The sequence below is a fragment of the Osmerus mordax genome, chromosome 24 (assembly GCF_038355195.1).
Source record: "Osmerus mordax isolate fOsmMor3 chromosome 24, fOsmMor3.pri, whole genome shotgun sequence".
In the NCBI taxonomy this organism is placed as follows: domain Eukaryota; kingdom Metazoa; phylum Chordata; class Actinopteri; order Osmeriformes; family Osmeridae; genus Osmerus; species Osmerus mordax.
Window position 1 is genome coordinate 10,599,442 of NC_090073.1, and position 113,803 is coordinate 10,713,244.

Below are 113,803 nucleotides of genomic sequence, written 5' to 3' on the forward strand. Positions count from 1 at the left end.
AAGATTGTAACTTGTTTGACTGCATGCTCTTATGGTTCTTCCCTTTGGCACTTATTTGGTTTTCCACAATGTATGCTTCATGTTTTGGCTGCTCGCAATGTTTGGGGCTATCTCGTTGTTATGATCAGTGACCTATGCTCTTTTGTAAAGCTCTCTCTTGGAAGTTGCTTTGGATAAAAGCGTCTGTTAAATGCATAAATGTAAAATGTAAATGTGAGATGGATCACGTGTTGTCAGGTTGCCCAGCCTTCTAACCCACCGAGGTTGCCATGGGTATAAAGATAGAGATTAGTTTTCACACCAGGGAACATCCTGTAGCTGTTAAAACCGAACCAAGGAGAATCTGCCAATCAGCTGTGAACTTCTTCAAGAGCTCAAGCAGAGAAGGGAAGTTAGAAGGTGTTCCAGTGTCTCTATAATCATGTTTATGGTCATCTTTAAACTGTACTGTAGCTCTGCTGAGTAAAGTAAGATGGTGTACTGGTGTCAAAACAGGTCTTAAGAAAGGGTGTCATGTTCACTTCCTAACAAAATTCTTGGTGCATCAGAAATGGTGCCTCTTGGAGGAAGGAGGTAACATAAATACTAGGAAGCAGGTCGCTGAATCAACTGTCCAGTTGTCCACCTCTCTCACCTACAGAATTTTACTGTTTAATTATGTACATCTTTTTGTCTATATGCAATCGTTTTAATAATCGAAAAAACGCTGGAGGGAATCCACTCAGAAAACACAGAATACAAAGCAAGTACCGTCAGCAGTGAAGCTGGAAAAAAAAGGCCAGATCAAGAAATAAATCTTGGTATTAATAAATATCATGATATTACTGTGTCCATGAGGGGACAAGAGGAGAGCCTTTCTCTCTCAAGTCCCTGATGAAAAGTTGGCACCCTTGATATAACCTGTGTAACTGTTATGTAACGTATATGCAGGTCAGCGTGGACAGGACACCCGATGCACCTCACTGCAGTCGTAGTCCTGTAACTGGAGATCTCATGACACAAACCCAGCAGTGATGGCGTGATGTGTGTGACTGTGCGCATGTGCGAGAGAGAGAGCGTGTGTGTGTTGGGACTTGGGAGTAGGGGAGCATGTGGTGTTGGTGGTTGAGGTGGGTTTTGGAGTTAAGCGTGTGCATTTAAATAGCCTATGTACACGTGAAAGTGTGAGGGATTATGTGCAGGATTATACATAAGAAACAAGAATGTGTGTGAGAGTATTTACATGAATATTTCAATACGTGGCAGGTGCTGGTATTTTCCAGGTCATATGTCATGAAATTGATTGAATTTCATGAAAGTGCATGTTGTAAGCTTTCAAATTACATACCATACTAAAAGTTTTAGAAAAAGGTTTTGAAAAGGTTTTTTGAAAAGAACGTTTTGAAAGGTTGAAAAAATATTAGCGAAAAAAAGGTTTGCATCATTGATGAGTACTTGATGAGGACTCTACTATACTCTACTATACTCTACTGTACTCTGTTGTATTCTGCTCTAGGTTTTTTGTTCTCTCTCCTCTCCTCCCCTCCTCCTCTCTCCTTCCTTTCACTTCACGGGTGGAAAAAATATTTTGAAAGGTTGAAACAATATTCAGTAAAATTGCTAAACTACTGAAAATGCCTTCCAGATATAGTGAAATGTTCTTCCACTCCATTCTGAAAGCTTCTTACTCATCCTTATGAGACTTGAGCGTTTCATATACATGTATTACTGTAGTGTGCGAATGTGAACATTTTAACTTAAGTACAAAAAAAATGAATATATTGTTTTATATATATATATTATTGTTATCATTTTATGGGGGGTTTACATTTACATGACAATTTTTTCCCGTCATGTAAATATCTTTATTTTGTTAATAGAAGAGGTGTTAATCTACTGTTTAGGTGATCACACCACTGTGCGTGTGTGTGCGTGTGTGTGTGTGTGTGTGTGTGTGTGTGTGGGCGTGTGTGTGTGCGTGTGTGCGTGTGTGTGCGTGTGTGTGCGTGTGTGTGTGTGTGTGTGCGTGTGTGTGTGGGCATGTGTGTGTGTGTTTTATCAGGGCCATGAGGGGGGGAGTGCAGACGGGAGCTGCCACTGCGTGTGTTATCACTCGTCCAGATGAGCGCACATGAACTGTGACAACCCTTATCGCTCAGGTCAGGAGATGTTCTGCAAACCAAACTTTTGTTGCAAGCACAAAGGTGCCAAACACACAAGCTAATACCACCCGGGTCAGATCTGCTGTCCACAGATCCAGTCTGCTGTTGCTGCCAGGCTGCATTGCTGGATTACGTGAGGACACTTACACAAGTATTCAGAGTGAGGTTAAAATGCTACTGTTCAGGGTCAGTCAGTTATCAGGAAGGGTGACATTTATACATTCCTACCACGTCACAACAGGCGTGCTGAACAAGTTCACCTACATCAAGTAATCCTCCAGATGGACGGGTTTGATGCTCAAGCAGGTTTGAAAGCTGAAACTCACCTTGGTTTTGCCCCTCCTGACCATATGTAGGAAGTCAGAAGAAGGTTCTAGCTTGTCTCTGAGAGGGTTGTGTAAACAGCTCAGACCTGGAGTTTACGTAGAGGCCCAGATATCCCCCTCACACACAGTCCACCCTTTTCTGCCGTGGTCCACAGGCCTCCAGGAATGAAGGATTCACAGACTCATGTAAACGTTTGAAATCTTTGTTATATTTGTTTTGTCATCTTCCATTTCTTGCATTGGGTGTGTGTATAGGCTGTGTGTGCATGAGGGAGCGAGAGAGAGAGAGAGAGAGAGAGAGAGAGAGAGAGAGAGAGAGAGAGAGAGAGAGAGAGAGTGAGGGAGTGAGGGTTGGAGGGAGTGAGGGAGTGAGGGAGGGAGGGAGGCAGGGAGGCAGGGAGGGAGGGAGGGAGGGAGGGAAAGACAGGACGAGAGTGTATTGTGTTGTTTCAGAGGTGAACACGCTGGGCTCTTTGTGAACTCAGGTGGTCCCCAGCTGTGCAGTGAATCCAGCTACCCAACCATCTCTCCTGCTACTCCTCATCTCAGCCAGCAGGGTTGTGGATGTGTGTGTGTGTGAGGATGTTTGTGTGTATGTCACGAGGAGTAAGAGGGAGCTAAGTGTCCATTTTGTTTGTGTTTATTCATGTCAACTCCATGGAATACCAAGTCCTCCATACCCTGTAAACAGCCCGTAACACCAAGGTCAAGCTGATTCTGATGTGTGCAAGCTGTGTCTTCCAAATGTCATTTCAAAGTTTCAAGACTCAGTATGGTAACTCTGTTATCCATTCTCCCAAAGATTTTGCATTTAAATGAGTTTCTCTAACATATAAATTAAATTACAGTAAAACAAGTTGGTAGTCAAATAAGTTAAATATACAAACATGAAAGAAGACAAGTTCAAATCTGGATGAGGCTGTAAAACACAAACTTGTTCCCAGTTTTTTCAAAGCAATCAAACTGGGTTTGCTACAAAGTCCCTTTTGTTTGGCCAATCATCACACATTCAATATGTCCAAAGGTCTGGGTGGAGGTCTGCAGGTCTGGGTCGAGGTCTGCAGATTAGGGTCGGCTGTATTGTTGCGGGGTCGTGGGGTGAGCATCTAACTGTCTGGGCTGCGAGGAGGATGAAAGCTCAGGCAAAACCGTTTTGTTCCACAGGAATTGCAACATCATCACTCCCAGCCTCCTTTCGCCTCCACTGTAGTGTCCATCCTTGCCCCTCCATATCCAAAGCCCTGGTTTTAGCTCAGTGGGCTAAAGCGGTGGTTCTCAGGACATCCCAGTTCAATTCCAAGTTGTTGCAACAGGATTTTCTGGGGGTTTAACGAGAATAGCAAGGGACTGGACAGTTTTTATGTGTCTGGTAGACTTCTAAATATGTGGAAATCTAAAAACTGTTTGGCAACCTGAGGGGTGATGTGATTAAGCCTGAAAGGGGGTGTAATCTCTCTGGTGTAGCACTACTGCCACCGGTGACAGGAGACACGTGTTTTCACAAAGGAAACACACCCACAACCCACAATGAATACAGACACAGCCAAAAGAATGTCAATGAACTCAAGTAGCCCTCTTCCAAGGTGAGGCCATGCCTCTCAGCCAATCAGAAAGCTCCTAGAATCAGGCATCACTCCCTGAGCCAATCAACCTTTTTGTGTCTCTTTCTCTCTCTCCCTCTCCCTCCCTCTCTCTCTCTCTCTCTCTCTCTCTCTCTTTCATTTTTCCCATCCATCTGATATCCAGTTTCATCCGAGGAACCCAAAGCCTGAGAGGCGGAAACTAAGCAGAGCATCTGTCAGTGTTCACAGGCTTTTGTCTGATGTAATTCATCAGAATTTCTTTGGCTTGAATGTGGTGGCATTGTTTCGTAAGTCACTCATTCATTCACTCAAACAACACATAACAGGATAGCCTAGTCACCCAAAAGCCTCTATTTCTACTTAAATTATGTTAGTTTGGTTGTAACTATTTGTGTGTTTTCTCTGAGAGGTGAGTTCAATCCGGGCTCATCGTCACAGTCTTAAGTAAGAGTTTGAGACAGGCATGTATGTATAAGCAGGTGTGTGTGTGTTCTCAGGCATGTATGTATAAGCAGGTGTGTGTGTGTCCAGGGTGTAATTTGGGAGGACACAACAAACGTTCCGTCATTTTCCCCCGGGGCGTTGCGTTACTGTGTCGTACTACTTTTAAAGACTCCTAAATCAACTGAAAATTCCAACAGTGCCATAACACAACCACGCTTCTTCCAAGTAACCCCCCCCCCCTCCCCTCCCACCTCCGAGTTCCTGTCATATCAGCTTTCAGGAAAATCCTTTGTTGTTGAAACGACACCACCTCTTGATGATCCCGTGTTTCCTTAACGTCTGTGTTGAAGGTGGCTGTTGGCTTCCGCACCTCTCCCAGTGGGCTTAACGGCATCTTCTGATGGTTCCCACGCCCCTGCCACGCCCCTGCTTGAATCACTCATGCCAGAACAGCAATTAAAAGCATGCTAAGGACCGGTGGAACTTGGTATGCGCTTGGTGCCTGAGATGAGACCTAATTGTTCTTCACCTGTGAAGAAGAAAGGAGGAGGAGGAGTCTGCTGATCACTGTTCTTGTTGGACCTGCTACCCATTAAGTCAAAGACTGCCGTTGCAGGCCTACACTTCGAGGAGGATAAGTAGGTCATATGCCAACAGCAACATAAAATATAATCACACCGAACTAGGGCACATCTTCAGTTTGAAGAAGTTGAAACATCAGAAAAATTCAATTCGAGAAAGGATTTGGAGTCTGTTTTCTGATTTGCCCCTCACTTCTCTTCAGAAACATGCTTCTAGAAATGTCATAGATGTCATAGAGATTACTATCATAGTCGTAATTAAGAGATTAACAGTAAATACCAAAACCAAATGCCACAACACCAAGTCATTTTGATTGAAAAGTTCTCTTTGAGGCATCTATTGAGAAGGGGGGTGGGAGGCGGGGCGGGGGGCTTGTTTGATCTATGTGGGTGATTTCCAAGAATTCACAGTCTACGTATCGTAAGAGTCATATAAATTCGAACATGTGACTTTCAAGAGCCAAACGAAGCGAGCATCATTGGACATGAAGTGGAGATAATCTGGACTGTGCCGCCCTGGGCTGCTCATGGAGCAGCAATCCTGTGGGTCTATGTAGGTCATGAAGATATGCTTACATAAGTGTGTCATAAGACACAGGACTCATTTTGACAGGTTTTTGGTCATCTTGATGGCTCCTGCATTCATCACATCAAGAAACCAGCGATGTTGTGGTGTGGTGAGATGTGTGGAGCTGTTCGGGAAAGCAGTGCCACTTCAAAGTACGGTTTGACTCGAAACTGTGAAATACAGATACCCTTCACTTCCTGAAAACTAGACACTACAAGAACAACACACTGGCACCAGCACATCTCAACACCACCAAACCCCAAACAGGTTGAACCCAACTCATAACAGGCCCCCTCACACACTGCCTGGTCTTGGCTCTGTGTTGAGGCTGGCTCTAAACACAACAGTTTTCCAAAGCAGTCCTGACCTGCTTTCTGCCAGACACAACTGGAAAAGTAATCTGATTTAAGCAGGTAGCGATGGAAATAATCCATATGAGTGGGGCCTTTTAATCCAACCCCTTGCTAAATAGGACCTACAAGGAGATTTTATAACGTGTGATAATTACATAAATCCTCCGCACACAGATTATACATTTTTTCTTCTTTTCAGCCAACAGAGAGTTTTTTCTTCACATTCCTCACGATTCTCCAGACCTTTCCCATGAGAAAGTCTGACACAGTCATGAACATAGAATGAGGAACCCATGGCCTGGGTCAACACGTGAAGCCCAGTAGTGTGAGGAGTTAATGGAAAGAGGATTTGAATGTGATATTGTTCGGTCCAACAGTGATTTCCTCTGTGGTGGCCGTATGGGAGAGCCTGATGGGGTGAGGGAAGTTGTGGAGGAGGGGCACTGGCTGGTCAGCCCTGGCTGGTCAGCCCTGGCTGGTCAGCCCTGGCTGGTCAGCCCTGGCTGGTCAGCCCTGGCTGGTCAGCCCTCATTGGTCAGCGTGTGACAGGAAGTAGTTTGTGTAATTAATCTGCATATGTGTTTAACAATGACTACAAATGAGTAAATGTAATGCCCATGGAGTGTTTCGTGCTTTACAGGACAGGATCATTTAGCTACTCCACTTCTCAAACCTCAAACCTGGAATAAAGTGTCAGAGAAAGTAATGAAAACGAAAGCCATGCTATGTACCTGATTCACAGAATGGACTTCTCTGTTTTTCTCTGTGTGGTGGTCGCTGGATGTAATAACTGTGAACACATGGGCCTATTACAATGTAATTACAATGTTATGATGTAATTACAATGTTATGATGTAATTACAATGTTACAGTGTAATTACAATGCTACGAGGTCAGGAGTCAGGTGGCTGAGCTGCTGAGCGGTTAGGGAATCAGGCTAGTAATCAGAAGGTTGCCGGTTCGATTCCCCGCCAGGCAATTGAGGTTGTGTCCTTGGGAAAGGCACTTCACCCTACTTGCCTCGGGGGAATGTCCCTGTACTTACTGTACGTCGCTCTGGATAAGAGCGTCTGCTAAATGGCTAAATGTAAATGTAAGGTAATTACAAACGGCATTGTTACAGTGTAATTAACGTATTACTACGTAATTACAATGTTACAGTGTAATTAGACTGTTATTACTCTGTGGGCCCCTGCTCACATCATTACGGTGTTTAATCCTCCTGATATTCCGTGATCGGAGGTTTCGGAGAGAGAACCTTCCTTCGGATGCCCCGCGACCCAGACAGGAGGAGACCAGACGCTCCACACTGATTGGGTCGAGGGGATGGCCAGCTCTTTGATGATTGGCTCACCCCTGTCTCAAGTTGTGCTTTCCATAAGGGGTATGGCGTGTATCGACCAAAACAACTGAGGGAAGGCGTGACAGGGGAACGTCGGGGTGAGGGAGGGAGTGGTCTGGGAGGGGAGGACATGAGGTCCAGACTGCACGCTGAGGGGAACAGGGACCAAGCCCACCCTCGCTGGCTCTGTTGAGATGAAGCAGCTTGTTATTCTATGAAAGTCATCTCCTCTATGTGTGATAATCCACTGTGATGTGCTGTTCACCTGCTGCACACTGTGAGCATGCACTGCCTGGAGTCTGCTCTTGTGAACACTTGGTGTGGCGTGATGGATGGACTGTGGGCAGAAAACCAGAAGTTCCTTTGTGGTACACTGCGCATATTGTACTTTCATAAATTACTGACAAACTGATGTATCAAAGTCCATGTCCACAAACTCTATCTAAAGCTGAGCACCTTCTGGAACAGTCCTGCTATCACAACATATCAAAATAAATATTGTCACGATAACCAAATAGCAAGACAAAGGGAAGGCTTAAGCAATATGTTACAAGCTGAAAAATGTCAAGCTATGATTGTTGGACTATCTCAGTTCATTAAGAACAATGGAACCCTTGTTCCATGTGGTATTTATGGGAAACAGCCCACCAGTGCGTCCACTGCAAGATGGCGCATTACAGAAACAGAAACCTCAGTTCTCCTCTCCATCCTCTGTGGGCAGAGCTCTTTTCACATCCTGCCGTTCGGAGAGAGAGCGAGAAGAGAGATGACATTTCTGATGAGCTCGTTGAATTCCTCCTTCCTCACGGCTCTTCCTCCTTCCTGACCTCGTAGAACGAGATCAGGGTTGTCAAGGTTACGTTGATTGATTGCAGCCCAGACTGTATAAGCTTCTTGGGGCTGTTTCAGACCACTTGCTTGAAACTGGAAACATAAATAAGCTTGGTCTTGGAAACTTTTGACAATCTGAAAACCACATTGTAACAGGCAGGCCTGCTACCTGATATTACATCACATTTAATGTTGCCTGGATCTTTGATTGTGCCCATTTACCCTCTGAATGGCATACGAACACAATACTTTCTTTTTTTTATGTGTAAAACCCTTTATCCTGTGTCCTCCCCATCACTGACATTGATTGAAGTGGACATACTAATAGTCACACTAATAAAAGGTCATGGTTTTCACCTGGAGTAACCTAGCCAGTTTGTCATGGAAAGAGTCGGTGTTTCTGGTAAACACTTTATATTATACACAATATCTCCAGACTTTTTATTGCAGGGATGTTCTTTGGTTTACAAGTGACACCTGGGGGTGAACTCACACTAGAGAAATTCAGTGTTTGGGAAGGAGAGCAAGTGAAACATGTTGAATCTCCCAAATAAGAGTTGCCGCCTGTATTTGTCCCTGCATGCTGCCATACTTTTGATGAACAACACTAGTTTGGTTTAGTTTACTTTGGACCACCTAGAAAATGTGCAGCAGATGGAACTGTAAGAGTAGTGTAGCAGTTGAACAAGAATGTTAAGGCACCTTCAAAGCACCTTCTTTCTGGGGGTAAAATAAAGACCTAAACACAGTCACAAGACCAGGATTACCCAGAAGGTGGATAGGGATTTTGTCTTGTGTAAGAACAGAACTAGAATAAGCCCCTTGAACACCATCCTCCTGGTGGTGCTCCCTCTGTAGTAAGTATGAAAACTCAGGTAACAGGTATAGGATTAACAGTTCAAAACAAGTCTCTGTAGCAGAACCATTACAAACAAGTTTATTTTATTCATTTTCCAAAGGTTATTTACATTATGTACACCACACACCCACAAATATAACACTGGGACATACAGTCATCAGCAATAACACTGTTAGCACATCACATCCCCAGTGAGAGCGAGTTCTGTGCGCACAGAACACAATCTCTTTCAGTAATAGTGTTTTCCAATCTCACACAGCTGAAAGGCACGTCTGTTAGGTACAAATATGCACAGACACACACACATATACCTCTCACACACACACACACACACACACACACACAGGAAACGCATCCAAACATGTTCTTCAGCAGTGGGTGTGCTTCAGATAGATAAATAAGCTTGGTCTTGCAGTGCTTTTCATTCATAAATAAAAAGTACACAGTAAATAATACAGTAAATAGACCGTTGGCTGGGCATGTGTACTGACAGTGTCACCCGCTAACTCTCTAGCCCTAGTCTAAACAAATCCACACTGAGGAGACGACCTGGGCATCCTCTTCCAGAACTCTTCCAGCCCTTCGACAGAAAGCCTGCATGCAGTCTTTACATATCTCACTGGACACAGCCCAGAGTCATATAGCCAGTGAAATCTTCTTGGTGCATTCTGAGTCAGAAGCGTTCACGACCCTCTCTTGGAGAGCTTCTCCCTCTCCTCTTCAAAGTGCTCAGGTGAACCGAAGCCATCGCTTCCCGTCTTGGGTCCCGTGGTTAGTTGCCCTTGTGAGTTCTTATGATAGCAGCCTGTCAAACAAACAGAGATACTTAGTCGAAACCTGCGCCTGGACACTGGAAAATGACACTTCATAAAATACTGAGACGACGTAAAACGAGTCATTTATTTTCTGCATTCCACCTGGACATGTAAGAGAGACGGTGGACGTTACCTCTTCCTGGGTTTGACCTCCCAGCCGTCACGACACTTCACGTAGGTAAGTCCCTCTCCCGGGGAGAGTTCTGTTCTGGATGGTTCTTGGGCACAGAAAGTAAACCTGCAAAGCGATCACGAAAAAAAACAATTACAGAACGTCCGTGTAAATTAACAATAAACACAAAAAAGGTCAGTAAGGGCTGCTGCAGACAATGATGAATGAATGAAATGGACCAATGAGATTCATTCTGCCCACATGGACAAGATAGCCGCCGTCTCACTCACTTCCTCTGCGTTTCTCCACACTTGACTCTGATCCTGCGCACCTCCAGGACAGGGTTGACGGGGTTACTGTTCCAGCTCCAGAAGCTCTTCTTCAGGCTCTTCAACATGGAGCTGAAGGACTCGCTGGCCCCTTCCCAGCTTAGACGGATCTTCAGCAGGTCTCCGATGTCCTCCTCGGTGAACACCAGGAAGGTGTTGGTCAGGTTCAGGCCCACCTTTTCAGGCCTGGCATCAGGAGGGAGATCGACAGGAAGTCAGGCAGGAAGTCAGGCAGGAAGTCAGGCAGGAAGTCAGGCAGTAAGTGTTTCCGCACAGGCGGGGAGGGGAGTGTGGCGAGGGCTGGTACTCACACATCTACTGAGAGGTTGTTGGTGTCATTGTGGGCACCGTACAGCTTGACGTGGAATGTGGGGTCTGCGTCTTCGCCCTTCCTGTTGAACACGTGCATCTTCATCTGGTAGTGGTAGCCTGGGGAGATAGGAGAGCTGTTAGCACTTCACCACAGGGCAGGGGTTATGCTTGCATTCACGCTAGTTTGGACTGCTGGCATGGAATAAATAACACGTCTCAGACGACACGCATCGACTGTAGATGGAGCTCCCATCTCAGCAGCCGTGTTTGTCAACAAGAGCAAAACGCTTCCTCGACACGCCGCACGGTCGCTAAAGCGGAGTTCTGGCGCTCACCTCCGAACGGCGTGACTGCGCGAGTCTTCAGGTACATCTTGCTGTTGCGTCTCTTGCGCATCTTCTTGGTGTTGTAGCCGATATTGTTGCAGCGGTTCTTGCGGCAGCTCAGACAGACACCCTTGTTGAAGCGCTCGGGGCCTGTGCACTGGTAGGCAAAGCTCATGTGCTCCTTGTTCATCAGGGAGTCCACAAACAGGTGGACAGCCCTCTCGTGTTCACACTTCATCACTTCCATGAAGTCTGGGGGAGGAACGCGTGAAGGATATATAAATACACAGTCTACTAGTTATCTGTACCATCGCTAACAATAACTTCCCTTGATTAGAAACGAAAGAAGGAAAAAAAAATTACCCCCTCAAACCTACATGCCACATTTCCAGATTTAGAGATCGAAATCTACCCAGTCTGCACGGTAAACAGGAAACGAGACAGGTGTGTAGGCACTTCCTGTGTGCGAGCACTTACTTCCTGCCACGCTGAGCACATCGCTGAGTCCGCAGCCCGGCTGCACGTCTCCTCCGTTGGGGTAAATGTCCACGTCCCCGATGGGCTGCTGGATGCCGATGCTGACCCCCAGGGCCTCCCGGGTGTAGGTGTGGAGGACATCCACAAAGTCAGCGTCTCCTGGGGACAGACGTCGGTGCTCGTCCACCCCCTCGAACATGGGTCCTGCCGGGTCCAGACCTGCAGCAGACACCGTGGTCTAATTAGCTGCTGCTAAGATCAACTGTATATGTGTACCTCTGTGTTCCTACATAGCTATGAGGTACGTGTACATACATACCAGGGGCGTAGGTTTGTTTTCAAATGTGGGTGAGAGCTTTTTTTTTTTAATAATGTATATATATATATATTCCTTACAAGTCAGAAAACACACACACACACCTGATGCGGCTGCGTAATATGATTTTGGTAATAAAAAAAGTGAGTGGGGAGGGGCCGATTGTACCCTTGTCAAAACGTTGCCTCTGATGCCTGCTGTATACATTCCTACATAACTAGGAGGTACTTGTAGCTTTGCCTTGGCGTATTAGTCTTGTCCTCCTACCTGTGATCCTGCCAACAGTCCCGTGTACGAATGTTCCAGCGTAGCCCGCAACATGAGCTCCTAGGCTGTAGCCAATCAGGTGCACGTCCTCCAGGGCAAGGCTCTGCTCATCCTATCAGAGAGCAGAACAACAAACACTAACATCAGCAGCCGCCACAACACAGCGTGCCCGCAGAGACACCACCAAGCATGGAAGTACCAAGTCACCTCTACCATCTGTCTCCATGCTCAGCTGCATCTTTTCTGACTTGTAAGGAACCAAGCCTCTGTCTACCCTGAACAAACAGTGATCCTGTCCTACCCTGAACAAGTAGTGATCCGAAAGACTTAACAGGAGAAAATCATCTTTTCACGCACCTGATCAAACTCTAAATCAATGTGATGTGGAGGTTCTACATTTGAAACCCCTGCCCTAGAAGTAGCTGTAGACAAGAGCATGAGCACTGCAGTATACAGTATGTCTGTATTTCCACTGGTCATAACGAAGGTGTTCATGGAAACCTCTTGGATCGCTGACCTTCTCATTGAAATGCCTGCCTCGTACACGTCACCCACGAGACGGCTCTGCTGTTTGCCAGCTGATCTAAAAGTAGCATGGAAAGTGTTCCTGAGCAGGGTTCAGAGAGCAGAGGAGGCATACCTGGAGCCAGTTGAGCATGGTGGCGATGCTGAGGCCCACACGGTGGGTGTGGTTCACAGCGTCCGGGTACAGCTGGTGAGCCAGGCTCAGCCAATCCACGATTACCACGTTCGCTTCACTCTCTCGCAGCATCACCGCGGAAACCAGCTTGTGCATCCAGCTCTCGAACATGCCACTCATCTATGACAGGGGAGGAGGGGGGGGCGGGTTAGGACCTGAACATGCTGCTAGTCACACCATCATCTGCTCTACACCACAGGCTGCCCCACCTCAGCTAGACTACAACCAGGGCTGGTGAACCTTGTGACCTCCCATGATCCCCCCCCCCCCATTCTGTGTGCAAGTGAGTGAGCAGAGCTAAATGTATGCATCTAGCTTAAAGGATTTGACTGCAAATCAAAAGGGTCACAGGTTAAAATCCCCTCCTACTGTAAGTCACTTTGGATAAAAGCCTCCGCAAAATGACAACGTTGTGGTTTACCGTCCAGCCGTGGATGATAAGGATGGTCTTGGCTGTGGCGTTGAAGCCACACTCCTGCAGACCCTCCGTGTTCCCGGGCTGCAAATGGCAGCCTTCATGCTCCAGGTCCAAACTCTTCCGCATGTTGTACTTGATCCGATCATGGAGAGCCTCGTCATCAATTAATACACCATCTCCCCCATCTAGGGACAACATTAGAGTAGTTGTGATCAGTTACAGAATACTTCTCAGACGTTGGTAAAATCTCCCTCATCCTTTCTTTTCTTTTAATTCCGACACGCGTCTTGCAATTATTTCATTCTTATAGCCTATTTTAAGTGGAATTTTAATTAGTTTCTTCATGACATGAGACCTTGCTCAGACTTGCCGGAATGTGGGAAAATATAAATATTTTGCTAAGCCAATGTAGCAGGGTCAATATTGATGTTAGATGAATGAATATCAGGTAGCCTAACATTGCGTAAAACACAACCATTGGCCCGCATCCAGATCTCGTCGATCTCAGCCGCGGCTCCTCGTTTTCTTTCCAGCTGTGGTTTTAAATACCCACACATTACAACAGACAATAGGTGTAGCCTAAATATGAATCACTGAAAAGTTACAAGCGTCCCTTAAAAATCGTATAATGGAAGAAATGTAAGTGAAAAGTACGCACTATTCCTGACTAACGGGCTTTAAAACAAGATAAGAATATTGGGGCAGAAAATATTAGCCTACATTTAATTGATGAATTGGATTATGTAAACGAAACGCCCATTTATGATAACTTGTGCAGCTAGATAGGTGATGTAAAACATGACAAAATTAATGATAAAAAAAGCTGTAGGCTATCTGAACCTGAAAGGCAGTATAGGGTTCAGTGACGTCTTAACCGGTTTTGGCTTCAACCTTCACCAAAGACACGTAGTATAACCTCTGTTTCAAAGTGAAGTCGTTCCCGCTTTTTACTCTTAAAATGTCACACTTGATTATGTTAACTCTCACCAACTTGTAGACTCACATTAAAAAATGAGAATAATTAGACAGAGCTGATAGATCAACCCTACAGCAAGCATGCAATGTGGGAACGGATTCTCCGGTTAACAGCAGAGATGGTGTAGAATTGCGTTACGTGGGTGTCCTTTTTATAGATACAAATGTTCATTTACATGGTTCTTTAAAAGTTAAATAGTCGTTGGTTAGAATTCTTCTTACCTTTCTCGACTGCGATCTCTTTTAGACTCGACGCAAAGACCCCGACTGCACAATGAAAGATCATCCACAATGAAAATGTAGTATTTTTCATTTCTCTCCCAAAACAATGTATAAACCCACTGTTTTGTATTGTAGCCTATGGGGAACTTTCACTGTTGAAATTGGGTGTTATACGCTTAGATCCTGTTTCAATGAGCAAAGCTTGAACTGGCGGTGTCTGTACTCTTGGAAGCTGTAGGATATCAAGGAAACGTTTGAGCTCGCATCAAGTGTCTTATTTGAGTTTTAAATAGTTTCCCCTATAGTCATCTGACATCGCCCGATCACTACCTGGCTTCTAATTGGTCAAGCCCCTATTTGTTTACGTTGAAGGCGTGGCAAAAAAGTTGAATGGGTTGTAGACTTCTCACGTTAAGCGTTTTAACCCATTCATAAGACCGTCGTTGACAAAACAATGCCGCACATGACGCTCGCCCCCTGTATGGCTTGGAACATGAAGAGGACACCGTTTCTGACGCCCCGAAGAAGTTGTTGCCATCACAGCCACATGCTATTGTATGTAAATCATTCAGAAGGGACCTGTTGTCCTTTCTTATTTTTAACCAGCACCTGACACGGCAGTAAAGGCGCACGACAACATAAAGGTTATGGACCCACTATTTCTAATGGCAGCAAATAGATTATGGGACATGGTCTTTTGAGATCCAGTGCATTCATTCATATAGGCAACTTGAAACAACCGCTCCGTGCTTTATGTCGGTGGGCTACATGTAATGAAATTCAGCTCATTACCATACGTGGGAAAGCCGCAACTCTGTGGAATGTTTAAAAAGCTAGTAGGGGGGGGGTTCCCTCTCACTGTCCTGTGGCTGGCCCTCTGCCAACCGCGGATTAGCTCGCGGATGGATTGTGGGGGGGAGAATAAACTCACGCGGGAAAGGTCTTGGCTGTACGGTAACGATTCTGTTTGTGTACATACATAAGCACGCACTAGTGTCACCGAGGAGAACTGAAGGTTGTAGGACTCCAAGAGTATCTGGTGAATTTTGACAGGACGGTCACATCTCACGTTTTACAGAGGCGTTTTATTACTACTTTAATATTTGTCGGAAGAGGTGTGCATTCTCACTGAAGTAGCTCCCATATTGCCTATAGTATAATGACGTCATTGTGAGAGCATGTCAACGATTTTTTTAGTCCCAAATGACCAGCTTGTAGGTTTCCACTGTACTGGAAAGAAGAAGGTCTTACGGTCCTCCAGACTTCACAAGTACTACATGGTTACTTTGGTCCACCGATCTGCTGCGTGCTCCACGACAGAAACGCGAGGTCAGCATTACGGTCAGCATTACACCTAAAGTAAGATTTTACCTTCAAGGACCATCAGCTGCAGGGGGTCAGCATCACTTTCATGTCTGCAATGGACAAAACCAGAGTTTGGTTATTCGCCTGTCACGGTCGGTAAATAACTTGGTAAATAACTCGGTAAATAGATCCTGGCTGCCAGAGCTGCATGCTTTGAGCCAACTTGTCCTGGTTTTTCCAAACAAGTTCCCTTTGGCATGGCAACAACATGCCGTTGTTGAATAGAGAAATAGCTCAGAGACCTCAATTAAGCAATTCAGCACACATCACTTATGGAGTAACTCACTCTCAGTAATAGGCTGAGTATGGTGGCCAGGATTCGTTTGAGGAGGCTAAATTCCTCTCCACCTGAACTTGGTTGCAGATTAATGTACAAATTGTCAGTGATAAAAAATGTGTGCAGACAAAAAGTTACCCCAAGACAAAGCCTTATAGGTTTAAATATCTAACTGATGTTTAGTTTGTATGGTTTGCTTATAAACACACGTAGCTACATGTTTTTGTCACCAAGGATCTCTACTGTTCTGGATTCAAAGCTGGACGCTGAACAGAGACGGCTCTCCTGGAGTCCCACGGGAGTCACTGCTGGGCCCCTCTGTCCCCCTACACTACATCACCCTCTGTCCCCCTACACTACATCACCCTCTGTCCCCCTACACTACATCACCCTCTGTCCCCCTACACTACATCACCCTCTGTCCCCCTACACTACATCACCCTCTGTCCCCCTACACTACATCACCCTCTGTCCCCCTACACTACATCACCCTCTGTCCCCCTACACCATGACACCCTCTGTCCCCCTACACTACATCACCCTCTGTCCCCGTACACCATGACACCCTCTGTCCCCCTACACTACATCACCCTCTGTCCCCGTACACCATGACACCCTCTGTCCCCCTACACTACATCACCCTCTGTCCCCGTACACCATGACACCCTCTGTCCCCCTACACTACATCACCCTCTGTCCCCCTACACTACATCACCCTCTGTCCCCCTACACTACATCACCCTCTGTCCCCCTACACTACATCACCCTCTGTCCCCGTACACCATGACACCCTCTGTCCCCCTACACTACATCACCCTCTGTCCCCCTACACTACATCACCCTCTGTCCCCCTACACTACATCACCCTCTGTCCCCTTACACTACATCACCCTCTGTCCCCCTACACTACATCACCCTCTGTCCCCCTACACTACATCACCCTCTGTCCCCCTACACTACATCACCCTCTGTCCCCCTACACTACATCACCCTCTGTCCCCCTACACTACATCACCCTCTGTCCCGCTACACCACGACACACTCAGCTTGGTTGTCAAGTCACACGGCTTCTTCGGTTATCAAGTCCCATGGCTTCTATTACCACAGCTACTCTGACAACAATCAGCTGTTTCTCTCCTACCTTCCACCCCCAGATTGGTGACAGAATGTTGGCATGTTGGCATCTCTCTGTCTCTCTCTCTGTCTCTGTCTGGCGGACATCTCTCCATGAACCTAAAGTTAAACCTCAACAAGACACGCCTGCTCTTTCTCCCTCCCCAGAATGAGAGCCCTACATCCTCCCTGACGTAGCATCCTGCCTGACGTAGCATCCTGCCTGACGTAGCATCCTCCCTTACGTAGCATCCTCCCTGACGTAGCATCCTGCCTGACGTAGCATCCTCCCTGACATAGCATCCTCCCTGACGTAGCATCCTGCCTGACGTAGCATCCTCCCTGACGTAGCATCCTGCCTGACGTAGCATCCTCCCTGACGTAGCATCCTGCCTGACGTAGCATCCTGCCTGACGTAGCATCCTCCCTTACGTAGCATCCTCCCTGACGTAGCATCCTCCCTGACGTAGCATCCTGCCTGACGTAGCATCCTGCCTGACGTAGCATCATGCCTGACGTAACATCCTCCCTTACGTAGCATCCTCCCTGACGTAGCATCCTCCCTTACGTAGCATCCTGCCTGACGTAGCATCCTGCCTGACGTAGCATCCTGCCTGACGTAGCATCCTCCCTGACGTAGCATCCTCCCTGACGTAGCATCCTCCCTGACGTAGCATCCTGCCTGACGTAGCATCCTCCCTTACGTAGCATCCTGCCTGACGTAGCATCCTGCCTGACGTAGCATCCTGCCTGACGTAGCATCCTGCCTGACGTAGCATCCTCCCTGACGTAGCAGCCTCCCGAACAGCGGGAGACCTAGGCTGGACTCCAGAAGCACTCTGAAAACTTTCCGCGGATCTGTCGATATATCTTGTACAAGCTGAGGAAGATCCTTCTGTTCCCTAGGCTGCGTTTCATCCAGCTGCTCGTCCAGGCCTCAGTCCCTCCTCTCCCAGGCTCACCAGCCGTCATCACACAGCTTCTGCTGCTCATGGTAGACAGCTCTCCCAGGCTCTCCCAGCCTGTCTCCTCCCTCCCCGTCTCCTCCCTCCCCTGCTGAGGCCTCTCCTCTGGCTGTCACTTGCTGCCAGTATCAGGTACCAAACCCTGACCTTTGCCTTCCCTCCAGGCTACTGGATGGCCCCTCCAGGACATCATTCTGTCCCACTCCTCGACTCGCCCACTTGGTTCTGTGACATAAGGACGTCTCCTTCTTCTTGCGTTCAGGATGAAGGATTCCCCCTCCTACAACCTGAGGTGCTTCTCCTTCCTGTCTCCCCAGTCCTGGACCCTCCTCCTCCCTCGGCCCTGCTCCTCTCAGTCCCTGCCGTCGGTCTGGCGGGGGCTACGGATGCCCCGTCCCCACACGTCCAGGGTGTTTGGTGCCCATGTAAGGACATCATATTCAGCACTTATCTTTATGTTACTTCTTGTAGTGTCTGCAAAATTGCCTTTCTTGTACTGTTGTATTAGAGATATGATCTTGCTGTTGGGCTGTGTCAGTGTAACAGATTGATCCTTGATTGTGTTCAGCCTCCGGTCTGCTCCTCTGTGTGACAGACCGTGTCTGGAGGAGGGAGCCCTCACTGAACTGCACCTCACAAGGTTTCTACCATTGTTCCTCACTGAGCATTTGACTGCAGATCAAGAGGTTGCAGGTTTGAATCATAACTGCATGTCACTGGAAAAATGTGCTTGCTAAAAGGTATACTTGAAATGCTTTGAGTTGTTCGAGTAACATAGTGTCTGGTTTTCCAGGTCAAAGCGGAGACATGGGTAAATTAGTATTGAGTAACACCATATTGAGTTTTTCCTTGTCTTCCTTGAGGGTTTAGGTTTGTTGAGGGGCAGTTCTATGGGCGTATGTGAAGCCCTCTGTGACATTGCTTGTAAAATGGGCTATACAAATAAATTTTGATTTGATTTTGATTTGTAATTAATTATCTTGCAGTGATTGCTTCCCATCAATTAAAGATGTAGAAGGACCGTAGAACATATTCTTTAAGTCACTCCTTGTCTTCTCAAGCCAAGATCAGATCTTGGCTTTGCTCTTTGGAGCCATTGACCTAATTGCCACAAAGAGCCAATCAAACTGTGATTCTGGAAGTTTCCATCAGGCTGTGGCGAATGGAAACAGGTTGACCAACTAATTTGACTGCCCGACTGCTGAGAAGCAGAGAGCCTCTACTCTTCATAGGACGAGTATATCAAGTGTCATGCTTGGAAGTGCATGTCACATATCATTTTCACTGCATGACAGTCACGTACTCAACTCAAACTTGATCCGATTCGACAAAAAATAGACACGGGCTCCCCTTGGCGGTGAAGCAGCGTCATCGCAGGGGCCAATGACAACAGGGGGCGGAGGAGGCGGTGTGCTCAACCGGATCCTTCATGAGGGAAGCGGCCAGGGACTGCCAGGCCCGGCTTCTCCTCTTCGGTGTTGTATATCAGCTAATTGCGTGGTTGAAGACAAGTAGCCCAAGTAGGGGGCTGTTTCAGTGTTCATAGGATGTCCCGTCATGAAGGTAAAGATGACCCATTAGCAATAGAATCGGTATGTAAGGCTGGCTTCCCTCGTCAGATTTGGTGGGGGTTTTGTAACTAGAAAACGACTAGCTACGTTAGCAGGCTAGCTAACGACGATTTGCTAGCCTGCTGCTAGTGATATGCATTTACATGGGTGCATGATGGCGGCAGACACTAATTGTACCCCGGTGTGTAGCCGGGTCTCTATATAGTGGGCTGACAACGCAATGGACGCGTGGCTTCTTCGGTGGTTCTCGTAGTGAATCTGAACAGACAATGTATTAGTTTGCTAGCCAGCTAGCTAGCTCTAACTAGACTAGCAAAATCAACATGTGAGGTATGTAGCTACTAGCTAGTTTGCTAGCTGACAGGTAGCTAGCTGAATGACTAGGCTATCATGTAGTGTCAGTCAGTGGATGAATGGGTGTATGATGTCTTGTGTTTTTTAGGCTGATCATTTATCCTGCCTGGTCACGGTATGTAGAGTTGGCTGGTCTGGTTGTTGATCCTGGTAAACTGGTGACTGTACCCCAGAGGCTAACGGTAGCCACTACTAGCGCACACACCCCAGTTAACCTTGCTACTGTGTAGGGTTGCTACGACCATGTAGCACCACCTAGCTAGTAGAGCAGCCATAGAAACTATAGTAAACTTCTGCTTGTGTTTGAATGCGTTGTCCTCAGTGTTTCGCACTAGCTAATATAGCTAGCCTAACACTAGATCTAATAACGAACTAGCTTGCTAGTTAGCTAGCTACAGTACTAGTAGTGTTGGCTATGGTGGTTGTAACCGTACTAATGTTAGCTAGCTATTGAAGCACTTAAAATAGTGTTTAGTGTGGTCAAGTTATTTCTGCACGGCCTACAGTTTAGAGTCTTGTGTTAAGTCTGTGTTCATTGAAACTATTAAAGGTAGCTTTTGACTTGCTATGAAACAATAGATTCATTTACAAGGTGTTCATAGAATTGACTGTGATGCGGCTATAAGTTAATACACCCATTGTATGGCGAAGGCCTCTTGAATAATGTAGCGCTAGCTCCAGCTGTAACAAGTTCCTAACTATACCAAGACAAGTGGTTTGTTGAGTTGAAGTAGGCCTATTGGTTCAATGGTTGAAGTGGTTGTAAACGAAACATTTCAGTTGTAAAGTGGATATGAATGAATCCCGGATGGTTTACGATCTGCCATGGTCAACTTCGCAACATGCAGGGTCTCCATATTACTAGCAGTGGATATTGGTGTCATCTATAGATGTGTCCTGATTTATAGATATGACAAGTGTGTGCAACATATACATGGACGATGTCTGTCCATCTAAACATAGCCACTGCTTTATATAGCATTATGGGTTGGTGAGTCTCTGTTGTAGTAAGGAGATTGAAAGTAAAAGCTTTTGTTTGGATAAATTACCAACTTTGTGATGTCACGGTCTGACTATTAATAGCCCCATTAAATATAGATGCTAGAGTTTCTGTATATTGCTCATCCTGTGAGATGTGAAACTGAAATGTGATATGGTTGTAGACGATGTCCATAGATGAGTGTAGCATTGAAGTATAGACACATTTGATATTTGTCATGTCACTCACTTTGCAGTGTGTAGGCTAACATATTGTTGTGATATTTCACATCACGCTCTCCAACAAACTTGACATTATTCTTAATTCTCTCTCTCGCTCTCTCCCTGTCACTCTTTCACTTCAAAACGTTGTAATAAAGCACCTTCCTCAGACCTAACAGCTTCTCTCTGTGTGTTCTCTGCAGGTGTAAGCTGCGACGCGTGTTTGAAAGGCAACTTCCGAGGGCGGAGATACAAGTGTTTAATCTGCTACGACTACGACCTGTGTGCGTCGTGTTACGAGGGCGGAGCCACCACCACCAGACACACCACAGAACACCCCATGCAGTGCATACTGACCAGGGTCGACTTCGGTAGGTCAGCCTGGCTCTGTGTAGCATCCGGAGCCTGTTTGAACATAGTCTGAGCTGTGACCAGCCAGGTAGATGAGCTGTGACCAGCCAGGTAGATGCAGCCTTACTAGCTCCAGTGTGTCATGTTCAGGTCACTCTTCTTTGTCTTGTTTTTTCTTTTTCTTTTTGTTGTCTTCATCCTCGTCTTTGAGACATGAGAAGATTCTGATGTGCCTCCCTCTATCCCCCCCCCCCCCCCTCCAGACCTGTACTATGGAGGGGAGGCCCTGTCTGTGGAGCAGCCCCAGGCCTACACCTGCCCGTACTGTGGCAGGATGGGCCACACAGAGAGCTCCCTGCAGGAGCACGTAGCAGGGGAGCATGCAGACACCTCGACCGAGGTGGTGAGTACAGCAGCACATCTCATACTGAACCCCAGAACAGCACACACCATCACATCTCATACTGAACCCCAGAACAGCACACACCATCACATCTCATACTGAACCCCAGAGCAGCACACACCATCACATCTCATACTGAACCCCAGAGCAGCACACACCATCACATCTCATACTGAACCCCAGAACAGCACACACCATCACATCTCATACTGAACCCCAGAGCAGCACACACCATCACATCTCATACTGAACCCCAGAGCAGCACACACCATCACATCTCATACTGAACCCCAGACACTCAGAAGAACTGCACAGCTGGAAGAGGAAGTATCAGGTCAGGTTACCCAGGGTGTTTCAGCTCCCTGTGCCCACCACCCTCACATACAGAACATAGCACGCACACTGGAATACACTTTGAAAGCTGTGTTCTGTATAAAATAAATCCACACTGGTTGTTAATGCCCCAGCCCAGAGTCAGTGTTGTGTAATGAAGTGTGCCTGGTTCTGTCTCCAGATATGCCCCATCTGTGCAGCGCTGCCTGGCGGAGACCCCAACCATGTGACAGACGACTTTGCTGCTCATCTCACACTGGAACACAGAGCTCCCAGAGACCTGATATCCTTTACCCTGCTGCCCCCCTGCTGCCCCCCTGCTGCCCCCCTGCTGCCCCCCTGCTGCCCCCCTGCTGCACCCCTGCTGCCCCCCTGCTGCCCCCCTGCTGCCCCCCTGCTGCCCCCCTGCAGGGCAGCAAGTGTGTTTAAAGGGACATTCCACCACAAACTCTACAAGCTGCTTTAATGTTTTGGGTGCATGAGGATTTCTCTATTTGTGGGAAGAAATGAGAGCGAGAGAGAACGAGTTGGTTGTATCTGATCTTAATCCTTGTTTTTTAAAAGGACTTGCATCACAAAGCAAGCTCGGCCTGTCAGATCATGTTCTTTATGCTTGTTTACAGTAAACACATGCAGGGCAGGAGAGACACAATAATGGATACAATACTAGTCTTGTGAATGAGATGTTCTTCAGAGAGGCAGGAGAGATATGGGTCATCCTGTGTGTGTGTTCTTTGACGGTCTTGCCCACGATGAGTCCAGCGGGGTGCGTCATGTGAGGAGGATGTTCCACCCTGGGAGGGGGCTGGGGGGGCAGCGGGCTCGTAGGTCCAACATGCACTTCACCAGCACCACCACCGGGGGGCTCTCCAACACCCAGAACTCCTCGCAGAGCTCCAACTACAACAGAGAGGCCATGGACCCCATAGCAGGTCAGAAACACTCTCACACTCCCATAGCAGGTCAGAAACACTCTCACACTCCCATAGCAGGTCAGAAACACTCTCACACTCCCATAGCAGGTCAGAAACACTCACACTCTCCCATAGCAGGTCAGAAACACTCAAACTCTCCCATAGCAGGTCAGAAACACTCTCACACTCCCATAGCAGGTCAGAAACACTCTCACACTCATAGCAGGTCAGAAACACTCTCACACTCCCATAGCAGGTCAGAAACACTCACACTCTCCCATAGCAGGTCAGAAACACTCAAACTCTCCCATAGCAGGTCAGAAACACTCTCACACTCATAGCAGGTCAGAAACACTCTCACACTCATAGCAGGTCAGAAACACTCACACTCTCCCATAGCAGGTCAGAAACACTCACACTCTCCCATAGCAGGTCAGAAACACTCACACTCATAGCAGGTCAGAAACACTCACACTCTCCCATAGCAGGTCAGAAACACTCTCCCATAGCAGGTCAGAAACACACACTCTCCTATAGTGGGTGACAAGGACCATTGCTCAGTGCAAGCTCTGTGCTGGTTGCCATGGCAGAATGCTTGAGATGTAACCAGGGTCCAGAGTTAGAACCCAGGGGTGCCTGTTGGTTGCCGTGGCGCCGTGTCTGGGCCCAGTTCCACAGGGCCTCGTTGTCATGGCTCAGGCATCCTTGTCTCTGACTGGCTGGTGCTGTGTAGAGGCAGGACTGCATAGAGATATGGGGAGGTAACCTGTCCCCCCCCTCCTCCTCCAGAGCTCCTGTCCCAGCTGTCGGGGGTGCGGCGCTCCGCGGGGGGCCAGGTGAGCTCGGGGCCGTCGGCCTCGCAGCTGCAGCAGCTCCAGATGCAGCTGCAGCTTGAGCGTCAGCAGGCCCAGGCTGCCCGGCAGCAGCTGGACACGGCCCGCGGAGCCCCCCGCAGCGCCCCTGCCCGCGCCGCCCTGGGCACCGCCAACAGCAACGCCAGCCCCAACCCCTGCCCCCCGCCCGGCCCCCACCCCGGCACGCACGAGCACAACACACACGCCGGGCACAACTTCCTCCTCAACAGGTGGGGGGCGGAAACGCACGCTTTACTCCTCTAGCAGAACATCACTTTCCTCCTCCTGTGTTCCAGCGGCAGGGTTGCTTACGTATTCAATAACGATGAAAGATTCTGATATTATTGTTATTATTATAATATGTCTTTGTTCAGACCTTGCATGTTCTAATTTCCTCTCTGACTCTCCTTCCATCTATCATTCACAATTCCACCTCCATCTATGAATTGTCTCTATCCATCCATGATTCTCCTCCCGCAGGCTGAGTGAGCCCAGGCTGTCGGAGGTGGACCTGCAGGAGTGTGAGTCTGGCTGGGCGGACCGCGGCCTGTTTGTGACAGAGCTGCTGCTGTCCACACTGCTGCTGGACCACAACGCCCCAGCAGCCCATCACCGCGCCGGCCCTCTTCGGGGCTTCGCCGACTTCGGGGCCATGGGCTGCCTGGATGTCATGACCCTGGAGGTGGCGCTGGAGAACCTCAACCTCAGAGAAGCAACGGCGAACGCCGTGAAGAAGCAGCCCCCCCCGCCGCCCCCACGCTGATGCCCCGCCCCAAACCCGCCACGGCGGCCAAATGCCAAGCGATGACACGTTTTGAAAACAAAGACTTCTCTGCTTCGGTTCTTTCCTTGTGTCCTATTTTGATGCCATTTCAGCCCTCCCTCGCCCCCCTCCCTATCGACACGTTGTGTACATTAAATACAGGAGTGAGAATCTGAAATCAAGAGAGCATGTGACAGACCACAGAGAACGAAAAAAAACTATATCTATATATATATATATCAGATGAATATCTATGAACACTGGTAATCAATTTCAAACATAACCCAATGTTTCCTTTAGCTGCCGGTGGGCAGCTTGTGGTTTAGCTGTCAGATAAACCTCCACACTAACACACTGAGGACTTACCAACAAACAAGATGCTGCTTGTGTTTATGGTTCTTCATGTTTAAAGTGCTTGTGTGTTTGACCATAACCTTTGGCATGAGCTCCTTCCCCTGTGCCCAGTGTGACTGCACCGTCACTGCAGACTGAAAGGGATTCTTCCAGAGGGGCACCTGCTAACATGGTTTTATTTTACGGCAAATGTCACAAAATTGTTTGATGATCCTGATACAGACTGCTAATACTGTTTTTTGTTTAAATTAAGCTCCGCCCCCATTCAGTCTGGTATCACTTATGATTGGCTCGTGTAACTCAGGTCCAGTTGAGCTGTGGGGGCTGTTTTGAGTTGCCTAGCAACTAGACACTACACACGCCTCGCACACAGATATGACAAGGCCAAGGGCAAAACATATGTCATAAATGGAGCAGTTGCATAACTGTCTGTTTTAGAACTGACATTGGAAAAGTGTTTTTGGATAACGTTCTGTTCTCTACCTTCCCTTGATTCCTTCAAGATGTTCCTCAGCATTTCTCTAATTCAGAGGTGTTGCATGTCAACGCGAGAGAATCACAAATGGTCAACCTCATTATTCATTTGGTCCACGTGAGAACACCTTGGTATTCCTCCACTGCTACCCGAAGAAATGCGATGAATGTTTTCTTGGTGTTTGGAAAGGCCATTCAACTTGGAGGACAATAAAATGATTTTGGATGGTAATGATCTAACCCAGTTCTGCTGTCTGGTTTGTGTGTTTGTGTTTGGAAACTACCATAATGGGCCAAGCTTGTGAAAAGAAAACCTTAAACACATGACGCCTGCATAGCGGGTGCCATGGTTACTCATGGGGTAACCATGACGCCTGCGTAGCGGGTGCCATGGTTACTCATGGGGTAACAGTGGGCCATGTAGGTTGAGGTCTTGGGTTCAAATCCTACTGGAGTCTATATGACTGTCCCCGTCTATCTTCACTGGGCTGTCCCAAGCAGAGATGGCAACATTACACACATCCTTCACTCAAGTAAAAGTACAGACACTCGTTACATGTTCTCATTACAACATAATAACCACATAATACTTACATCTCTGTCCCCAAGTAAAGCAGAATCATTTGCAACATTAAAGTGTATCTTTAAAAGAGCCCACTTAAATTGAACTTTACCATTAATAAATATAAAGCTAACTTTGGGGTGCCCCGCATTGGGCCTCAGCCTCCATGGTCCTCATTCATAGGGGGCTACTGGCCTCTCCTTTATTTAGTCTGTGCCAAGTATTTGTGGCACATGTTCTAGTGGCCAACATTCTCTCCTGTCTCCTGGGAGACACAAACTAAAACCTCCATTAGAAGTCGTGGATGTAGCCTTCAAAGGGCGTACTGTGAAATGGCCCTCTGTGGCCCTGTGTGGCTTCTGTGGCCCTCTGTGGCCTCTGCTAATGGACAAAGGTGAAGACCCCTCAGGGGTATGAAACCTCTGATGCCAAGTCTCAATTACATTCAAGTACAAGTCCAAGCCATCCTGTTTTATTTTTGGAAGGTTTGGCATTACTTTATCTTGAGAGCTATTAGATTAGCTAGTATATAGATTATATGGGCTAGTATTTAGATTTTGTACTGTTGAGTTTTTGAGTAAATGTGTAATCTGTAATTTGGTGGTCTTCAACCCTGGTCCTCAGTTATGAAGCGAAGGATCCAGTGATGGGCTCTGAGGACCAGGGTTGAAGACCACTGTTGGAAATAACACCAGATACATAATCACATTTATAAAGGCACTTTTCAATAACAAAGTAATACTTTGGTTAAAATAAATATTGTTGGAAACAAACATACCAGTCACACCAAACCTCCACAACAACAAAAAACACAACACATTATATTTGATATTCTTTGTAATTTTAATTCCCATAATTTAATTTGTTTTAATTGCTGACAATTTCTCACAAATGTTAATAAAAGCAACATTACAGTACGTTATATGCAAATCAGACAAGCTTAGTTAGATCTTATATGAGCCCAGGCTAGGTTTCCGAGGAACAGTTAAATAGCAAATAGTAAAAAGACACAGTAACACAGAAGAGGGCCAATCAGGATCACATCCTGTTACAGAGTGAGACATCCTGCTACAGAGTGAGACATCCTGTTACAGAGTGAGACATCCTGTTACAGAGTGAGACATCATGCTACAGAGTGAGACATCCTGTTACAGAGTGAGACATCCTGTTACAGAGTGAGACATCCTGTTACATAGTGAGACATCATGTTACAGAGTGAGACATCCTGCTACAGAGTGAGACATCCTGTTACAGAGTGAGACATCCTGCTACAGAGTGAGACATCCTGTTACAGAGTGAGACATCCTGCTACAGAGTGAGACAATACGGCATGCTGCTGACACGCCAGGAGAATATTATAAATGATGCTATTTCACTAGAAGTAAAAGTGCATCCTGGGGAAGGAGACACTAACAGCTTTTATTGCACATTCAGAGAAAAGAAAATGGCACATTCTGGTTCTGCAACGCAACTGAGAATGAGTGGATCGTCAGTGTTAGACAAGTAACTTCCTCATTGGCAACTACACCCCTCGATGATTTACAGACGGATGATTATTCATGTTGATTGGTCAAAATGATGTCCCTCTGCCTTGTGCGGCGCATCCCTTTCAACCTATCAGAACTGGAAAAGCGTGGGGATAGAAAGCATTTGGGTTTTGTTTCACATCCCAATCCAAGGGATTAAGGCTTTCCTCACACCAGAAGATATCAACCTCATCAAGCAGCCTTCTCCAGTAACTAGCCTTCCTCATAAACACAAGTCTTGAACCAACAAAACTCAAGACTTTCACCAAAGACCCTCCTCTAACATGTATACACTTCGTCGTGACTATAGTCTCGATAATCTAACAAGAGCCACATGATCTTACTTGCTCTCTACTGTCTTGAGGCAGGATAACACCAGAACCCTGCGGCCCCTCAGACAGTTTAAAGGGTTGGTGAGCCGAAGGCTAGTTTGGATCCAGACCACTCAGTCCTAGTTTCATGAAGTTGCTGGTCTCAGCCCTGTTCTTGGTGTTACTAATGGAAAACAGGCCCTTCAAGTTGCTGATCTCAGTGGCTGCTCTGATGCAACACAAATAAACAACATGGATGTCACACTTTCAACAAGCCACCCCCAGTCGGGCAGCGAATGAGAAATAAGGACAATTTTTCATAGGGAAACAAAATTACAAAGTGATTTTTATCTAAAATTCAAAAATAAACATGGTAGTTGGAAAGTCTGAACTGTTGCCCAACACCGCCGTCTCTGAGGCAGGACAGCCAGGTGACCCTCGGCAGAACCTCGTGTGTTGGAGAGCATGCTCACCTCCATGTAAAACACAAGTACTTCCTGGTTTTGTGATGACATAACCAGGATGATGTCATATGCCCCATATGGTCTCTCTGTGTTAGGCGCTCATGTTAAAAATCAGATATGGTAGAAAAATATATAGTCTTGATGAAATTTCTCTATTTATTTGCTTCACAATTGAATTGCACCCATACATGTAGTGTTAATGTGTGTATTAGCAGTGTAAAGTGACTCTGGGATCATGATTAGCACTATGATAAAACACACAAAGAAACATCATCACACTCTTTCTAGACACTTCTGGTATTATTTTTTTTCTTGCACTTGATAATTCACGGTTAATAGTTTTGTCTTTCATTGGCATCATTTGGCAAAAAATGTTTTAGTTACCCTACAACATGGTTACAATGTAAACACCACAGTACTTCTATATGGTTGTATCAGTCACACAGTAAACAACTTTATTGGCAAACGTCTTCTTTTAAGCATAGATTTGTTCATGAGAAGAAAAAAAAATGAACAAATTAAAAGAAAGATCAGCCACACCTTGCACTGGATTTGTTGAAAATTAAAAGCCATTTGTTTTTAATTTACAATTCAGATGACGTGGAAACGCTGGTGATCATCGATAGTAGGCCTATCCCTCTAATTAGCTAGTTTACCAAACAATAAAACCATAATCCCTGTGCTCTGATAAGAATACGTATAAGAACATCCTACTTGAGTGATGAGAAACTGCCAGGCCTGTGTCAGCCCGCCTGTGGGGGCTTCGTTAGAGGGGAGGTAACCAGGAACTGGGAGGTAACCAGGAACTGGGAGGTAACCAGGAACTGACGGTACGAGAGAGATTATCTGACCCACTGAATATTTTAGTGAGGGGTTCTCCGAAGAAGTTTAACATTAACTTGTGACATTGTCAGGGAGCCTCAATGTACTGCTGCTATCTGAAGACTTGAAATACCCTCCAGCCCTGTCACATGACTGGCTGGCTGGGTCGCCAGGTAACGGGTCGCCAGGTAACAGGGTCTCCAGGTAACGGATATGTATTTTTGTAAAGCCTGATAAAGGCCTTTTTGTGTTCCATCATTTTGGCTGCTACTGCACTTTGACCACAGACATCTGGCTTTTATTGGCATGTTGATATTAAGATTAGTTTCTTATTTTGGCATGGTTAGGTACCGCAACAAATCCACCAATTTTCAAATTGCGTAGAGCCATCCTGCATTCAGCCACAAACACAGATATTTCTAATATGCTGATAAAAAGGAGAATAATTTGGTTCTCAAGAGCAGTTTTGACTAATTCCTGTCAGCACAGTTGAGCTCAACTGATGTTTTCCTCAGTATACAGTTTGTGTCAAATTACTGAAACGTACTTGAAACATTAATATTTTCATTTGCATGTTTTAACATGATCAGATAAGGAGAAGAGAATATCACTTTTTGATGAGTTTTTGGTCCACTAGACTGAATAAACGTACATTTGGTTCTTTCTTAATTGAAGGTGAAATGAGAGACTGTTCGGCGTCTGTTTGGGTATCACTCGAGCTACGGCTGTCCAGGAGGACTAACGTGTCACATCCTGCTGTCAGGACGACTCCAACGTGTCACTTCCTGTTGAGGGCCCCCGTGACAAGTACGTATAAAAAAACAAAACACTAAAAAATGAAATGACCCAAAAGCAATGAGGATAGTATTTACAGTACACATTATAGTATATTTAAAATGATGAAATCCTCTTTAAAACTTTTCGGTGCAGACAGTTTGATATGTTATTTTAAATAAAAAAGGACAATTTGCTCTTTTCCGCATGCCTCTGAGGCTTAGCCAGGTCCCTGATGTCCGGGCAGGGCTGGCGAGCAGCTCGAAGGGAAGGGTCAGTTGACCACTTTAGTTTTTTCTTAAAGCAAGCTGCATCACATCAAATCACGGTCAAATAATACAATATTTACAATTTTCGGCATTAGGAACTATTTCACCGATTACACCACCACAGTTTATGCAATGACGGATTTACTGGTAGATTGGGTGGCATGTCGCATAATGTAGATTGATCTATTAATGTTTTTTACTGGACGTATTGCCATGTCTGCTGTTTTGGAGTTCAAGTTTTCTAATGAGGAAACAACTTTGTTTGTCCTCTCCATGCACCGTGGTAACTATCACAGAATGCCTCCTAGTGTTTGTATATACAGCAGTTTGATCATTACGATTGACGACGTCGGTTACACACAATATTTTTGCCAAAAAAATGAAGAAAACAAAACAAAAAAATAAATAATTGACGGATATGAAGTCAGATCTCTCTGGACTGTAACCCAGGCAGCATGTGATCCTTCCCTCCTCAGGTCAACCTCTCTCTCTCTCCTCACCCTCTCTCCTCCCTACTCTCCACCTTCCCTCCTCTGCTCCCCCCTGCCTGAGGCCCTCTCTCTCTCTCTCTCAGACGAAGGGCAAGATGCCGTACACGAACAGGGCCATGACGGCAGCGCTGAACAGGCCGGCCAGCGGCACGGTGACGAACCAGGCCAGGAAGATGTTCCTGAAGAGCCTCCAGTCCACCGCCCTCTGAGAGCGGATCCACCCCACGGCGACCACGGAGCCCACCTGGGGGGGGGGGGGGGGGGGGGGGGGGGGGGAGCAGAACACAAATCAACAGTAGCATGCAACAGCATTATCAGCTTAACAACGTGGTCCTCATATGCCCCAGGCTGCACTGGACTCTAGCCCAACAACAACATTAGCATCAGATCCCTCCTCAGACACAGGTCAGACCTGCTCTCCTCAGACACAGGTCAGACCTGCTCTCCTCAAACACTGTGTAACTGGAGGATCTGAGTCCTGTTGTCAGAGAGCTGTTGCTGGGCCAGAATCCAACAGCTGTATGAGCAGCTCTGTCTAGACCAGGGCTGGTGTGACCACAGCACTGAACACCTCAGTCACTAGTCAAGCTGACTGGAGCAGTTATGGTAATATCACTACAACATCATCAGGAGGAAGTCTGAAATATGCCGTTTTAATTTGTCATGGAAAGAATGTGTTTGAGCATCCACACAGTTCAGACTTCACAGACTCACCTTTGTAACACTGAACAGAAATAGATCTCCAATTCTGACACTAGTGTGTGTGTGTGTGATAACACGATAGTGAAAGGTCACATGACTGACACGTGCAATGATGCATAACAGCATGTTTTTGGCTTGTGTCAGCGTGTGTGAGAGAGTATGTAAGTGTGTGTGAGAGAGTGTGTGTGAGGGTTAAGTCAGCTCCTCCTCTACGGGTCAGTGTAACCTGAGCTCCAGTACCTGAGGAGCTGCATGGCTAATTCTGGACCTCTGGTTCAAGAGACCCAGAGACCCAGCGTGGTGATTGCTCTCTCAGTCAACACCAGCTCTGGCTGGGAGGACACTGGGGAGGAGCTTTTATTATACTTTTAGAAAACTGAAATCTACATAACATTTTAGAAATTTGTATACAACGTCCGCATCCTCAGGTATTGAAACATCTGTCCCCCCACATGTGAAAACAAACATTCTCTCCTGGAAGGAGAACTAATGGTTTGTTTCAATCCACTCTTATTTGCTTGTGCTTTCTACTGTGTTTCAGTGGGCGTATCAGAGGAATGTGGGCTGGTGGTTGAGGAATGCTGGAGGTCGCTGCACATGACCACTGTTCATCCCAGACAGCCGGGCTCCATTCAGCTCTCACACAGAACAAACACAACATCAAGAGCTCCTGAGGAGTCAGACATCGTCTGTTTTGACCTTTTTGTCTCACGGCGAGTTTTTGATTGACGTCAAGGATCAAACTGAATGGAATCCCGCTCTCTCACACAAACGACTTGAAAGAGGACGACCTTCATACTAAAGTAAATCTCAAATATACTCAACAACCCCATGGGCTATATCTGTAGTATAGATATAACATTTAAAAAATCTGTACTTTCACAGAGCTGTTTTAGTCATGACTGACTGAACACAACTATTTTCAGTCTGATTGTTTTTGGTAATATAGAAAATATGATTCTCTCGCTCCTCAGTGTGTATGTAGGTCAGCCTCTGACAAGTTCTCATTATTAAAAAGACAAGATCACATCTGGAAACATGTAATAAGTGTGAGCATGTGGTTATGAGGGTGTTAGATGAGATGGAATGAGAGGGATCAGGTCATTGGGGGAAGAAGTCACAGAGAAATGGTTTGCACGTTGATCTTAAGGAATTGAGCATCAAAAATTAAAATAAATTTCACTTCAGTTTTGGTACTTGTGCCTTTTCCTCCAGCTCAGATAGAGACCATTTGTCTCTCTATCACAGTAAATATATTTAATTACTTTCAGTTTAAAATATATCCTACAATGTATGGCTGGTAAAAAATGTTTTAAAGCCAAAGCAGAGCTCTACTAAGCTAGACACGTCCACGGGAGACTACATGAGTCAGTCGTGCTGTAGCTTGAGGTCAGCCATCGTCTCAACATAGCAGGTCTTTTATTCTAAATTAAACCACCTGTCGCCTGGCAACCACAGTCTCCTTAAATATGTGTTGGTTTTGTTAAACTGACACAACAAAGCTGGCCAATCGATAAGGATTTAAATTTTCCAGGGTTACTAATGTCTTGATCCACGACCCTGTCTCGTGTAAGTATAGACGGTCTAAATGTCTTTAGCATAGTTTCCATGTGCCTGCTGGCCTGTGTGGAGAGGCTGGGTGCTGCAGACTTCTATAATGACGTAATTCAGAAAGTATATCAAAACCACACATCTATTATGAATACATGCCTAAGAGAAAACTAATCTCAATTTAAAATAAACGAATAAATAAATAAAACGCAAAATAAAACGCCCCCGAGGAAAAGTGCACAAGAGGCTCAAAGCTGCAGCAGCAGGAGCTGTGCTGGTCTAGTCATGACTGATTGGAGCTAGGTGAAGCAGAGCAGAGCGGCTCGACAGCCTGGACCTCCACCCTCCAGTACCTTGCAGTGGGTGGAGCTGATGGGGATGCCTACATTAGAGGCAACAAGCACTGATAGAGCACTCATAACTTCAATGCAAAACCCACTGTGGAGACAGATGAGACAGGGGGGGGGGGAGAGAGGGGGGAGGGAGAGAGAGAGGGGGAGAAAAGCAGAAGAAATGGAGAAGGGGGGGAGGGGCACAAAAAAAAACAAAATAAACAGTAAGACAAAGGGAGAGGACATGGGAAGCCCGCATGCCAGGACATGCTGTGTGTGTGGGGGTGTCGTTGGTTCTCTCAGTCTGGACTCCTGTGTGTGTTGAGGGATGGAGAGGGGTGGGAGCCCACGGCCCAGCAGACACGTCTGGTCTGACACGTCTGGTCTGACATGTCTGGTCTGACGGGAGAGTCAGAGGCTCAGGACACATCGCTGATGTCATCGTGTGACGACTGCGGATGATTACATCCAACAGACACTTATATCCTGATGGATCACCAGAAGAATTCCAGTTAAACATCTTATATCTTCTATCAGCCCTGTGCTGGCACTAGCAGTCCCCCCCCTGCTCCCTAGGGGGCATTGTGAGCTCCCATCCCCCTTGAGACGCAGCGAGGCTGCGGGTCCAGAGCGAGGCCAGAGGGGTCGCCCCGGGCGTACCTTGCAGTGGGTGGTACTGACGGGAATTCCCACATTGGAAGCGAGTACCACAGTGAGAGCAGAGGCCAGCTCTATAGTGAACCCACTGCAGGAGGGGAAGAAAAACACTTCAACTTCACTTTATGTTACAACACTCACCGTCACACAGTGTGCCCGACACACACACCGTCACACAGTGTGCCCGACACACTCACCGTCACACAGTGTGCCCGACACACTCACCGTCACACAGTGTGCCCGACACACACACCGTCACACAATGTGCCCGACACACTCACCATCACAGTGTGCCCGACACACACACTCACCATCACAGTGTGCCCGACACACACACTCACCATCACAGTGTGCCCGACACACACACTCACCATCACAGTGTGCCCGACACACACATTCACCATCACAGTGTGCCCGACACACACACACTCACCATCACAGTGTGCCCGACACACACACTCACCATCACACAGTGTGCCCGACACACACACTCACCATCACAGTGTGCCCGACACACACACTCACCATCACAGTGTGCCCGACACACACACTCACCATCACAGTGTGCCCGACACACACACTTACCATCACACAGTGTGCCCGACACACACACACCGTCACAGTGTGCCCAACACACACACCATCACACAGTGTGCCTGACACACTCACCATCACACAGTGTGCCCGACAACACAGACGCTGTCCACACTCCCACACACACTTTCATCCCTCACACACACACACACACACACATCATAGACACACTCTCCCCCCCCCCCCCCCTTCACTGTTGATAGTTCTGTTTTGATTAGTTCTCATTAATTTCCTGCAATAAATTAAACATCTCTTGATCTGTTCAACTGAAAAGGAGGATATCCAAGCAGGAGAAGGATATGACTGAGTTTCACTGGTTCAACACACCCCTCACCTAACAGTAACCTACATGAACCCCCCTCACTGTGTTGAAGGAAGGGCACCTGTTTCACAGCATTCTGGATTTGTTGTCAATTACGATTAACAGCCTTTAGATTTTTTCGTTGTGGTGGGTTCACCTGACAGAACAGCCCTGTGGCACAGTGTCCCAGCAGCGTATTATCTCCCACACACTGACCAACCCTCTGGGCTTCTGCAAGGTTTTCCTGGACGTCATTAAGTTCTAAAGGGAGCAGCCTTGAGGCTTGGAGGGTTCAGCTGGTGACTCATAATGTGAGATGTGTCTTCACCACTCGCTGTGAGACAGTCCTACTACTTCCTGTCAATGAGGAGATTTTGATAGAAATCATGGGTTTTTGTGTGTACATTTACAAAGAGAAGATTATAACTAACAATTCTCCAAAACGATTGAATGATTCCGCTCTTGAGAAAGGTGGCACCACCGGCCCACAGACCAGCTGCAGCAGAGGAACAGCAACCACACAGAGCTGGCCTGGACCACCTGCCCCCTGAGTCTGCATGAGGACGTGGCTGTGGTGCTCACATGGCTAACAGTCTGTTGTGCTAACATGGCTAACTGTCTGTTGTGCTCACATGGCTAACTGTCTGTTGTGCTAACATGGCTAACAGTCTGTTGTGGTAACATGACTAACTGTCTGTTGTGCTAACATGGCTAACAGTCATGTCATACAGCTTCACACCATCTCATATCCAGCCTCTCTCTCTGAGAGCTGGAACTTGCTAGCGCCTGTAGCAGCAAACATGAAAGAGACAGAGACTGAGGATAAGAGGATAACCTCTTTCCTCAAGTCCCTTCCTCTCTATCCCCTAGCCTCCCCCTCACACACACACACACACACACTAGGAAACAGTAACTCACACACACACACACACACACACACTAGGAAACAGTACCTCACACACACACTAGGAAACAGTAACTCACACACACACACTAGGAAACAGTACCTCACACACACACACTAGGAAACAGTACCTCACACACTCCAGGAAACAAACCCTGGGTACCAGAATGATGGATTGAAACAGACAGCAGAAGAAGGGCTAGCTTTAGAACAAGGAACCAAAGCTAATGAGGAGAGGGGCTGAGAGAGAGACGGAAACTAGAAGACAAGGAGTAATGAGAGAATGAGAGGAGAGAGAGGGAGAGGAGAGAGGGAGGCTTGGTGTAAGCGTGAGAAAGAAACTTGGTTTTGAGAGAGAGAGAGAGAGAGAGAGGCTTGGTGTAAGCGTGAGAAAGAAACTTGGTTTTGAGAGAGAGAGAGAGAGAGAGAGAGAGAGAGAGAGAGAGAGCAGCAATAAGAGAGACATGAACTGGGAGAGAAGTAAGGAAAATCTAAAAGAGGGAGATGAGTTAAAAACAAACTAATAACCGAAAGGAAAAGAAGGGTCAGCTGAAAGGACCAGAGGGCTGAGAGGAACAGGACCGAAGGAGAGAGGTAGAGAAGGAAAGAGAGAGAGAAGGAGAAAATAAACAGAGAAGAAATGAGTGTGTGTGAAAACATTTCACACACAGAGTGAGGAGGGAAGTTAGACAGGGCCGGAGAGGACAAGGGGGAAGGAGGGTGAGACTGAACGAGGGAGGGGAAACAGACAGACAGACAGACAGACAGAGGAGAGAGAAAGGGTCTAGCTGGTGTCCAGTCATGCAGCCTGGTTCCTACTGAGAGACTTCCTTCTCTCCCTGCTTCACTTCCTGACGGTCTGCAGGGAGCCTGCCACCCTGCTCCCACCCTGCCTGACACAGGTTACACACACACACACACACACACACACACACACACACACGACACAAACAGTCTGCTTAGCAGTAAGGCAGATACACAGTTGGGCAGGCACACAATCTAGCACATACCCTCCCAGTACACACACCGACACACACACTCTCCCAGTACACACATGCTCCCAGTACACACACCAACACACACACTCTCCCAGTACACACACACACACACGCTCCAAGTACACCCCCCCCCCACACACAGCCTCCATCCCACTCCAGCTCCGTGCTGGTGGCGGGCTCACCTTGAGGGGGTGATGGGGGTGAGGTCCTTGCCCATGGTCTGGATGACGCGACGGCCCCACACCCAGAGCCCCGCACAGATCCCCACGCCTCCATAGAACAGCAGCCAGATGGGCGTGGCTGCGTCCTGCATCACGCCCCCCTGGTCGTAGATCATCCACAGCGCCACCAGGGGGCCGATGGCATTGCTGCAGGAGGGGAGGGAGTGGTGAGTCTCAACTCTAGGATGATTCACTAGACAAGAGCACGTAATAAATAATATTTATCTTGAGATACCGCAAAGACTACGGCTTGTGTGTTTTGGATTACCGCAAAGACTGCGGCCTGTTTTCACAAGTTTCTTTATTACTTTCATTATTGTTTTTATTGATTTTACGTAAAGCACCTTGAACTGCAATTCTTGTATGAAATGTGCTTTATAAGTGTTATAAGTGCTATAAGTCCTATATTATATTATATTTGTTACACTGCGCCTGGTAGATGAAATGCTACCATTCCTTGACTCTGACCACTGAAATACTGTTAGAACTATCCACTTCTGATCTTCCACCATTCTTTGCACTACATGCATGTGGCTTCATAACAGCCTGTGCTGGATGTAAACATGGGAGCGGCAGCGGGGAGCAGCACCTGACATCGTTTCCTCCGTGAGCGAAAGAGCCGAAGCAGGCTGTGAGGATCTGCAGGAAGTGGAAGAGGAGGAACACCTCGGCCTTATCCTTCTCCTCCTTCTCCTCCTCCACACACACGTCCAGTGCCCCCGGGGCCGCCCCCTCCTCGCACCCCTCCTCCCCGGCCAGCTTGACCTCCACGCCGCCCTCCTCCGCCTCGATCTCCGCCTCTGCCACCGCGTTGCAGTAGGATGAGTAGCTGTCGTAGCGCACGCGCTTCTTAGTGTATGACACGCTGCTGCCCCTCTCGCGCCCCCCCTCCCCCACCAGCTTCTCACTGTCCTCCCGCGCCTCCCGCGCCTCCCGGGACTCCGAGCGGACCAGCGGCTGCACCGGCATGCCGCAGATGGCGGCAGTGTAGCAGGTGTAGCTGTTGTTGCGGCGCAGGACGCGGTAGTTGTTGTCGGGGGCGGGGGTGGAGCGGTCGTCATCCAGGCGCCCCAGGTGGATCTTGTGCAGCAGGTCTTTGTAGAGGCCCGAGTCCTTGTGCACCGTGTGGTACACCTGGCCGTCGCTTCGCATGTGCCCGTCGAAGGTGAAGCTGCCGTTGGCGACCGGAGACTTCAGACAGCCGTTAGTCATGGAGTGGGTCCGACCTGGAGGATGAAATTAAAGTTAGAAAATCTGATATCAACTTTAGAGAGGCACAATTACATTGACATTTTCTCAAGAGCAGTTCCTGGGGGGGGGGGGGGCACACACACCTCCCCAGGGTTTCCTCCCATAGTTAGAGAAGTGTTTACAGGACGATGGTGGTCCTGTTTCCTACGTGGCCGTCCCCTTGCCCACCACCTCACGCTGTGTCAGCTCTCCTAGATAACTAGCTTCTGGCTCATGCACAGAGGCTGACACTGGAATTGCTGTTTAATCCTAACCCTGATAATTATACTGCATTTATACTGTGGCCAAGCTTACCTACCACACTAGATGGTACACTAGGGAGTCAGGTGGCTGAGCGGTAAGGGAATCGGGCGAGTAATCCAAAGGTTGCCAGTTTGATTCCCGGTCATGCCAACTGATGTTGTATCCTTGGGCAAGGCACTTCACCCTACTTGCCTCGGGGGAATGTCCCTGTACTTACTGTAAGTCGCTCTGGATAATACATTTACATTTAGCAGACGCTATTATCCAGAGCGACTTACAGTAAGTACAGGGACATTCCCCTCGAGGCAAGTAGAGTGAAGTGCCCAAGGACACAACGTCATTTGGCACGGCTGGGAATCAAACCAGCGACCTTCTGATTACTAGCCCGATTCTCTAACCGCTCAGCCACCTGACTCCCATGACAGTAACCCCAGCAGGGCTTCTCAGTAGAGACTCACCATAGAACCTTCCGTTGGGCAGGACGCTGGCTCCGTTAGCCTGGCTGCTCAGCTCCCCACTGGAGTCTGGGGAGGCCCGGCTGGTGAGGGGGACCACCGCCTCGTCGGGGCCCCCGGCCCCCGGAAGTTCCTTGAAGACCGGAGACTCCTCCTCCTCCTCTGGGATCTTGTCCAAGCTCTCGTCTGAGATCCTGGACAGGGCCTGCTCCTTCTTCAGACGGCCTGGGGGGAACGCTGCTGTTAGTAACAGAGGCACCTAACCCCAACCAGAAGCACCTAACCCCAACCAGAAGCACCTAACCCCAACCAGAAGCACCTAACCCCAACCAGAAGCACCTAACCCCAACCAGAAGCACCTAACCCCAACCAGAAGCACCTAACCCCAACCAGAACCAGTGTTGTTTGATCACCATTTCATTGTTCTTCTCTCATGGCACATGCTACCACAAACCGTATGGCAATTTTGTTTTACAAAAATAAATTAAATGGCAGTTGCAGAGAGCCGAGTTTTTATAAGTGGTAACCGAGCAACCACACAAAAACCAGATGTGTACCATGCCCACATCTTAGGCATGAACACAAGGTAGCACACTGATTTAATGCTTGTAGCACATCAGGATAATATTTTATACACTACAATTAAAAAGAGATGTCCACCAAAATCCACACCAAACCCCCAAACAGATGAACATTCTGCAGGGGGACGTCACGATTACTCTGACACACATCAAGTAGCCGGCAACACTAACTTGCTATCTTGCGTCTCATCCAGGGACAGACCAGGAACCAGACGACCGCGGCGCACACCAGCGCTCCCGCCAGAGTGATCAGGAAGATGGCCCAGATAGGTAGCATTTCCAAGCCCAGAACTGAAAACAAACACATCTTCACATGAATAATCATGTCACACTTGATGTCCATCCCAGCACAGGTTAAAAACGTTTTTACAAAAATACATATATATTTAATACAGTTTTGTGAAATGCGACATCTGTTATATTTTTTCATTTGAATAATTTAACAAACGTCAGACAAAAAATTCTCTCTCTCTTTCTCTGTCCTTATCTGTCCCTCTGTGGTTACCTGCAGGATGGATGATTGAAATAAACAACAACATCATGATCATCTTCTCCCTCTCTGTTACAAGGCGTGTGTGTGTGTGTGTGCGTGTGTGTGCGAGCTGCTTACGGGGCGCCCCGGTGTAGAGGATGGAGAAGGCGTTGATGCCGATGGTGGTGGCGTAGAAGAGTGGCAGTGCTCGCAGACCATTAGGGACCGGGTCCTCCTGAACACGCAAGCACATACCGTCACCCAACACGCCTCACACATACCGTCACCCCTCTCAACACGCCTCACACACACCCTCCTCCCCTCAACACGCCTCACACACACCCTCGTCCCCTCAACACGCCTCACACCAAACATGAGGACAGCTTCATGGCATGGATCACCAGATGCCGATGTGTGCATGTCTGACTGCTCTGTGTGCTTGTGAGTCGCCAGCATCACACTAGCGCGTGTGTGTGTGTGAGAGATCCCACCTTGCTGAGGATAAAGTGCCGGATGAGGAAGAACAGCAGGCCAGACATCAGGCCAGACAGCAGGGGGGAGATGAACCACGATGCAACTACAGGAGAGAGAGACAACCGTTCACCGACACACCTGAGAGAGACAGTACTGAGACACCAACACTGCAGAGGGGAGAGGCGCTATCCACACACACACACACACACACACACACACACAGAGTATAGTCTGTCTACATGCAGCCCGTACCAATTTTCACCAGCTGCATCCAGTGAACCCCCTTGGTGCCTATAGCCACCAAGGAGAAGCCAATGGTGGAGCCCACGATGCAGTGCGTTCCAGAGATGGGAAGCTTGAGGAACGAGGCGATAAGCTGCCATGCGGCCGAACCTGACGATGAGAACATGGGAAACTAAATCACTTTCTGGAGTTACTGGCAGGAAGCTCTCATCCCTCTCACGCTCGACACAGAGCAGAGGAGAGACACTCTCATCCCTCTCACGCTCGACACAGAGCAGAGCAGAGACAGAGGAGGAGTCCGCTGACAGGAAACAGGAGAGAAGCTGAAGACCAGAGTTCTGCTGCCCCTGGCTGGAATCACACATATTCAAACAACTAAAGGAAGTTATCGTTGTGCACATCTACCAGATTCATGTTTTATGAGTCCATCAAAGATAAAAACCTATAGAAATGGATGATGGTTCTACATCTTAAGGATGTCTCATTGCTACAAGAGAAAACGAAAGAATCACCAGTCTGAGGACCAAACTTAACCAGGCCAGGGATGACTCGGAAAACCCTCCTACAGGACAAACCAGTGGCAGCTGTGAGGAGCCTCCTCTAGCAGGGCCAGACAGAGCTGGAACTCACCCACCATGGCGCTGACCTCCCCGGCCATGAGCACAGGCACCGTCTCGTTGTACAGCTGGACGTCGATGATGCCCGTCCGGATGGTTTCGCCCACCTTGGCCCCCAGCAGCATGGAGCCCAGCGTCTCAAAGATGGAGGCCAGGACGCAGGCCTGGCGCAGGGTGACCACCCCCGAGCCCACCGCCGTCCCAAACGAGTTGGCCACGTCGTTGGCGCCCACAGAGAAGGCCAGGATGAAGGCGATGATGAAGCCCAGGATCACCATCCACAAGTACGGCTCCAGGTCCATCTTGGAGGTTTGGTTGATCGACAACTTCCAGAGAGAGGAGAAACCGGGGAGAAAACCGAACGGGGGGAAATTGAGGAGGAGCTTCCTGGTTGGGTGGCTCCCTGCTCTGCTGGTGTCCTCCGGGTGTTTAAGAGTTCAAGAGGAGAAGCAAAGTGCTAACTAAGCAGGAGGAGCTGAGCTTGAAGACAGGAGCCCAGGGGAGGGGGGCAGAGATGTCCTTCCATAACGCAGCACTGAGACGGTTCCTCCACACAGAAACTCTCACCTGCAAACAAACACAAACACAGTTTAATACAACATCCATGTCTGGCCCTTTGCTGCATGTCTTCCCCTCTCTCTCTCCCCCCTGCCTTTCCTGTCACACATCCCCTTAAAACTATCCAAGCATGAAAATGCCACCAAAAAGTATATCTATAAAAATACAAAAAAGAATTTCCATGCAGCTAAACACTAACACGTCCCATCACCATGGGACACCAGAGACGAGAGCAGAGACAAGCAGAGGACATGGGGGATGAATGACAGCGAGAGGAGGAAGGAGGGGAGGGAGGGAGGCTGGAGGTAAATGAGAGCTTGGGAGACAGGAGATGAAGGGAGCTGATGCGACAAATAAAGAAAACTTTTTTCAGGCTGAGGACAGCACAGTGTCTGCATCAGGCTGAGGACAGCAACTTCTGTCTGGGATTCAGTTCGGTTAGGCTTAAGCCGTGTGAGATGTGAGCATCACTAGCTAACGTCTTTGGTAGCATCTAAACATCAGACAAAGCCATGTTCTCAAACACTCTCTGGAATTCCAATAGTCTTATCCTATGGTTCAGACCCATGTTGTTGTTTTCACCTCGAATGAACTAGCTGCAGCTGAGATAAGCATAATTCTGAATGCCACCCTTAGCATTAGCACCCTTAGCATTAGCACCCTTAGCATTAGAACAAACATTTACCCTGTTGTACCACCACCTCCTCCAACCAGGTTGGATGTGTAAATCCTCCAGTCAAACCGCTTCCTCCTCCACTAGCTCCATGACTACAACGTCCAGAGCAGAAACAGGAAGTCCAACGTAACTCAAACCAGGGGGCTTTTCTCAGCTAACAAAAGCATGTTTATGGATTTCATTTAAGACTGCAGTGCTGTACGGATAACAGTATCAGCATGTTTACATAGCGCTTAGACCCAGAGAATCACAAGGGAAGTCAACAACTCCAGCTGATCTGGTGATGGTCAGCACAGGGAGGCGGGACCAGGAAGTGAGGTCATAAATGCCAAGGATGTCACATCCTATAATGTTCTGGAATATTTGTAACGGTCTAAAGCTTTTTGGTGGTTTGTCTGTGCTTCAGTTCCACATAGCTCAGTGTATGAAGCAGGAAGACTGTTCAGAGAGCTGTGTTTAGGAGGGACCGCTGAAAATCTGATCAACAAGGAAACAAAGGCAACCAAATCTGACACAAACTTTTTTTAACGACAGGGCTGGAAAGTTCCAGACCGCGCTGTTTACTCCAGTGGAGTCGGCCACAATAACAGGGTTTGGATGTGAACGTTGAAAACAGTGTGACACACAGCACACCAAGCATTTCTGCAGGGTTTTAAACCCAACCTCAAACATCTACAACCAAGAGATGCAAACCCAAACCACACCCCTCCCGCTCCCTTTACGAGGCACAAATATCAAAGTCAGTTTATAGAGATTAATGTTGCACATTTTTCAGAGCCCACTAAGCCTATTGTAGAAGGGGCATTAATGTAAACAGCTTGGAAGCCAGACTAAGACATTCTCCAGGCATTAACCTGTTGTGTACAACCCAGTCACATGGGCAAAGCTGTTTTACACATCAAACCGTGGTCCAAACTATGGTACAGATGTTTCTAGAAATACTGTAGGTCAGCCAATCCCGACCTTTTCCACTTTGCAGCCCACTTGCATAGCTCAAATATCTTTGCGGCCGCCCAACACATCTGTTCACTTAATTTGCGCTTATCACACGTTTAACAACACCGGGAGCCAAACACGACACATTTCTTTGAGCGATCAAAGAAGACAAAGTGTCCATCAGTGCCACAGTAAGCACACATAGTAAAGAGAGGTAACCGGCGTAACTACCTCAGCCAGGCCAGGTCTAGAACTTCCGGTGAAGTTAGAAACTTGACTTTTAATAACCTTTTTTTCATTGACCGATAAGAGGTCGCCCTGACAGAGATCTCTCCTGTTTCCAGATTTTTGTTAGAAACTGAGAAAGGCATGTTACATTACATTATCCATAGAGGACAAATATGACAGACCAATTATTTGTGCAAGTTAACATTAACGACTAGCAAGCAAGCTGACAGATAATTGAGTACATTATAATGTAGCTAAAACCTAACTAGCCTAGCTACTGCCCAAATCCTACATAGCTAGAGCTAGCCTAGCTAGCTACTTTTACTCTGAGTTAAATAAACCTTACCTTCGTTATTGTCGATGTAGCTCGATACCTACAATTTGAACTAATTTAGCTTGAAAGGCAGGAACATAGAATCCTTTGTACATCTTGATTGTCATTTTGGGAAGACAATCCAAACTCCTCCTGCAAAACTGCATTTGAAAACTAAAGTAACTGCTCGCTACCGGATGTTGTTGACATGGGTTTCGCAATATGCGGAAGTGATGCGTGCATAATGGATTAAAGTGGGTGTATAGAAGTTAAGGCGGATATGTCAGTTGGTCTTTCGTCAACCTGCCAAGCATAACTATTGGCGTTTCAGTCATGCTGAATTAGAGGCAAAATGTCATTTTAGAATTTGTAAGGATTTTAATAATTATTTACCAACAGTATATATATATAAATATTTAGATATATTATTTTTCATTGGTTTGGCAGCCCACCTGTATTACATCCACAGGTTAGGAGTCCCTGCTCTAGGTCTTCTGTGCTGAGGTGCTTTCCGAACACCATCATCCCCCAGCCAGGAGATTCCAGTGAAAAAGAACATGCAGCAAAGGGCCATGGCTGGATTTGAACCCAGGCCACGTTTAAACAGACTTATAAAAAGGAAAACTGTCGTTACGATAGATGCAGCAGTATTAAAGCCATTCACAATCCTCCAGTACCACACATTCACAACATACTGCAGGGAGACACCAGACACACGCAGGGCAGGAATGATGCTCCACACTGACCACAGCAGACAAGAGACACCTACAGCTCACACTGACCAACACAACACACCACACCACTTCCTGTGGATCCAGGCTGACCCAGCAGCATACTCTGACACACAGGAGAGAGAGAGATCCTGACATTCAATCAGCTACACCCACCTTCATCCCATGCATGCAGTGCCTACTCAAATAAGAGGAAGTGAAAGGCAGGAGGGAGGGAGAGAGAGAGAGAGAGGGAGGGAGAGAGAGACAAAGACAGAGAGAGATGGATACATAGACAGATGAAGAAAGAGAGATAAAGATGAACAGACAGATAAAGAGATGGAGAATCCGAAAAAGAGAGAGAGAGATAGAGAGAGCCGTCAGAATCCGCAGGTTGTATGGAGCAGGCAGGAGGCATCACCAGCAGCCACGTCTAGACAGATTCTTAAAGGACGACATCTGCATCCCAACCGCTCCCAACCTATCACAAGCCAGGGAGGGGGCGGGGACTCTCCTGACTGGCTGACGGCAGCCAGAGGACAGACGAGGGAGCCAATAGCACACAAAGACACGTGGTGGGAGGGGGGGTTGACAGAGAGGAGGGGGCGCGAGGGCTCACAGACAGGAAACGATGCGCAGTCAGACCAAGGGCATCTGAAACACAATACTGAATAAAGCTGCACTGCAATTCCTGGATGAGGACAGCAGTTCAGTAAGACAGATGGGATGAGAGAGGGAGATGGGATGAGAGAGGGAGATGGGATGAGAGAGGGAGAGGGGATGAGAGAGGGAGAGGGGATTCGAGAGGGAGATGGGATGAGAGAGAGATGGGATGAGAGAGAGAGATGGGATGAGAGAGGGGATGAGAGCGGGAGATGAGATGAGAGGGAGAGATGGGATGAGAGAGGGAGATGAGATGAGAGGGAGAGATGGGATGAGAGGGAGATGGGAGAGATGGGATGAGAGAGAGATGGGATGAGAGGGAGATGGGATGAGAAAGAGATGGGATGAGAAAGAGATGGGATGAGAGAGAGATGGGATGAAAGAGGGAGATGGGATGAGAGAGGGAGATGGATGAGAGGGAGATGGGATGAGAGAGGGAGATGGGATGAGAGAGATGGGATGAGAGAGCTGGGATGAGAGAGAGATGGGATGACAGAGGGAGATGGGATGACAGAGGGAGATGGGATGAGAGGGAGATGGGAGAGGGAAAAACAGTCCTAGAAGGGTCATGTCTCGAGGAAGTCTTTTCAGACCTGTCATTATTTTATTCAAGCATGTGATATTTTAATCACATGCACTCACTCAATCGCCAACCTTGACAACGTCACGATTCAGACACCTCTCTCTCTCCCTCTTTTTTTCTCTGTCTCTTTCTCTCTTTCTCTCTCTCTCTCTCTCTTTCTCTGTCTCTCTTTTTCTCTCTCTCTCTCTTTCTTTCTCTTTCTCTGTCTCTCTCTCTCTTTCTCTCTCTCTCTCTGGCACAATAGCTCCTTTCAGAGTGGAGCAGAACAGTCTTTTTCACAGAAAACCAGGAGACAGAGGCTCTTAACAACAGAAAGGATAAAAGCATGTCTGAGTAGATCTGACTGGACAGACTGAAACCAATCACTGTCTACGGTCAACAGGAGCAGGAAAACCTTTTGAGGTCACGACACAAACAGTAAAAACGCACTTGAGAATCTGGTTCTTCACGTTTGGTAAACTGCAGCAGGGTTTCTGAAGAGAGCAGGGAGAGTGGATCAGGCTTGGGGGTCTCTAATGCACGTCCCTCTCCCGTGCTGCAGGGAGGTGGAGGAGGGCTGGGCGGAAGGCTGGAGTGTGGGTGCATGTGATCAGGTTTCTGTGACGTTCTCTGTTCCGTGATGCTTTGTGATTCCAGACGACAGCTGATTGAGACCTTAGATACGGGCTGGTGAGCTGTGGATCAGCCAGGCTGCTCTAACACACCAGCCTGCTTCTCCACCACCACCTGACTAGCAGGAGTGTGAGGGAATCATCACAAAGCTTTACATCTTTATTCTTTTTAATGATATGCGCTTGTCACCGTGTGCCAAGCTGAGTGGAATTTAAATTCATTAAAACCGTCTCTCTCGAACACACACAACAAAAGCAGAGTCGTAACTACAACAAACATCCCCCCCCTCTGGCAGTGTTGAGGGAGTCCCATGTCTAAATGCTCCTCTTAAGGTCAACTCTCTCAAGTTTCAAGGCCTTGTGAGACTTGCTCCCCCACAAGTTGGTAGTGACTCACGTAACCTAAGACAGGTATTGAGTACAGCATTTTCAGTAAAGTGATCCAATTTATAGCATTCATGAGTAACAACAAATAATATACTGGTGCAGATCAATGGCCATACGGCCAATGCAGATTTTTCCACTGGGTTCAAATCCGGCCTGGGCCATTTGCTGCATGTCTCCCTCCCTCCCTTTCTCTCTATCTCTCTCTCTCTCTCTATCTCTCTGCCTTTCCTGTCACACTTCACTTGAAACCACTTGAAGTCACTTGAAAGCATGAAAAATGCCCCCAAAAAGATATCTTTAAAACAGTGAAACGTCCTCAGTCTCTGCCGACCACAGCGAGCCCCTTCCTGGTCATGCTTCTCCTTCCACCATCGTCCAGGACCAGCCAATCATCTCTCAGATGCTCAGCTGAAACCCAACTCAGGGCTGGACGATGCCACCTCAACAACACCGCTCAAAATAACCTGCCACAAGAAAAGAGAACATTCCTCACCTCCGAGAACGGACCTTAAAAAGAGAGCCAAATTCACTGACCCATCCGGTTGGACCTTCTTGGGAGTGTGTGTGTGTGAGGGGACAGCCCCCATCAGTGATAACTACCCTCAGATCAGCAGGAAACATTGCAGACAAGTGAAGTCAACAAACACACAAGTGTCACGTTCTGCTCCCGGGGCGCGGGGCTGAAGCTCCCGCCTCCGACCCCACGCTCCGTCCTCTTACCCTCCTAGCCTCCTCTCTGCCCTCCTAGCCTCCTCTCCTAGCCTCCTCTCCTAGCCTCCTCTCCTCCTCTCACTACTGCTGCCCTCTCACAAGCACAGCTTGAGTGTCAATGCAAAATGTCTCCATTTCATGTTTTTGAATATAAACATTTGTGGATAAAGCTAAGAGGTCTGAATGCAGTCTGTACATTCCAACAGTATAGGCTGCAAACTAAGCGCTTCATGTTTCATTGTGATGACTGTCGATGGAAAAAGTATGAAGGGAAAACCATGTGTCAGCCAAACAGTGTTGTGTGTTTGTAACATGCCTGTCTGAATGTACTTATGTCAATTCAATGTTGATTTGTGAGTGAGTGTTTGTATTTGTATGAGGGTGTGTGTGTGTGTGTGTGTGTGTGTGTGTGTGTGTGTGTGCACCCGGGCTACCCTAAGCCGGATCCTACAGATCCAAATCCTGGCTTTCAGCACATGACCCGTGTAACAGCATTAGTAGCTGCAACCCAGCACATGCAGGCAGCGCAGGGAGACCTGCCGCCCGGAGGCTCTCCTGGTCAGGAGGCCCGCGCCCACGTCTCTCCTGGTCAGGAGGCCCGCGCCCACGTCTCTCCTGGTCAGGAGGCCCGCGCCCACGTCTCTCCTGGTCAGGAGGCCCACGCCTCTCCTGGTCAGGAGGCCCACGCCTCTCCTGGTCAGGAGGCCCACGCCTCTCCTGGTCAGGAGGCCCACGTCTCTCCTGGTCAGGAGGCCCGCGCCCACGTCTCTCCTGGTCAGGAGGCCCACGTCTCTCCTGGTCAGGAGGCCCACGTCTCTCCTGGTCAGGAGGCCCACGTCTCTCCTGGTCAGGAGGCCCACGTCTCTCCTGGTCAGGAGGCCCGCGCCCACGTCTCTCCTGGTCAGGAGGCCCGCGCCCACGTCTCTCCTGGTCAGGAGGCCCGCGCCCACGTCTCTCCTGGTCAGGAGGCCCACGCCTCTCCTGGTCAGGAGGCCCACGTTTCTCCTGGTCAGGAGGCCCACGTCTCTCCTGGTCAGGAGGCCCGCGCCCACGTCTCTCCTGGTCAGGAGGCCCACGCCTCTCCTGGTCAGGAGGCCCACGTCTCTCCTGGTCAGGAGGCCCACGTCTCTCCTGGTCAGGAGGCCCACGTCTCTCCTGGTCAGGAGGCCCGCGCCCACGTCTCTCCTGGTCAGGAGGCCCGCGCCCACGTCTCTCCTGGTCAGGAGGCCCACGTCTCTCCTGGTCAGGAGGCCCACGTCTCTCCTGGTCAGGAGGCCCACGTCTCTCCTGGTCAGGAGGCCCGCGCCCACGTCTCTCCTGGTCAGGAGGCCCACGTCTCTCCTGGTCAGGAGGCCCGCGCCCACGTCTCTCCTGGTCAGGAGGCCCGCGCCCACGTCTCTCCTGGTCAGGAGGCCCACGTCTCTCCTGGTCAGGAGGCCCGCGCCCACGTCTCTCCTGGTCAGGAGGCCCGCGCCCACGTCTCTCCTGGTCAGGAGGCCCACGTCTCTCCTGGTCAGGAGGCCCGCGCCCACGTCTCTCCCCGGGGGCTTCAGGAGCCGGAGGATTAGGCCAGCGAGTCAGAGGATTACCTCAGGACTGTTATTGTAGGTGAAAACGCCATTTAATACTCAAATGCGTGTCCGAGCTAATGGCCCATGCTGAGCGGAGGAGGAATGCAGGGCCGGGGCTGTCACAATAAGGAGAGGAATCTCACATGACGACTCCACCACACTGAAACCTCATTGTGACTTTCGTCGTCCTGTTTTAGAGGCGAGGGGCGTCGCAAGGTTGCAACACTTAACGGGAACCGACCTCGGTCACACTCTGGGGTAGCTCTGGGTCTGACAGCCAGTCTCCTGGACGTCCAATCAGAAGAGACTTATCACAGGTTTGTGTGTCAGTGGGTGGAGGGGGGAGAGCATTCCTCAATGTGATTTCCTCTGCAGATGACACGTGGAGACATTTTCGAAATGTTTAAGAATTCATGATTCCTTCCGTGACTTATGTGTAGCTTTAGAATCCCCAAAGCCAGACAGCATACTAGCTTTTTCAAAAGATGCCTCTGAAGAACACTATCAAGTAAAGCAAACAAAAAACGACATTCAGAGCCTCATGTATCCCGAAGAGCTTCTCCTTCTCTGAGACAGACAGCTACCTCCTGTGGTGCGGTCAGACAGACAGCTACCTCCTGTGGAGTGGTCAGACAGACAGCTACCTCCTGTGGTGCGGTCAGACAGACAGCTACCTCCTGTGGTGCGGTCAGACAGACAGCTACCTCCTGTGGTGCGGTCAGACAGACAGCTACCTCTTGTGGTGCAGTCAGACAGACAGCTACCTCCTGTGGAGTGGTCAGCTCCACACACCAGCCTGCCCCACCAGACCCCTGACCACAGGCAGAAACCATGCTGTGATGTTCATATACACCATGTACAGTATGACAGGCATGTGGAGGGTGGAGATTGTTGCGGCTGTTTCAACACGTGTATGTAATATATGTTTTTTTTAATGCAGCATGAATTGGACTTTGAGTCCAATACATTTTCTTGAGGATCAGAACATCTTATCTTTAAGGGGGGGTTTGGCAACATAACAAGCCTTGCCTGGGGACAGCTTGGGGGGGGACTGATGAGGGAAGGACAGTCCTATAAACCTCTGCTCTCTGACATCAGGAAACATCTCTGCTCCTGATGATGTGTAGTACTGGAGATCACGTCTGTTAAAACAGGACATCTTAGCTGTACACGAAGACTGATCTGTGACCACAGTACTGGACAGGAATCTCATAAAGCGAAAAACAAAACAAAATCCCACAACAAGGAAATGAGGTTATTGCCTTCGTCTGTGGAGAATGAGGTCTCATTTATTCAAATAAAGCATCAAACACTGTGGCTTTATTTTCACATTTCTCCAACAGTTTCACAGTTTGCCTTTGTGATATTTGTAGCAAACATCCTACTGCATGTTGCTCTGCCAACTGACCAGGTGTGTGTGTTTGTGAGAGTGTGTGTTGTGACTGTGTGTGAGTGTGTGTGTGTGTGTGTGTTTTGTCGCAGTGGGTTCCCTCTGAGGACAAGTCTTTGTGACAGGTGGTCTGCTCGTGTTCCGGCGACACACAGAGGAGAACAGGGCTGGTTTTAGCTGCTAGTAAGCCTGGAGGCCCCACCCTGCCCCACCAGCAGGGGGCCCTGCCCCACCAGCAGGGGGCCCCACCCTGCCCCATCAGCAGGGGGCCCCACCCTGCCCCACCAGCAGGGGGCCCCACCCTGCCCCACCAGCAGGGGGCCCCACCCTGCCCCACCAGCAGGGGGCCCCACCCTGCCCCACCAGCAGGGGGCCCCACCCTGCCCCACCAGCAGGGGGAATCACTGGGCCAGACCCGCCCCTTATCCAAGCCCAGCCTTCATCCTTGTCCCAGAAAGTCTTTGTTTTGAGGCTAAAATTGTCTTGGGTACAAAAAGACTTTAGATTGGATTTTGTAAATCACATTGTTGGCGGTTTTATCATCAAACCAAGAGCTGGCTGGCTGTGTATAATGTGAGTACAAACTGCTGTACTCACAAGTGGGCTAGATGCTATTTAAACCTAGTATCAAACTACTAGTGATCTGGTAGATCTGACAGTTATTTGAATGATGAGTCTTCCAAATCCTTACTCAACATATACAAGTTCGTTTTTAGCTTTTACTTTCCCTGGCTTGACTAACACAGGGCTAAACCCCCCCCACCCTCCCTCAGCTTGGTAATAACACCTCCAGTGCTGCAACGTAAACAAGCCAGCGCTTCCCTGTTCAGCCCCAACAGAGGTGCAGCAACACTCATGAAAGAACACAGATGTTGATTCATGTACAAACTGACTCATCCAGGCCACATCCGAACACTAGTAAAAGTGAGGTTCTGTACAAAGTCACCAGGCTGCACTGGAATAAAGCATGTCTGAACAGTCACAGCTGCTGATTACATCATTCAGACCAGTTTTACTGAGTGAAACCTCCAGAAGGTGTGTGAGGAAGCCATCAGAAGGATGACCACAACCATCAGAAGGATGCCCACAGCCATCAGAAGGATGACCACAGCCATCAGAAGGATGACCACAGCCATCAGAAGGATGACCACAGCCATCAGAAGGATGCCCAAAGCCATCAGAAGGATGACCACAGCCATCAGAAGGATGACGACTGAAGACGTGAGGAAAGCATTCAGTCTGGGAGGACGAGGACTGCGCAGAAATCCAGCAGCATCAAAATCTGTTGTTTTGTCAACTTGATATGTATTTTTGTGTATAGTTGTGTGTGTGCATAGTTTGTCAACTATTTTTGTGGATTTGAAGATAGATATTGGACAGCCCTCTGGTAAAAAACATCTTTTTAAATGTGCTTTATAAATAAACGTGATTGATTGGATGGCAGGGCCTGCTGTGTCTAGACTAGCACTATAGGGGTCTTGCTGTCAAAGGAAGTGATGTTATTTGTGAAACTATAAATATGTCCTCCTTGAGTGACAGCTTCATACAGTTCTAATGAAACACCGTAATCTCCCATATTTTAATGAACTTTTTCTCTTGAATTAAATCCGAAATCGCTGTCATGGCACACGCAAGTGTCCTCAGGGCGCAGGAAGGGAAACGTTGCACCGGAATCTCTGCTGTTTTATCCAGAGACCCTAACCCAGAGGCTGGATTGAGGCCAGAGCATTCTGAATTGGCCCTAGGCTTCTGAGAATCACGTTAGAAAGTGGCATCAAAAACGTTAGCGGGCAGGTAGGCATCTAACTCTCGATGTGGCTTTAATGGTGGCTCCCCTGGGACCCCATTACACAGAATCTCCCTCCAGAGGTGTCACATATCCTGCTAGTGAAGGCAGAGGACGAGGAGGGACGACGGGCTACAAATAGCCGTGTCACATGAGGCTGTCCAGCGATCAGCCCGCTAGCCGGCATCCTTACATGGAGTCTAACCCTCTACAGAACCACACACTCCTGCATTCATCAAGTCTTACTTTGACAAGTAAGTTCTTTGACAAATCCTTCATTTGTCAAACACAGTACACTTTCTCTTAAACCCATCAGGGCCTGTGAAACTAAGCCAGGCTTGCACATTCCCACCCACTATGCAAGAACGTGCACACACACACACACACCTGTTCAAACAGCCCAAACTGTTGGACAAAACCAAGTTCTCACCCTTAACCCACTCACAAGAGCTCCGACATCTTGCTTGTTTGAGAATCAGTCTGACCGAGGCAAAGATTAGCACATTTCTACTTAATAAACTACCGTTTATTCAGAAAGTATTACAATTCCTCCACATTTTGTTACAGCTTACATTTTAAATGGACTTTAAAACTTCTTAACAATCGACACATAATACCCCACAGCAAATGTACCAACGTTTATTTTTTTAACACAAACATCCAGACCCTTCACTGTGACACGCAGGGATCCTGTTTACCTTGTGAATGTTTCTCACGACAACAACAAAGTGAAAAAACAGGACAGGATTTAGAAAGACACATATACTAGTAAGTGTCTGACAGTTCACAGTGCAAGTCAGAACGAACCCTCTCAGTAATAAAGCAGAAGGTCAGAGGACCTTCACAGACCTGGAGACGGTTGTAAAGCGTTGCTACAGCGACGGACCTTCCCTGGAGAACAGCGGGCTCAGTCATTGTGAAACAGAAGATTGGTGAAGGAACGTCCAGCTATGGGGAGCAGCCAGACTGGTAGAACTGAGAATGATTAACAGACCCAAACACAGACGACCACATTTAGAGATCTTGAGGTGGAAACCTAGCTCCAGAGGTGAGGATTTGGCGTGAGGATCACCCGAGGAGCTCAGGTTTTGAGGGGTTGAGAGTCTCAGCATTGACCCTCTAAAGGAGGTGAGGAGAAACCAGGAGACGTCCGTTTACAAACGCCCCACATCCAGTACGAGAGCTCGAAACGATCTGCTAGGAATAATGAGAACAACTTCAGGCCGAACAAGAAAACATGATTTACTTTGTTCTTGGCACCACTTGACCACAGTAGGGATTATGAGATTCTAGCATTAGTTCAGATTGATCACTGGAAACATTCATGTGTGTACAAAGTTATGTTTATAAATCACAACTTTCTGTCACATGTAGGACTTTTCTAAAGAGAACTGTGATTACAGTTAAAAGCGCTTCTCCAAAATGACTACAGGGTCTGATCCTCTTCATCAGAATATTATTTGTTTTTTACATAATTATTATGAGAGGTTTAGATTGGTGGGATTATTCATTTTAATGTCATACAAAATATTTTAAACATTTATAATCTGAATCCTTTCAAACACAGTATTTACACTCACACTTTGGAGGTGATTGACGGGCGTTGCTCCCAGAGTCGCTCAGACCCAGGATAGTGTTTCTGTGACCACACAGAGCCACTGCACATGCCTACGCTACCCTCCTGCACCTGGTCCACCCTCCCACACACCAACCTTCAGCTCAACCCTCACCCCCCACAGCGCTTTGCTGTTATTTTCAACCCCCAAAAAGACCCCACACCTCCAGGCAGACAGCTCCCTGTCTCCCTGACAGCCCAGGCAGAGCTGTCCCCTGACCAACCGGGTCACTTCCATCCCACTGTCCCCAAAATAAGATGGGCATGCCTCCCATGTCAGACCTGTAAGCCCGTCATTAGCATAGCTTACACCATCGCAACAGAGCACAAGAGAAGCTCTGTGTGGCTTTGCTGCGATACAGGCCTCGGTACCAGCACCAGGACCAGGCTGTGGGTTCGGTACCAGCACCAGGACCAGCATCAGGACCAGGCTGTGGGCTCGGTACCAGCACCAGGACCAGCACCAGGCTGTGGGCTCGGTACCAGCAACAGCACCAGGACCAGGCTGTGGGCTCGGTACCAGCACCAGGACCAGGCTGTGGGCTTGGTACCAGCACCAGGACCAGCACCAGGACCAGGCTGTGGGCTCGGTACCAGCAACAGCACCAGGACCAGGCTGTGGGCTCGGTACCAGCACCATGGGCCAGGCAGAGGGAGCCTGGGGGGAGTGGGGGCCAGGCCACAGGAAAGTGGGCCAAAAAGCCTTTGGAATGGGGCGCCCAGCTCACAGGATGCATACCATGAAGGCTGAGGCCTTACTGGCCTGGGTTTGAATCCGGTCTTGGCTCTTTGCTGCATGTCTCTCTCCCTCTTCTCTCACACTTCACTTACAACCCGCCCAATAAAGCATGAAAAATGATACATTTTATAAAGAAAAATATATCTTAAAGACAAACTGGAAATGCTCTGTGATACAAGGTAAAACACATACCAGGACACTAACAAATCAAATGAGATTTGCGCTAGCTGAACAACAACAAGGTCCACAGTTTGGACCCTAGACAACGTCAATGTAAACGACCACGTTGCTCTCGGCTTTGTCTGCTCACTGATACACGGCCAATATTGAACTTGGTGCAGTCAGGCCAAACAGAACTGCACCACAAACAGCAAGAACTTTCTACTGCTGCAGAGGAAAGAACCATGGAACACTAGAAAGCAGTGACTCTGCCATTTTGACTAAACAGGTTGTGCAAGCATGCAGACAGCAGCATGGACGTGTTGAATAGTGCTGTCAGAAGCCTGGTGCAAAGGTCACATTAACTCACATTCAAAACGTTTGACCGATGAAACGATTTGAAAATAAAGAAAAGCAGGAGAGATGAAAACTAGCAGTTTTCACTGTGTTTTTCACGGACATTGAGACTGCTTTAACTTGCTCTCGAGCCCGTGACACGTGTTCCCGTCCTGTCTTGCCATTCTCCCTTTTTCTTCTCTTTGGGCCCCAGCCCCCAGCCTCATCCCCAGCCTCATCCCCATCCCCAGCCTCATCCTCAGCCCCATCCCCCAGCCCCCAGCCTCATCCCCAGCCTCATCCCCAGCCTCTTCCCCAGCCCCCAGCCTCATCCTCAGCCCCATCCCCCAGCCTCATCCCAAGCCTCCGCCGTGGTCTCATATAAGCGGAGCTTCTTCCCTCCTCGCTGTCAGACTTGCTGAGTGACAGATAACTGCTGTGTGACATGATCTCTATTGGGGACAATAAAGATTAGAAAGTCCAGACCCAACAGACAAACAGACACACACACACACACACAGACATGAAAGAGTCTCGAGAAAATTGCTCTGTGGCTTTTGATGTTGCCATGGTGAAGAAGGGCTCAAACATAAGAGTGATTGTGTTTGATGGTCGAGGTGGGACGCTTAGGCACGGCCTTCTCTGACTCCCCCCTCCCTCCCTCCCCACAGACACACCCACAGCCTTATGACTCCTTCCCCTCTGGCAGCAGGCCTGACTGCATGGGGCATAGTTATCGTCATGGAAAAGCTCTTCATTATAATTCCAGAAATTGCTATTTGGGTGATCTAAGATTACCCACATTTCCATTCAGACAACGTGACGCTCCGTGCCCAGGACGCCAGGATGACAAGGAGTCCTGAAGGATCTGAAGAGCTACTGAAGCTCACCTGAACCTTACAGGTGAGAGGACACATCAGGTCTCCTGCAGTCAAGACAGCTTCATGGACAAACATCTACAGTGATACAAGTAGTATCAAACACACCTGACACGTGTGGAGATGTTTGCAGGGCGACACAGGGATGGAAATACATGAGTGCTGACAGCAGGACTGTGTGTGTGGGAACTGTAAACTGTTGCGAGATGTATAGATTGCTTTACTGTAAGAACACAGACGTGCAAACTCACTCCACAGCTAGTCAAGTTCAGATTTTGCTGTTTTTGCTAAACAACAAAGTTAGTGGTCAGTTGTTCTTCTCACACACACACGCGAAACACACACACACACACGAAACCACTCAAAGTGTGTGAACACAGTACCAATCCAGACATGTCTGTCAGGCTCATAAACCCGTCAGCAGCGTAAAGAGGTGGAGCAGGATTGGTTATCCATCTCTTTTGTCCTATGAAAACAGGAGAAAGTCAACCATGCTGCCTGCTCACTAACCCCACCCAACCCCAACACAACCATGCTGCCTGCTCACTAACCCCACCCAACCCCAACACAACCTGCTGCATGAATCACTCCTTTTACACTACGCCCTTGAAAACAACCAGCCAGCTGTACAAGAGCAGAGGAAGGCATACTCATCATTTAAACGTGTCTACCAACACAAATGTGGTGCTTCTCAATGGGCCAGGCATTGAGCTATTCACAACATAAATGCAGTTCTTTCACATGGGGACTCGATCTACTCTTCACAATGAGAACTGTCTTGGATAACATGGAACAGGAAATTATGTGTGCTGTAAATACTATCCTCTTTATCAGAAGATATCATGAGTGAGCACTTGTTTCAATGGCATACAGTCTCCTACAGATACACAGGACATGAATGTCAAGTCATTTCTATATGTGGGGGGGGGGGGGGGGGGGTGAGAGAGAGGCACATTGACAACATGCTGTGCATTTTTCTTTAAAAGAGAATGAACTGCAATCCCACATTCAGGTATAGAGGGCTGCTACTTAGCTAAGGTACAAAATGTAAATGCTGGTACAAAGGGTGACATAACATAATATAACATTATGTTAAATGTACATAATGTGTATCTTTCACATGTTATATTAAATTTATTCTGTATTCTTTGAATGAATAAAAACCGTGAAGCGTGGGTAAAAAGGTTTGAAGATATCTAATCTATGTATTATCCTACAGATACTCATATCTTCTTTATGGCTATGATAGAGCCATCATCAGCCTGCACTGGTCTTGTAAGATTGGAGTCAGATCCTCCTGATGCAGTAGACAACTGCAGATCCTACATAAGTTAACTTGCAAACCGTCCGCATAATGGCAATCAGCTAGGCCGAGTTGTTGCCTGAGTGGAACAATTTCTCTCTCGTGACCTTTCTCTAAATCCTCGCCATGCAGTCTCTCAATACAACGCTGTGAAATTCACACAACGCCACTGAAATCCCGTGACATTGTTGTGGCTTGAATTGGCAACAGCAAACTGACTCTGGGGCATTCACGCAGGGTACGCACGGATGCATCTACCACATTTGGAGATGATCGTCGAGAATGCAGTTCTGTGCGCATGCTCAGTTGAGTAGCTCCAAATACCATCGCCACATGAAAGATCATTGACTAAGCCGACATAGCAGAAAGACACATGCGCTAAACTCCGGTCCACATCCACTGTTGTCCGATCAAACCTTGACTCCCGCCGAAGTACACTTTAAATGGCTGAAGGTGTACCGATTGTCAACTCGATCGTTTATCGAGCTCATTCATAATGGTAGATAATGCCCCGAGGGACAATTACAATGTTAAAACTTAATGGCGACGCACGTGCAGTACCCTCTCACAGTGGACCCCAGTGATAGTGGCTACTTGGGACATTGTTTCTATTGTCTCCAATATAGCTACAGTTCCAAACAACGCAGGCTGAGAACAAAAACGAATATCCTGCTCCTCGTGCAGTTGGCTGTGTAAGACATAACGAGTAATTGTCACATAACCGCTGCTGTGATGTGCGTTATGTTGAAATGACTGAAAACAACATTTGTGTATGAAGAGACTTACCGGGCCTGTTTCTCAAGACGGTTGGTTTATGCGCAGTTTACTCAACCCATAATAAGCTATGATTTCGAAATCACAACAACAAATTCAACAGATTGTCATCGAGGTCATGGCAGAAATGTACTACTGAAATGTACTTACCAGCGGTGAATGCGACACCAAAATACGTGTCGTTCCCTTTTCTCAATGTAAAATATCTTTTCCTGAACGTCTGTTGTGCTGGTCGCCGCGTGGGTTCTCGTGGGTTAGTGGAGACAAGGAGATTCCGACACTCAGTCCCGACGGTTCCTCCGCATCCGAATCAAACAACCATGTTGCTGTGAATGTCTCTCGCGTGCATCCGGGCGTTTGGGGGATCAGCGTCAGTGGCTCAGTACAGCTTTGGATGAGGAAGCGAAAACGCGTTTGTGTGCGTGAGATTGAGAAATGTGCGTGTGTGTGAGAGCGCTGTGGTCTTGGAGGTTAGGGCGTATTGTTGGTTTGGTGAGAGACAGACAGACAGACCCCTCTCAGAATTGTTTGGTTTCCTCAAGGCCACTGCGGGCTAGGCTACTGCACGCTGTCTTTGCCAGATATATAATTATATGTACACTCTACCTCACGTGGTGAACGTTATGGTCTCGTGTCGCTGCACACTCGACCTGTAGACTATCAATGGTAGACACGAGACATGCTTTGTAAATATTTGAGTTGAAAAATATTCCCTTTGAACAAACGTTCAGATGTTCAAATCTTTTCCCCAGGACAAATTGTAAGCTATTGTCTAACATTAAGACGAATGACTTGGGTTTTCACCGTTAAAAAGACCACTCAGTCACGAAAAAGACGCCGAAATGATACGAATACCTTTAATATCATATGGTAAATATCATATGGCATTTCCTTTTATGATCGTACGGCCACGTGCGAACGGGGGTATAGACACAGAATGTTACGTAACTGTGCAGTGAACAGCAACGCGCGAGAGGGAGGGGAGATCGCAGTGTGTTGAGCTGGAAATTATGTCCCCTGAATGTATAGTGCAAAAAGCAACGTGATAAAAATAGTTGTATTTTTATGTAAAAAATTAAGAAATGTCTCATTCTGTTCAGTCACCAACACTAAACAACACAGGCTACATATAGCCTATGACTAATTAATTTGATCCCCACCTATTTACCAGACTGTAGCAAAGCTAGTTTCCAAATGGTCTGTAAATAAACTTCCTATCCTGGGGCCGTAATATGCTCCAGCTCTCATGAATAAACCGTATGGCCTACCAAGCCGTGGAAAACATGATGCTACCTTGATGTAACTTTCGATGAATGGATAGAGTATGCAATAAACCTGGAGTCAATTAAAATAACTTGTAATATATTTTTCTATAGCCTACTGAAAAGAAAACATCCATGCAATTACCACAGGCACATGACGAGTGCAGAGGGGTCACAGCGCTGTGCATTGTAAAGCGATCTGACGAACAGATAACAAATATCACAGTCCATTTACAGTTACAGGAAATTGAGTTCTTATTCTTGTCAGGTTTTTACTAGACTAAGTAAGGATTGTTTAACTAGTCTATCTTCAGTTTTTGTAGGCTGTGTAGCTTCTGATAATTTTGACTGACATATTCCAATTTTTTGTAATTTGATAATATACGCTATAATATATGCATTATTTGGCAGCATTTTACAGCACATTGAATAATAATCGTAGTTGTACTGTGCAAGGCAAGTTTGAGTCATAACTATGTTATCATTTAAATCATTAACCAGTTTTGGGAGTGAAAAGACTACTACTGGCTTAACTTGCACAATAAAGCGAACGTTTTGATTGCATGTTTACAGTGGCGCCTCTCTGTCACGAACCCCTTGTGATCCTCCTAATCAAGCATGTTCAGTCTAGTCCGCCGTGGTGTCGCTGCTCTGGAGTAAAGACTACATTACCCACAACGTTACCTCAAACGCGATCGAACAGTGATGCATGACTTCCCTGACCGCTTTACCCCAATGTGTTTCCCTAACTTGTGATTATTTAATTTATTTTATATAATTTCTATTGAGCAGTCTCATTAACCCTTGCTGAATTGATTCACTCAGCCATTGATTAAGTATATTACACCCATTTATGTAATTATTTTAATCAAATTAATGTGTTTATAAACCCATTTGTTGAGCAACTTTTGTTGATTAACACTTATAGTTTGTAGTGTGAAACATTTTGGAGATCATTCTTGGTCCTGGTGGGCATATAGTACAGTACAGTACACATCATATGACTTGAATTAGCCTGTTCCATGTTCACTAAAAAGTTTGCAATTATTTTTCTGGCCAGATGGGGGCCATCCAGAGCAGATCCCTGTTTGGAGGGAGGGAGACACTGTTCAGAACTACACTGGACAAGTACAGTCACTGCCGTGAGGACAGAACATCCCAGAATAGTGTTGACTTGTCTTAGCAGACAGTGATAGATGGTGGGGTGGATGATAGCCCCAGTACCAGATCTGTATCTTTGTTGACAACAGACTCACAGGAGGAGATAGTCTTAAAGAGGTAGTTTTAAACACCAAGCCCCTATCATCCACAAGGAACCAGACAAGCACACATCGCAAAGGAAAATCACTATTACTCACTATTTGTGACTGATCTTTCTAACAGCAGTTCTTGACAACGGTTGAAAGCAACAGTCACCACTAGAGGGCAGCAGTTCTTCAATCAGCAGCCTCACAGGGAGGGGAGCTGTGGGTCTAATGAAACCTGCGCCCCTGTATGTTGCCCCTTGCCTCAGATCATTAGTTTGTGGAAGAAATGGCATTTCATATGTGCTTATGTTAATCACAATCAGTACATCTGCTATTACCTTATAATCTGTTCATCTATTCTGATTTATTAACCATTCATGTGTTTCTACGGTAACCTGCTGTGTTCTGATGACAGTTAGATGATGTAGGCCTATATACCAGACTATAATAACAAACCCTTTTGTAAAAACGTATTTTGTTTTAATCTCGTTTGTTTTTGTTTGCTAGGTAACATATATAACAGCCATAATGTAACAAGCTCACAAACCTAATACAATACAAAAAAACTCACCGAAATATTGTAAAAGATGAATTTTGTAACAAATAAATTGCCTTTAAGATGTATTTGGAATTTAAGAAAATTATATTACATTATGGAAATGTTTCATGGTTTTGTATTCACATTCACTACTAGAAAATTATTTAATAGTGATTGTACTTAAACTTGGATTTCTTTTTCATAATGTAATGCGATTTTAACCCTTTCAGTCCACGCTGACGCGGCCACCATAATCTATGGGACACATCCTGTAGCCCTCCCTGCCCCCGCTGCTGTTACCGTCACCCACGCGCAACATGGCGGCCTCTGTTTCACCGCTACTACGCTACTCCTTCCGTATCCGTTATGGTTCATCACTAAACCATCCATGCTGTCGTGTCAGATTGCAAATGCACAGAAAATGCGACTGCCAGCGAAGACATTTTCAACTGTCGGGAAGCAGGTAAGAGGACTGCGTTTGGGGGATGCGGTGGGGTGAAGGGTAAACCGTCACGTGTGTGATGATGTGAGAGCCAGCTAACTGCATCGCAGGAGGCAGGTGCAGGTTTGGGAATATCACGAGTTCGGATTTTAAGCCTGATAGGATTTATGTTGTAAACAAACACGTTGAGGTTGTATAATAAGTATCTGTACTGCCATCTGAAATAGCTTGCAGCTCGGTAATATGAGTCAAGGTTGACAAGGTTAGCCTACAATTATAGTGGGATGGCTTAACCATGCGCAGGTTGCCAAAGATAATGCCTGTTGTTAGCGTCTCCTAGCCTATTCTCAGTGGATAAAGGGTTTGCCCGTTTACCTTTTATCAAATTATAACACCCTGTAAAAAATAAATGTCACAAGATATAATTAACAGTTAAATGATCAATTTAATGTCTGCCCAGTGTATATTAGCATTGTTTTCCTTTTCTGGGAAACGCTGCGCGCGTGTGTCCAGACATGCAGCTGTGGTGCTCTCGGGGACGGATCTTGCTCGGCAGATCCACAGAGAGATCCAACGAGAGGTGGAGGAGCTGGTCGCCCAGGGCAACATGAGGCCCCACCTGGGGGTGGTGTTGGTGGGGGACGACCCCGCCAGCCGCACCTACGTCCGGAACAAGACCAGAGCCGCCAGCGTTCTGGGTCTGTATGTCAGGAATTCACAGCAGGTTATAATTGGACAGTTTATCATGTTCAAACCTAGAGCTGCTGTGTTTTTTTCCATACCTGAACCAGTAACAAGCCGCGTAGCCAACATTGGGCTGTACTTGCTGGTACACTGCCCTCTGCAGGCAGGCTGTGGTATTGGCAGCAGCATTTATAACTGGGACATTTTTTGTGGTTTACATTTACATGTAGTCATTTAGCAGACGCTCTTATCCAGACCGACTTACAGTAAGTACAGGGACATTCTCCCCAAGGCAAGTAGGGTGAAGTGCCTTGCCCAAGGACACAACGTCATTTTGCACGGCCGGGAATCGAACTGCTCAGCCATCTGACCCCTGGTTGACAGTAGCTACTGAACACACGTTGATTTACGAAGAACAGCCGGCCAGCATAAACGTTTGTTCATGGCAGACAGCTAACGTCTTGGTTACTAGGGCTTGCTTTCTGTTGCTAGATATTAATATCTGTGTGGCATATGTGTGTGTGTGTATGTGTGCGTGTGTGTGTATTTGTGGGTGTGTGTGTGTGTGTGTGTATGTGTGTTCTCCAGGTATCTCCAGTGACACAGTGCTGAGGTCCAGCTCTGTCTCTCAGGAGGAGCTGCTGGACCTGATTGACAAAATGAATCGAGACTGGAAGATCAGCGGCCTGCTGGTGCAGTTGCCCCTGCCAGGTGAACCCTAACCCTAACCCTTAACCCTAACCCTGCCAGGTGAACCCTAACCCTTAACCCTACCAGGTGAACGTTTCACAAGACTCACCCTAATCATCAACACACTTTCTACTAATCAGTAGAGCAGCTGTTTGGAAATCTACCTGAATGTCCGTGCCTCACCAGGTCACATCAACGAGAGGGCGGTGTGCAACGCCATCGCCCCGGAGAAGGATGTGGACGGCTTCCACATCGTGAACATGGGGAAGCTGTGTCTGGACCAGCGGGCCATGGTGCCGGCCACGCCTGCAGCCGTGTGGGAGATCCTCCACAGAGCGGGTCAGACCAGCGTCTCCTCAGCACGCGTGTGTCTCAGTGCTCAGAGAGGGTCGAGGGGGGATGAAAAACAACATGAAACACTAGAAATAAATACCAAAAACTTCATTTTCACATGAAGTAATGCCATCCTGCCAAATGATGCTTAGTTAAGGATTAAATACTCACTCCATGGTTCATCTGTTATATGGAGGACCAAAGTACTCAAAATGTCACTTGTTAATGTTACTGTGCTTGCATGATAAGAATGCAAGGTTAGGTTGGACATAATGGAATATGTTTTATTATAAACAGTACAGTAATGTACATGTTTAGGGAAATGATACATGGCTCTGTAATATCATGCATTGTCCTGAAAAGGGGCCTGACAAAGTTGGGCCTTTAAACCTTCGTCCACTAGGTGGCAGTAACAGACTATATGTCAAAACTTGTCATTCAGAATTACATACCCTGGGATAGAGTGAACAAAAAAAGGACTTCTGGGAAATTGTACATGAAATGAATAGGTGCTCTCCACTTTTGCCCAAGAAGCGTTGATGTGTAGACGATGTGTGTGTGACGGTGTGGCCCCTGTGATTGGCTCATGTGACGGTGTGGCCCCTGTGATTGGCTCATGTGTGACGATGTGACCCCTGTGATTGGCTCATGTGTGACGGTGTGGCCCTTGTGATTGGCTCAGGCATAGAGACCGTGGGGAAGAATGTGCTGGTGGCCGGCCGCTCCAAGAATGTGGGGATGCCCATCGCTATGCTGCTACACTCTGACCGTACCCACGAGAGACCTGGAGGTGAGGGGTGTGTGTGAGATTGTGTGTGTGTTTGACTGTATGTGTGTATGTGACTCGAAGCTAATGTCGGTTAGATTGCACATGCAAATATCCGGAATACTTATGAGCAATATCAAAACATTCCCACATCCTACATGCATACTAAGAATGTAGTATTTTGCCTCAGTTTACTTCTCATAAGCATTTGTCTGGGGGCGATAAGGAGGTTAGGAGAGTGACGTCAAGACACTGGAACAATAGGCTGTGTTGCAACACCTTGTAGAGGGAGAGGAAGGAGAGAGAGAGAAAGTGGAGGAAGGAGGGGGAGAGCTTAGAGAGATTGATGGACTGCTGATGGTTCTTCCATAAATGGTCACATGACCATTTGGAGGATGGAGTTGGGAGACAAATCTTATATTAAGTTATATTAGTCTAATACTAAGATACCCCAAAAATGTGTATGTACCTTACTAGATTAACATAGATATCTCACTAATGGATTCAAATAACCTCACAGATACATGTAGTTCTGTTGATGACATCATCCTATTTGGGGTACTTTGTCTGTTCCGGTTGAATGCCAAGCAGGTAACGAGGTCAACGAGACTGGAACAGCTCGTTATCTAGTCAGTCACAAACATGCACAAACACTTGGTCACACACAAACCTATTTTATAAAGGACAAGTGTGTGAAAGATAAAACAAAGGCTTTTGTTACTTCATGGCTCCACTGATGAACTTAAGGATCACAGTTTTTACATAAAATAAAAACAAAATCTATTAGAGGAGGTACATTTATTAAAATAAGTGTTTATTAGAACTATATTCTACATTGGCACCAAACTAAGAGTGAACAGAATGGCTCAGATCAGGTATGTGGATATCAGGATGTTTTGCTGTGCTATGACTTGTCCTTCATTCCTGTTCTCCAAAATCTTAATTCACCCACACGCATGCACTCACACACACACACACGCACACACTCACACACACACACACACGCACGTGCACACACACACTCACACACACCTAGCAGCCAGCGTTGTTGTATTTGGCCCACCTAGTCTTTGGAAAACCTCTCCTGACGAGGTGTCTACACAAAGCCCTTCCATGGGACTCTACTTATTTAAGACAAAGTCATGAAATTACTATAATATATACAATATGCAAGGTCTGAAGCATTTTCCGGCGTCGGTTGTCAGACTGGTAAGTGATTTGTACCCAGGGTGTGAGCGCCCGCGGCCGGCCTGAGCTGCGGCCAGACCAGGAGGACTCACACTTTCTTTGCAGTTCCATAGAACCGTGTCAGTTACTCAACTATAATCATCAGTCATTTTACACTCCCTTGAGACGAATAAGGCAAATCTTGAACTATAATTCCTTAAAACATGCCCCAGGAGTGAAATACCGGAATATTATTTACGTGCGCCTTGGAGGGACACAGAAAGTAATAATTTTTTATAATTCATGCTTCACATGTCCCCACGGTATCACGCCACGGTAACCATATACAGTAAACGCCACGGCAACCATATCGAGTAAACGCCATGGTAACCATGTACAATAAATTATAAACCCGTCAGGTGACACCACAGTAACCATGGTTACATGTCCCCTCAGGTGACGCCACGGTAACCATGGCTCACAGGTGCACTCCCAGAGAGAGGCTGAGAGAGCTGGCCAGCCTGGCGGACATCCTGATCGCAGCCGCAGGTACCATCACCGTGACAACCGTGAAGTAGGCCGTGCCTTCAGGATGTGACATGACCCCTGTGTTGCAGGAGTCCCAGGGTTGATCACAGCAGACATGGTGAAGGAGGGAGCGGCCGTTATAGACGTGGGGATCAACCGTGTCCGGGACCCCGCCACCGGGAGGCTCCGCCTGGTGGGAGACGTGGACTTTGAGGGTAATCAATACAAGTCATCCATCAACACAAGTGATCCATCTATAGAAATGAATTGAAAATGTTGTCCTGGGTGTTAGTTTAACTAGCGTGTGTTTTGTGTGTGTGTCTCCGGCAGCTGTGAAGGAGAAGGCGGGGTTCATCACCCCTGTTCCTGGAGGGGTGGGGCCTGTGACAGTGGCTATGCTGATGAGGAATACTGTGACTGCTGCCAGAAATGCCCTGACACACTGACATGTCTCCTACACAGGTTCATACATACAGTACTAGTGACATGTCTCCTACACAGGATCAAACATACAGTACTAGTGGGCCATGTATTGTGCTGACATGCAAAGGAGTTTGTGCAGTGAGTTGGGCATCAGATTCAGTTATAATATGCGGGCAACACACATCTACTGACTGGTTTGATTTGGATTAACTTGTTCTGTTGCAAAACTCTCAATTCATCCTTGGATGCCGATGTTTTGTTGATGATTATTTATTTTGGTATTTATTTATTTGTTGTAGTTTTTTTCTTTACTAATTTTATTGAAGGTTTTTGTGATTTGTATTTTTTCTACTGACACTTGTGCTCTGCTCACAGTTAGAATATAACATTTTAAGATTGTTTTGACTAGAAAAGGGACTGAATATAAGGTTTATGCGTGAATTAATAGCCTACTGTGTCATTTCATCTTTTCTAAGCTGTCAGGATTTCCAGTACTTCAATGTCATCAGACTACCCTCATGAGATCATTCTCAGTATGGGCCTAGTTGTAGTACGATCATGTTTAACCAAACAAAAACCATGTTGAACATTCACTCTATGATGAAAACAGTCAGTTAAGTCATTTCATGACTTACTAATATGAGTAAGTCATGTAGAGGATCACATTAATGTTGACATGTCAGTAGAGCGCTGAAGTTCTGTTGGAATGGGACATGTCTCCCTTGATTCCGCTTCATAGAAAGCGGGAATGTCCCTGTCACAAACCTCCTGGTTTGACTGTGTACACCCGACCCTCAGAGCTCAAATAGCCGCCATGGAGACAACCGCATCATCATTGATGCAAACCGGAGGTAGACGGACAAGCTCCATCAAAACACGTTTCTGTGAAAGCTTGCATAGGTTCACTGCCTTCCACTGAAGACTTATTAACCCCCTAGAGCAACCTCCCTCTCACACACTTCACACCCACACCTGACACACCTCAAACACGCACATCACACACATCTCTTACACACACCACACACACACACACCCTCTTGATGAGCAGTCTATGTCCCTGCATGCAGTAACGAGGGGGCGTGTGAGGGAGAGAACAGGATGCTGGGTGAACTTTGTGATCTTTGAAAAAAGAAGCGCTTTCAGAAACATTCCTGTCCTCCTATTGGTTGTTTGAGCTATCTCTGAGATGTGTCTAAAGAGTATAAAAGCCCAGAGCAGGACCAGCACCCTCACGCTGCACCAGAGGACCAGGCAAACAGACAAGTCACAACCGTCAGGCGTTGAAGGACCACCAGACTACTATAACAGAAACATGCAGAAAGGTATGTTTCATCAAACTGAGCTCTTCTGAGTAGCATAGAGGAGGCATAGAAATCACCTCCACTGTCCTGTTGATGCAACTAACCAATTACACGTCTTGATATTGATTCATCGTAATATTTGGAGTTTTTGGTGTTTACTGTGAATTCACAAGTTAAAGACGTCTAAGAAGAAAAAAAATCCATTATTATTCAACACTACCATGCAAATTAGGACAGTGATTTGTACTATGTGGACAGAGCTAGGTTTTACGCAAGATTGCCCAAGAGATTTGAATACCTTTAACACCATCATGGGTGGAGCAGAAGTGTGATCAGGAGGCTCCATGGCTTTAGTGGAAATAAATACATTTATAAAATAATTCTCACATAGACAAATACTCGTTGGTGCTTTAAAGCCATATAATCTGCCATATAATCTGCTTGCTCTAAGTAAATGTATTTCGAATCCACGACCACTGGTCAGAAGGTGTGGAAATAATATTGGTGTTTTACAAAGGAATTACTTTACAAAGGAATTACTTTACATGTTCCATTTATATATGATATGTGTTGAACAGATAGTAAGGTTGTCCATTCATCAATGAAAACATGCATGAAACTAAATGTTATTTAAGCTCTTTGGGGATTGCAAATGACTGTCAAGCTTCAGAGCATGAAACTAATTTTGACACTGTGGTTCGAAACGACAGATGAGTACGACTAGTTCCAAGTAACCAAGCCATTTCTGTCCTCCCTCCTCCGTCCATGTCACAGCCATGTCCTGGTTGATGGCGATACTGATCCTCGCAGCCACAGCGGTCCAATCATCTGAACCCTCCGGCAACCTCACACAACAGACACCACACCCGCGTGTCTCAGCACCCACGCACACACTCAACGGTACGCAACACTACAGTTTCAGTACAAAAAAAACAAGCATTCTTTTCTTCTGTTAATGGGTTTCACATTTCAGCTGAACGGTGCATGTAACGTCTTGTTCGATTTCAGAATTCTCTGTAGTTCATCTGACATAACGTCCAGGTCCTGCTGAGGCGGCCCTGTTGTGTTTCTCTCAGTCTTCTTTACATGCGTGTGTTTGTTTACAGGGAGCATGGAGGAGCCACGAGTTCTGAGAATGTCCAGGCCGTGCCAGGATGAACACAGAGGGTACTGTGAGCATGGACAGTGCATGTACCCGCAAGACAGTGACAAGCCGTCCTGCACGTAAGTCATGAGCTTGTTGAGTCAGTGAGCGAAATATTGAATGACATAAACTCAGGTTCCTGATGAATTCTAAGGTGGTTTTCGGTGTGTTCGCAGGTGTCTGCCCCCCTACGTTGGAGACCGCTGTATGTTTGTTTACATCGTGAATCCCTCCCAGTCTGACTCCAGAATCGAGGGTCTGATTGGAATCATTCTGGGCGTGGCTTTCCTCCTCTGCTTCCTGGGGATTGCTGTCTACTGCTGCCTCAGGACACGGTACGATCACATGATGACATTGTCATCTGGATAAAAGCGTCTGCTAATGGAACACATCAGCCTGGCGGGGGCAGAGCTTCCCCAGGTCCCTGCCTCACACCGTGCCTCGTGTGAGGCAGGGACCTGGGGCAGAGCTTCCCCAGGTCCCTGCCTCACACCGTGCCTCGTGTGTGAGGCAGGGACCTGGGGCAGAGCTTCCCCAGGTCCCTGCCTCACACCGTGCCTCGTGTGTGAGGCAGGGACCTGGGGAAGCGTCTGCCTCACACCGTGCCTCGTGTGTGAGGCAGACGCCAAGTCCAATCTGGAGTAGAACACTCAGGAGACACTGAGATCTGTAGTAGAACACTCAGGAGACACTGAGATCTGTAGTAGAACACTGGAGACACTGAGATCTGTAGTAGAACACTAGAGACACTGAGATCTGTAGTAGAACACTGGAGACACTGAGATCTGTAGTAGAACACTGGAGACACTGAGATCTGTAGTACAACACTCTGGAGACACTGAGATTTGTAGTAGAACACTAGAGACACTGAGATCTGCAGTAGAACACTAGAGACACTGAGATCTGTAGTAGAACACAAGAGACACTGAGATCTGTTGCTGAAGTAGTGACAGTCTAATCTGGTTTCCTTTCCCATTTCTTTCGTAAATAATGATGTGTGATGTCTGTTTCTTCAGGTGTAAAACATCCTCTCCACCCTATAAACCCTACGGCTCAGAGAATTCAGTTTGAAGGTCGTGGGTTCTTCATCATCATCATCATCATGAAAAAACTTGCATTTGCTCTTTAATGTATTGCTCTTCGTACTTTACATGCTTGGGCTTGAAAAATACAGGCTATTTATTGTCTAAATTAAATAATTGTGTGGTAACATGTATTTAATGTTTTTTTAAATAAACTTTTCTTCTAAATACTCTTTCTTTTTGGTCACAATTTGAACAGGATCACTGAGCATGTATCCAGGTGCATCACATGCAGGGGTGGAGGGTTATCAGGTGGTTTAACACTTTTAGAAAAACAGAAAATGGTCCAGCAGGGGGCAGTATAGCAGTGCGTATCCATGGGAACGCCAGGTGGATTATTAGTGGCCTTAGCGTGTCATTGATGAAAGCGTTTCAGGGTAACCTGACAACTGATCAACCTGTTTTAGTTCCTCACCCCTAACCCCCTAATTGCCATTAGGTGTATCAACATGATCTAAACCACTAGCGCACAAACACAAATCCCTACATGGTTCTGAAGATGCTATGGGACAGTGTAGAAATTACAGTAGCTCTCAAGTTATGAATCAATTATGAGTAAGAGTGACTGAGTGAGAGTAGCCTGACTTGAGGTAAAAACTGACAGGCCACACACACACACACACACACAAACCCTGAGCATGAATTCAAATGGTGTCCTTTTACTTCATGCAGTTAAACACACTGTGCACGCTAACCTGGACAAAGTTAATAAATAATGTAATTTCACTTCCTCGGCCATTTAAAGAGGGACAATAGTTAACGACCCGTGTCTTAACATCCAACTAAGTACCTTTTAAGTAATGATCCATGTTAATAATTGAACAAACGTTCACTTGAAACATTAGGACAGTCTTTTTTCAACAACATATTATATTCCTGGACACAGACTGGATCACGCACAGAGGCCTTGTACAGGGTTCAAGTGGACACACACTCAGCATGGATAACATGTCTGTATTCAAAGGAACACTCATCTATGCACGGGCGCACTACTTAGAGGGCTGGATTTGAAGTAATTTAAACAGCCTTGCAGCAAAACAATCCTCTGAAGTACTAATGCGATAAAGGGTTATTTCCACTTTTACAGGTCTGATTCGACAGAGAATGTGGACAAGTGTCCATGTTCATGTACATAAGCACTGACAGGCAGACATAGAATACATGTGCGCGCGTAAAAAAGCATGAAAATGCCCAAAAATATATTTTAAAAAAGTGTAAAAAAACATAAGTAAACTAGAACCGCCATTCAGTCTTATCTGTTAGTAGTCCTCTTTCTGTACATTTTGATTTTTTTTGTACATTTTGATTGGTTGTGTTCTGATCTGTAGTGGTCACAGGCTCATGTCAGACTTTCCACATCTCTTCGACCGTGACGTCCCCCCCAACAAAATCCCAAACATTCAAAACATTTACCTTGTGATGGCTGTTGAATTCCCCATCAGGCCTCCTGTATAAACAACACTGGGAGCAGGAACATCTCTTCTGCAGCAGGAATTCCAGAGATGCTCAAGGAGCTCTCCAGGGATTCCATTCATGGAGACGGCCTGAAGTCCTGTAGCAGACACAACAACCTAACCCTCTCACTGGAGACAGATCTCATCACTCAGACCTCAGCATACCATGCTTTTATCTCTGGCTCAATACTTTCTGAACCATGTTTTATAAGGGTTAGGGTTAAGGGTTAGAGTTATGGTTAAGGGTTATAGTTAGCCAAAAAATACATTTGATTCATTTTAAAATAGTTATTGTGATAAGTATGTTATTTATATAGAAGTATGTACTATGTAATGCAAGCAATATAAAATCTGTCATCGTTAAAATAATGTTATCTGGTACAAAAACAGCAGCACATTCCTGAATGTTTAGTGCATTCTCAGTCAAGACAACGTTCCCAAACCAACAATGTAATAACTGCACTTCAAAAACATTTTTTATCTCTAAAACAAAAACCTTCCAATCAAGACAGAGGTCTGGTAGTAATACTCTGTGTAACAACATATGAGGCTGTGTGTGTGAGGGTGTGTGAAGGTGTGTGTTAAAGTGTGTATCTAGTAAGGGTGGGCCGTTGATACAGCTGTTGCTGAATCATGTTCAACAGTCCCATTCACAGACTTGACCTGAGCTTTGATACTAAGCAAATACATAGAGACCGGAGGTGATAACAATAGCTGGAGTAGGAAGAGTTGTTGCTGCGTGTTAATGAGGCGTGGTGGCTGCCCAGGGAGAGGACGTTAGCTACTCCTGAATGACTTCAGACAAGAACCAGGACCAGCCTCTGCCCCCAGCCTCTCAAACAACACAGCACGTAAACACATCCCTGAGGACAGTCAAATTAGTGATTACTCCATTACATGCATCAACAGTGTTTCAGAGACACTTACACACACACATTAAATATACCGAGTTCTCTGATACTGTCTGTTGCACTCTCAGACACAAACACACACCCTTCTAAGAGGCAGGCGTTATAAAAGCTTCACCCCACCCAGAGGTGCAAGAGGAAGCAGTGTTAGAACACACACACACACACACACCAACAGGTTGGAACCGAGCTCACAGTCAAACAGCAACTCTCCCTGGATATGAACACCGTCATCCTAATCTCACTGCTGTGTTTGGGTAAGTCTGGATTTGTATATCTGTGTTAAAGCACTGCCCTTCATGTCCAGTGAATTCAACTTAATCTTAAATTTAATTGAGCTCCACGGCTCCTTCTAATTGTTATTTAGAAGGAGCCGTGTATGTCAGGAGATAGAGAGAGAGCGCGAGAGAGATAGAGAGACACTTGTATCCTTTGAGAATGTCTATCATGTCGAGTTGTTTACAGTGTACAGAAGCAGGTGTGTATGACCAGCACTGTGTTATTATATGGTCTGCTGGTCTGGTAGTCCCCTGTGTTGAAATGTGACTATTGTCATAATTGGTTTAGTATGACGGTTGTCTAGCATTTTTACATTGTGTTCGTACTTAGACTACATTTGGAATGTTTTACATGCGATTGGTTTGGTCTGATTGTAGTTTGTTGAAATATTCTTTTTGATAGCAGTCTTTTTGTATTTTGATTGTGTTTCTCTGTGTTTTATTGGAGTTCATTTCGTCAGTGCTGTGTTTGATTGGAGCAGTGTTGTAGTGTTGTGAGTGCCGTGTCTGATTGGGGTGTGTGTGTGTGTGTAGTCTGCAGTCCTCCGGGCTCCCTGGGGTCTGCCGTCACCTTCTCCCCTGGCCTGGGCCGGGCCTCTGGGGTCGTGACCTCAGGAGAGGTGCTGAGGATGACAGGTGAGGAGGCCGACCTGGAGGAGGATCTCTCAGGAACACAAGCAGAAGAGTCCACGCACCACTCAGGTGACTACAACCATCCTCTTCCTTTCTGAATCTCTCTCATCAGCCTTCAACGAATACAAGTTGACTTGTTTCATGATGACTTCCCAGAGTGTCTAAAAAGCGGTGATGGGAGAGGGTTGAAGGGACTCGATGTAAACTGACTTCTCCACCGGTGATCAACTTGAGATGTTTCCCTGCAGCGCTGCAGATCAGCGAGGAGAAGAAGCTAGAGAAGAAAGGAAAGGGCAGGAAGAGGAACAAACACAAACACACCACTGCCTTCCAGCCACACACGTCACACAGCAGCAGGCTCACGTCCAACAGCACGTCAGCACACACTGCGCTCACCTCAGCCATCGTCACTGCTGACCCCTGCAGCTCCTCCCACCTCACCTACTGCATCCATGGCATGTGCAAATACCAGGAGGACCTGAAGGAGGCTGTGTGTGTGTGAGTAGCAGACAGGTCTACTCACTGTGTGTGTGTGTGTGTGTGTGTGTGTATGTGTGTGTGTGTGAGAGAGAGAGAGAATGAAAGTGATGGAGAAAGCAGGGATGAATGTATATAAAGAACGAATACTAAAATCTATTCTATTTGTTTCCATATTTGAGATACAGTTTTGGATTCAAAAACGTTCCTGATGTCTTTGTGCGTTGATGTTACTTCCCAACTCTCCTCCCCAGGTGCATGAAGGGCTTTGACGGCGAGCGCTGCGGCATCCAGTTGCTGGGCAGCAGGAACGAGGAGGAGGAGGAGGGCAGCAGAGGGGAGCTGGTGCAGACCGTGCTGGTCATCATCGCTGTGGTTCTGTCACTCCTGAGCTGCATCGCCATCCTGCTCATGACCTGTGCTCAGTGAGTGTTCCACACACCTACCCAACACACACACCTACCCAACACACACACACACACCCAACACACACACACCTACCCAACACACACACACCTACCCAACACACACACACACCTACCCAACACACATCAGAACATCCAAACATCCTTTTCATGTGAAAAGATTTATTTCTAAAATAAATCTACCCTTCTATCCATGTGCTATAGACAGAAATATTCACACACCCAAACACACCTAAACACAGACCAACACACCCAAACACATTATTGCTCATAGCGTTCTGGGAATCAATTAAACACACACCTGAGTTTCCCAAACTATACAGTATCTGAATAAAAGAGAATAATTTGACATGAATAACTTAGAAGCTTAATTCTACTGTCAACAACATGTAAAGTGAAGTCAACACTTTTGTATTTTTGAATATTTCACTGTATTATTGGTTCGTTTTAATTTGACTTGACAGTACATTTACATTCCTAGTTCAAAGTACTGGCTTAACACTCCAGTAACACCAGCACTGACCAAATACTGGCAAACACCACACCCTGTACACGGGTTTCCTGTTACTCAGTAACTGGATTATATAGCATATCATCAGAATATGGGAAAAGATGATAGTCCAAAGGTGAGCAGATCTTCACCTGCTGAGGAGTGTTTCACCCTAGGAGTCTCCACAAGATGGATTAGTTTACCACCATACACACACACACACACACACACACACACACACACACACACACACACACACACACACACACACACACACACATCATCCCAGCAGGACTGCTTGTGTAGTATCAGAATCTTGGAACTGCTCCTTGTGTGAGTTTAGTGTCAGGTCCTGATGCAGTTGTCACTGAATGCAAAACAACACTAGACGTTGTGGTCCTGACACAGTATAATACCTGCATCTGTGATTCATTTCAATGATGCAGCAACAACTAAATCAGATATATGATTTAGCTCTAATCTTGCTCCAACATGGCTGTATCAGTGTCAGAGGATATGACTCATAGTCGATGTTATGAAATGTTAATCATGGTCATCGTCGCGTTCCTCAGCTACAGGACACAGAAGAACTTCCTGTCTGCGTACCTGGGCTCGGCCAGTGAGAAGCATCAACTGCAGACACCTCCTGCTGACGTGACTGTGTGATCACCACCAGGTCTGTCCCTGTTCTCCCACACACACACACACACAGGCACGCACACACACAGGCACACACACACACTCTCACACACACACACACACACACACACACTGTCACACAGGCACGCACACACACACACACAGGCACACACACACACACACTGTCACACACACACACACTGTCACACAGGCACACACACTGTCACACAGGCACACACACAAGCACACACACACACTCTCACACACACAGGCACGCATATACACAGGCACACACACACTCTCACACACACAGGCACGCTTACGCACACACACACGTCCAGATTAAGCAGGGCCTTGCGTCAGGTGAGGAGCTCCTCTAGATCCACCTGGATTAGGAAGGAGATCTCTCTTTGAACCAGGTGTTTTGCAAAGCATGTACACATTCAGGCTCACACACACACGCACACACACACACACACACACACACTCCTTATCCTCCTAACCCTAAACCCTAACCCTCCCCCCCACACACACACATACACACACAGAGACACAAAACACACACATGTATACAGTGAGACGGCAGTCCTCCTAACTATGATGAGACATACAGGTGTGCACCTTCACATAGCTTGTCTGGAGAGTGTCTTGTTTTGCACGCTTTGTACAAAATTATAAAATGCAGTACTACAGGTTATTTCTTAACATAGCTCTTCATTAGCTAGCTACAACTTGCATGTTCACGTATATCCAACCATGAACAACTGACCATGACCTAACCATCTGGGTGGTCTTAACCAATCATAGCACAGTATGATACGGCGGTAAAATGCATCCAATTTTAATTCAGTATGTTTACACATATGAATATTACATAGAGAAACATCTCAAGACCGATGGAAACAGGAGTCACAAAAGGACAAGTTTAGAGCGTCACAGACAATGGGTCTGACTACTGATTAATTCAAATACTTGCTTTGTCATTATGGGTTACGGACAGTGTAGGTGGATGAGGGAGAAAATAGGTTTTAAAATAAGGCTGTAAAACTCTTAGAATGCACTGTATGTTACGACCTTTACAATCCTAAAGAGGACGAGAAGACAATCTTTCTACATTAGTGTATGTGTCAGATCTGCTGCAGGGGTTAGAGTTTAAACACACAATGCTGCCACACAGCATTGTGATCATACTTGTTTCTCAGCTATTATCCCTGCCCTTTTCTGGAATGCCCGCCTAACTCATAAACAGTTACAACACCTGAGGATTCAATCTTATAATGGTCCTCAAGCCTGGCAGCAAAGCTACTGTTGTGAAAGGAAAGTAGTTGGGGAAGGCAGGAAATGAACCAAGGTTGATGATCCTTTCAGTGGAAAAGATAATCCTACAGATCCCGTATGAGATTGCTTTTGTTTTCAATATGAAGGGCTGTTGTTATCTGTGGCAGATTCAGCACATGAGAACTAACCTCTCTCTCTCTACCTCCCTCTCTCTCTCTCTCTCTCCCTTTCTCTCTCTCTCTCTCTCTCTTGCTCTCTCTCTCTCTTCTACCATAGGACCTCAGAGCTGTTGAATTACGTCACAATGAATTACGTCAGGAAGACAAAGGGGCCAAGCAGTGGCACATGGACCCGTCCACAGAACACTGTAGAACTGCCGTACAATGTTATTTATTTGATTGTTTTTATTTATTGAGAAATTCCCATGTTCCTTCATTTGATAATATTGTTGTTAGACTGTAATGTTTACCGTCTTGGACTGTACCTAATGTAAGTTATTTATTGCACTAGTCATTAGTCACTTAGGTCAGAGTGATGTTCTAACCCTTTAAAAGGGAATATATTTTATGTCACCAATAAAGTCTCTCAGTGTTAAGTTAAAGCTTGTGTACTGACAGTTTGTGTGTGTGGCAGTTGTACATTATGTGTGTGCACAGAATGTAAATGTGTGTGTGCGAGAGAGAGAGATCTATTTGCATGGTTGTATGTTTACATTCCCCTCTGTGAACGCATTCTCCTGTGACTGGCTCCCACTACAGTAGATGCAGAACAGAGAGGAGGAACAGGATGAGAGTAATTAAGAGGCCATCAACTCTTGACATCACAATGGTAAACCTTGTAACATCATCGATAATACAGACGTGACGGAAGGTTATGGTTCCGTCGGCACTACTGTAGCATGCTAATTCACCAAAACTATTGCTAATATCTCCGTCGTGTCACAACTGATCTCAAAGCCCTTTGGCACTTCAAATCACATTTTACTAAACACATCCCATTAAATAGTTTTCCTTTAGGCTAGCTCTATTTTGCACAGGAGAACCGAATAACGACCAAATTAGCTCATCGTTCTCTCAAGTGGCAAGATTGACTAAATTTATTACTGTTAGCATTAGCTCTAACTATGTGGTTATCGGGTCTAAGAATTTAGACTGGGAGAAAGAATATGGAAACGGGCTCGGTCTGAAGGTGGATACGTGGGGACACCACCCTTTATTTATCTTTGTTCGGGATTTCTCCCATTGACTCCGAAACCTCTGTTGCCATGGTGTCGGGCTGTTTAGAAAAGCGCAGTGACGTCTGTGGCCGAGCAACAGTGTTTGGACTGGCAGACTAGCTGGGGAGTGCCCGGGGTGACCAGGTAACCCTCCCCTTCTGCTACACCAAAACTCACAATGCAGACTTGGCTCCAGAGCGAATTAAATGGGTGGGCATTTAAAAAGCATGTATGAGAGTCGAAATAAGAGCAGACCTACATATTCTGCAGGAAAGTGTAGCCATCTTATATTTAATTTATAGCCATAGCCAGTATTTCTTATTTATACTTTAACAAAATTATTTTTTGAGGGGGCACAGCATTCCATTTGTGCGGGCATTGGCCGTCAATGCCCTGTCACTATCACACCTGCTGGTGTATACTAAAACACACACATACACACACACACACACACACACACACACACACACACACACACACACACACACACACACACACACACACACACACACACACACTGAAAGAGAAACAATGTTGTGTAAGCAGGGAGGAATTTGCAGAGTAAAGGTCAACAGAACTTAGAATAGACTCTACACAAAAGGAATCTCGTCCACACTTAGATCAGATTGCTCACCACTCTCACCCCTCACCGCGAAGAGACTCTTAACAACAGGGTGGAGTAAGATGAAAGCATCTCAAGTCTGGGACAGATTTAGCCTCGGCTATTGGTGTTTCAAGCTTGTACTTGCCATTACAACACATTAGCAATACTTTCAGAGACTCTTCAAATGCTACATCCTTTACAGCTCATGTCTGTAGATGTCAGGGGGTCCTGGGAGTCTGGAGGTCGTGGCTGAAGAAAGGAGGGAGAGAGGAGGGAGAGGGGAGAGAGGAGGGAGAAAGGAGAGAGAGAGGAGGGAGAAAGGAGAGAGAGATGGGAGTCTGGAGGTCATGGCTGAAGTATGTGAAACGTTTACAGGCGGAGCGTGAGTTAAGGAGACGAGCGCTGGGGAATACCCTGCAGCCTTCAGTCAACGGCAGGTCTGGAGGCGTCACTTCTTAGAACCGTCAGGTCAATCGTGAAGGCTGAAAGTCTGCATACTTGTGTGTGTGTGTGTGTGTGTGTCTGTGTGTGTGGGGGGGGGGAAATAGAGGTCTGAGCAGTGAGCGGTTTACAAGAAGACAGATGTTATGTCATAAGGGGGAACAGAATCACAACTGTGGTCTGAGATCTGAACTGGGAGGTTCCACATCACAACCCCGTCTGATGACTGAGTGAGGGGAGGGATGTCATTCAGTGGAAAACACAGACTCTGTCACCTCCCTCGTCTCACATCTGACTCAACAAAACACTGAGTCAGGCCGTTCCAACAACTTCCTCAGAAGCCCACCAAGGCACCAACTGCCAGTAATGTGCCCCAGCATGAGTCTGGGTTTCCTCTCTCCTCAGAATGACAAAGCCATAGTCTGCTCTTCGTATTTCTTAAGAGGCTGCGGTTAAAGCGGTCAGTTTCATCACGTCAGCTTCTCTGCAAACCAGTTGTTCCTGTTTGAAAGATGCAGGTACACAGACGGAGGGGAAGGATGAAGATCTGTTTAGCTTCTCAAAAAGACAGAATGTTCCCATACTTTGTGTCAGCCTTAAATTGCTCACTGCACACATGTACTATCAAATTTAAGTGCAATATTATTTATCAGCTTTCTTATGCTTAAAACAAGGTAAATGTTGCTGCCATTGCAGCAAGTGAATTTCACTTGATAAGATTTCTTAAAATAACCTGTCATTTACTTAAATTAAGTCACTAGATGAGCCATTTATACTCGAAACAAGTCCAACTGGATTTGAAATCTAAAAACATGATCACCTCAGAGAACACAGCCAGAGGAAGAGGAAGAGCCCTGAGGAAGAGCCCTGAGGAAGTGTCCTGAGGAAGAGTCCTGAGGAAGAGCCCTGAGGAAGAGGGGACCAGGGTGATCGTAAAAGTTCCAGTTTTAAGTCATAGAGCTCCCACTGCTCCAAAATTATCACTGATTCCATTAAGCGTGCGCATAAACATTTCAGCTTTGTATCCACATTTGATATAGTTTCTGAATGCACTTTGTCATTTGTTGATATTCAATATAATCATGAGGTGATTTCTCACAGCATAATCCCATTTGTAAAGACGCCCAGACAATAAAAATCTTTTTACAGAATGATTTTTACAGTATTTTCAAGTTAAGAGAATATTTTCTAGGGGGGTGTCATTCATTTGAGGTTGGTTTTATATTGGTTAGAAGCCTGACCTTTTGTAGCCTGTTATGTAACTGAATAGCAGTTTAAACTGCATCTGTCAGACGTCTGAGGTCCAGGAAGTGGTGAATGCTGTGGTCTCTCAGATGAGAGAGGATCTGAGATGATCTTCTTTCATCTGAGAAGCGAAACTTTTCCGGTTCACACAAACGTGCCTTTTTTCTTTTGGGTGTTCATCAGAAGACATCAGAATCCGAATCAGAATGGGTTTTTATTCGCCATGAAAGTTTGCACAGACAAGGAATTTACTTTGGCCGAAAGATACCGACCGAGGCATGTATGTAAAATAATTGTTTAGAATCATTTCTTTTGTGCAATTTTTGTGCAAACACTTTTATTAAACTTCTTATTTATTAAGACTCCATTATATCAATCAAAAACATTTAGTTCAATAGTTTCACTTAGGCTCAAAATACCAGTCACTTTATAATCTTTTTGATCCATTTTAAGTATTTTTCTGAAAGAAATGTGTAAACTCCAGGTTTGTTTTTGATTCCACATTTATGACCAAAGGATGTGACCCCCCCAAACTTCCCTCCACACACCAGAGGCCCTCCAGAATCACCCTGAAAAACATCAAGCACAGAATTATTTGCTTTTTTCTCTCTCACATACAAAATCGCTATTTGAGTACACAAATTTTATATTCACAAATGGTTGACTTGCACAATGTAATTTTATGTGTTTAGTTACCTGACAGGAATCTGCAGTGTGTTTGCCCACATAACCAGCACATAGCATGCTGTTGGTGATGATAGGTTTGAAGTTGTAGAAGGTTGGCGAGTTACACTTCATCCTGTCGATGACGGTAACGTTTACCGATCTCAGCCCAGCAGACATGCCTCCATGGTTCTTGGTCGCTCCCCATCCTGCCACCAGGCAACTTGTGCCAGCAGGAACATCTGACACAGGACTTGGCAATGGCAGGAGTTTCACAAACAAGGTCTCCTTCACTGGCCTACCCAGCTGAGAAAAACAAGTCAGAGAAGTTTATTTTCCCTTTCTTCATGAAACAGGATCAGACATGACACTGTTTTTCAACTAAGGTTGGACTTTCTGACACAGAATAATTCCTTTGCAGTAAAGAAGAGTGATGTTCGTTCCTATCTTCTGGTGAAAAACACTAGATATCACATATTCTGCTGTTCTAACCTTCAGAAGCATGATGTCGTTGACTTTTTCAGTGCTTTCATAGCACGGATGAACAACTTGCTTCGTGACCTTCTGGACCTGCCGGAAATTCTTCTCCTCCTCGTTCAAATAATGAACACCAAGAAGCACCTTCTTAATGCTGGAGGATGGACAGACAACGCAACTCTCTTAGAATGTGAAGGTGATTATTTACAAAATTATAACACATGCTCCTGTATTTAATCTGCTACAGTCAAACCGTGCATTTTCAATAACGGCAAAAGAGTCAGATATGATCTGAGTCACGTTTATTTCGCTTTCAATATTTTCTTCCAGTGCGCTACAAGAGGAAGCACTTGGCTGCAGCCGGATTGGGACGTACTCTGAGCAGTGGGCTGCAGTCAGGATCCATTTGGGGTGGATGAGAGTTCCTCCACAGACACGCTGCCCCTTGCTGTTCTCCAGGAGAGCCATGTGGGGCAGGGAGTGAGGCTTCACCTCCTGTCCTCCTATGACCTCTGCACAGTCACCTGCAGGACAACATCAGGCTGGTGAACAAACAGACCACCCAGGGGTGGATGTACACGCTGTCTGGTACAGACACACACTCACCGAATCGCAGGCAGAGAAGAGCATAAAAGACCCCCAAACCGACAGTTTCATAGTGGAGCATGCTGTTTGCCTTTGATGTAATGCAATGTAGTATATCTAGGCTAAGTAACACTGATCTTGTCAATGATGCTGCTAATATCTTAACACTGATGCTAATTCTAATTCTAACTATATCTTACTGTAATACGTCTACTATATTGCACCGTCACTGAGGAGCTTGTCTCTCTGATTTGGTTTTTATGCTCTGAAGGGAGGATGTGGTGTTGTCTGACTACATGACGTGACCAGGGAGAAACGACTGATCTGAGTTGTCTTGTGAGTGAAGGAAACCTTTCTTTGTGTTGTAGAAGCATGTTTTCCTATATTATTTTTTTTTACAAAATTTTGAAAGGTTGAAAAAATATTTAAAAAAAAAAGTTTAGAAAGGTTAAAAAACATTTTTTTAAAGTTAGCACTTAGTGAATACTTAATGACGACTATACTGTACTGTACTACTCTAGCCTAGAGCTAGAGTACAGTACAAAGTTTAGAAAGGTTGAAAAAAATATATAGATTTAAAAAGAAAAATTATTTTTAAAGGTTTATTGACTCATTTACATCATTGAGCACTCTAGTACTATATTGTACTCTGCTCTGCTTTCCTCTGTTTCAGGCTTCTCTGTTCTCATCTCTCCACTCCTCTTCTCTCCTCTCCTTTTACTGTGTAAGTGGAAAAAATATGTTTTCTGTCGTGTTGCGTGTGAAAATATATTTTGTGATTGAGTTGATCTGGACGACCGTATTAGCTTATGTGGTTCCCCCTGATGGTTGACTATGAGAACCGCACCTGTGATGCTCACATTAAACCACTAGATGGCGGCATTGAAGCGCAGCCCAATGGAGCTGTCGAAACAGAACCCCTTTAAAACCAGTTTCCATTGCGGGTAGAGTGTAAGGGCAAGAAAAATATGATTAAAATGTTTCCCCTCAAATGACAGTTAATGTAATCACTGTGTCAATGATAACGAAACAACCCTAACCCTAACGAAAAGGAGCTAATTGAAGAATACTAATAAATGTATTTCTCATTTTCCCAACACAAGCTCTTCTCCTGTCTGGCCCCCCAATGGTGGAATCACCTCCCCACCTCCATCAGAGACACTGACTGTCTCCCCACCTTCAAGAAAAGGCTTAAGACGCAATTGTTCCGGGAGTACAACGGTACTTAGGAATGATTTGCTGGACCTTAGTTCCTCCAGGATCACAAATGACTCTTATTGAGAGACTTGTTGCTCTTGTTGGTTAGTTGTAAGTTATTCTTCTACTCGCTGTGAAATATATTATATTATTGTTGTTTGCTTTTACACAGGTACACTCTTGCACTTTGAGGTTCATGTTGTTTAATTGGAACTTGTTTAACTACATGCTCTTGTGGTTCTGGCCTTTGGCACTTATTTTGGTTTTCACAATGTATGCTTCATGTTTTGGCTATACCGCAATGTTTGGGACTATCTCGTTGTTAGGATCAGTGACCTATGCACTTTTGTAAAGCTCTCTCTTGGAAGTCGCTTTGGATAAAAGCGTCTGCTAAATGAAATAATGTAAATGTCAGAATAATGACAAATGTACACTGTATTTGTCAGGGCCATTTCTGACATCCAATAGGGCTTCAAAAGAGAAAAGATGCTTTTTAATTCGTTATTTTTAGCATTACATAACTGATTTCCTGAAACATTCTTTGAAAATAGGCAGCACAGTTTTAGAGCATGACAGTAAAACTCAATGTGAACAGTGTACAGATAATAACTAAACAGACTTGTTTTAGAAGATAAAATGGGCCTTAAAAGCATTGAAAAAGCCCTCTTCAGGTAGAAGTGCTCTTTAAAGAACGAGAGTCCATCTGACGCTGCAGCAGATGGAGGATTCAACTGAAGAGCTCCTGTTCAATTAGAGACACTTTTCCCCCAAGTACTTGTATGATTCCGTCAGTTGGCTACGAGGAGGCGAAGGTTCTGCAGACCGCCTGGGACCCTGCTCCATGGCCTCCACTCACATAGGTTGGTTTTTTTTGTGACAAAAAATGAAGCCTCCACTTCCCTCAGTGACCACTGGTCCTCTCATAACAACAGCTATCTCCTCTTCACATCGACCTGAGAGCTCTCCTGGCTCTCTCCTCTTCACATCGACCTGAGAGCTCTCCTGGCTCTCTCGCTATCATAACAAGCTGATAAAACAGAGACAAAACCAGAGTGATGGAGTTTTGCATCGTTTTACCTACAGCCTGACAGGGAACCGTAAAATGGGTAGATGGATTAAAGTGGTAGAGAGAGAATAAGAGAGATAAGAGAGATAAGAGAGAATAAGAGAGATTAAGAGAGATTAAGAGCGATAAGAGAGATAAGAGAGATAACAAGGTAAACAGATGGACAGATGAGCAGAAACACACCCATACAAACAGAAACACACCCATACAAACAGAAACACACACATACAAACAGAAACACACCCATACCAACAGAAACACACCCATACCAACAGAAACACACTCATTTGACTTGTTCATAGGCTACTGTTGTATGTCACTTCTCATTTGCTGTTTATTTATTTATCTGAGAACAGAAATGTTTCTTTCTGCTTCCCAGTGCAGCGCGGAGGACAGTGTGAGGGGAAAGGGAGCGCAGCGCGGAGGACAGTGTGAGGGGAAAGGGAATGCAGCTACATGGATGGAAACAAAAATTCCCTTTAGTTCTGAAGTTATTTTTACATACATAGTTCAGATAGAAAGATTCTTTCCTCACTGATTGAACTTCCACTTGCATTTAAATCTGACACACTGATTACACTGACAAACATATGAGCTATTTTAATATACTGCACTTTTGTCTGACATCTAAACAAAAATTACACAAAAGTCTTACCAAAAAACTTTTGATTTGATATTCTTTATATATAGCCCCTCACTGTTTTCAGAACTATGTAGCCTCAACCAGCTTCATGATAAGTCAGCTGTGATGCATTTCCAACCGGCCTGAGGGAGGTCTGGATTCTGAGCACTTTGCTTTTCCCTCACTCTGCCCAACCATCTCAATTTGGGTGAAGGTCAGGTGATTGTGTAGGCCAGGTCATCTGGTGCAGCCCTCCCTCCCCCTCCTCTCTGGTCTAACAGCTCTCCATCCACCCTCCTCCAGCACTGTACATCTGGGATGTAATGTTCTCCACAACTCTGGTTTGAATTGTAACGCCACCCGAGAGCCAGGACTAATAGCCTGACATGAGAGCCTGTCCTCATAAGTGGCTCTTGAGGCAAATCCTGCATCAGTGTTCCAAAATGTGTTGGGAACCTTCCCAGAAGAGTCCACACAGAGAAGCACTTTTGAGAGGAACTCTGCATTAATGATCATGATTCTGGAATGAGAAGCAGGTGTCTGTATAGTGTACTGAGCAGGAGTCCAAATAGTTATTTTCTTCAATACGCATATTTACTTATTAATCAAAAAGAAACAATTAGCTATTGTGTTTGTCATTACACAACAGGGTTTTTAGTGTTTTAAAGATGTTCTTAAAAAGTATTTATTAACTAATCCTTTACGAATGCTTCAGTGTGTTTCTGATGCCCACCTGTCACCCTAGATTTCTGTCTTCTTTAAAGGAGTTTGTCCTGAAAGCAACAACATTCTGGAATAAAACAGGGACAAACTTTACATGTTTTTACTTCACAGAACATTTTATTAAGCCAGACACTCGGAAGAGAGACAAAAGGCCTTTTGTCATTTAGAAATAAGAAAAATTATCAACGTATTTTCAATCTTACATGTGACATTTTTATGTGAATCATTGAACAAGATCATTCAAATTGTTTTTTACAATCAACATTCACATTTAGAATCTAAACTTAATATCTAGGATGAGAGGATGTGAAAGCAGTTATTTCAGGTCCATTTAAAATGATCACTTTGTATCAACGTGTCATTCTGATCCAGCTCATTTTAAAACAGTCTTACTTCACAACTCCCTAAATCTCATTCTGCATTATTTTTGCATTTTGGTGGAAGATAATGTATTTCATTTGCTTTGATTACTTCTGATGATTTTAAAATCAACTGCTATAGCGGTATTGAGGGTTTACATGTTAAGATTTAGCCTGTTGCAGGCCAATTCTGATTTAAATAAGCCAAACACTTTGACAACAGAAGTTTTGACAAGAAAATGTACAGTAGGCCGACTTACAATATTTGAACACTTGATCAGCTACTGTGCCCTGTTGCTCGTGGCAAAAACTTTGTACATTTACGTTTTGTATGCACCAGAGGTGTCCGTCCATATATACACCTTTCACTACCCAGTTAAACAGCTCCTCTTCAAACCACACAAAGTGACATTAAGTATCGCGTCCCTGCTCTTCTCAGTCTGAAAGAGTTTTCTCGGTGTCAGGGAGTCAGATGGCTGAGTGGTGAGGGAGTCGGGCTAGTAATCCGAAGGTTGCCAGTTCGATTCCCAGTCAGGCAAACTGACGTTGTGTCCTTGGGCAAGGCACTTCACCCTACTTGCCTCGGGGGAATGTCCCTGTACTTACTGTAAGTCGCTCTGGATAAGAGCGTCTGCTAAATGACTAAATGACTAAATGTAAAATGTCACCAGATTGCACAGTTAAAGAAATGCAAAACCATAACTACTGTAGTAGGAGAGACTAGGTGATATATGACCCATGTCGTGGTAACAGCAGAAAGCCACCTTCCTGGCCATTTACAGATGTGAGCTGAAAAAGGACAGCCCTCTGATGCACAGGTTCCCTGTGAGGAGGTTGTTCTGTACACCAGGCCTGACTAGCAGAGCAGAGCTTGTTCTGTACATCAGGCCTGACTAGCAGAGCAGAGAGCTTAACGGAGGATCAAGGATCCTGTTTGTAAATCCATGTAAGTGTACACACAACTCAGTCCATCCAACTCACACAATCCAGGCTCACGCACATCCCTGCTCACGCACATCCAGGCTCACGCACATCCAGGCTCATGCACATCCAGGCTCATGCACAACTTCTCCCTCAACTGGGTGATTTTATCAATCTGTGGAGCTGTGGTCCAACAGGAGAACAGGAAAACTGTGGTAAAAAGAATAAAAAAGGTTGAAATGATAAAACAGTGTTCTGCTAATTGTTAACTGTCCTAAATGTACATATCTTAGAGCAGCGTTTCTTGTTAAATGTTTAATCTCCGGTTGGACCTACCTCTAATATCAGGCTTAGTGCAGCTTCATTGGTTTCCATGGAAACACAAAAGTCATTGGTTTTATAAATAATACAACAACAAAAAAGTTCACCCTGGTTTGTGTCACTCACGATTCCACAACCAGTTAGGAAGTGAGAAGAGGAAGTGAGTATTGAGTTCAGGAGACCGTTCCTTCATGCCTCTCGTCAGAATTACTTCTTCCTGCTGTGCTTGCTGTAGTTCTTGTGTGTCTGGTGGCCCGGGGTCAGTAGATCACCTCGTACACGGTGGCCTTCTTGTCCCCGGAGCCCGTCACTATGTACTTATCATCCACCGAGATGTCACAGCTCAGCACAGAGGAAGACTCCTTCGACTGGGAGACAGAACGGAAGAAAATCAGACTTGAAACGCAGAGAGAGAGAGAGAGAGAAAACAGGAGAGAGAGAGAAAAAGAGGGAATAACTGGAGGTGAGATTAGCATGTCCCCCCCCCTCTCTCTTTCTCTCACCCTCCCCAAAACAATCCAATGAAACATGAAAATTGCTAACAAAAAACTCCTCCTGGTTTCACCTGGAAGATGCTGGCTCCGTAGGGGGTCCTCCACGCGTTCAGCAGGTTGTCCTTCCCCGTGCTCACAAACCACTTCCCTGGAGACACACCAACACACACAACCTCACCACAACGCACTTCCCTGGAGACACACCAACACACACAACCTCACCACAACGCCACACCTCCAGCAGGCCACACTCTCAAAGACTACAGGATTTAGAATATTCTTGAAAAAATATTTATACATTTTCAAATTGTGAAATGTTTTAATGTGCCCATTCCTAAAGCCTGACGTTTCTCTGGGTCAGCTGCAGAGACGTGTCCTGCTCACAGTATTAAAACAACATGGCTCAAAGTCGCCCTCAGATCTTACTGCAGCGGCATGAAATAAAGAGCCCTTATTGGACGAACATGATGGTTGGAACACGTAGCAGATCCGTACCGCAGTGGGCGAACTTGAGGGAGAGCACGCAGCTCTCATGGAGGTGCAGCTGGTACTTATCAGGCTTGCTGACGTGAAGGACTTCCACGTTGCTGTTCTCCATCCCCACCACCAGCCAGTCCCCCGTGGGGCAGGAGCCCAGGGAGAAGATCTGGAGGAGCACACACACGGAGGACCTGGAGGAAACGCTCACTAGGAATGTGGAGGGGACCCTCTCTCCCTGGGAAGCAATAACCTGCTACCAAGTTTCCTGTCGGTGTGTGTGTGTGTCTCCAGTGAGTGAGTTTGTGTATGTCGTCAGCGAGTGCGTGTGTGTCGTCAGTGAGTGAGTGTACCTGGGAGGTGAAGTCGTGTTGCTGCAGCTGCCTCCCCTCTCGCAGGTCCCAGGAGCGCACCGTGTTGTCCAGCCCCCCCGTCCACAGCTTGTGGCCGTCGTCTGAGATGTCGATGCAGCTGGCCCCGTCTGTGTGGCCCTGGAACTGCCTGAGGAACACACACAGGAAGTGTTGTGGGGCTATACACACACACACACTGTCTCCCCTATACACACTGTCTCCCCTATACACACACACACTGTCTCCCCTATACACACACACACTGTCTCCCCTATACACACACACACACACATCTCTGTACCTGACCAGGGTCTGGTTGTGCAGGTCCCAGACGGCGATGTTTCCGTCAGAGCAGCAGGAGAAGCAGACCTTGGAGTCGGGGCTGATGGCCAGGGCGTAGCAGGCGGGGGCAGACGACGTCAGCTCCGCCTTGATGCGCGGCGTGGGCGTGGCCAGGTCCCAGATGGACAGCGTGCTGGCCTCGCCCCCCACGATCAGAGTCCTGCCGTCTGGGAGGAGCCTGCAGGAACGGATGTAGTTCTCTCTGTTCTGGAACACACACACACACATCAGCTGTAGTCCTTGCTTCATACAGACGGACACGCACACGCACGCATTTAGTCATTTAGCAGCAGACGCTCTTATCCAGAGCGACTTACAGTCGCACACGACACACAGATACACACACACATCGTCCAGGCTGTGAACCGTATCCAGGAAGTGGTTAGTAAACACGGAGACTGACCAGGCAGTCCAGCTGGGACACAGGGGTCTTGTTGCCAGGGTGACTGATGTCCCACACCTTCACACAGCCCTTGCCCCCTGTGTACACGTGGCGCGTGGGGTTGCTAAGGGTGACGGCACACACCACCTCGCCGTGTCCCAGCGTGTTGATCTGGCGGGCGTGGCGAGGGATGCCCGGGCCAATCAGAGCGTCTGGAGGGAAGGGTACCGGCTGCATCTGGCCATCAGCGCTCACGTGGAACGAGTACGCCCTGAGAGGAGAGGACAGGAGAGGACAGGAGAGGACAAGAGAGGACAGGACAGGACAGGAGAGGACAGGAGAGGACAAGAGAGGACAGGACAGGACAGGAGAGGACAGGAGAGGACAGGAGAGGACAGGAGAGGACAGGAGAGGACAGGAGAGGACAAGAGAGGACAGGACAGGACAGGAGAGGACAGGAGAGGACAAGAGAGGACAGGACAGGACAGGAGAGGACAGGACAGGAGAGGACAGGAGAGGACAAGAGAGGACAGGACAGGACAGGAGAGGACAGGAGAGGACAAGAGAGGAGAGGACAGGAGAGGACAGGAGAGGACAGGACAGGGGAGGACAGGACAGGACAGGAGAGGACAAGAGAGGACAGGAGAGGACAGGACAGGACAGGAGAGGACAAGAGAGGACAGGAGAGGACAAGAGAGGACAGGACAGGAGAGGACAGGAGAGGACAGGACAGGGGAGGACAGGACAGGACAGGAGAGGACAGGAGAGGACAGGGGAGGACAGGAGAAGACAGGAGAGGACAGGGGAGGACAGGAGAGGACAGGAGAGGACAGGACATGAATTATTATTTTTTTGTATAGATATCTTTCTCCAGGTCTCTGAGGTGATTCTTGTCTACCTGAGTGTGAGTTTCAGAGATACCTACGGTTTCCCCCCAGGGATGGCAGACAGGCTGGGGGGCAGGCTGGGGGGCAGACCCGGGACACGCATCTGATGGTGTGGGTCAAACCCCACCTGGAGGAAAATGAAGTGTTTATGATCTGCTCTGAAATAGGAGCAGATCATATGTGTGTGTGTGTGGCGTCTGTCCCCTGTGTGTGTGTGTCCTGTGTGTGTGTGTGTGTGTCCCGTGTGTGTGTGTCCTGTGTGTGTGTCCCTACCATGTGGGAGCGTCCGTACGCAGCGACGGCGGCGGCGACACTCATCTGAGGGGTGATGTTGTGGAGGCTGGCATAGGCCACGCCCCCCAGCTCCCCCGCCACCCCGGGGTGGGGCACCAGGCCAAACGGCCCCGGGTAGGGGCATGACACGGCCAGCGGGGGGCGCACACCCGCAACTGAAATGTAAAAACACGCTTCAAAAACCATTGTGTATTCAGCTCTACTCAAAGATGAAGGCAGAGAACAATTTCAACAGTACTAGTCGTAGGGAGAGTTGAAGAGCTTTGAATTTCCGACAGCCAAGAGTCCATAATATAGGGTGTCCTACTTCTGTGTCTGGAACATAACATTGTGAGTGGTGTCTCACCCAGGGTGTCCATGCCGGGCGGCTTGCCCAGCAAGGGTCTCAGTCCTGGGATTGAGGAGCTGCCGGGCGGGGGGGGCGTCACACCGGGGGGCGGGGCTGCTGGTCTTGGACACAGGAGTGCTGGACTTCTCATTCTGGAAGATAACAGAAGTAGCATCAACACAGGGCTGAGAGGAGGAGAGGTGGGGCTGAGAGGAGGAGAGGTGGGGCTGAGAGGAGGAGAGGTGGGGCTGAGAGGAGGAGAGGTGGGACTGAAAGGTGGAGAGGCGGGGCTGAGAGGAGGAGAGGTGGGGCTGAGAGGTGGAGAGGCGGGGCTGAGAGGAGGAGAGGTGGGGCTGAGAGGAGGAGAGGTGGGGCTGAGAGGAGGAGAGGTGGGGCTGAAAGGTGGAGAGGCGGGGCTGAGAGGAGGAGAGGTGGGGCTGAGAGGTGGAGAGGCGGGGCTGAGAGGTGGAGAGGCGGGGCTGAGAGCTGGAGGGGCGTGGCTGAGAGGTGGAGAGGCAGGGCTGAGAGGTGGAGAGGCGGGGCTGAGAGGTGGAGAGGTGGGGCTGAGAGGTGGAGAGGCGGGGCTGAGAGGTGTGGCTGACCGTAGCCAGGTGTTTGGTCTTGGAGGAGGGAGTGCTGCTGGAGGAGGCTACAGAGGCAGGGCTGAGGGGGGCGTCCTTCTTCTGGGGGTGACCACTGTCCAGGTGAGAGTCCAGGTGAGTGTCCAGGCCGTTCTCCCGAGGGGAGGGGAGCGGGCTGGCTCTGGGGGACGCAGGATCCTGCAGCAACAGGGACATGACACAGGTGGAGCTCAGAGGTGGAGCAGCTTGACTGCAGATCAAAAAGGCTGGAGGTTTGATTGCGTCTCTCTCTGTTGCTGCTGAATGAACACGTTCCAATTAGAGAAAGTGAAAAGAGAGATACACATGTGAGGATGACATGATCTCCGACCTCCTCACAGATCAGTCCGGAAGGTTCTGTAGTCTCACCTCAGAGACGTCTACCACCAGGTTGTCCTCACTCTTCCCCCCGTCGCTGTCCTGAGGTGAACACAACACAGTCAGTCTTCAACGCTCTCTTCTGCAGTACTAAACCAGCAGGCTGGGCAGCAGTCTTACGTAGTGTGTGGAGGACACCTCTTTATCCTCCATCCTCTGCTTCTTTCTGTCAGAGCAGAAGCTTCCGGAACTCCTGTGCTTCTCTGCCGACCGTAAACTGACCGATGGAGAGAGAGATGAACTCTGAGAGAGAGAGAGAGAGAGAGAGAGAGAGAGAGAGAGAGAGAGAGAGAGAGAGAGAGAGAGAGAGAGAGAGAGAGAAAGAGAGTGAGAGGGAGGGAGAGAGAGAGAAAACATGTCAGAATTTACTTCACAACCTTGTTCCTTGTACTCAGAACTTCCTGTGCAAAACTGAGAAAAGCAAGTTTCATTAAACAAACTAGTTTAGCAGTCACGCTAATAAAATATGGTTGTGTGATGAAGATCATTGATGATGATTTGACATAATCAAGAAACAGGACTTGAAAAAAGATGAGTTAGCTGTGAGAGTGAGACTCCTTCCTCATTTAAAAAAGGATGAAATGTGCTCTCTTCTCTAAGATGAACCCTCCACCGTGATGGACAGGGAGGAGCAGAGGAAAATGGGACCTTTAGCCTGACCTTTCACTAACTCCCTCCATGACCTTTCACTGGCCTTTACCATGCTTCAGTGTTGATGACTGGGAAGGTGTGTGTGAGTGTGTGTGTGAGTGTGTGTGCGTGAGAGGAGAGAAGAGAGTGTGTGTTCGTATGTGTGTATGTGCATGGAATGGGTTGTGAATATAGAATCTAATGCTGTTTCTCCATGCAGTTACACTAGGCACATTATCATTGCTCCTCCTCCCTCATATTCTATTCTGTTTCCTTCTTCCAGCATCGGCACTCACTTCCAGCTCCCCCCTTCCAGCTCCCCCCTTCCAGCTCCCCCCTTCCAGCTCCCCCCTTCCAGCTCCCCCCTTCACCTCCCCCCTTCCAGCTCCCCCCTTCCAGCTCCCCCCTTCCTGCTCCCCCCTTCCAGCTCCCCCCTTCCAGCTCCCCCCTTCCCCCAAACTGCATCACCTGCCGGGCCTCTCCTGGCCTCTCCTCTCCCTCGTCCCAGGACGCCAGGCAGCTTTTACCTCATTGGGACAGGCAATCAGATCTACATCAGTGGAAGCAACTACAGGAAGAGAAGGAGGGAGAGAGAGAGTGTGTCTCTCTCTCTCTCTCTCTCGTACGCTGGCTGACTGCTGTACCAGTCTGTGTGGTGGTTGTGGGGTGAAAGCTGTCCCAGCTAGCTGAGGACAAACAGTCAGCATGCTGCCAAGAGCCACAGAAACAGACTCCTGCTACAGACCCCTGCTACAGACCCCTGCTACAGACCCCTGCTACAGACCCCTGCAACAGATCCCTGCAACAGACCCCTGCTACAGACCCCTGCTACAGACCCCTGCTACAGACCCCTGCTACAGACCCCTGCAACAGACCCCTGCTACTCCCCTGCTACAAACCTCTGCTACAGGCACATTAACACCAGCACACAGCTGACAGCGTCAACACTGAGAAACTATGACAACCAAGCAACAATATCGTTAACAAGCTAGTTATGAACAGACACAAGGCAACAACACTGTATCATGTTAGTGATGTTAACATCCCAGCAACAATAAACTCATTAACAGATATCAATACCAGCAGATATTAATACCCTCACCTTGACAAGGGCAATAAGTGATAATAACACAGTAAGATTTCAATAATGAACATGTTTAAAACTTCTCCAGGGATGTGTCCAAAACAAGGACAGACTGGATCAGCTAACAGGACAGACTGGATCAGCTAACAGCTGGAAGCTTAACAGGCAGCTAGAGTGTCTCACTGAAAACCTGGGAGAGGAACAACTGCAAACACACACACAAGGAGTCATTCACCCCCCCCCCCCCCCCACACACACACACACACAGGAGCAGTCACTCACACACACACACACACACACACACACACACACAGAAACAAAGCCTTATTAGCAGCCAGGTTTGTCTTCCCCATCCTTCTCTCCCTCTGTACCCTGTGGACTGTTGCCAGGGCAACTGGAGACCACCGACGAAGGGATTATTGGCTTTATGAAGAGAGACTGCTGGCCGTGGTGTCAAAGAGCAGTTCAGCGTGTGTGTTGTATGTGGGTGTGTTTTATGTGTCTTCATGCGGTTTTCTAATGAAAGACATTTGTCATCTTGGTCTCTTTCCTTGCGGTCACAAAACGGTTTTCTGAATACTGCAGACTCAAACACACACACACACAGATGAGCAGCATGCATGTAGAACAGCGCTGTGGAGATGTGAGGTGAAGACGGAGGAGGAATGTTATCTCGTGCCCCCCTAAAGATGTCACCTCCTCCTCACCCCTCAAGCTGTGTGTCGCACGCGGGCGGTTGTGTGTGTGTTTCTGCCAGTGAGCTTGTATATGGAGAACAAACTTGGTAGCACAGCTGTGATTTCAACCTTGCATTTTCATCAAAACAAAAAGGCTGCTTAGTAAGAGACTTATTAGCCAAAACACCAACCAGCATGTCTTTTTCTAATTTCCCCATTTCTTACACCACAACCCTCCCTCCTTCCTTCTGCATTCTTTTTGTTGAGACACTGAGCTAACACTGTTCATTATAACTAACAAAGTCATTTGGAACTGATAATTTACCATTCTTATAAAAATTGCAGAAATTCTTACCTTGAGAGAGTCTCTGTCTGAATATTCAGAGAAAAAGAGGAAGAGAAATAGAGTGATAGAGAGATAGAGTGATAGAGAGATAGAGTGATAGAGAGATAGAGAGATAGAGTGATAGAGTGATAGAGAGATAGTGATAGAGAGATATAGAGATAGAGTGAGAGAGAGATAGAGTGATAGAGAGATAGAGTGAGAGAGAGATAGAGTGATAGAGAGATAGAGTGATAGAGAGATAGAGAGATAGAGTGAGAGAGAGATAGAGTGATAGAGTGATAGAGGGATAGAGTGATAGAGTGATAGAGAGATAGAGTGATAGAGAGATAGAGTGAGAGAGATAGAGAGATAGAGAGAGTGAGAGAAAACACGTATTAGACAAGGTATCCCGTTTAAATGTTCAGCTAAATCATCATTAGAATACACATCATTATAGAGACTCCAGAGAGAGACCAGAGAGACACCAGAGAGAGACCAGAGAGAGACCAGAGATACACCAGAGAGACACCAGAGAGACACCAGAGAGAGACCAGAGAGACCAGAGAGAGACCAGAGAGACACCAGAGAGAGACCAGAGAGACACCAGAGAGACACCAGAGAGACCAGAGAGACCAGAGAGAGACCAGAGAGACACCAGAGAGAGACCAGAGAGACACCAGAGAGGGGCCCGAAAGAGAGACCAGAGAGAGACCAGAAAGAGACCAGAGAGACACCAGAGAGACACCAGAGAAACACCAGAGAAACACCAGAGAGACCAGAGAGACACCAGAGAGACACCAGAGAGAGACCAGAGAGCAGTGTCTCTCCTCAGACAGGCAGTGTACCTCGGAGCTCGTCGTGGAGCTTCTTGTCCTCTTTGGAGGGCAGCTGAGCCAGGCTGGGGGTGGAGGAGAGGGCCAGCAGGCTGGGGGTGGGGGCCCCGGGGGGCCTGGGGGGCTGGAGGCCCGAGGGGTGGGGGGTGAGGGGGACGGGGAGAGCGTGACCGTGAGAGAGCTGCTGGGCCTGGAGCTGCTGCTGCTGGACACACATACAGATACACAGATACACACAAATACACACAGATACTTATACACAATTGCAAATACGCACATTTAAACACACACATTTATACTGCAAGTCTATTTTTAAAGACAAGCTATATGTATTTACAGAGTGAGTGGGATCTCCATTACATTTTACATTTACATTACATTTAGTCATTTAGCAGACGCTCTTATCCAGAGCGACTTACAGTAAGTACAGGGACATTCCCCCGAGGCAAGTAGGGTGAAGTGCCTTGCCCAAGGACACAACATCAGTTGGCATGACCGGGAATCGAACTGGCAACCTTCGGATTACTAGCCCGATTCCCTCACCGCTCAGCCACCTGACTCCCTATGAATCTCCATGACAACTGACTGACCCCAATGACAGCGTTGAGTTCGGCCATGGTGACTTGCTTGGCCCTCTCCACCGCCTGGACCACCTGCTGCTGGTGCTGCTTCAGAACAGGGGAGGAGGAGAGGAGGAAGAGGAGGAGGAGAGGGGGAGGAGGAGAGGAGAGGGAGAGGAAAAGGAGGAGGAGAGGGGGAGGAGGAGAGGAGGAAGAGGAGAGGGGGAGGAGGAGAGGGAGAGGAGGAGGAAAAGGAGGAAGAGAGGGGGAGGAGGAGAGGGGGAGGAGGAGAGGAGAGGGAGAGGAGGAGGAAAAGGAGGAGGAGAGGGGGAGGAGGAGAGGAAAGGAGGAGGGATAAGATAGGTTATGAAACAGTGAAGGTGGACAGATGGACATATGGAGGTATGGTGGAAACAGAATTTTTTAAAGAGGAGTGGAGAGAGAGATGCCATGCAGAAAGACAGAGAGAAGGATGGAGAGAGATTTAGGGAAGGTAGAACGAGGACAAGATAAACATCCAGAGAGGGAGTGAGAGATTTGAAATGTCAACAGCGTGAACAATGCAGCCAAGTCTGGAGTGAGTGTGTATCTCCAGGGACAGGACTAAGCATTTACATTTACATTTAGCAGACGCTCTTATCCAGAGCGACTTACAGTAAGTACAGGGACATTCCCCCGAGGCAAATAGGGTGAAGTGCCTTGCCCAAGGACACAACGTCAGTTGGCATGACCGGGAATCGAACTGGCAACCTTCGGATTACTAGCCCGATTCCCTCACCGCTCAGCCACCTGACTCCCTAAGCATGGTCAGCAGGGGTCAGCAGGGGTCAGCATACCTCTTGTGACAGGAAGGGGATGACCTGGGCGCAGATGGCGTTCAGGCGCTTTACAATCTCCGCCTACAGGAGAGACGTAAACACACCTATAATAGGAACACTGAAGACCCCAGAACACAGTCCTGCAAGGGAACATGGGATCAGGTTTTAAAGGCATGTGTGTGATGTGATCAGAGCTGCAGAAAGCTTTTTGATTGGTTGGTAAAAAGGACCCACCCTGTTCTCAAGACTCACAGTCACCTTTAACTGTATGATCACATGCCTTCAGTACAGCCTGACCTTACAGCCTTACAACCCCACCCTCCTGGAGGATGCTGCATGTCAGAGCTGAGCTCCTCTCTAGATCCTCTGAAAGCAAAGCCAGGAAGCACCACACTGAAGTGTGAACTCTGACAGTCCAGCCAGTAATGCTAGGTGTGAGTTCTTACTTTTGGTGTGAGTAATAATTACATTTACATTTAGTCATTTAGCAGACGCTCTTATCCAGAGCGACTTACAGTAAGTACAGGGACATTCTCCCAGAGGCAAGTAGGGTGAAGTGCCTTGCCCAAGGACACAATATCATTTTGCACGGCCGGGAATCAAACCAACAACCTTCTGGTTAATAGCCCGACTCCCTAACCGCTCAGCCATCTGACCCCCGGCAGATGAAATAATAAATATATATAATATAAATACAGTCATTAGATCAGACAAGCTAAAACACTGAAAACACAAACTCTACAACACAGTGCAGTTTTATTTTCATTCATCAGATGTTTATAGAAGCCAAAGACTTCTGTGACAGAGAGCCACTCTCTCTCTATACTTACAAACTATTTTATTATAATGATTATCGGGGGGATACTTTTGTAGTTTTTTTTTTAGGGGTTTCTGATTTGTAAAACACGTCCCTGTCTGTATACGTGCTTTAAAAAACTCAACTTCTAGCTGACCCCACTGACTGCATTCCCCTCTCCGTGGTGATGACATACATCTGCCGTATGGTGATAGGACGAGAGGGATAACATTAGGACAGAGTCCAGGTCTCACGGTTCATTGAGCCTATAGGGAGCACCAATCAGAGAGAAAGAGAATGGAGAAGGAGGATGGGAATAATCTGCAAAACATCAATAGTAATAGAGACATCTCCCCTGCTAAACAACTCATTATCACAATCAATTCATGCTGGCCTTCTGCTGTTTTCTGTTCCTCATCACCTCTGCTCGCTCTCGCTCTCTCTGTCCCTCACACACACACACCCACACACAACACACACTTGTGCACACACACACTGTCGCCTAGTAAATGTCTCTTTAAAGAGTGCATTTGCTCCCCAGTAACAGAGTCCTTTAGTGTAAATACAACACAGCGGTGACCAGAATCAATCAGCTTAAAACTGCAAAACCAGCAGCACTGGAAAACCTCTCAATACTGGAGGCATCTCTACTTACTTAGCCCACCCACACACACATTCTATCTCTCTCTGTCTCTCTCTCTCTCACACACACACACACACACACACAGCCATATGCATTCACAGACACACCTACTAAGATTCAAACTGTAGTGTTACCTGTTCTAATGTTACATGTAGTGTTACCTGGTCTAATGTTACATGTGCACACTACTCACGCCTTTAACTGTTTTATTCACAAACATGAATCAACATTGTTAATGTAATTATTATATGAACTCAACACTGTCTACAATACCTGCTTATGCATCTCAATGTTGAGTCCATAGGACATCTCATAATACTGTAAAGAAAAGACAGAATCGTGTTTTACTTGTTATATAGTATTTATAGAGAAGCATACACACATATACACAAACACAAAGACACACACACACTTAGATACAAACACACACACATACATACTTACATGCACATAAACATTCTTATGTACACAATAATATATAGTTACACACACACACGCACACACAGACACACACACACAGTCTGTCCATCAGTGTAAGACAGCAGAGTTAGTCCCAGCTGTTCCAGGCCTGCTTCTGCTTACCATCACGTAGTGTCTCTGCATCTCTGTCTTCTCATTGGCCAGTTTGTCACACTCCATTTTCAGACTGGGGACAAACATCCAATCAAGACAGACCAGACTGAATACACACTGCAATCACTGCATCCCACTGTAAACTCTCAGTTGAAATCTTTCTGTTTGGCTGTTGCTGCTGGTGCAACACAATATTCTGGTATGTATAGTGATGCAGCAGCCCAGAGGTAAGATATGCACCTCACTGATTAGTTCATCCTGTTTACTAAAGACCCAGAGGGCCTCCTTATTGGCCAGCCCTGACAGGCGTTTCCAGCTTCAACTGGATAAAACACCTTTCACACATCTTACATTCAGAGAGGAGAGAGTGTGTGTTTAAGAGAGAGAGTGATGGGAATATGGCATTGTTTTTTTCCACCAGAAGTGTATCAAATAAATCATGAATTCATGCAGTTCTTTGAGGAACAATGTGAAAGAATTTCATAGTTTACTAAATGTTTCCCTCTAAATAAGAGCTCAATGTAGGCTCCTACTCAGATTTTAATTCAATTCGGACAACATAAATATTTTTACAGATTGGTTTTGCTGATGTAGCCTAGTTCAACATATCAGAGTTGAATGTTACCTGTGATGCAGGAGTTGATGTGAGAATGTTACCTGTGATGCAGGAGTTGATGTGAGAATGTTACCTGTGATACTGCGCCTGGATAAACTGGAACTCGTCCTTGATGCGGTCGCAGGACTCGGTGATGGTGAATTTGAACTGCTGGCCCGGCTGGTGTGGAACCTGAGGATCAGACAAATACACAGAGTTGAGTATGGTATTGATGTGTTAAGGAACCTTGTGTACCTAATCAATATGTGAGACAACATTTTGAGTCCTAATCAAACACAAGTGGCCTTGAGATAGAGGTTTTAACCAGGTAGGTTAACGGCCATATGAGCTGTTCTTTTAATTTCACTCCTCAAGACTCCAATGTCTGATGAACATATTTTTACGAATGGGCACAAACTAAAATCTCACACCGATTCAAACACGCGCTCAGACCCACGCTGGTGAACACACGTTTGCCAATAAACGCGATTGTCCGAGCGCGCGACCACACAAAACCAGACCCAAACTGATTACGCGTGTGGGCGTTATGTACACGCGTGCCGGGATTCACTGTTTTGACTTGAGCCTAAACTACTTACCGGATGCCGTGCAGGGGGGTACATCTTGCTCAAATCTCGAATCATTAAAAATGTATTGCAAAGTTCATCCACCCAAACCCGAAAAAGGAAAAAGCACGAATCTGTCCAGTGCGCATAAATCTGTCAACGACAAGATAAAAGGTCTATTTGTGGTTTTCACATATTACAAAAATACCCAAACCTCCATCTTATATTTTATATTACTGAGTCCAATACAAAATACCTTGTTTCGCACTCTAAATCTTCAAAGCATATGATAAACAGATGTCCTTAGAATCCTGTATGGTGGCCTGTGTTTTGTCTGTGATTATGTGCTGTCTGTATTAATATCTCCGTCTTCTTTTTAACCTTCCCGAAGTAATCTTAAACAGTCACAAAAAAAAGAAGAAAAAAAAGACTGTCATCTTTTGGTCCCTCTTCAGTTCAGCAAATGTATTTTAGCAGCAGTGCGTCTGGGCAGGTTTGTGTCAAAACGGGTTCAGGAATATTATTTTCTCTGGTTTCAAAAACCGTACGACTCGTGTCTCGCGCGGGCAAGCACCTTACTGTAGTTCTTGTGAGATCATATTTAGAGGAATACAGACGTAAGAATATCATTACATATTCATAAAAAATAACGGCGGTTGCACATGTCACTGGAAAATGTAGTCTGACTTGACATGAAACAATGACGATGAGTAAGAAACAGCATTTGAAAAAAACTACAATTTTCTGATTTCCTGGCGCACGAGACGAAGGTGGGTGGTAAAGGAGGAGCAAAAATAGCCAATCGCAAAGCTTACTCGTGTACTGTGCGTCTAATTTAGTTGTCAATCATCAACATTCTATCCAATAAACTCTAGCGAGATCAGATACCCCACGTGGGTTTGGTTGTCTATCAACTGAGACCAGTAATTACTCACTGAATTAAAGTTGGTTATATTATCAGGACGGCACATTAAGGTATGATGATTGAGGTTAGAAGCAGCAAGAAATCACCCATTGGCTGATGTACAGTATTCTGGAATTTGAGAAATCAGAAAAATATTTTTGCAGATCAGATATTTCTCTCTACCACACATGGCATCAAAATAACATGTAATTTCTTGTTGTGTCTTCTTGGTTTAGTAGCCTACTTAAATATTAAGATATTCTGGTCAAATGCACAACGATCTATACCATGTGACCGACTCTTTAAGCGTCATAACAGCATTGATTTAAAAAATAGCTGGTTTTTAAAATCCCATCTTTGACCGTGGGACATTCTCCCAGAGCAGCCATCATAAATACATCAGGTATTACACAAATACATCAGGTTTACTAACTATAAATATATGTATAAATAATTGTTTGTGCAAAACAAGTCCTGTGTGCTCTGAAAACAGGTCTGTAACAACTGTATAATTCCAGCCCTGTCTCAGCTGAGATCAGTTTTGCAGTTCTAATTTTCTATAGGTCTCTTAAAAGTTCTCTTTCCAAATTCTTTCTCTCCGTTTGCTGTGTCTCTCTGTCTCTCTAAACAGCCTCTCTCCCCTTCTAGAGCAGATCTAGACCTGAGCTCTGTGTGTTCAGCACTCTGGGTCAGCAGTCTCACCAGAGACCCGGATCACAGTTCAGAATGATTCATAATTAGTATCACTGTGTTTTAGTCTCGTCCAAGTCATTGGAGCATTATACTTCTCATTTAGTTGGAGCTGTTTCTTGGCTTCTATCTGCTTAAGGAACATATTAAATTGTATTATATGTATTGTATTCTTATTATTACTTGGGGTTACTCACCTGCTTGCTCACTCACTCTCATCTAGCACATGATATGTACCTTTACAAACACATGGCTCATATATTTCTACATTCTCAATATGTCCATCTTGTACACAGAGACAAACTCTACCTCCTTAAATGTCACAGGACACAGCACACACAGCCGCAGACACACGCTCTGAACACCGGCCTGCTGTAGCGACGTGCTCCAGGCAGGCAGGAGGAGGTAATATCACCCTGGTCCCCGAGGCCTGGGACTGTGACGTGGCCACTGGAAGGAGGAGGAGGGGGAGGGGAGGGGGGGGAGGGGAGGAGGAGGAGAGGAAGAGGAGGGGGGGGGGAGGGGAGGAGGAGGAGAGGAAGAGGAGGGGGGGGGAGGGGAGGAGGAGGAGAGGAAGAGGAGGGGGGAATAAACAGATTTATTTGCCTGCTCCACAGTCTGATTATTTCGTCCCTTTTTCCTTTGTTCCAGACCTTATGAAACCCAAATGTCAAGTGAGGCGAGGGCCTCATATCAGCACCTGTCAATCACAGCCCCCGTCTCTCCTCCAGCCCTGTTGCTGGATTATTGGCTTCTCCACGAGGACCGCCTCAGACGCCCAGACTCACTCCAGAGCCACGCCGCCAAGCCCTCGCTGCTCCAACATAGGAACTTCATTTGGAGGTTGATGCGACGGAGATAGCAGAAGAGCTGCTTTCTGGAGACGGACGGTGGGGGGGGGGGGGGGGGGGGGGGTTGGAGGGAGGGGGAGGGTTAGAGGGAATTATCCGGGGGAGGGATTAGGGGTGCAAGGTGGGGAGGATGGTGTGTCCTTAACGCAGCACTCATCGCTGGCCTGATCCCCACAGGACTTTCTGACAGCCTATCACCAGCCCCTACATGTCTTCTAATCTAAACTATGCCCCCCATCAACACACTACCCCCCTCCCTCACACACACACATGCACACACTCACACACACACACGCACACACTCACACACACACTCACACACAGACTCTTCACTGGCTTCAGTAATTATAAAACATAATATCTGAATCTGATCCATCTGGGCTGTGCATCACACTAGGTGCGTTCAGATATGTAGCTGACCGATGTGATGTTCTAGGGTTTCCCTGACACACTCACAAGCACCCACACTTGTGTGTTTCTCTGTTCTGCACCATCTGAGTCGACATCTTCATTTCTCTCTCTCTTTTCCTACATAAAGCTCTGAGCTCTGACCTTCAAGCCTCAGAGAGACTTTGCAAAGCTACCGACTGGTTTGGTCATTTCTCTTAACTCTCATTCTCATTCCTGTCAGCGAAGATGACTAGTATTTAAATTCAATAGAACCAGAACTGATGCTAGACTATCGGTGGGAAAACAAGCTGTTCGACTCTGGTGAGACTTTGCCCACACCACTGGCCTGAGTAGGTGTTTAAATCTCTCCTCATTACCGCGCCTCAAGTCTTAATCTTCTTCTGCAGCCCCTCAAACACGGAGCTAATCCCTGTCAGCCCCCCTGCCAGCCGGGGCTGGGAGGAGGAACCAGGAGGCAGCAGAGGTCCAGCACTGCTGGCCTTGACTCCACAACAGACAGGGTAATCCTAGATCTCCTCACTCAAACACAGATAAACACAAGAGGTCGGTGTGTCTGAAGACTGGGAAATGTTTGGTGTGTGTGTGTGTGTAGGAGGGGTTGATGTAAGAAAAAAAGAGAAAACACAAGGAAGATAAAAAGGAAGTAAACATTTTAAACATGAGAACTGTTACCTTTGTAATAGAGGTGTAAAAATAAAAATATATTCCTAAGTGATGCTTTTCTGCTAACCCAACTTGTTCCACAGTTCCCTGCTGTATAGTGATGTGGCACGAGGTTGGTGTGTAGGAGCAGGTCAGCTGCTGGGAAGGCAGAGTGACTGAGGAGTCATGTCAAAATGTGCCAGTTCCTGAGAGTATGAAAGGGTCTGAAGGGTCTAAATGGATCTCCGACTGGAGTTGTTGAGGCCGTCCTCGGCCCAGATTGGAAGCCATTATGGTCTATTTAAAAGAATTACTTCCAGGATGCAATCACAAACCTGGATAGGTAATCAATAGCAACAAGATCAAGGCACAAAGACAGTGATCTGTCTCAATCAGCCACCACACAGCAGGACAGAGTCTGCCACCAGATCACACACGGACAAATACACAACACACACTGACACACACTCACACATGGTTACAGTAAAACGAGATCAGAACTGTTAGTCTCTGTGATAAAATATAAAAAATAACCAAATGAAAGAAAGAGGTTTCAGACAGAACACAGGTGCACACATGTGAGACTAACCTGTGTATCTTGTATCTCTTCCTGTCACGCTCCCTCCCAGGACAGAGATCAGGAGTGGGCAGAGTCTGGGAGGAAACTGATTTTGTGAGTCCTTTAGTTCTCTCTGAATGTGCCTCCCCAGTCCAGCACAGGCCTGGCTGGCTGGCTGGCTGGCTGGCTGGCTGGCAGGCAGACAGGCTGGCTGGCACAGGGCAGGCAGGCGCAGGGCAGGCAGGCAGGCACAGGGCAGGCAGGCAGGCACAGGGCAGACAGGCACAGGGCAGGCAGGCAGGCACAGGACAGGCAGGCAGGCACAGGGCAGACAGGCACAGGGCAGGCAGGCAGGCACAGGGCAGGCAGGCGCAGGGCAGACAGGCACAGGGCAGACAGGCACAGGGCAGGCAGGCACAGGGCAGACAGACAGGCACAGGGCAGACAGGCACAGGGCAGACAGGCACAGGGCAGACAGGCACAGGGCAGACAGGCACAGGGCACTGTGGGACATGGAATGTTGAGCCTGCAAATGAGGTCAATATGATTGGTTCATAAACAGAGCAGAACCCAAACAGCTTGGGGCAATGATGGGGAAAATAGGCCTCACACACACACACACACCCAGAACTCCCAACACACACACACCCAGAACTCCCAACACACACACCCAGAACTCCCAACACACACACACACACACACACACACACAAACTAAAACTAAGCATGTGAAATGCAATCTCTTCATGACACAAACACACACATAAAAATGACAACCACAATAATGTGATCTCAGGCAATGTGCCACTTCCACTTTCAATAAAAAAACATTAATAATAACAGTGACAGAATACCTTAAAGGAGATATAGAAAACACAATTCTTACGCGCGGCAAAATAAGATTTTAACCCCACATCCATCCACTCCCACTATCTATTTGCCAAAGGGAGTCTCCAGTATAATAAAATCAGATTACGAGACAATCACATTTATTTCCCATATATATATTTATATATGAGTGGCTTGGGCAGCTGTGGGCCTGGTGCTCCGAGCAGGAACATGTGTGTACTGTGTGTTCAGCTCATCCAGGAGGACAACACCCACCTAGCGCTGACACAGCTCTGATATCCAGCTGGTCCGCCCTGCCTTCACTCTGCAGGAGTGGTTAGGGTTAGGGCTCCTGGGGGAGGAGGGATACACATGCCTCCTGGGGCTTGGCCTTATTAAAGCTTTATCATGTTTCATGGTACTTGATGTCATCTAGAAGGACACTTCTGAATAACAGTAGAGGTGAGGAACACATGACTGGATATATCTGGACACAACTTGCGTCTTGCTTCTGTTGTTCTCTCTCATTTCTTTCTCATAATTTTTATTTGGCGCCCTCTTCCCCCCGTCGTGTCGAAGCACTCCTTCCTCATCCCTCTGACAGCAGTCACAGTCATCGTGTGTCTCATCCTTTCCTCCCCTCGCCCCAAACTTTCATCCCTCTCCAGCCAAATGCCACACAATTCTGAATGGCTGTCAGACTGCCCAGACCTATTCTACTGGTGGTTTGTGTGAACGTGTGTGTATGTGTGTGTGTGTGAGTATGTGTGTTTGTATGTTTGTGTGTAAATGGATGTCATCTTGTTTACCCGCCACGGCATTGGGCAGCCATCGCCCGCCCACCTAAATGCCATGCAAATGCCGCAGCAGCCGTGTAGCTGCCAGTCAGGCCCGGGTGGCATTCAGCACACAGCACGCCGGTTAAAGCCGCAGCAGTCTTAACTAAATGAGAAATAAACCCTGGCTGTCCAGCGGCCATGTTTAAACAACGACGGTTCCCGAGGGGCAAAGAGCAGCAGAGGTGAAGAGAGAGAGAGAGACAGAGAGAGAGAGAGAGAGAGAGAGAGAGAGAGAGAGAGAGAGAGAGAGAGAGAGAGACAGAGAGAGAGAGAGAGAGAGAGAGAGAGAGAGAGAGAGAGAGAGAGAGAGAGAGAGAGAGAGAGAGAGAGTGAGTGAGTGAGAATGAAGGTGTCTACCTCCTCTACTACAGCCCCATTATGATGATGTGATTCAGGGGAGCGTTGGTGGTTGGAGTGGCTAATACCAGCTCCCATGGCGACGCACCACCACATTATTAAACTTTCTGAGAGGCTTAGCCGCTCAGTGGATGAGGTCGCTGGGGGAGAACATGAGCGACTACAAAAGACAAAAGACTAAAGACATTCCAAAACGACATCAAATTAGATGAAAGAGAACAAAGTTAGACCACCATGGTACTTTTGGACTTTTTCAGTCTCTTTTTTTCTGAATGCAAATATGAGACACACATGAGATGTCTTTGATATCTTTTTGCGTCAACGTTTAAGCTTTGGCTCAGAGACAAAGAACAACGGGTCTACTAAAGTCTTGACTTTCAGGAAGTACCTTGTTTGAAGTACTGTGTTAAATGCCAATTGAAAAACGAAGGCCAACACTTAATGTTGGAAACTAGTAAGCAAGCCTATTACAGATCAGAAATGTATCTAGGATATAAATTCAGGGTTAGGGTTACCCTAACCCAACACACCTGATGAACCTCCAGATACTCCAACACACCTGATGAACCTCCGGCTGCTCCAATACACCTAATGAACCTCCGGCTGCTCCAATACACCTAATGAACCTCCAGATACTCCAACACACCTGATGAACCTCCGGCTGCTCCAACACACCTGATGAACCTCCAGCCGCTCCAACACACCTGATGAACCTCCGGCTGCTCCAACACACCTGATGAACCTCCGGCTGCTCCAACACACCTGATGAACCTCCAGATACTCCAACACACCTGATGAACCTCCAGATACTCCAACACACCTGATGAACCTCCAGATACTCCAATACACCTGATGAACCTCCAGCTGCTCCAACACACCTGATGAACCTCCAGTCATCCAGACGTCCTCAGGTCTGTGAGCTCAGCCCTCCTCATCAGTGTGTCGTCAGGCGCAGCTGCAACTCCAACAGGTTTGCTGAGGACCCTGTACGCTGCCAGGGTGAGTGGGAACGGCGGGTCGAATCCCCCTGGGTACCTGGGGAGCAAATATAAAACTGAGATCACATGTTTGATTTGAGTCTGGTGGTCTGAACCTCTAGGTCAGCATCAAAGCTGGTTAAAGATGGCGTCCCTTCTAAACCTGCTGACTCTGCCCAGCAATCCAGCGTGCACACACGTCTGGGCACTAAAACATCAGTCACATTGTGGAGATGTATTTACACAAACAAACCTGATCCTACAGCCTAACATCATGGCTGACCATCAGGGTCAAGGATGACACACACAGACTGACCTCTGATGGTCCTGGTTACACACACACACACACACAGACTGACCTCTGATGGTCCTGGTTACACACACACACACACACACAGACTGACCTCTGATGCTCCTGGTTACACACACACACACACACACCACTCAGAAGCAGCTGCGGTGTAAAGAAGCTCTTCAGTGAAAAATCCTGAGCTTCTGAATGACCAGTCCACAGGGCAGCGTGAGGGGCTGCAGTGAGGCTCTCTGGGTTGGATAAATACTTGTCTGGGTGGAGAGCTGTAATTACCTACTTGTTGTGGCCTTGTTGGGACAATGACAGAAGCAGGGGTTTCTCAGTGTACCAGACAATCTCATTAAGAATGATTTCCCCACTTGCTAGTCATTATTAACTCAACCGCAATTAAGTCTTAGAGGAGCCCACACACTCCAAACGAACACGATTAGCCTTTTGGAGAAACTGCATCTAACGTTGATTGAGAGGGAGAAAGAGAGAGTGAGAGAGCGAGATAAGAGACAGAGTGTAAATGTATGTAGGGTACAAATACAGCCTGCAGCAGGCAAATCAGTTTTTTGTAGTAGAAATTGCATAGACAGCAATGAACTTGTTTGTTTTGGCTTGTTTTGGCAGTGATGTAGAGCCCGACTGACTTCTAATTGAGCACTGTCAGCATTATAAGTGGTGAGATGCTGAGAAGGAGAGCATTTTCATCAAGTCACTGAGAGAATGAGTTTGTGTATTTTTGTGTGGTTGTGTGAAGTTTGGAAGTCAGTGTAATTTTGTGTACGTTGGGTGTGTGTGTGTGTGTGTGTGCATGATCCCCCTTGGTGACCCTGGCTGGAGAGTATTAAAGAACGTAGTTGTGAATCACCAAGGAGGTTAAGGACACCTCCTTCCTCCTCCATCGATCCCAGCTGCACTGTCCGACCCCTCGGTGCAAGATCAATCACCACGAGCTCCTGCCGTGAGAGTCTGGAAACCACCTCAGATGTCAAACAGGGATGTGTGTTGAACAAATGTCATAAAGCAACGCATCCGTTATCACTTTGGATTGTGAGTACACTCGCTCTCAGGAGACAGAATTAAATTGTGTGTTTGGCCGAGGAGAAGATGAGGAGGTCTCATCGCTGACCTTTAAGATTCCCAGAGCTAAACTCCTGATTGGTCCCCGATGCACAGTCAGTGAAATGCAGGTGGAAATACCTCTATCCGAACAAAGACAGAACGTCCCAGAGCCCCACCTCTGTGACAAGCAGTAATCAACTTCACACAAGTGCACATTTTGTCATTCTCACACACACACACACACACACACACACCTCATCATCATCATCATCATAGCTTAACTACCATCCAGAGGACTGGTGTTGCTGCTCCCAGCCCGTGAGCCTGCCTCTCCATCAGTTAGTAATGTACAACATGGAAAATGTGGGACTTTTCATCTTCATGAATAGCATTCGTGTTCCCCGTGCTCTACTGTCATTTTGAATATGATTTGTGTTTTGTTCGTTAATTTGGTCTGTAAGAAATTGATAATGGACAATAACTATGTCTGTGCTTCAGCTGTCCCGGTACTCCAAGCTTTCGTCACAACACTGAAACAGTGTGCTGCCTGAAGAAGACCTGTGTGGCTTCTGTCTACATCTGCCTGGACAAGACCTGTGTGGCTTCTGTCTACATCTGCCTGGACAAGACCTGTGTGGCTTCTGTCTACATCTGCCTGGACAAGACCTGTGTGGCTTCTGTCTACATCTGCCTGGACAAGACCTGTGTGGCTTCTGTCTATGTCTGCCTGGACAAGCTGGAAGTTTGTGTGGACTGGAATCTAATATGAACTAACACAACAATTTCAAAGTTGGAGAATGAAAACAAACCTATCTCAGATGTGAAACCCCAAAAGAAAAACATTAAAGTAAATGTTGAAAATAATAAAGAATCATGCAGACCTGGTAGCTGGTTCATTTCCCTCCCCGGGTGAGTCTGGTTGTTCTTGTGGACACACACGAACAGAACTCACACATTTCCTGAAAGTCATAGAGAAACACACTCTCTCTCACACATCAACACACGCCCCCACGAGAGGCCAAACTCCCATAGGGTGAAGCTCACCTCCTCCACAGGGAAGAACAGAATGCATAAACTGGGAAACACCAACAGTCTCATGACAACTCCAGCCTAATCAGACAGGACAACACACTCTACCTCACCCTCTCTCCTTCACCCCTCTCTCCTCACCCTCTCTCCCTCACCCCTCTCTCCTCACCCTCCCTCACCCTGTAAAGAGCGTAGCCTCCCCTGTCTGAAGCAGACTCCATCCTAATGGACGTCACTAACTTTTCCTGCTGGTGCAGAGCTCTTGACAAGAGCTTCAATCAGCAGCCTCTAGAGCCACCCACCCACCTCCATCCTGCCCCCCCCCGCCCCCTCCACCCTGCCCCGCCCCCCCCCGCCCCCTCCACCCTGCTCCCCCCCGCTGGAACACCCGCTAATCTCTACTCCGCCATGTGGAGGAGGCCTTTCATATTGTCTCCCCTATAGTTTTTTTTATTTCTTCTATCTTCCCTGGGCCCACCGCAAGTATTACCGTTACATTAACAGGTTGGCGGGGTGAGGATCAGGGCTCAATCTCTAGCACAACCCCAGCCCCGGCAGCATAACCCCTCAGATGCTGTCTTCAAAGCCCGGCTCTCCTATTTCTGTTCGTCGACATATTTCCTCGGCAGAAGAGGGTGAAGGGAGATCTGTCGCATGCCTCTGGTTATCATTTTTGGATTAGAAGGCAATGTTTTTCGGGAGTGTAATTTTGCTGCATAATGAACCCGTGTCACAAGAGTAGTGAAGAGGTGGCCCACAATACATGAAGTGGAATGCTGACAAAAATATGGAAAAACTTTGCGTAAATATTAATAAGCGTACGCAGCAGCTGAGGGTGTGTCTGCACATTTGTGTTTAAATATGCCGATAATAATTTTATCACAGCCCTAAATTACCTTACCCTGATTAATAGAGACTAATTTTGATAGATTGTCCCACTTGGGAAATTGATATTCGGCAGTCCCATTTCACCACCCAGTATGGGCGTTGTGATAGGAAGAAGTAAGCCAGTCTGTACAGACTAAATTGCGAATGTAGAAATCACAATGCTAAGTTGCTAAATAACAATAGGCATGCCATAAATGTTCGTCATTTCTGGTAAACATGTTTGAAATTCACTGTCGAAAATGTAATCCTATTATTTAAAAGATCCTTTATTGCCATTTGATATGCTAAACAGGTATGGAAGGAAAGAAAAATCATTACAGGAGGGGTTTCATCCACCTGTTTGTCTTTTCTGAACTGCCAGCTAAGGAATCACATCGGCCTTCGTTTCCTATAGCCACCGTTTGTCAAATCTTAAAATAAATTCTACCTGAGAAAGAAAAAGAGAGGACATTCAGATGCGATTTGAAGATCAGCTCCCAAAATGATTCCTCATCGTGGGAATATATTTGTATTTCATAGGATTGTAACTCATGACACCAGTTTATTCTCTGCATATATGGAAGAGTTTCGAATTCAAATTTTAAAAAAACTATATGAAATCAATATCATCCATTCATTCAACAGACAATATAAGCAGTTAGGAAAACGAAACCATTTTAATATACCTTCTAGAGAAAATAGTCTGGAGATGCAGTAGTGTAGCCTATGTGTCATTATTATCGTGTGAACAAAGTCAACGAGTACTTTTATTCAAGGTGTTTTTACATTTAAAATGTCTTTCCATTAAGAAGCGGCATGTTTCACATTTGTAGATCATTGCACTATCCAGAAAGATGCATTAAAATTGACAACCATTTATAGTGTTAAACGTTCATGGCATGACAGGCATGTCTACAGGTCGTCCTCTGGTACTAAGGGAAATGTCTCTATCTGGTGGTCATTTTCTAAAAGAGGCCAATGTGCTCATGCAAAAGTACTTTTCAAATCCTAATGAGCTTTTGCTGGTTAAAGTAAACTGATATTGATATACTGATATAGATATACTGATATAGATTTTCAGATTCCTTATGTTTGAACGTTTACTGTCTACGTTGGGATTCCAGGGCAGGAAGTTGTATTTATGTAATCTTCATGTTTGTGTGAGGTTCTGCCCAGACTGTGGCAACAAATCGATCAATTAATTATTCATGGAAATCAAAACGTAAACGCTTGAGAAAAATGTCAAACTCAAGTTAAAACTTTGTAAGAGGCATTGTTCACTGTTATGTTAGCATGCTTGAAAGATGAGACTGGGAATAAGAGTGTCTGGAAACGTCGCGTTACAGTTTTTCTCGATTGCTAACACACAAAAATGGTATGTGTAAGCCATCCCCACAAAACCATTTTGCCAAATCCCAGCAGAAAGACCATGTACCCCAATCTTTACACACAATTGACCCTTTTTGACACATTTCTCAGGTTCATTCACACTTCTTTGCAAAAGTCTAAACACACCTCTTACACAATTATCACCATTATGTCATTCAGAAAACACTGCCATTTGATAAGTAAACCCAAAACAGCGCAATTCAAACAACCTTAACAACCAATTATCCATGTGTAAGCACTAACAAGCAAATATACTCAACAAGCAATCAGGGGTTTGGAATGAATACAAAGTTAAGCTGATCTGTACTTTGAAATCATGGATGCTAATATCAGAAGAAAAGGAAGAATTGTCCAAATGAGAGGAGGTGGACAAGGGAGAGGAAGAGGCAGAGGAAGAGGAAGAAGAACAACAATCTCAAATGAGATCCGTGCCACACTATGACAGAAATCCCTATGACAGAACAACCTTCTCCAAGCCATGGAAGAAGCTTGTGGGGACATTGCTCTTGAGTCTTGTCAGGGATGGCTCAGGCTGAGGTTGAATTTATTTGAGGGCTTTGTGTGTATTTTGAATGCAAAGTTAGGTTTATACGACAGATAATATGGTTTTGACTACAGTGTTTGATTTTGGGTCAAAAGTCAAGGGTTTGGCCAAAACAGTGTAAGTATGAAGATATGTGTTTAGAGTTTGGAGAAAACACAGTACACATTCAAGAAATGTGTCTTAGCAATTGAGAAAAACTGTAACACGCCATGTCTGACCTCTAGTGGCCAAAGCACACCATTGGGGGTTAATACCAAGCATTATAGGTTACCAAACTTCATTATTATTATGCCATTATTGCAATTGAATATTAGCACATTCCTTATAGTAATTAACATTATAGGATACACGTGTAGCAGCAAATTTCGTCGCTAGACGGTGCTTCAGCGCTTCTGTAGAAGCAGGCCCGCAGCCCCATCTTCCCACTGCCCGACCCAGCTGACGTAACAGCCCGGTCCAGCCCCTGTACAAGTCACTGCGTTCCCCGATGTAGGCTGCATCGCTTCACCCGGACAGAAAAACACATTCCCAGTGGTAAGGATTATTTGCATAATTCAACTAGAACTCGACATAAGAGGATACTTCTGAAGTGACAATAACGTGTGTGAGCTGAATCAACGTGAGTTCGGCGTTTTATTTGGGTATTTAAAATAAAAAGTGCTTTAGAAGGAGAAAGGAGAGAATTGCTGAGTTGCGTTACCAGCATCGCATCGGGTGTGGAGAAATGATGCTGACATTATCGCTAACGGTTTAGATGCAGCAATGCTAAATAACCGAGGCTTCCAAATGTTTTCACTGACAATGCAGTTGACTGAACACATTCTCTGATCTATAGAATACATTGATAAAGGTTTAAGACTGGTAGTTTATTTGTTTATTGGCGACAAAAACAGTGTCAGTGCACCCGTTAAAAACAATAGGGTATTTGTATATTATCTTCACGTGTGCCAAATATAACACGTCGTGCCTGTTGTATAACTCTCCTACAAATAGCTTAATATATGGATTAATTACTAATGAATTATGTCCTTCGAAATGACAAATAGGTTATGGAGTAGCATGTCGCACTTCGCGTGGAACAAAGGCCGTAGCGAGCGCTGAAGGTAACTGTCATCGTGTCATCCCCTTGGGCTTGTGTGTGTTGTGTTGCCGAGGCTGAACATATGGATGTTAGGATCGCTCCATTTACCAGAATGTTTACAGTCCTGAATACGGCCAGGGAATCACCCGTTTGGTGTTGCCACACACGGTATCTGTCTGTATGACATCGATGCCATCACATCGATCTCGGGCCGCTTTCAGGCTGTAGCCTACACAGCAGCAGTGTTGTGTTGCGCAAGCTCATACACCGAGCCTTAAATTTTAATTCACGTTATTCGATGTAACAAAAAGATTGAGACCAGGGTTTATCGGCGTCAACCATATACGCACTTCAAATTATCAAAGCGGACATCAGCTGTCATAAGTGACAAGCCTAATCTGTTATTGGCCTGCAGTAGTCTTGTCAGCCTCAGTGCCTCGCCTGATGCTATGCTAACTGCTTGAGCCAGTTTTGGGCTGAGAAGCAGCCGGGAGCAGTCACTGGAGATGTGTCGCTTGTTCTCTCGTTACGTAAGCGATCGTTTCCCCACAGACTGTCACTGCTAAGCAAATTTCTAGCCAGACTGTTGCATAGCCTGTAGCCAGCCAATACAATTACGTTAATCACAAAAAAGGTCAATGGTTAAGAAGATTGTAGGCTATGTACGATCGCTTCCCTTAGTGTGAAATCCATCCATACATCAGGTTGATACTCGTACAGTGTAATAATCTCGATTTCAGATCTCCAGGATATTTAGGTAGAGTTTACGAGTGTCTAAGAGTGGCCTCTTGAAAAAAAAAGCTTTAGCTTTGTTTTATGCTAAACACGCAAATTTAAACAATATTCAATTATTTAAAGA

The 113,803-nt window shown here is 46.7% G+C and overlaps 7 protein-coding genes and 1 pseudogene across 10 annotated transcripts; 4 read left to right on the forward strand and 4 right to left on the reverse strand.

Annotated features, from left to right (window-relative positions):
- Positions 1 to 9,087: 9,087 nt before the first annotated feature.
- lipg (lipase, endothelial) lies at positions 9,088 to 14,680 on the reverse strand. The gene is made up of 10 exons (XM_067227847.1): positions 14,298 to 14,680; positions 13,104 to 13,285; positions 12,623 to 12,802; positions 11,983 to 12,094; positions 11,400 to 11,618; positions 10,932 to 11,174; positions 10,596 to 10,713; positions 10,246 to 10,470; positions 9,977 to 10,081; positions 9,088 to 9,833 (listed from the first exon to the last, which is right to left on the reverse strand). Exons 1-10 carry the CDS (start codon positions 14,386 to 14,388, stop codon positions 9,821 to 9,823), a joined length of 1,488 nt encoding a protein of 495 aa, XP_067083948.1. The 5' UTR covers positions 14,389 to 14,680; the 3' UTR covers positions 9,088 to 9,820.
- A 3,580-nt stretch (positions 14,681 to 18,260) lies between these two features.
- On the forward strand, positions 18,261 to 25,832 carry LOC136932976 (E3 ubiquitin-protein ligase KCMF1-like). Of its 3 annotated transcripts, XM_067228308.1 has the most exons (8): positions 18,261 to 18,442; positions 18,586 to 18,703; positions 21,346 to 21,513; positions 21,757 to 21,896; positions 22,411 to 22,512; positions 22,981 to 23,161; positions 23,933 to 24,227; positions 24,478 to 25,832. In XM_067228308.1, exons 3-8 carry the CDS (start codon positions 21,483 to 21,485, stop codon positions 24,758 to 24,760), a joined length of 1,032 nt encoding a protein of 343 aa, XP_067084409.1. In that variant the 5' UTR covers positions 18,261 to 18,442; positions 18,586 to 18,703; positions 21,346 to 21,482; the 3' UTR covers positions 24,761 to 25,832. The 3 variants fall into 3 exon arrangements, with proteins under 3 accessions (XP_067084409.1, XP_067084408.1, XP_067084410.1); XM_067228307.1 differs by lacking the exons at positions 18,261 to 18,442; positions 18,586 to 18,703 and adding an exon at positions 19,445 to 19,580; XM_067228309.1 differs by lacking the exons at positions 18,261 to 18,442; positions 18,586 to 18,703 and adding an exon at positions 19,452 to 19,609.
- A 1,148-nt stretch (positions 25,833 to 26,980) lies between these two features.
- Positions 26,981 to 58,766, reverse strand: slc20a2 (solute carrier family 20 member 2). Its single transcript, XM_067227672.1, has 11 exons — positions 58,481 to 58,766; positions 41,417 to 41,970; positions 40,796 to 40,936; positions 40,561 to 40,646; positions 40,208 to 40,304; positions 39,769 to 39,888; positions 39,020 to 39,241; positions 37,657 to 38,293; positions 37,029 to 37,214; positions 34,053 to 34,137; positions 26,981 to 31,051 (listed from the first exon to the last, which is right to left on the reverse strand). Exons 2-11 carry the CDS (start codon positions 41,703 to 41,705, stop codon positions 30,887 to 30,889), a joined length of 2,028 nt encoding a protein of 675 aa, XP_067083773.1. The 5' UTR covers positions 41,706 to 41,970; positions 58,481 to 58,766; the 3' UTR covers positions 26,981 to 30,886.
- Positions 58,767 to 61,678: 2,912 nt separating this feature from the next.
- LOC136932591 (bifunctional methylenetetrahydrofolate dehydrogenase/cyclohydrolase 2, mitochondrial-like) lies at positions 61,679 to 66,912 on the forward strand. 2 transcript variants are annotated; one of them, XM_067227747.1, is made up of 8 exons: positions 61,679 to 61,840; positions 62,333 to 62,517; positions 63,092 to 63,214; positions 63,380 to 63,532; positions 64,209 to 64,316; positions 65,916 to 66,008; positions 66,077 to 66,202; positions 66,318 to 66,912. In XM_067227747.1, exons 1-8 carry the CDS (start codon positions 61,695 to 61,697, stop codon positions 66,431 to 66,433), a joined length of 1,050 nt encoding a protein of 349 aa, XP_067083848.1. In that variant the 5' UTR covers positions 61,679 to 61,694; the 3' UTR covers positions 66,434 to 66,912. The 2 variants fall into 2 exon arrangements, with proteins under 2 accessions (XP_067083848.1, XP_067083849.1); XM_067227748.1 differs by having other exon boundaries at positions 61,747 to 61,840; positions 62,280 to 62,517.
- A 684-nt stretch (positions 66,913 to 67,596) lies between these two features.
- Positions 67,597 to 70,110, forward strand: epgn (epithelial mitogen homolog (mouse)). Its single transcript, XM_067228143.1, is given in 7 exon segments — positions 67,597 to 67,626; positions 67,628 to 67,672; positions 67,675 to 67,732; positions 68,486 to 68,611; positions 68,818 to 68,935; positions 69,032 to 69,190; positions 69,872 to 70,110. Coding segments are annotated over 7 exon segments (591 nt in total). The 3' UTR covers positions 69,927 to 70,110.
- A 2,311-nt stretch (positions 70,111 to 72,421) lies between these two features.
- areg (amphiregulin) lies at positions 72,422 to 77,114 on the forward strand. The gene is made up of 6 exons (XM_067228214.1): positions 72,422 to 72,556; positions 73,112 to 73,279; positions 73,459 to 73,708; positions 73,942 to 74,112; positions 75,175 to 75,278; positions 76,796 to 77,114. Exons 1-5 carry the CDS (start codon positions 72,520 to 72,522, stop codon positions 75,266 to 75,268), a joined length of 720 nt encoding a protein of 239 aa, XP_067084315.1. The 5' UTR covers positions 72,422 to 72,519; the 3' UTR covers positions 75,269 to 75,278; positions 76,796 to 77,114.
- Positions 77,115 to 80,252: 3,138 nt separating this feature from the next.
- LOC136932870 (granzyme A-like) lies at positions 80,253 to 81,966 on the reverse strand. The gene is made up of 5 exons (XM_067228169.1): positions 81,772 to 81,966; positions 81,542 to 81,689; positions 81,181 to 81,319; positions 80,722 to 80,994; positions 80,253 to 80,594 (listed from the first exon to the last, which is right to left on the reverse strand). The coding sequence occupies exons 1-5, from the start codon at positions 81,830 to 81,832 to the stop codon at positions 80,448 to 80,450; spliced, it is 768 nt and encodes a 255-aa protein (XP_067084270.1). The 5' UTR covers positions 81,833 to 81,966; the 3' UTR covers positions 80,253 to 80,447.
- Positions 81,967 to 87,219: 5,253 nt separating this feature from the next.
- Positions 87,220 to 98,498, reverse strand: LOC136932504 (transducin-like enhancer protein 4; annotated as a pseudogene).
- Between the last annotated feature and the right edge of the window lie 15,305 nt (positions 98,499 to 113,803).

What these genes read in the sequence shown, in the direction of transcription:
- lipg (XM_067227847.1), bottom strand. Translation starts at nt 14,388, where the DNA reads ATGAAAAATACTACATTTTCATTGTGGATGATCTTTCATTGTGCAGTC. An exon ending in AGAGATCGCAGTCGAGAAAG is followed by an intron (nt 13,286 to 14,297) that starts GTAAGAAGAATT and finishes TGTTGTCCCTAG; the next exon opens with ATGGGGGAGATGGTGTATTA. An exon ending in AACAACCTCTCAGTAGATGT is followed by an intron (nt 10,471 to 10,595) that starts GTGAGTACCAGC and finishes TCCTGATGCCAG; the next exon opens with GCCTGAAAAGGTGGGCCTGA.
- LOC136932976 (XM_067228307.1), top strand. An exon ending in CAGACACCTCGACCGAGGTG is followed by an intron (nt 21,897 to 22,410) that starts GTGAGTACAGCA and finishes TTCTGTCTCCAG; the next exon opens with ATATGCCCCATCTGTGCAGC. An exon ending in GGCCATGGACCCCATAGCAG is followed by an intron (nt 23,162 to 23,932) that starts GTCAGAAACACT and finishes CTCCTCCTCCAG; the next exon opens with AGCTCCTGTCCCAGCTGTCG.
- slc20a2 (XM_067227672.1), bottom strand. Translation starts at nt 41,705, where the DNA reads ATGGACCTGGAGCCGTACTTGTGGATGGTGATCCTGGGCTTCATCATC. An exon ending in GGAGGTCAGCGCCATGGTGG is followed by an intron (nt 40,937 to 41,416) that starts GTGAGTTCCAGC and finishes TCTCATCGTCAG; the next exon opens with GTTCGGCCGCATGGCAGCTT. An exon ending in GATGCAGCTGGTGAAAATTG is followed by an intron (nt 40,647 to 40,795) that starts GTACGGGCTGCA and finishes TCTCTCCTGTAG; the next exon opens with TTGCATCGTGGTTCATCTCC.
- LOC136932591 (XM_067227747.1), top strand. Translation starts at nt 61,695, where the DNA reads ATGGCGGCCTCTGTTTCACCGCTACTACGCTACTCCTTCCGTATCCGT. An exon ending in GGAGATCCTCCACAGAGCGG is followed by an intron (nt 63,533 to 64,208) that starts GTCAGACCAGCG and finishes TGATTGGCTCAG; the next exon opens with GCATAGAGACCGTGGGGAAG. An exon ending in GGGAGACGTGGACTTTGAGG is followed by an intron (nt 66,203 to 66,317) that starts GTAATCAATACA and finishes TGTCTCCGGCAG; the next exon opens with CTGTGAAGGAGAAGGCGGGG.
- areg (XM_067228214.1), top strand. Translation starts at nt 72,520, where the DNA reads ATGAACACCGTCATCCTAATCTCACTGCTGTGTTTGG. An exon ending in AATCTCACTGCTGTGTTTGG is followed by an intron (nt 72,557 to 73,111) that starts GTAAGTCTGGAT and finishes GTGTGTGTGTAG; the next exon opens with TCTGCAGTCCTCCGGGCTCC. An exon ending in CTGAAGGAGGCTGTGTGTGT is followed by an intron (nt 73,709 to 73,941) that starts GTGAGTAGCAGA and finishes TCTCCTCCCCAG; the next exon opens with GTGCATGAAGGGCTTTGACG.
- LOC136932870 (XM_067228169.1), bottom strand. Translation starts at nt 81,832, where the DNA reads ATGCTCCACTATGAAACTGTCGGTTTGGGGGTCTTTTATGCTCTTCTC. An exon ending in ACTGCAGCCCACTGCTCAGA is followed by an intron (nt 81,320 to 81,541) that starts GTACGTCCCAAT and finishes TCCATCCTCCAG; the next exon opens with CATTAAGAAGGTGCTTCTTG. An exon ending in ACGACATCATGCTTCTGAAG is followed by an intron (nt 80,995 to 81,180) that starts GTTAGAACAGCA and finishes TGTTTTTCTCAG; the next exon opens with CTGGGTAGGCCAGTGAAGGA.